Genomic DNA, 139,190 nt, shown 5'->3' on the forward strand with positions numbered 1-139,190 from the left:
ACTTAAATGAGTCCGAAGGAAATAACTGCGCTTTAAAACAGATTTTGAAAGGATTCTATTTATTCTTAATAGACGAATGGGAGTACAGGTAGTTCACATCCAATACGGACTCCCTGTCCAAACACTGTTTATCGTTTTAGCCACCACTATCGAATTATATTTCTTGAGAGTAAGGCAGCTCAATTCCTGCATATTACTTTTTTTTTCCTGCATATTACTTTTTAAAATTCATCTATCAAATTATCAAATTCATCAATCCATTAATACAGTATAAACAAGAGATGTTCATGTTTCAGTGCAGTTCAAATATCAGGTATAAAGAACCACCAGCAAGAAAAAGAATCCTATATCTCTTGCCAGAATGTGGTCAGCTCTGGGGTGCTTTGCTAGCTGAAACACACTTTCATTGTTAAGAGGATAGAGGCTGTTTAAGAGGGATGAGAGCCAAAAAATGTTAACTACGTGTATGTGTTAAGAACAGTGCTAGGTTATCTCATATTCTATATCAGCCAAGGCTCACCATTTTACATATGTGAAAAGCGAAGTTAAAAGTGTTTTAGTAGGGTTTCCCTGGTGGTGCAGTGGTTAAGAATCTGCCTGCCAGTGCAGGGGACGCGGGTTTGAGCACTGGTCCGGGAAGCTCCCACATGCCACGGAGCAACTAAGAGCATGTGCCACAACTACTGAGCCTGCACTCTAGAGCCCGTGAACCACAACTACTGAAGCCCACACACCTAGACCCCGCGCTCAGCAACAAAGAGAAGCCACCACAATGAGAAGCCCGCGCACCGTAACAAAGAGTAGCCCCCGCTCACCGCAACTAGACAAAGCCCGCGCATAGCAAGGAAGAGCCAACGCAGCCAAAAATAAATAAATAAATAAATAAATCTATTTTTTTTTAAAAAGTGTTTTAGTAACTTACTAAAAGGCACGCAATCAGTAACTTTGAGCAAGAATTCAATCCCAAATCTGTCACACTGAAGTTTAAGCTAATACATGAGATTAATAAAAACAGTACTAAATTAAAAGTTCAGAGATATTTTTAATTTCATACTCTTTCACTAACGCTCTTTGGAGATAAAACATTTCTTTTATATGGGCCTTAGTTTTCACAACTATAATAGTTGGAAGCTTGACTAGATGATCTGTATGTAGTCTTCCAATTCTAAAATGTTCCACTCATTTGGATTCCTACAATAATTGCCCTTGCAATACATGCATGCTGCCACCAAGTAGCCGTACAGACTATTAGTTCCTTTTATATCCCTAGTGGGGAGTGCATTTTGACATCCGACTTACCGGTCAATAGTACAACCTGTTAATATAACTATAAAATAACAAAATAATCTGGTATTATTTCCTGTAAAGCAGAAGCTTTACATTGTCTGTGAATCATATCAGAATCACCTGTAGGTTTGTTTTGTTGTGCTTTAACATCTTTATTGGAGTATAATTGCTTTACAATGGTGTGTTAGTTTCTGCTTTATAACACCTGTAGGTTTTTAAACATAGAGGAAATCCATAACCCATTGAATGAGAATCTTCAGAGACAGGACATGGGCATCTGGATTTTGGGCTCCCATCATCCGTATATTTTATTTTATTTTATTTTTTGCCTATGTACAATATTTGTCACATCCTCTTGAATCTTTAAATGTTTCTTTTTGTTTTAAAATTTTAGAATATTCCATAATCTTCACCTACTTTTCATAAGGTGTTATCTGTTATGTTTATTCGATCTTGTGCTTCTCCTGGTTGTCTTCTTTTTTTCCTTTTTTTTTCGGCGGGGGGGGGGGGGGCCCTGCCTCATGGCTTGCAGGATCTTAGTTCCCTGACCGGGAATTGGACCTCAGGGCCCCAGCAGTGAAAGCGCCAAGTTCTAACCACTGGACCACCAGGGAAGTCCCAAGACTTCTGTTTTAAATGACTTTTTTTCCCACTCTAATTCATTCCTGCGATCAGTTTCATGTTTGAACATTAAACCAACCTTGCATTACTAGAATAAAGCTACTTTGATTGTGATATATGATTGTTTTACATACCATGGATACAGTTTGTGCTTCTGTTTACACATTTTGCATGCATGTTCAAAAGAGAAAGTGGCCTGTGATTCTATTCTTGTAATACTCTTTTTAGTTTTGATCTGAAGCTTATGTTGGCCTTATAAATATTTTGAGCAATATATACTTTTCTGTTTCCTGGAAGATTTTTATGTAAGATTACCAATATTTCTTCCCTAAATATTTGGAAGAATTTACTTGGAAAGCCATTTATCCCTGGAAATCATTTTCTGTAAAGGTACTTAATTATACAAACAACTTCTGCAGTAGATATAGGTTTTTTAGATATTTTTATTTCTTGGGTTAGTCTTGTTAGCTTGCATTTTTAAAGAATTTGTCATTTTCGATGAATTTTCAAATTTATAAATATAAAATTATCATAATTTTAACAGCTTTATTGGGATGTAATTTACATTCCATAATTTCAACACTTTAATGTATACAATTCAGTGGTTCTCAGTGTAACCACTAAAAGACTTGTGTAAGCATCACAACAATCCAATTGTAGATTTCTGTCCCCCCACAAAAAACCCATTACACATTAACAAGCTTTTTTCAATCTCCTCAACCCTCTCAGCCCTAGGCAACCACTCATCTACTTCCTGTCTCTACAGATTTGCTATTCTGGGCATTTCATATAAATTAGACCGTACAATATGTGATCTTTGGTGAGTGGCTGCTTTTACTTTACATAATGCTTTCATGGTTCATCCATGTTGTAAAATGGATCAGTAGATCATTCCTTTCTATAGCTGAATGCTATTCTATTGTATGGATATTGCACATTTTGGTTATTCATTTATCCGGTTGTCATTTGAATTATTTCCACCTTTTGTTTTTAGAAATATACTTCTATGAACATTCACGTACAAGCTTTTGTGCAGACATAAGTTTTTATTTCTCTTAGGTATATATTTAGTAGTGGAACTGCTGGGTCATAGGGTAACTCTATGTTTAACACTTGCAGGAACTCTCAAGCTGTTTTGTAAAATGGCCGCACCATTTTACATTCCCACCAGCAATGTATGTGGGTTTCAATCTCTTCTCTTACAGCCTAGCATGTCATCTATGCTGGAAAACGTTTCACATGTAGTTGAGCAGGATGAGTATTTTACTGTTTGGTTGAGTGTTCTGTAAACATTTATTAGGTCTTGTTAATTCATAGTCTTGTCCAAGTCTTCTATATCCTTGTTGATCTTCTGCCTAACTGTTCTATCCATTATTGACTGTGGAGTACTGAAGCCTCTACCTAATGTTGTGCAATTATTTATTTCTTCCTTCAATTCTTCATGGATTTTGGTATTTTCTTCTTCATGTATTTTGGTTTTACCTTATTCAGGGCAAATATGGTAAAGATTTTTGTATCTTCCCTTTCTTTATCATAAAATGTCCCTTTTCATATCTAGTAACTGTTTTGTTTGTTTTAAGTCTATTTTTTCTGGTATTAGTATAGCCACTTCAGCAATGCTTACGGTTGCTATTTGCATGATGTATATTTTTTCATCCTTTTACTTTGTACACATTAGACTTTTGAATCCAAGCAGTGTCTCCTACAGAAAACATTTTTTAATACCCAGTTCGACAATATCGGCCTTTTGATTGTACTGTTTAATTCATTTACATTTAGTTTTTATTATTGATATGGTAGGGTTTATTTATGTCTATCATTTTACCTTTGGTTTTCTACATGTCTCATGTTTTTGCTTTTTTGTTATTGTTGTTGTTCCTCCATTTTCCTTTTATGGTAAGTAGATATTTTCTACTGTAACATGTAATTCCTTTATTGATTTTTAACCACATTGTTTGAGTAATGGCTGCACTGGGGCTTATGTAATACATCTCAGAATCTCTTCAGATTTTTACTAGGTTCATTCCAGATAGAAACAGAAACTGTACTGTTATAGAGCTGTATGCTTTCCCCTCTTTTTTGTTTTTATTACATTTATATATGTTACATACTTAACAACATATTATTATAATAATTACTTCTCACAAGCTTATTTTTTCAAAGAGCATAGAGAAGAAAGTTGAGCAAATAAATATTTTTGAGTTTGTCGGGTTAATCTATTTACCATTTCTGGTTCTCTTCCTTTCTTCCTGCGGATTCAGCTTATGATCTACTGTCATTTTTATTCTAACACAGCTTTGTTCTCACTGCCTTCATTGTGCCATATCATCAAAGATATGATATTTTTTTATGTTATATAGAGAACAATCCAAATATAGTCATATTGTTTAGGCACTTAACTTTTAAATTAGTTAAGAGAAGAAAGGAGAAGAAATTTGAAATTACAGTATCTTTGATAATTCCCTACACAACTGCTCTAGTCAGCATTCTTTGTTTTGTTCTTATGGCTTGAGTTACTGTCTGCTATCATTTGAAGAACTTCCACTAGTATTGCTTGTGAAGCCTGTCTGCTAACAATGAACTCACTCAGTTTCTGTTTCTGTTTCTGAGTTATGGTGAAGTATTGATGATAAGTTGTGGAGTGGTAGGAAAAAGTAAAATGCGATGTGCTGTATGATGTATGTTTCACTGAAGTGTCTTGGTCAAATTCTAATGATTTAGGATAGAAATCACATAAAGCAAGCATCACAATTCTCCAGGAATGTTCTGTAGAATGCTAATGTTAATGATGAATATGTGATCCCAAATCTTTCACTTGTATTGACCTTATCTCATTAATTCTTCTCCCAACAATGCCATAACTAGAGTTGAGTTCTAAAGTGTACCTTCCTCTTTTCCAATAGAAATGGTCCCACAATTTCAGAAAGTTCTCAAAGGTGAAAAAGTGCACACGGCGTTTATCACGTTTGTAAATGCCAATGAAAATGCTAAGGTAACACTGTCCAAAATGCAATATTCTTCTGTGAGGGCACCCAACTTTAAACAAATACACATATTCTAAATACACCTTAGATCTGTGACATGTTTTGGCCAATGAAGTGTGAGCAGACATGATGGCCGTCAATGAGCAGCACAGGCCTTAAATGGGCTTGTGCAGTTGGGCTCACCTCTTATGTTTCAGTGAACTTTGTGAGAAGACAGGGCCTGGGAGCTGCGGCCTCACAGTTGGGCTCCAGAGGAAGATGTGTGTTACAGACCTCAAACTGACCCAAAACACGGAGCAAAACCAGCCATCTAGAGGTCTAAAAGAGAGCCACTGCAGCTAGCCAATAGGTCCAAGAAAAATAAATTCTTGTTTATGGAACTGAGTTTTGGGACCATTTGTTCCAAAGCATTATCACAGCAAGAGCTGACTAACACAACATCCTCCAAATCATTGTTATGTAAATGGCTGCCACCATGCCTACAAGTAAGGCAATTGTGTACTCAAATTGTGAGAGTTCTTGAACTCTTGGTGCCTCTCCAACACAATGTACATGGCTAAATTTCCACAAATAAGTTCACTAATATACCACAAAGATCTCCCTAAGCTTTTATTAAATGTAATGCAAAGTTCTTTCTTTTCATTTTCTGCTTCTACATAGTTAAAATGCTTTTTATCAATGTAAAATGGCTCTTACCTTTTGGCTTCTGTCGTGAGAGTCTTTTGAACTCTGAAACACTGTAGGATATCACCTATAAATGGAATCTAAAACATACAACAATTGAACGAATATAACAAAAAAGAAGGAGAGTCACCGATATAGAGAACAAACTAATGGTTGCCAGTGCGGAGGGGGAGGAGGGGGCAATACAGGGGTGGGGAAGTGAGAGATGTGAACTACTGGGTGTACGACAGGCTCAAGGATGTACTGTACAACACAGGGAATATAGCCAATATTTGGTAATAACTGTAAATGTAAAGCAACCTTTAAAAAGGATATAAAATTTTTTAAAAAGAAATCATACTTAAAATTCGAAACAATTTAAATGTCCATCAACAGGAAAATGCACATATAAATTATTGTATTTCCTTACATGGGAATCCTACGTAGTGAGGAAAGTACATGAACTAGACAGATCTTTACGTGTCAGCATGGATGAACCTAGCAAAGATAACACTAAATAAAGCAAGTAACAAGAGAAAACAAAATAGAATACGATATGCAGTTTAAGAATACTTAAACATGTAGCCTACATAGAAAGACATCCATGCCACTGATGGAGACCAAGTTCAGAAGAGTGGTTACCCAGGGTCAGCTGGGGAGTGGCTGTGTTTGGGAAAGTGGTCACACCAGAGACTCTTCAACAGGAATGCTAATGTTTCACTTCACATGCTGGCTGGAGGACGGAGGAGTGTCTGCGATGTTATAATGTGAGCACGCTGCATGTAAAAGCCATTGCTGACCACATCTAGGGGAACTGATGCGTGGGAACTCGTAGTGGGTGGAGGCATCCAGAAGGTGGTGGTAGAAGAGGAACGTTGTACACGTAACGCCTAAGGCCTGACCAGAGGACGACCACTGCTCTAGAAACTGGACACAAATCCAACATCTACGGTCAATCTTAGAAGACAAACTGAGGCATATTTACAATTTTAACACTTTATGTGCGCAAAAATAGATTCAATTCACGCACCACAAAGCGGAAGAGGTGAGGAGCACTCCAGCCACAGGAGCTGCAGAGATGTTTATTTTAAAAGGGCAGAAGCAAAGCAAGGAAACGAGTGATTTGCTATGGCTTTAACGCCTAGTTGGTGGTTTGTGACTGGGTGTCCTCAGCGGTGTTCGTCACCCTGAGGCGCTGACAGGCTTCGATTTGGGTTGGTTTAAGTAGGCGGCCGCATCGCTAGAGCCACCGCAGGCTAACGGCCTCCTTGCAGGGTTAATTTACTAACACCAATTGTCTGAGTCCTTCCTCTTACTCAGTCACTTCACTTCCTACGCCTCACTTTCTCTTCTCTAAAGTGGATATTCAGTAGTAAATTCTCTGTGGAGGTATCAGTACAAAACAAAGTGATTATTAGGAACCACGATCATGTCCTGAATGCACGGAACACGTCACCGTTTGCCAACCACCGTGTCAAGTCAGCAGAAACGACAGAAATTAAGAGCTCTCCGCAGAAATTCACACACCCGTGCACCAGGTAAGGGACCACAGGCAGACGTTCACTCAGCCTTTCCTGTGTCCCTCACGGAGTTCACGCTCTCTCCTGGGCGGGGCGAGCACAGACACTTTGCGGGAGTTTAACTACTTTTAAAATGCGCTGATACAACCAGTCTCAGTTTTGTTTGGATCAGTCAGCAAACGCTTTTTGGAAACCCCCAATTCTCCACACCTCCTACCTTTCGCGCTGCCGTAGTCTCGAAGCTGCCAACACCGCTCCTCAGGCCGCGTCGTCAGGGGAGGCGGGTCTGCGTGCTGCTCCTCAAGCCGCGTCGACAAGGGAGGCGGGTCTGCGTGCGGACGCACGGCGAGCGCGCGGAAGTCCTCGAGCCCCGCCCCCACGGGCCCTCCCGGAGGCTTAAACCGCAACCGCGCGGCTCGGGAGGGCGTTGATGCCCGCGCCAACACCAGGCCGCGCGTGGGCTCCGGAGCGCGGCATGGAGGGCCCGGCCTAGCTGGGGCCCGTGGCCCTATGTCTTCGGGCCGCAGCCGCCGGGCGGTGGGCGCCCGAGGGGCCGGGAGGCGAGCCGGGACCCACAGGAGGGTGTGGGCATCCTGTCTGCAGCCAGCGTCCCCGAGGCCGCGCTCAGATCATGAACACTCGGTGAAGCTGCGCCCGGACAGCGCGGCCGACTCCTTCTCGCGCTCTGAGGACCTGTGCGCGCTGCAGGACTCGGTGCCTCTGCCCTCCGTGCGGGCTTCCCTGAGGGAGGGCCTGCTGGACTTAACGCCGACTGCCTCCGCGGCTAGACTGGGCGCCGCTCCTGAGCACCCTCTGCCCCTGATCTGTATCCAGAGCTTCTTCCAGCCATGGCTTGTCGAGACAGGTTTGTACTTCCCGCTTCCAGGGGCCCTCGTGTGGGCGGTGAGAAGCGGTGTTTTAAATGGTTAAAGGTGGAGGGTGGGCACTCGAACCGGTGCCCAGTGCCCGGGTGTGCGTGCACTAGACGGGGCGTGCGGCCTAGGACTCCTGCCAGCTCGGTGACCCCGGCCGAGTGCCTTAAGGCTTCAAGGTCTCAGTGTTCTCATCTGTAGCATGGGCTTCACAGGACCCAGCCTCTGTGGCGGTTACAAGGATGCACTGTGTTAATGCTTCTAGACTCTACAAAGTAGAATACTTAGCACAGTTTGGAGCATCGTTAATTGTTGCACAGATGTTACCTGGTCTGTTGAATGACTTTGCCTGGTACACACCAAAGCGATTAGGAAATGGATATATCCCAGCTTCATTTCCTTTCCATTCAAACAGGGCTCAGGAAAAAAAAATTTTTTTCAATAGGTGTATCATATATAGTGGAAAGAGCAGCGGTGTCAAGGCAGCTTAGGGTTTGAATTCCAGGGCTGATGCTCTCTGTGGCCTGGACAGGTTTCTTTTGCACTACAATCCCCACACTTGTAAAATGACATTAAAAACCAGTCTTTCTGTGGGTTCTTAGAATTAATTAAGCAGGTTATGTGTGTAAAGTATCCTGGCACTTGAATGAGTTGTCAGAACCAAGGGCTGCTGGAGACGATGCTTCTGCCCTAGGTAATCTTGCCTTCTACTGGGCAGCAAGTAAACACAAGCACAGGAGTCAGTGCTCTGGAAGAAGTGAGTTCTGCTGCTACAGAGCACAGAATCTCTTTTTTCTTTGATTTAATTTTTATTCTATATTGGAGGATAGTTGATTTACAATATTGTGTTAGTTTCAGGTGTACCGTAAAGTGATTCAGTTATACATATATCCATTCCTTTTCAGATTCTTTTCGCGTACAGTTTGTTACAGGATATGGAGTAGAGGTCCCTGTGCTATGCTGTAGGTCCTTGTTGATTATTTTATATATAGTCGTGTGTATATGTTAATGCCAAACTCCTAATGTATCCCTCCCCGCCATCTTTCCCCTTTGCAGAGCACAGAAACTTGGAAGGGAAAGTTCAGGGTAGGATTCTTGGAGGAAGGGCCGTCCTTTCTAAGGATATGTAGAAGCTCCTGGGGTGGCAGGAGAGAGCAGTGTGTGTTGAAGTTTGAGAAATGTAGGAAAATATGGCAAAACTAATGTACAGGGCTGGAACTCAGGGTTTGGGAAAGAAATGAGAGTTGATACTGAAAACTTAGTGGGGCCCAACAGAAAGGCGCCTTGTTTGTCCTGTCAGAAGTTTGGATGTTTATCCTGAAGGCTGCGGGAAACACCAAAGAACAGTGACATGGAATTCTGGTTTAGAGGCTCACTTGGACCTCCATGTGGAAGGCAGTTGATTGGGTGCAGGGTGAATTGTAATCTAAGGGTCCCACTTAAGTTATAAAAGGTGGGACCGGGTTTTGCAGATCTGAGAGAGAATGGGTGAGGCCTGGTGAGCAGTTAGAAAAGGGAGGGCAGCAAGCGTGGGTGACAGTTCACAGCTGCATCTTTTTGAGAGATACAGAGAACAGTAGAAAGGGATTGGGGGTGGCGAGAGGATCTTACTTCATCTTCAGTGCTTTAGAGGGGCCTGGTAGACAGGTCTGGGCCCAAGGTACAGATGTGGGCTTTTGGGAGGACAGGTGTTTGAAGGCATGGTAGAGACTTGGTTATCCACAAGAATATCCAAAGAATCATAGGTCTGAGAGTTTTTTTAAGTGAGTATATTTGAGGATGTTTATAAGCTGAGAGAAAGTAGCCAACAGAGGAAGGGTGTAAAGATCTAGGAGAGGAAGTGATTGTTCATTTGTTTTTGAAAAGCTGAACACTTGTCGTGTGCCTGGCCCGTTTCTAGGATGTGGGGTTCACACCATCTGTTATCTCTTCTGCAAGGACAGTTCAATTCATCCCCCGGTGAACAGAAGTCAGATTATTCTTTGCATCCCATTCAGGTGTAAGAACTGTTTTGTACCTCTGAAGGGAAGCAAGCTCTATCCTTTGGTCACCTGCTGATGATAATAGCATTGGCTGAGACCTGACCATTTACAACGAAGGCACTTCTGTAGGTAATAAGTTCCAGGAGGGCCCGAACTGAGTATGTCTGTTTCAGCATTTAGCATCGTCTAGCATCTGAGAGGCCAGTACATTATAGGCATATAGTAGACTTAAAAATGAATATTTGTGGATTGTCTGAATGAGTGGATGTGTGTGATTCATATCCTATTTGCAGGTCCTATGCCCTGCAATGGATTTTCAGTGTCAGGTTGTGAAAGTATTTATGACGGGGATTGGCATTGTTCCCTATCTAATGGATAAAGATTACACATGAAAGGACTTTACACTGACATCCTAAAAGCCTCATAGGAATTACTTAACAAAAAAATAAAATTGGATTCTGTATAATTTCTAATTTGTAAGCTGGCCAGAACACTGGTATTTCAGCCAGTCCTCTGGTAGTTCCGATGACGTCCCCATGATCACCGAGGCGTAATCAGAATGGCTTTAGGATTTGAGAGCCAAAATGTTCCTCAGTATTTACTGCTTTGCTAGTCCATTTAAGAAAATGGACTATTGAAAAAATAGCTTCAGACACAATATGGCATTTTATGATTTAGCATGAAATCTGAGAAATATAGAGGTTATCTGAAGCCTGCAATGGTAAAGTTCCCTCTGCTATTGAAGTTATTGTCTTTAAACAAAGATTCTACATCACTAATGCTATATATATATATATTTTATGATATTCAGGTTAATTTCCAGTTCTAAGGAAGTAATTGGTTGGTTGGTATGAGAGATGGTGTGGCTTCCAAAGGTGAAAAGTATTATTTTGTTGTAATTTCCGGCTACCTAAGGATGGGAGAGGCCCAGGACACTGCAGTCAGTATATTATGTGGAGCAGGTTATATTGTGGTTTATTTATGAACTTTTACATCTTTATTTTCTTCTTTGCGGTATGCGGGCCTCTCACTGTTGCGGCCTCTCCCATTAAGGAGCACAGGCTCCGGACGCGCAGGCTCAGCGGCCATGGCTCATGGGCCTACCCACTCCGCGGCATGTGGGATCTTCCCGGGCTGGGGCACGAACCCGTGTCCCCTGCATCGGCAGGCAGACTCTCAACCACTGCGCCACAAGGGAAGCCCACATGTTTATTTTCTATGCAAGTTTGTGTGCTCCTTTTTGAGTTTTGGTAGATAAGTGTTTTGTAACTTTGGAATACTTGGAGTTATATACATATATATATATATATGTATATGAAACATATATATATATATATATATATATTTTAATGTAGTAGTTAAAGCCGTGGAGAGTGTACTAGTCTACCTAGGTTCAAATTCTGGCTTTACCCTATGACTTCCCTGTGGCTTTCTCTGCTCACCTATTAAAAAGGAGGATAATAAGACTGCTGTGGTGAGTTACGTACTAAGTGCTATTTAAGCATTTGCTATAATGATTATGTATACTCGAAGGCAAGGAACTTGCCTCTTGATCGTCTCTGTATTCCTAGTGCTTAAGAATTCCTAGTGCTTTCCTAGTGCATTGTCTTAGGATAGAGATAGCTCAGTATAGTTCTTCTCACTATAAAGTACTGTTACGTTGAAAGTCTTTGCTTGTGTACTCATAATCTATGACATATCTGCTGAGGACAAGGAAAGGAATAGTTTTAAAACTGCAATGGATAACAAAAGATTGTATGATGTAATGCCTTTATTATGTAATTATAAAACTAACAAATGATCGTGGTAGAAAATTTGAAAAACTAGACAAAAGAGAGATCAACAAAATTTGGAGTAACTTTCAGAGTGTAGAGTTGTCCATGAATATTAGTGCTTTCATATTTTCCAGGACTTTCAGTAGACTCTGCTTCTTAAGAGTCTATTCATGATATTTTACTTTAATGATGTTTTCATCATGGGGACACACACACACAGAAATCTGTCAAAAAAAAAAAGGCATGTAAATCACTGATGTTTCAGATAGCCACATGAAATAAAGTGAGAAAGGTCAACAAGCTGAAAGAATGTGGAGTAGCATCTCCTTAATTGCTTACATAACTCTGATAATTACCTGTTTGTGGATAAAGTAATTAATGGGGAATCTAATTCAAGAAAAATGTATGAACTGCAAGCCTTCTCGAAGCCAAGTATTTCTTTCCACAAAAGGTTACTTTCCATGGCCATTCTTCCTTATTACCAGACAGGGAAAGAGTATTGTATGGCAAAGGATCTTCCTGAAGGAGGGTGCTTCCCACACTGATTGTCATAAATGACTTCGGAATTACTGTTGCTGTATTACCAAAATCTTAAACTAGGATATTTTTGACAAATGCGGTCCTTAGTTAATTTTTAGAGCTACAAACTGTCAGATGGCTCTGAAATAACAATTGTCTGGCTATTCTTCAGGGTGATCAGGTAATGACCTTGATGTATCACTAAAAAGCAGGAAGGTGTGAGTCTTCCTTTGGTGCCAGAGTGAAATGCGAGTTGGAGTTGGAGTTGGAAAAGAGGCCCCCACTAATGTGAGGTCGTTAGTGAAAAACCAGGTTGAAGTTAAGGTGAAGAGGCATGAGGAAATTGTCAACTGTTACAGTATTACAAAGATCATCAAGAAGCATATCCATGAATGTGGTTTGTATTGCAATCTGCTGAAAAAGAGACAAATATCCTGGCCTGGCCTTCATGGAGATTATATTTTATTGATTCTGATAATAGATTATTGTTGAAAAGGGCCTCCTATAAATTATAACCATGCAAAGGCAGCAAGATAATTTTTTTTTCTTTATGTATGTGTTTCTCATTCCTACTCACTTCTCTCTTAGGGGAAGAGAAAATCACACACACAAAAAATGTCAAGTCTCAGCTATTCCTTTTCAAAATAATTTTTTTCCAAATTCCAGTGGAGGCAATAGGTTAACTGTTAAGATTTGTAAGGCTCAAAAAGCTAGATTTTTACAAAGTGTAGCGAAATTTTATTACATAAATAATAGCTTTGGAAAGAATATATGATGATGCAAATATGGCAAAAGCTGGCTTTTCTTCCGTGAATGGCTTCACTGTCTTGGGAGAAGAGGCAGAGAAGAAATCAAAGTAATTAAACATGGGGTGGGTTTTCCTGATAGGGGACTCTAGTGCTTTAAAATAGACTAGATAATCCTAGGGATAATCTGAGGGTAGAACAGACCAATGCCTCATTTCCAGTCTGGTACCCTGGAAGAAAACAGTGTATTTTCTTTGAGGTCTTGAGAGGTTTTTCTTCTGCTTTGTTTTGGTTTTGGTTCATTTTGTAATCAACCTTATTAAGGTATCATTTACATACAATAAAATGCAGACATTTTTAGTCAACGGTTCAGTGACTTTTAATTAATGTATACATTTGTTTAACTACCACCCCCATAGATAACAATTCTAAAACCCTAGAAAGTTTCCTCCAGGCTTTTGCAAAAGTATCCCCATCTCCCACCCCAAGGCAACCACGGATCTGTTTTTTATCTTTAGAGATGACTTTTGCCCAGTTTACAATTTCATGTAAGTTGAATAATACAGTAGGTGCCCTTTTGATCTGGCTTCACTTGCTCAGCATATGGTTTTTGAGATTCATTCATGTTGGGATGTTTTAAACCAGGACTTTGGCCTGGGTGGCTGATGTTGTCTGAAGGCACCTATAGGTACATCTGAGTCTCTGGCATTGTCACTGTCTGTTCTTGGCTCCGTATTTTCAACTTTACTAAGAAGCACAAGGTTGAAGTAAGGAAGATCATTGTCAGTATAATGGAGGTGAAGTGGGTTCTGTTATATAATATTCTCAGCATAAATTGACCTGCTTGGAATCATTGTGTTGGTAATCGACAAGGATTCTCTTCCTCCAAAAGCCTTGATACTATAAACCTTCTAAAGGACGCTGTCCTAGGACTCTTTTAATTTTCATTTTTTGGGAAACATTTCTGGAAAAATCAAATGCTCGCAACCTGAAAGAAGCAATTATTCACCTGAAGGCTGACTCTGCTAAAGTTGAGTTGTCCGACCTTTACATGCTGATAGAACCCTAATAGCCTTGCAAAACAATGCTCTCTTATTGGATATAAGCATATAGATTGTTAAAGGTGGACGTGTATATGCATTAAAGTGAAGAAACAAAGAATCTTTGAGTTTCCCTTGCTGGTTTTTTTATTTTTTCATTTAAGTTTCTATAGCGTATGCTAATAGTTCAGGGAAACCTCAGTTTAGTTTTAGGTCCACTCTACGTAAATGTTGAAGTACTCCATGCCCACCTTTTTTCTACCTTCGTTCTTTTCTTCCATCTTTCCTTTCTAACTTCTTATAATCCATTATACTTAATCCTGCATTTGCTGAGGTGGCAATTAGTGTAGGAAAATTGAAAGCACTGTGAAATTTTGCTGTTCAGAACGCATGTTGACCAAATTCTATATTGAGAAAAGATCTGAATTTACCCAGAGTAACCCTTTCTCAGCATCTTTGAATAAAGGCCATAGAAAGTGGGCTATATATAATATCCTGACAGGTATGTAGAACTCATAGCAATTGCCCTAAAGAGGTTACCTAGCGTAGATGCATATGAATGCATTTAATGATTGTTTTATTGGCAGCAGTGCCAACATACACAGTCTGTTTTGTTTTATATCATTCTCATTACCTGCTGTTTACCACTGTATACATTGCTAATGGCGTGGTTTCTATGGCTTGTGAATTTCACGGCCAAATAATATGTAATTTATTGCACACTTTAGTGTAGAAGATGGAGACTCCATAACTTTTCATGTGCTCTTTGCCCCTTTGGAATGTATTACACTGAGATCAGGCAATGTTATAAATTTATTTGAAATGGGCATGATAGCTAAACATCAATTAGGACTGATGGGCAATATTTCTTCTTCCAGCAACATAACCGTTTTTAAAGACTAAGCCATTGAAAGTGGAATCACTGAACATGGGACTCAGTTCACTGGGATCCTTCTTAGAAAAATAAAGGACAACTTGGATTGGATTTGTGTGGCTTATTCAAGTGGTAACTAATCAGCTACATCTTGGTGAACTTAATTTGTCACAATCGTTTGGTATTTTATTAACTCTCTTCCCCTTCTTCCCCCAACTCTCAAGAGCGGATCATGAGTATCTTAAAACATACTAAGTCGTCTTCCATCCCTGTTAATCTAACTACAAAAGCACACTTTCCTTATCCAATGCAACTTACTGTCTTTTAGAGTAGCTGTGGTTTTAATTCTCTACAAAATTAAAACCAGCGAAGAGAAACATTTTCAAGGAGCCACACATTGTAGAGCTTTAGAAAGAAGACTTTAGAATTAAGGGCAACTATATCAATTTATAGCTAAAGCACCTGAGGCCTAAAGTAGGAAGGTCACCATCAAGGTCAGGGAAGGGGTTGAAGATCAGGTTTCCAGCTGAGAAAGAGTCTACAGGGACTCAATCTGAGCAGGTCAAAAACTGAAAGGAGATCACGAATGTTCTGGGAAGGCTGGCATCTGGCCTCCAGTGTGGGATTCAGACAGGGAGTGGGCCCGGGGGGAACTGCGCTTCTGCAGTAGGCAGAGAAGTCCACCTCCTCTCCGGAAAGTGCCACTGACATCAGGGAGTTGAGGGGAAAGAGCAATGAATTCCAGTACACCTGAGAAAGCAGGCCAATCTAATTAACTCTGAATTTAGGCTTATTTCAGATACTTCTTGAGAAAGAACTTGGACAAGAGCAAGTCCCACGCAGCGTCTTTTAAATCCATGCCCAATATTTTCTGGTGGAGCTGCTTAAACCCTCCAGGTGACTCCAGTATTTTAATTTCACTCTGTATTTAATTCCGACAGTTCTATGATTGATTATTTAATGGGCAAATAAGTAGGGTCACAAGAGAGTGTGAATGTATTTTACAGGATGAGGATGGGCGGAGTGGAGCAGTCTGGAATAGGACACCAATAAAAAGGGATCTTGGTAAAGAAGAATGTCTATTAGAAATGGAGAGGAATTCCCAAGGGAATTAGTGCCTGATACCATGCCCTTCTCTCTGCATGTTTAGAAGCTAGTTTCTAATTTTATTTTCATAGGAGATGTGCCTGTGATGAATTGTCTTTTACCTCCACACTATTTATCACATGGACATATTGTGAAGTTTGTGTGAGAGAAAGCAAGTATTAGAATTTGTCTTGCAAGCAGCTATAAGCACTGCCTGGAACAGTCTAGGATAGAAGGAAAAGGAAAGGAAGGTGGAAACAAAGGAGAAAGACAGCTAATGATGCTGGAGTCTCTCGCTAGGATTTGTGGTATCTCGTTTTGAAACTAAGTACAGAAAGTCAGAACTTGACTGATTGTTTCTTGATCACGGTTTGTTTTCATTTTTGCTTTTTTCTTGCTCTCTCATCAGTTATTCCAGCCAGTGCCATGTCATTTTCAGTTTCAGTAAGCATGCCTGTCTTGTTTCCATTTGCATTATTCATGCAAACATTGATTGAACTGATGACCCCGAGTTATCACGGAAACATTAGATACACCAGTGGATACATTTCTTAATTTTAGAAAAAAATTACCGAGTGAAGGTTAAAATAACTCCTCTTCAATTTGTCATTTAAAAAAGCTTCTCCTAACATACAATACCTCATTGCCTAACAATGCCAGATAAATGAAGAATTCTTATGTATTCATGAATGCAGGCTAGTCTGTATATTTTTTGGCAGGTATGACCGTTACCGAGGGTAATGGCCTTGTTTGCTGGCCATGTCCTGTCTCCTAGAAAGTTGTACTTTCTGTTTTCTTTCAGTTGGTCCATTGGATATCAGAGGTGAATTTATAAAACTATACTTCCCTTTACACTTACTTTGTTTTGTTTTGTTTTGTTTTACTTGAAGTATAGTTGATTGACAATGTTGTGTTTCAGGTGTACCGCCAAGAGATTCAGATATATATATTTCTTTTTCAGATCCGTTTCCTTTATAGGTTATTACAAGGTATTGAATATAGTTGCCTGTGCTATACAGCAGGACCTCGTAGTTTATCTACTTTATACATAGTATACACTTACTTTGTGTGATCCACGCTGGTCAGACCACATAATTATTTTCACATCTGATATAATTTTTTCAGGTCCAACCTCAAATCTTTGATGAGAAGATATTTTAAAATAAGTTTAGCGTGTGTGTGCTCTAAATCCAACAGTAGTTAGTAGAGATATGGTTTTGCACTAGGTATTCCTCTCTTTTTTGGTCTTGGCCAACCAATTGAAAATTAGTTTTTATTTTCTGGTTGGTTTGCTAGATGTTTATGACTATAATAAACGTGTTAAATTTTCTCTCATATCTTAAAGCACAATCTGAATTAGCAATGGATATTGTGCTATACATAGGGGCTGTGATATAAATATAGTTTCTAACTTCAAAAACATATAGCCCAGAAGGGAACACAGACACATATGCAGCAATTATGGCAACTGCATCTGTTTACTAAGTGAAATAGTACTGAGATGGATAAAGTGCTAGCAAGCCTTGAACAGCCAAATCAGCTTCAAAAATAGATGCGCAGTTCTTTAAAAATCTTTTTAACATTTTTCCAGCTACATGTAGAATATAACTCAGCATAAAAACGGTATGGGTTTGAGGATATGGGGAGGGGGAAGGTTAAGCTCTGACAAAGTGAGAGAGTGGCATGGACAGATATACACTACCAAACATAAAATAGCTAGTGGGAAGCAGCCACTTAGCACAGGGAGATCAGCTCGGTGCTTTGTGACCACCGGGATGGGTGGGATAGGGAGGGTGGGAGGGAGACAAAAGAGGGAGGGGTTATGGGGATGTATGTATATGTATAGCTGATTCACTTTGTTATATAGCAGAAACTAACACACCATTGTAAAGCAATTATACTCCAATAAGGACATTAAAAATAAATAAATAAGTAAAAGAAGACTGACTCATCCAATTTAAAAAAAAAAAGAAATTCTCTTGTCCTGGATTCAAGAGAAGGGATGAAGTAAAAGGATGAGGAAGAAGAAGAAGAGGAAATGTGAGCGTGGAGAGGGTAGGAGGAAGAGCAGAAGGCAAATAAGTGTATGTGCTTCCCTTGCCATCCCTGACTTTTTTTTTTTTTTTTTTTTTTTTTTGCGCTTCAGGAAAACCCAAAAGCCAGAGAAGAGCACGGAGGTGGTCACCACTGCATGTGAACAAAAAGGTGGAGAGAAGAGAATGGTGGTAATCTGGGCAGGCAACTGGAGGATGACCTGAGTGCATCTCACCAGGGAAGAGTCCCCGTTCCATAGAACCCCTGAAGATGCCAGGCTCTTATGTTTAGATGGGGGGCTGAAGGCGTCTGTGGGGTCACCACATACATCACTCCTGGAGGCGTTGTTCACATTGTGTTCTTTGTAAAGAGTGTCCCTGGTGAGGTTCAACATCTCCCTCTGCAGGACCCAGCCTTGCCCTCCCAACCCGCCAAGGTCAGCAGGCAACATCCCCAGTAAATCACCAGGTGTGGTGAGATATCTGGAGTGGCCCTGGTACCCCCCAGTTCAGGCGTCCTGGGGAAAGGGTGAGGAGGACAGAGGCACCGGGGCTTCTTCTCACACAAGCAGACAGCTCACCTGGCCCAGCGCTGCTGCATCCCTGTGGGCACGTGGTAGCCCTGGCATCCGGTAGGGGACACTGCAGGATCCACACCTGGCTGGGATTTGCCCACCCCCTGGGGACCCCGCAGCCTCTGTGGAGCCCCACTGAAGGGCCTGGGTCACCTCATGGCACCATTTCTCAACCTGAGGTTCTATAGATTTTCCATAGATGTGTAAAAATTGAATACAACACACACACAAAATGAAGGCAATTCAAAGCAATGCTAATTTAGGATGAGTTAAAGGGCCAGGTTTCCAAATTAATTATGACCTTAAAATTAGATAACAAATACATCTGGTTTTATTACACGCTGAAAAGCAGTGTCTTCTACAAACTTTTCATGTTGGGATATAGCAAAGCTATAGAATTTATGATTCTATGACCACAGCATCAGGATATTTTAAAATTAAAAAGCACAGGCAAGTTTGGCTGGGGTGTTAAAGAAAGAAAAATGATTATTAGGGGAAAAGGGAACATTGCAGTTCTCTGCCCACTTCCACTGTGCTGGTCTCATGATGGGCCGTGTTGCGTGTGGGCTGGAGGGACAGGGTCCCTACTCCCACCTGTGTCATCAGACCTCCCACTCCTCACAGCGCCCAGGTGGGAGGGACCCACACTTTTCACCCTGGAGCCCCAGAGCCTCCCCTTTCCTCTGCATCACTTTCACTGTTCAGGGGACCAGTCACTTGAACGCCGCCCGGCCAAATGCCCAGGTTAAATCGCCCCTGTAGGACAGGTCTCTCTGCTACCAGAACACACTTGGCAAAGAGCAGCAAACAGGCCCCAGTGCCCTGGGGATGTGAGCCCTGGGGATGTCAGGGCCCAAAGTCACTTGCAGGGTCTGAGTAGCCCCCTGGGTCCCACACACCAACCCCAGGGAGCCCACCTCCCCACTGACTCCAGTCCCTGCCTTTGTGTGGCAGGTTCTGGTCTGACACCTGTGAGGACTGTGACCTGGAGGCCTCAGCCTGAGACTCAGAGGGGATGGAGCTTGTGCAGCGTCTGGTAGCTTAAATGAGACACGAAGCCAAGGAAGGAGGGCCGCCTCTCTGCTCCCCATCCGCTCCTGAGTCAGCTAGTGAGTGCCGGTTACTTCCTGTCGGAGCTGTACAGATTTAGCATAAATTTTAGATATAGGTCTTATTTTTAACAGTGAAAGGCTGTTACATCAAGCAAAATTGATCTCCTCCTCGGTTTTTTTTTTTTTTAACATTTCTATGTAAGATAGCACACAAGTATAGAAAGCACCCTCCGCAAAGGGAGGGCTCAGTGAATTACAATGGGCGCTGCACTCTGGGGAGCAGTAGTTTTTCCCTCTGTAAAAGCCCAGATGCTTCTGAGAAGCTCCTCTCAGCTTCCTTACTCTGGCCCGACCTCCACAGCGGAAATCCCAAAGGGACTGGATTCTCCCAGCCCTCCAGCACCCTCCACTACTTTCTGATTGTGCTGCCACACTCATTTTGAGTTATTTGTGTGTAAATCACTGCACTTGGAATATACATGGAGTAACTGATTTCATTCTTATAACCGAATAAGTTAGCACTTATTCTTCTCCCCTTCTACAGGGGGCAGCCAGGGTGCTGCGGACGTCCTGTATATTGAACTGGGTGTTGGTAACAGATGTGTTTATATTTACAAGAAACCATAAAGCTCTACACTTAAGATCTGTGCCCTGTACAATACACCAAGTAAACTTCAATTAGAGATGCCAAAAAAATTTCCCCACAAAACTTCAGGGCCCGGTGGCTTCCTCTGATTTCTACCAAACATTTAAGACAGAAACGATGCCTGTCACCTACACACTCTTCCAGAGAACAGATACAGAGGGAACACACCCACACTGCTTTCATCCCACCAGGAGAATACTGATGTCATACCAGCAGCAGATATTACAGGACAGGAGAAATTACAGGCTAAACACTTCTGAATGTCAATGTCAAAATCCAAAAGCAAATATTAGCAGTCTAAATCTAGAGGTTTTCAGAAAGGAAGGAAACGGATTTCGTGGCGGTATTTCCAGTGGTTGATGTGGACAGGATCACTGGGTGTTTGGGTGCTGCCTGGGAACGTGGAGAGAAGGGACAATGGCATCGGGTTAGTGGAATGAACATTTGGTGACAGAGATTAGGAGGGCCTGGGTCATCCTCAGAGACAGTCCTGGGATGGGGTCTCTAGGCTGTGGCTATGGAGGGGTCCCTCTAGAAGGGCATGGGCCTCTCTCCTGTGCCACTGCAGGGTCTAGGGATGGATGAGGAGTTTGTAGGGGATGGATTTTGATGAGGAAGGATGAGCAGGGAAGGTGCGCCCTCAGAGCCAGTGCAGCCACGGCCCCTCCCCAGCCAGGCCGTAGCCCAGGCTACTCAGACAGTTGCTCACATCAATAGGCGACAGTGGGGCACGCCAGCTTCACCCACTAAACCACCAAGCACAGCCCAGCAGGCCACTGTCCTCATTAATCAGCACTAACTGTGCATCCAGGGCTGGTTGTTGAAGACCAAGCTGATTTGTTAGAGACGTGCCATGTGGGCAACTGGCTTGGAGAGACCAGGGCTCTGAGCCACGTGGGGACAAGCCGACCACCGGTCAGACCACCAGGAGGCTCACCCAGTGTGTGAAGACGCTGAGGGAGGAGGGACGTAGATGGGACCCCCTGATCCTTCAAGGGACCTTCTTTCAGGGATATTTAAGAGCTGTGGGGTCAGGGATCAACATGTAAGGGAGGCAGTGGGTCAGGCTTGGGCCCTCCTGTTGGCTCAGACCCCTCCTGTCCTTGGAGCAACCATGGGGCAGGCAGGAGGATTGGGGGGATGGAGGGAGGGGAGCCCTGGGCTCAGGAGTCCAGAGCACCATCTAGAGGATTCAGGGGTTCAGGGATTTCTGTCCCAGGGAACCAACTACATTCCTGTCCCACATCCGTCATCAGCTTTGCGACTCCGGGAAAGTCACTTAAAATCTCAATATTGTAGTGCCATGTACCATAAAATATGGTTCACAGCACCTGCCATGAGTTCCCCACGGGGCTGATGTGGGGATCCCAGGAGATGATGACAGATATTCTTCACAAGCTCTAAAGCATCACACCCATAACCTTCCCCACTCCCCTGCCCTGTGGCATCCAGGTCCCCTCTCTGGAGGCAGCACTACCACATTTCTTGCTTATTCTTCCAGACATTTAATATTTGAACACTTAGGTAGCACTTATGAAGTAACCATCATTTTTCATCAGGGTCTACCTGATTTGCTGTATTAAGCTTCATCATGTAATACTAATAAGTGGGCCCTATTAACATTTCCATTATCACAGAACAAGGAACTGAGGACAGAGGGTCTGCATAACTTTCCCAGGTTCATGTGGCTTCTGGTATGATTTGAATCCAGACCATCAGGCACCAGCCCCCACTCTGTCGGTCACTGTGCTGTGCTCCCTTTCTGTATTATCTCACTAAATAAAGTCATGTCCCCGTGCAGTCAGCCTGCTGGCTATTTTAAGTGCACACCACATTGCAACACCCTCTTCTCAGCCCAGCTTCGATTCACTTGACTCCCCTAGACTCCCCTAGGAGGCTGGTGAACAAAGAGAAGAGACGTGTGACCTGGGAATGAATTGACACCTCTGCATGGTCTTCTCCCAGCAACATATCAATAGTTCTCTCAGTTTTTGTTGTGTTTTCCTGGATCATGACTCGGGTACCAAGAAGAAAAGGAAGATTATAAAGGAATGAAACACAGGATGCACAAGAATATCATCTGCGATCAAGATAATCTGCTGGCCATCCGCAGCGGTGGTTCAGGCACATCAGAATCAGCATCTGGCCAAACAACAGGGTAGGGACACAAATAGCACCCCCACTAACCACTCCATTGAAGGTACTGTGGAAATAATACCAGCAAGTAGATTCAGGAGAATGGCTGTAGTTTGTACAGCAGAGCCTGGATCTGGCTGAGGGAGGATTGGGCAGGGAAGGTGCCCACTCAGAGCCTGTGCAGCCACTGCCCGCTCTTAGCCAGGCCTTAGTCCAAGCTGCTCAGACGATTGGTCAGTTTCTAGTCAGTGAGACCCTGGGGGCCTGTAAACTTCATCTGTTAAGCCACCAAAACACCAGCCCAGTAGACCCTGTTCCCAGCTAATGAATATTAACTGCTCATCATCCAGGTTTGATCAGTTGAAGATGATGCTAATTCTCTGTGCAACTGTCATGTGGGCAGTTGGTTTGGAATGTCCTGGGTTTTGAGTCAGTTAGGGAGTCAAGTAGACTACTGGTCATTCAGGGTGGTCACCTGGCCACCAGGAAGTCTCACTGCAAATCAGCTGCTAGAATCAAGTGCTGAGGGGGAAGGGAGGGGAGATGCACACATATTTGGATACCCCGGTCCATCAGGGGGTCTGCATTTGGGGGAAAGACATTGTATTTGGGGTCAGGGATTGAAACGTAGAGCCAGGAGGTGGGTCCAGATTTGAGCCATTCTCTTGGGCCAGGCACCTCCTCCGAGTACCAGCTGTCTCCCTGCAGCATCCTTGGGGCAGGAGGATGTGGGAAAGGGAGCGAGGAGAGCTCTTGGTTTGTGTATCCAGGGCATGATCTCATGTCCATGTGTTCAGGAATCTCTATCCCTCCCCTGCCTCAGACCCATCACTTATCAGTGTTGTGACTCTGGGCAAGTTACTCAATCTGTCTAAATTTCAGTGCCCTGAACCATAAAATATGGGTCACAGCCCCTACTCTGCCCACCCCACAGTGCATCACAAGAAATAATATTCTTGGGGAAGGCGGAAGATGGCGGAAGAGTAAGACGCGGAGATCACCTTCCTCCCCACAGATACACCAGAAATACATCTACACGTGGAACAACTCCTACAGAACACCTACTGAAGGCTGACAGAAGACCTCAGACCTCCCAAAAGGCAAGAAACTCCCCACGTACCTGGGTAGGGCAAAAGAAAAAAAGAAAAAACAGAGACAAAAGAATAGGGACGGCACCTGCACCAGTGGGAGGGAGCTGTGAAGGAGGAAAAGTTTCCACACACTAGGAAGCCCCTTGGCGGGCGGAGACTGCGGGAGGCGGAGGGGGGAGCTTCGAAGCCGCGGAGGAGTGCACAGCAACGGGTGCGGAGGGCAAAGCGGGGAGATTCCCGCACAGAGGATCGGTGCCGACTGGCACTCACCAGCCCGAGAGGCTTGTCCGCTCACCCGCCGGGGCGGGCGGGGCTGCAGGCTGAGGCTCTGAGGCTCGGGTTTCGGTTTCGGACGGAGCGCAGGGAGAGGACTGGGGTTGGCGGCTTGAACATAGCCTGAAGGGGTTAGTGCACCACAGCTAGCCGGGAGGGAGTCCGGGGAAAAGTCTGCACCTGCCGAAGAGGCAGGAGACTTTTCCTTCCCTCTTTGTTTCCTGGGGCGTGAGGAGAGGGCTTTAAGAACGCTGCTTAAAGGAACTCCAGAGACGGGCGCGAGCCGCGGCTAAAAGCGCGAACCCCAGAGACGGGCGCGAGCCGCGGCTGAAAGCGCGGACCCCAGAGACGGGCGCGAGCCGCGGCTGAAAGCGCGGAATCCAGAGACGGGCGCGAGCCGCGGCTGAAAGCGCGGAATCCAGAGACAGGCGCAAGCCGCGGCTAAAAGCGCGGACCCCAGAGGCGGGCGGGAGACGTTAAGGCTGCTGCTGCAGCCACCAAGGGGCCTGTGTGCGAGCACAGGTCACTCTCCACACCCCTCTTCCGCGGAGCCTGTGCAGCCCGCCACTGCCAGGTTCCCGGGATCCAGGGACAACTTCCCCGGGAGAACGCACGGCGGGCCTCAGGCTGGTGCAGGGTCACGCCGGCCTTTGCCACCGCAGGCCCGCCCCACACTCCGTGCCCCTCCCTCCCCGCCGGCCTGAGTGCGCCAGAGCCCCCGAATCAGCGGCTCTTTTAACCCCATCCTGTCTGAGCAAAAAACAGACGGCCTCCAGCGACCTACACGCAGTGGCAGGGCCAAATCCAAAGCTGAGCCCTGGGAGCTGTGAGAACAAAGAAGAGAAAGGGAAACCTCTCCCAGCAGCCTCAGAAGCAGCGGATTAAAGCTCCACAATCCACTTGATATACCCTGCATCTGTGGAATACCTGAATAGACAACCAATCATCCCAAATTAAGGAAGTGGACTTTAGGAGCAAGATCTATGATTTTTTCCCTTTTCCTCTTTTTGTGAATGTGTATGTGTATGCTTCTGTGTGAGATCTTGCCTGTATAGTCTTGCTTCCACCATTTGTCCTAGGGTTCTATCCGTCCATGTTTTTTTTTTTAATTTCTTTTTCTTAATAATTAATTTTAATAACGTTTTTATACTTTACCTTCGTTCTTTCTTTCTTTCTTTCTTTCTTTCTTTCTTTCTTTCTTTCTTTCTTTCTTTCCTTCCTTCCTTCCCTCCTTTAGACAACGAATCATCCCAAATTGAGGAGGTGGTCTCTGACAGCAAGATTTATGATTTTTCCCCATTTACCTTTTTTAGTGAGGGTGTATGTGTATGCTTCTGTGTAAGATTTTGTCTGTATAGCTTTGCTTCCAACATTTGTCCTAAGGTTCTATCCGTCCCTTTTTTTTTTCTAAATAAGAATTTTTTAATTCAATAACTTTATTATACTTTATTTTATTTTTACTGTATCTTCTTTCTTTCTGTCTTTTTTCCTTCTTTCCCTCCTTCCTTCCTTCCTCCCTCCCTCCCTCCCTCCTCTCTTTCTTTCTTGCCTTCTTTCCTTCTTTGCTTCTTTCTTTCTTTCTTCCTTCCTTCCTACCCTCCTTTCCTTCTTTCTTTCCCCATACTTCTACTAATTCCCTCTACTTTTTCTCCCTTTTATCCTGAGCCGTGTGGATGAAAAGCTTTTGGTGCTCCAGCCAGGAGGCAGGGCTCTGCCTCTGAGGTAGGAGAGCCAACTTCAGGACACTGGTCCACAAGAGACCTCCCAGCTCCACATAATATCAAATGGCGAAAATCTCCCAGAGACCTCCATCTTAACACCAGCACCCAGCTTCACTCAACGACCAGCAAGCCACAGTGCTGGAAAACCTATGCCAAACAACTAGCAAAACAGGAACACAACCCCACCCATTAGCAGAGAGGCTGCCTAAAATCATAATAAGGCCACAGACACCCCGAAACACACCACCAGACGTGAACCTGCCCACTAGAGAGACAAGATCCAGCCTCATCCACCACAACACAGGCACTAGTCCCCTCCACCAGGAAGCCTACACAACCCACTGAACCAACCTTAGCCACTGGAGACAGACATCAAAAACAGGAGGAACTATGAACCTGCAGCCTGCAACCCCCAAACACAGTAAGATAAGCAAAATGAGAAGACAGAAAAACACACAGCAGATAAAGGAGCAAGATAAAAATGCACCAGACCTAACAAATGAAGAGGAAATAGGCAGTCTACCTGAAAAAGAATTCAGAATAATGATAGTAAGGTTGATCCGAAATCTTGGAGAAGAAATAATATTCTTTCCATGAGCTCTAAAACGTCTTACTCATGTCATCAATGTGAAAAGTTAGGCTCTATCCTCCTGTTTGTAGCCTCCTAGGTGCCCTTTCTGGAGACAACCTACTTATTCTTCCAGGCATTTAATACTTGAACATTTATGTAGGTAGCACTTATGAAGTACCCATCATTTTTCTTCAGGCTTTGTATTTACTAATTTTTAGCCTCAGAACATAATACGAATAAGCAGGTCCCACTAATATTTCCATATCACTGGCCAGGGAACTGAGAAACAGAAGGGCTAAGTTACTAACCTTCCCAGGTACACGTGACGTTCAAATAGGATTTGATTTCAGGCCATCAGGCACCAGCACCCATACTATCCTTCATTGTGTTGTGCTGACTTTGTACTTGTCTCATGTAAATAAAGTTATCTTCCCCATGTGATCAGCCTGTTGGGTATTTTTAGTGCACACTCAAATGCAAGGTCCATCTTCATAAGCCCTACTTTGATTCAGGGGACTCCCCGGGCAGCTAGTAATAAGGAGATCTGAAGTTTCACCTGTGAATAAGTTAAGACTTTTGCCAGGAAGATGTCAACACCTCTATTGTGAATGTATTTCCTAGGAACTTGTTTCAGGAATATGAAGAGAAAAAGACAAGGATTCAAACCAAGGATACATATGGGGATTGATCCTCCGTGAAGAAAATATACTGGCTGGCCCTCACCGTCATTCAACAGCTCAAAATGAACATCTAGTCCCAAAGGGTTGAGCCTCAAATATCATCCCATACAAGCCACTCCATTGAAGTCACTGTGGGAATTCCATCCTGAAACTGATCAAGAGTAATGACTATAAAAATGTTGTCATATTATCTTTGATTGAGATATAATTCACATTCCATCAATTCACATTTTTTTTTAACTGTGTGATTTGGCTGCTTTTAGTGTACTCAGGTTTTGCAATGAACATCTCTAATTCCAGTACATTTTCATCATCCCCAAGAGAAACCTCATACCTAGTATCAGTCATTCTCATTCTGTCCTCCCCTTTCACCCCAGCCCTGGGTCTTTCTGTCTCTATTGATTTTCCTATGCTGGACCTTTCATATGAATAGAACCACACAATGTGCGGACTTCTGTGTCTGACTTTTGCAGTAAGCAAAATGTATTCAAGGTGCATCCAGGTTGTAGCATGTATCTGTCCTTCACCCTTTTAATGGCTGAATAATATTCATTGTATGGATATAACACATTTTAGTTTTCCATTCCTCAGTTGGCGAATAGTTGGGTTGTTTCCACTTTTTGACTATTATGAATAATGATACGACAATATAACACTCATGTACAAGGTTTTGTGTGAACATATGTTTATTTCTCCTGGACATATACCTGGGAGTGGAGTTCCTGGGCCATATTGTATCTCTGTGTTGAACTTTTTGAGGAACGGCCAAACTATTTTCTTTTTCATATTTGCACCAGCAATGCTTGAAAGTGCCACTTTCCCCACATCATTGCCAACCCTTGTTTTTAAAAAAATTATATGGCACAATAGTGGGTATGAAGTGGTATCTCACTGTGGTTTCAGTTTGCATAATTTTGACTAATAATTTTGGACATGTTTTCATGTGCTTATTGGCAATTTGTGTCTCTTCTTTGGAGCAGTATCTATGCAGATTCTTTTTCTCATTCTTAAAATTTGGTTATTTGACATTTTATTGTTGAGTTGCCAGTGTTCTTTACATATTCTGAATACTAGGCTTAATCTGATATATGACTTGCAAACATTTTCCTTCATTCTGAAGGTTGTATTATGTCTTTCTTGATGGTGTTCTTTGAAACACAAAGGATTTTAATTTTGATAAAGTCCAATTTCTTTTTCCTTTTGTTGCCTGTGCTTTTGCTATCATATTTAAGAGTTCATTGCCAAATCCAAGACCATGAAGATTTATCCCTTTTTTTCTTCAGAAATTTGTATAGTTTAGCTCTTATATTTAACTCTTTGATCCATTTTAAATTCAAAGTCTATTTTGTCTGATATTGGTATAGACACTCCTGCTCTCTTGTTTACTATTTGAGTTTTCTCACTGAGTTTGGAATTCCCTTCTCTATCCTTTAACTTTCAACCTGCTTGAGTCTTTTGATCTCAAGTAAGTCTCTTGTAGACAGCATATAGTTGGATCATATGTTTTTACCTATTCTGCCAATCTCTGTATTTTGATTGGAGAGTTTAATGCATTTACATTTAAAGTAATTGCTGACAAAAAAAAAGACTTATTTCTGCTATTGTGCTGTTTCTTTTCCATCTGCCCAAAGCTTTTTTGCCCCTCATTTCCTGCATTCCTATCTTTCGTTGTGTGTGTTTAACTGATTTCTTACAATAAAATATTTAAATTACTTTCTCACTTCCTTTTGGGAATATTCTATAGCTATTTTCTTTGTGTTTACCATGGGGATTACCTTTAACATCCTAAAATTAAAACACTCTAATTTGAACTTATACCAGGTTAAACTCCACAACATCCAAGTTCTTGAAGCTAAAAGAGCATCCTACTATCTCAATGCAAAAGACCTTCTCCAAGACACACTGCAGTTTCTGCCTGGCTGGGACATTGCCCCAGAGTGGGGTTAAGTTTAAGGAGTCGAAGGAGGCATACATTTCCATCCTCTGGATCACTGCTCACCAAAAAATACATAATGCCAGGCACGTATGTAATTTTGAATTTTCTAATGAACACACCAGGAAAATGAAAATGGTGAAGTCAATGTAAATAATAGATTTTTAATTCAGTATCTGCAAAATGTTAGAATCTTTACATGTGGCACGAGAAATGTGGTCATATTACGAGGGCTTGAGAGCCGCATGGGGCAAGATAGAGGACAAACAGCATGCACTTGAAACTCTAAGAAGTGAACGCTAACAGGCAGATGGGGCCTGGAAGTCCACAGTTGAATAACAGCCCGTAACAGGGTGATTATGGTGGGTTTTTTTCCTGCCTCTGTCTCCCAGCTTACGCAAGGCACGCAAAGTCCAGCAGCAGCTGAAAGTTAAAACCATGGGATCAACCTTTTATTTCTAGCCAGACAAGTGAGAAAGTGGGGGGCTTGGATGTTGAGGAGTGAGGGGGTCATCCCCATTGGTCTTTTTCTCCCCAGTTACCACATCTCCCCTGCAACCTCAGTGATGGCAGAGGCCTTCACTGAGAAATGGCCTGTGTCTCTGGACAAAGGAACAGGTTAAGAGGCTCCTATTGTCTGAAGAGTGTGGGGGCATGCCCGTTATTTTCCTTTCTTTTCTCTTGCTATTTAAATTGACAAGAACAGATACTACACTTGATCTTAGCCAAAAGGCTGAGATGAAATAGACAAAATAAACTTTAAGCTAAAATTACTGTCAAGTATAAATTTTACTAATCTAGTAATTCCAAAGGACCAAAGAGCAGGGCAGTGGCTTTATTGAGAACCCAGGACTTCCGAGTGTCCACCGTGCTCAGTCACTTTTAACTCATCAGCACAGCCCTATAATTCAGAGATTTAGGTGAAGTGACTTGCCCAGCGTCACACAGCTAAGTGAGAGTCTTCTGGGACCAACGGTAACTTTTGCAAAGGCGTCTCTTGCTATACTTAATCACTGCCGCCATCTGACACTCACATTCTTTCTTTTTATACTATTCTGTTTCCTTGGGTCAAAGAATCCGACCCCTGAATTAAGGTTAAATAGCAATTAGTGGCAGATCAAAAGCCAAAATCGCTTCAAGATATTCTTTTAATTCCCCCAAGTAATGCCTTTAGTCACAAAAATATAGAACAATATAGAAAATTACAAGTCAAGTGACCTTAGTGTTCACAGGCAAGCACTAATACATTTTAATGTACCATGATCATATTAAAATAGAAATAACTATGAAACATTTTCTGCGGAGAAGCAGCCCCTGCAGCAGGCAGCAGAAAGGGACAGGAAGGCTGCATGGTGCCCAGGCCCCCAATGGCCTAGGTCTCATGCTGCAGCTCACTGTTGATGCGCCGGAACGCTGCTTCCTTCTCGGAGTCTAGGTCTTCAGCGGCGACAGGGAAACCCAGCTCAGGGCCTGGGGGCAGCCTCAGAGGCTCCCCTCGCCGGTGCGGCAGCAGAGGAATCCTGCGTTTTCGGGGCCTGGGACTGTCAGATGTGCGGGAGCCCTTCCTCCAGGGCCATTTCTGCCCTCTTGTTGCCTCTGCATCTTTGTCAGGCTGGTTTTTCCTCTGGGAAACCACCGGAGCTGCAGAGGGCGACGGAGGGCCCTCCTCGCTCCCTGTCTTCGCAGACTTCTGGGGCAGCCCTTGCGGTATGGCGGGACCCCTCCTTCTCTTCACTGGCGGGAAACCTCGGGTGGCGCTCTATGAGCTCGTGATGGCGTTTCTTTGGGGGCAGGAGCTCATACAAGTGGTCTACAGTTTCCTGGCGGATCTGTCCTCTGCCCACTTGGCGTGGAGGTCTCTCTGCAGAGGTCCAGGCCTGGGCACGAAGAAAGAGCCCCCCAGGGGCCTAAATGCAGATCGTGCGCCCCCGGTGTCATCGGGGCCGCTTCTCTGGTCTTCGTTCCTCCCTGTGACTGTGGGGACTTCCTCCTGCTCGGTCATCCCCTGCCCGCTCTCTCCCAGGGCCCTCAACACCGTCTTCTCTGTGCTGTAGTTGTAGTTCGGGACACAGCTGGGTGTCGTGGCCGGCACTGGCTGCCCCCGCGCCACACTGACAGTGACTGTGTGCACTGCGGACACTGAGCTGCGGGACGTCGTGGAGCTGCGAGCACCCATCACCGCCTTCTTCCGATGGCCTCGCCGGCAGATGGAGATAAGGACCCCCAGAAAGGAGCGCAGGTTCTGCGGGATGGTAGAATGGGGTCTCAGAGACTCTGTGGCAAAGTGCAGATGCAGAGTCACTGGACACTTGTGGGCTGGCCTGCGAGTGGATAGCCGGCCATAGACAGCTGGGTGACCCGGGCCGGCCACGGGAAGTCGGTGGGCGTGGGGAGCGGGCTGGGGGCAGCCGAACCCTCCTGGCAGGTGCTGGTCCCCCGGTGCCCGGGGCGGGGGTGAGGGGCAGGGCCTACCTAAGTAACTGCTCCTAGAGAACTTGGGTGAGGTCGGTCCTTGGATAGAGAGCTGGGCTCCGAGCACTCTCCTTCAGCTGCCAACTCGGCCAAACGCGGAGTGTGCTCTCTTTGGCCTGTTGTTGGGATGCAACTCTGAAACCTGTGCGCGAACAATGGGCGTGCGTTGGCGGGGCGCAAAAGTTTAGGGAGGGGTGGCGCATGCGCAGAGTACACGTCAGGCCCTGGGGCGCACAGGTGAGGATGCGCGCCCCTGGACCGTCTAGCGCTTCTGAATCTCCCGGGGGTCTCAGGGCTGGAGGTGTTTGCCTTGAGGGTGATGAGCTTCTTGGCAGGGCAGCTGCCCCTTCTCCCCCGGCCGGCTCTAACTGTACAGGATGGGTCCCCGGCCACCAGAGCAGGAAAGCTGGAGAGCAGGGTACCTGGCTCAGCAGCCGCCGCCCGAGGTGGCAGATTTGGCATCAGCGCCTGTGCGTCCGCCTGCCCTCCCACCTGGTAACATTGGAGGAGAGAGCCGCTAAGAACAGAAGTGCAAAAAAAAAAAAAAAAAAACCCAGAAGTGCCCAAGCCAACCAGATCCTGCTGGGGTGACAACTGAAGGGGGATAAATGACTGAACAAAAATTAAGTCTCAGAGACATATGAAACAATATTGCAAGTTCTAACTTTTGTGCCGTTGGAGGGTCTGAAGGAAAGGTGCAGAAGAAAATATATGAGGAAAAGAATAGTTGAAAACGTCACTGATTTCAAGACACAGACCTAAGCTCAGAAAGCCTCACCCTGACACACAACCTGATAAAAAAGCCAAGGTGAAGAATAATCTTGTATAACCGACCTGTTATACATCACAGAATGTCAACTTGAAGGACTGTGATTTCTCATCAGAAAACAGAGACCAGAAAAGAATGGAATAACATCTTTAAAGTATTAAAGGAAAAGACCAACCAGGATATGATATCCTTAAAGCAAGGATATCCTTAAAGACTGAAAGCCAAACAAAAGCCAAAATGAAGTCTGATGGAGATGAGAGAAAACTAAGAGAATTCATCACCAGACAATTTGCTATAACAATATTACATGAAAGGAACTTCTTCAGGCTGAAGTGAAATGACACAAGAAAGAAGTAAGCTTGCAACTTCAGGAACAAAGGAAGGGCAACAAAAATGGCAAGTATCTGGAAAAATTATCCTCTTACATTATTTTATATATGTATGACTTTTTTTTTTTTTTTGGCCACGCCTGCGTGGCCTGCGGGATCTTAGTTCCCCTACCAGGGACTGAACCCGGGGCCCCAGCAGTGAAAGTGCTGAGTCCTAACCACTGGACCGCCAGGGAATTCCCTGTATATGTATGAAAAAAGGATACCACAGTCTCAGAGGGTGGCGTTGACGTCATATAAAGGTGACACATATGACAGCTATAACAAAGAGTGGAAGGTAAAAGAATCTATATGGATATAAGCCTTCTGAATTTTATTTAATTGGTAAAATATTAACTCTAGACTGTGAAACAATATGTATACATAGTGTTATTCCAAGAACAATTAAAAAATGACAAACTCAAGAAAATTGGATCACCTCAATAGTCCTATATTTAGGAATTGTGGACAAGATAGCTAAAACATTCACATGTGTTTTGTGAAAAGTTTTTCTCTTGGTTAATTGCCTAGGAGTGGGTTTTTGGGTCATATGGTAAGTATGGCCCTCTCAGCCAGCCCTGGCCACCACTTCAGGTGTCACCCCAGCAGGATCTGGATGGTGTGGGCACTTTCGTTCTTAGCGGCTCTCCCCTCCAGTGCCGCCAGGGGAAAGGGCAGGAGGACGCAGAGGCGCTGCTGCCAAAGCTGCCGCCTCGTGTGGGAGCTGCACAGCCAGCAACCTTGCTCCACTTTGCTGGGCGGGGATCCCGTCCAGTACAGTTAGTTACCCCGACAGCACTGGGGCGCGGCCAGGGGAGAAGGGCCAGCTGTCCTGCCAAGAAGCTCATCACCCTCAAGGCAAACACCTCCAGCCCTCAGACCCCCGGGAGATTCAGAAGCGCTAGACGGTCCAGGGGCGCGCATCCTCACCTGTGCGCCCCAGGGCCTGACGTGTACTCTGCGCATGCGCCACCCCTCCCTAAACTTTTGCGCCCCGCCAACACATGCCCATTGTTCGCGCACAGGTTTCAGAGTATAAAAAGGCAACAGGCCAAAGAGAGCGCACTCCGCGTTTGGCCGAGTTGGCAGCTGAAGGAGAGTGCTCGGAGCCCAGCTCTCTATCCACGGACCGACCTCACCCAAGTTCTCTAGGAGCAGTTACTTAGGTAGGCCCCGCCCCTCACCCTCACACCGGGCACTGGGGGACCAGCACCTGCCAGGAGGGCTCGGCTGCCCCAGCCCGCTCCCCGCGCCCACCGACTTCCCGTGGCCGGCCCGGGTCACCCAGCTGTCTATGGCCGGCTATCCACTCGCAGGCCAGCCCACAAGTGTCCAGTGACTCTGCATCTGCACTTTGCCACAGAGTCTCTGAGACCCCATTCTACCATCCCGCAGACGCTGCACTCCTTATGGGGATCCTTATCTCCATCTTCAGGCGAGGCCATCGGAAGAAGGCAGAGATGGGTGCTCGCACCTCCACGACATCCCGCAGCTCAGTGTCCGCAGTGCACACAGTCACTGTCAGTGTGGCGCGGGGGCAGCCAGTGCCGGCCACGACACCCAGCTGTGTCCCGAACTACAACTACAGCACAGAGAAGACGGTGTTGAGGGCCCTGGGAGAGAGCGGGCAGGGGATGACCGAGCAGGAGGAAGTCCCCACAGTCACAGGGAGGAACGAAGACCAGAGAAGCGGCCCCGATGACACCGGGGGCGCACGATCTGCATTTAGGCCCCTGGGGGGCTCTTTCTTCGTGCCCAGGCCTGGACCTCTGCAGAGAGACCTCCACGCCAAGTGGGCAGAGGACAGATCCGCCAGGAAACAGCAGACCTCTTGTATGAGCTCCTGCCCCCAAAGAAACGCCATCACGAGCTCATATAGCTCCACCCGAGGTTTCCTGCCAGTGGAAAGAAGGAGGGGTCCCGCCATACCGCAAGGGCTGCCCCAGAAGTCTGCGAAGACAGGGGGCGAGGAGGGCCCTCCATCGCCATCTGCAGCTCCGGTGGTTTCCCAGAGGAAAAGCCAGCCTGACAAAAATGCAGAGGCAGCAAGAGGGCAGAAAGGGCCCTGGAGGAAGGACTCCCGCACATCTGACAGTCCCAGGCCCCGAAAACGCAGGATTCCTCTGCTGCCGCACAGGCGAGGGGAGCCTCTGAGGCTGCCCCCAGCCCCTGAGCCGGGTTTCCGGGTCACCGCCGAAGACCTAGACTCGGAGAAGGAAGCAGCGTTCCGGCGCATCAACAGTGCGCTGCGGGATGAGACCTATGCCATCGAGGACCTGGGCAGCTCTCCCCAGCTCTTCCCCAAGAAACGGAAAGCTCCAGCCTTTGCCTCTGCTCCAAGCCCCCCAGCTTTGGGCGGCCCCGCACAAGCATCTTCAATTTCATCATCCACAACTTCCACCGTGGGCACCCACGCCAGCACACAGCTGGGTTTGGGGAGCAGAGCGGCTGCCCTAGATCTGAGCTGCATGTTTGTAGCTCTCAGAGTTACGGCAAGAAAGAGGGGGCCCCCGAGCACCACACACAGCAATGGGGGCAGCGTGGGCCTGAACTCCTGGGGCCCGCCTCACCAGAGCCACCCCATGGTGACCATGGGACCCAGCCCTAATAAGAAGCCTAGGTTTGGAGGCACTACTGCCCCCATCTTACATCACATCCCTGGGGGCCCTGATTGGCAGCAGCGAGGAACCACCGCCTGTGGCAGCTCTCCCCAGCAGAGGAAACGGAAAGCCCCAGCCTTTGCCTCTGCTCCAGGCCCCCCAGCTTCGGGCGGCCCCGCACAAGCATCTTCTGGGTGTTCATCATCCAGAAATTCCACCGTGGGCACCCATGCCAGCACACAGCTGGGTTTGGGGAGCAGAGCGGCTGCCCTAGATCTGAGCTGCATGTTTGTAGCTCTCAGAGTTACGGCAAGAAAGAGGGGGCCCCCGAGCACCACACACAGCAATGGGGGCAGCGTGGGCCTGAACTCCTGGGGCCCGCCTCACCAGAGCCACCCCATGGTGACCATGGGACCCAGCCCTAATAAGAAGCCTAGGTTTGGAGGCACTACTGCCCCCATCTTACATCACATCCCTGGGGGCGCACCCAGGCAGGGCCCCCCTACTTCCAGCGGAGTGCGCAGCCCATGCCCAGCCAAGGCTGACTTTAGGGGTGTGTCGGTTCCGGCCTCTACTCCTAGCAGCCTCAGCTCCGCAGTGGGCACAGCAATGTGCAGCCTTGCTCTTAGGGCCCCCTCATCACCTGCCCAGGGCTTGGCTGGACAAAAAACCACTGGGCCATCGAGCAAGTCATTCTCCTCCAGGTCGTGATTCATTACCTTGGGGTTTAAGAGGAGGAAGTTGGCCTGAGCCAATAATTTTGGGGCGAGGCCATCAGTGTCCACCTCCTCCCAGGCTGGGCCTCATGTGGACCCTGTTTCGATGTGAAACTTATAATAAAGCTTTGTTCTTGTTCTTTTGCATAATCCTCACGTGTCTGTGATCTGTAGATCAAGTGTGGAAAAGCACTGGCTTGTATGAGTGGTAACATGGAAAGCCAGACCTGTTGACAGTTTCCTGTGACCCTGCTCATGGGTTGTGAAGAGTAGCACAACAGGATGGCTACAAGGGCCCTATATTAAAAGTGTGTTTTGAGTTTAAACGATGCAGCCCAGCCCGGAATAAAATGGGCCCAGAGGGAGGGGTAAACAGGGAGGGTCATCCTTGTCTGTTGTAATTGCTGCTTCCCACCCATCTCTCTGGCCTGGAGGGGGCTGGGTCATCCTGAGCACACACCAGCCGCCCATACTCTACACGTTTAGTATTTTCTAATGTAGCAGTTTCTTTGACTTTTTTTGTTTTGCTTTAATAAGTCTTAGGCAAATCATTTACATGCACATCTCACTCAGAGAGTATATGTCCATACAACCTAAAACAATCTACATATCCAGTGCAATCCCTATCAAAATTCCAATGACATTTTTTACATAAATAGGAAGAACAATCCTAAAATTCGTATGGAACTGCAATAGACTTCAAAAGCCACAGCAATCCTGAGAAAGAAGAACAAAGCTGGAGGCAACACTTTTCCTGATTTCAAATTATACTACAAAGCTAGAGTAATCAAAATAGTATGGTACTGGCATGAAAACAGACACATACACCAATGCAACAGAATCAAGAGCCGAGAAATAAATCCACACACATACAGGCAACTAATTGACAGGGATCCAAGAATACTCAACAGGGAAAAGATAGTCTCTTCAGTAAATGGTGTTGGCAAAACTGGATACCCACATGCAAAACAAAGAAAGTGGACCCCTATCTTACACCATTTGTAAAAATTAACTTGAAATGGATTAAAGACTTAAATGTAAGACCTGAAACTGTAAAACTCCTAGAAGAGAACATAAAGAGAAAGCTCCTTAACATTGGTCTTGGTGATGATTTTTTGGGTATGACAACAAAACCACAAGCAACAAAAACAAAAAGCAACCAATGGGACTACATCAAACTAAAAAGCTCCTGGAGAGCAAAAGAAACAATCAACAAAATGAAAAGGCAACCTAGGAATGGGAAAAAATATTTGCAAACCACATGTATGATAAGAGGTTAATATCCAAAATCTATAAGGAATTCAAACAACTCCATAGCAACAAACAAACAAACAAACAAAAACAAATAATCTGATTCTAAAATAGGCAAAGCAGGGGACTTCCCTGGTGGTCCAGTGGTTAAGACTCCACACTTCTACTGCAGGGGGCATGGGTTTGATCCCTGGTCAGGGAATTAAGGCCCGCATGTCATGCAGTGTGTGTAAAAAAATAAAATAAAATAGGCAAAGCAAGACTAGGAAACAACTAAGTGTCCAACAGGTGAATGGATAAAGAAAATGTGACATATCGATATAGATAGATAGAGAGATAGATAGATAGATAGATAGATAGATAGTTATAGATAGATAGATAGATATAGATAGATAGATAGATAGATATAGATAGATAGATAGATAGATAGATAGATAGATAGATAGATAGATGATGGAATTTTATTCAGCCACATGAAAAGAAGGAAATCTGCCATTTGTGACAACACAGATAGACCTTGAGGGCATTATGCTAAGTACATTAAGTCAGAGGGCAAAACATAAATACTGTATGAGATCACTTATATGTGGAATCTTTAAAAACAAAGAAGAAACAACTCACAGATACATAGAATAGACTGGTTGCCAGAGGTGGGAGGTGGGTGAAATAGCTGAAAGTGGTCCAAAGGTACAAACTTCAAGTTATAAGATAAATAAGTCCTGGGGATGTCATGTATAGTGTAGTGACTATAGCTAACAATATTGTTGTGTATTTGAAAGTTGCTAAGAGAGTAGATCTTAAAAGCTCTCATCACAAGAAAAAAATAATTTGTTACTGTGAGCGGTGATGTATGAAAAGCCATGGAAGAAGCTTAAATGCATATTGCTAGTTGAAAGAAACCAGTCTGAAAAGACTACACACTGGATGATTCCAACCATATGACATTCTGGGAAAGGCAAAACTATGAAAACAAGAGGACACGTGACCCCAGTGGACACCACTGTCTCTCCTTTCAGGAGCCTCCAGGTGCTGGAGACCTTCCCTCCTGAGATCCAGGTCTTCATGAAGGACTCCAGCGGCCAGGGCAAGCCTTACGCCATTGACCCTGATGACTCCATCCATGACTTGAAAGAGAAGATTGAAGAGGCTGGAGGACCTTACATGGAGGATCAGATACTCAGGTTCTGGGGCCAGAAACTGTGGAATCAATAGCTTCTCAGACTGCACATCAAGGATTGTGACACCATCATGCTCGTTAAGAGAGGTCCCACATCCCCACGAGTGCCAAGATCAGGCTGTTCATTTTGTAGACTTCTATGGTCATGTCCCCCTAGCTCACCCCTTTCTACCCAGACCACTGTGCTCTTTCTGAAGCATAAATGGAAACAGAATCCTCCCCTGCTTAAAATTCTCCAATGGCTCCTATTACCTACAGAATCAAGTTCAAGTTCCTTTGCTGGGCATTCAGGGTTCTTGACCATTTAGCTCTTGCTGACCTCTCAGTCTCTCCTCGTCACTCTCAAAACATACCAGACGTGGCCAAACATTTGCAATTCCAGAACACTGAATGCTGGCTCACAACTCCATAACTTTGAGTCAACTGTCCTTCTCCCCCATGTTGTCACTTTTCAAAGCTCAAACCTCTAAGTTATTGATTCTCAAAAGTACGGACCCCAGACCAGCAGAATCAACATCATCTGGGAACCTCTTTGAAATAAAAATTCTCAGCAGCTAGCCCAGAATTACCTGAGTTAGGTTCTCTGGTAGTGGGACTCAGCAATCTGTGTCTTAACAAGCCTTCCAAGTAATTCTGAGCAGATATGGAAGTTCCAGGGAGTTAACACCCCAGGGGTTAAGCCTCGGCCCATTGAAAGACAGGAACCAGCAAGTGCAGTGAGTGCATACTCCCCTCCTCCACCTCTCAGGTGAATAATTTTGAGGCACGTTCTGCATTGCTCCTTAGAGGGTCCCCAGTGGGATCAAAGCTCAGCTGCCCACAGTAGTGATCAATTTCATGATATTTCTTGGACTGTTTTTTCCTCCTTCTCAATCCCCCACACCTGTCCCTTGGGATCATTTCCCAAAACAAGTCTCATGCAAATCCTTGTCTCAGGCTCTGCATTTGGAGGAACACAAGCTAAGAGAAAACCTATCTTTATGCATCTTCCTCCTTCCTAAAACCCAGACCACACCCTTCCTAACTACTAGCTCTTCCCCCACTGCCATAGAAATGTGCCCAACTGCGTGGCATTTCTACAAACCATAAAACCAATACACAATAGACTGCATGTTCCCTTTTTTTTCTTTTTTTTTTTGCGGTACGCGGGCCTCTCACTGTTGTGGCCTCTCCTGTTGCAGAGCACAGGCTCCGGACGCGCAGTCTCAGCGGCCATGGCTCACGGGCCTAGCCGCTCCGCGGCGTGTGAGATCTTCCCGGACCGGGGCACGAACCCGTGTCCCCTGCATCGGCAGGCAGACTCCCAACCACTGCACCACCAGGGAAGCCCCATGTTCCCTTTTTAAATCGTTTTTTTTTTTCTTTTTTTGGCCACACTGCGAGGCCTGAAGGTTCCTAAATACCAGACAAGGGATTGAACCCTGGTCCCTGGCAGTGAAAGGCCAGAGTCCCAACCGCTGGACTGCCAGGGAATTCCCCCTTTCGAAATCTTGAAAGCTGCTGAACTCCCAGATATCTCATGAAAATGAATAATGAAATGAATCAAAACCAATATGTAAAGTCTATTGAGCAAAGTGGTGGCTACCAGTGGGGAGAAGGAAATGGGGAGAGGCAAAATAGGAGGACGGGATTAAGAGGTACAAACTACTGTGTATAAAATAGATAAGCTACAAGGACATATTATACAGCACAGGGAATAGAGCCAATATATTATAATAGCTTTAGTTTTTCAAAGGTTTATTTATTTATTTATTTATTTAATTTATTTTTGGCTGCATTGGGTCTTAGTTGCGAGACGCAGGATCTTCATTGAGGCATGTGGGATCTTTCATTGCAGCACGTGGGCTGTTCGTTGTGGTGTGGAGGTTTCTCTCTAGTTGTGGCCTGCATGCTCCAGGGCACATGGGCTCAGTAGTTGTGGCGCGTGGGCTTAGTTGCCCTGCCGCCTGTAGGATCTTAGTTCCCCGACCAGGGATCAGACCTGTGTCCCCTGAATTGGAAGGCAGATTCTTTACCACTGGATCACCAGGGAAGTGCCTATAATAACTTTAAATGGAGTATATAACCTGTAAAAATATTGAATAACCATGTTGTACACCTGAAACCGATATAGTGTTGTAAATCAATTATATTTCAAAAAAGTGTTTTAAACTAAGGTGTAAGGTCTGAATGTTTGAATAACTTTTGTTTGAACAACTTTTATATTGCCTTGAAGCTCATTATCTGTCATTATAAACATAGGACAACGGTTTGGAATCTCACTTTATTGTTGACTTTGGTTTGCGAAATTGCCACTGCTCTTTAAACAGTTATAATATAGGACTGTTTAAGGACCAGGCACTACCAAACTTTGAAAATATGGAGACTTTTAGAATCTATGTAATTAAAAATGTGATTCTTTCCGTTTGGGGTTAGCCAGTTGGAAAGTTTAAATTGAAACGTGTCACGATTGAGGGTTTTTTTTTTCCCACAAATGGTATTTAAGACAACAAACACCCTCCACCCCACCACTTCCTCCAGCTAACACCTGGTCTTTCTCCTTCCTTTCACAACAAAGTTCTTGAAAGTGTTATCTACACTCCTGGTCTCCATCCTCCTCACCCAACTTACTCTTCAACCCCGCACCTAAGATCTGGCTTCTGCTCCCAGCTCTCCCTTACATTTCACCCACAATGATCACCAGTAGCCTCTTGGGTGCTTCTCAGACCTATATTCCTGAACTTATCGGAAGCATTAGGCAATGTGGACAACTTTTTAAAGCTCTCTGGCTTAAACAGCTACCCTTGTAGACCTCCCCACTTCCCACTCCTCCTTGTATCTTCCTCCCTTTGTTAATAGTACCCTCCATCCATTACCCAGGTACCCAAGCCAGAGAGCTGATAGCCATCCTGTCTTTTCCCTCACCTCCTACCTGTAGTCACCAAGTCCTGTTCACCCTTCCCCCAAGGTAGACCTAGAATCCCATCCCTTCTCCAGCCAAGTCCGGGTCACCTTCCCTCTCACCTGGATCACTGTACAGTGTCCTGACACGTCTCCCTACATATCTACCCCTGCCCCCTGCAATCCATCCTCCCCACAGAAGCAGCCAGACCAATCTTTCCAGAATGGTCATTTCACCTCTGGTCGCTCCTCTGATTTGCCACTGCCCTCAGGACAAAGTCAGCGCAGATTCACCTGATATGTGACCCAGTGGATCACTTTCTCTTTCCTAGAACAATGTTTCCACTTGGCTATCAAAACACACTCCGGATTTTTCTTCCAGCTCCCTGGCTACTCCTTCGCATTCTTGTTTGCCGGATGCTTGCCTCTCCCCAATCACTGAATACTATTAAGTGTTTCAGGGCCCAGTCACTGGTCCTTTTCTTGCCTTGCTCTATACTCATTCCCTTGGTGAGCCCATCCAGCCTCATGGCTTTAAATATATCTATGCTGGTAATTTGTATCTCAACCCCAGACTTTGTCCCTGAAATCCAGACTCAAATATGCAACTCCCTAGCCAACTCGCATCTCACTAGACACTCAAGTTTGCTTCCAAAGCCGAGCTCCCGACCTTCATGCCTACACTGTGCTCTGGCCCAGTCTTTCCCTTCTCAGTTAAGGACAATTCTATCCTTCCAGTGCTAAGGCCAAAAGCCTTAGAGTGGTCCTTGACTCTAATTTTTCTCTCACATCACACTCTATCCTTTAGCAAGACCTGTTTATACTCAAAATATAGCCAGTGAAATGATATGAGGTCTGGGATTCACTTCCAAATAATACAGGAGGGGAGATGTGGATGGAGATATCATTGAAACAAGATTGTCTGTAGGTTGGGACTTCCCTGGTGGTCCAGTGGTTAGGACTCTGTGCTTCTACTGCAGGGGGCATGGGTTCAATCCCTGGTTGGGGAACTAAGATCCCGCGTGCCGGGTGGCCAATAAAAATAAAAATGGGCAGAAGACCTGAATAAACATTTAAAAAACTGTCTACAGGTTGATAATTGTTGAAGATGGGGGATGGTGCGTGGAGGTTCATTGTATTATTCTACTTTTGTTCATGGTTTGAAATTTTCCATAATAAGAAAATTGAATCATACCACTTCTCCCTACCTTTCACTGCTACCATTCTGATCCAAGGCGCCATATCTCTTGCCTGGACTGTTGTAGTAGCTTCTTAACTGAATTCCTGCTTCTGCTCTCACCTCCACTCCCCACCCTCTGCTTTTAATCCAATCTTCCCACGAACAGCCAGTGTGATACCGTTAAAATGAAAGTCCATCCATGTCCCTCTTCTGCTTGGAACTCCCCAGTGGCTCCCCATTTCAATCAGAGTAAAAGCCAAAGTCTTAGTAGTCTTCAAGATCCTACACAATTTGCCCCCTACCCTTGTACTCAAACCTCATCCCCTCCCACTCTCCCCCTTGATCATTCCATTCCAGTCACACTGCTATTCCTCAATCCCACCAGGCATACTGCCGCCACAGGGCCTTTGCACTTGCTGTTCCTTCTCCCATTCTTTTTTAATTTTTTTCATTTATTTTATTATTTTTTTAATTTTTGGCTCAGCCGGGTCTCAGTCGCGGCACACGGGATCTTTCGTTGGGGCGTGTGGACTTCTTAGTTGCCGCATACAGACTCTTAGCTGCGGCATGCATGTGGAATTTAGTTCCCTGATCGGGGATCAAACCTGGGCCCCCTGCATTGGGAGAGTGGAGTCTTACCCACTGGACCACTAGGGAAGTCCCACTTTCTCTCATTCTTCCCTCTGACATACATACCGCTCACTCTTCGCCTCCTTCATGTCTTTGCTCAAATGTCTCCTTTTCAGACCTTCCCTAGCCACCTTTCTTGAGACTGAACCCCTGAACATTGCCACTTCTCACCCCCCCACACACACGTAGTCAGTACCTTTTAACCTCTTTCCCTGCTTTATTTTCCTGATTAGCACTTATCACCGTCTTAATTATTATAATGTTACTTATTTATCCTGTTTATTATCTGTCTCCACCATTAGAGTGTTAGCTCTCTGCAGTCCGAGAATTTTGCCTATTCACTGCTGTATCCCCAGGACACCTGCCTGGCACATAGCGGGCACTCAACAAATGTTTGTTGAATGAATGAATGAATGGCATTCCGAGTTTCAATCCCTGCCCACCTGTCCAGGCACAGCTCTCCCCTCTCCCCTCCCTGCCCTCCATGCCAACGTGGATCTGACAGCCGAGTCCTGGCACATAGCAGGATGATTCACACTTCTCAGCCTTATCCTGTCTTGTGCCCTCTGTCTCGTGGCCGCATTCCCAGTCTTTTAAGACTCATCTCAAGCAGGTGTTCACTGACACCACAGGTGACCCCAAAGAAACTCTTCTGCCTGAATTTCCACTAGGTTTCTGTGCCCTCTTTTCTCCTAGTACACAGGACACTGGACTCTCTGTGTCTCCTCTGTCTCCCCCACTGCTCTGGGAGCCCCTGGGGCAGGAACCACGTCTTACATTGTCTTCTTAGCACAATGTCTGGCACCCAGCCAGCACTCAATAGATGTGCAGTGAACGAATAACAATACTTGCATTTCCTTAATGTTTTCTCTGCTAAATGTTCTCTCGCTTAATCCACACAACCTATGGGGTAGGTATTCTTCTTAAACCCATTTTAAGGATTATTTCTGTGAGGGTCAGAGAGGTTAATAGTCTGGCAAAGGGCAGACTGGAATTCCAGAGTTTGTTCTGTGGAACCCTAGAATTCCCACTGTTCAACCCAACCTCCAGCGAGTGCCTGCTCTTACTGAGCCTGTTTCGGGTGACAAGGTTGTGGGGATGGGATTGGTGGATACCATCCAACTCCCATCTCCTGGGGGAGTTGCCTTTCCCAGGGCCATCCTCAAGCCAGTTTCAGTTTCCAAGTTGTAAAAGGGAAACTAAGAGGTGAGAAACGAAACCTACAGCAGAAAGGGTGACTAAAAGCCCTGCCTGTTAAGGTGGTTTCACCCAGTGTCCCTCGGTACCCCAGCTGCAGTGAACGGCCTCCAGGAAGAGGATCCCCTGGTCAGCCAGACACCCCTTGTTTCCTCTCCACTCTGGTCCTTTGTTCCACAGGGTGCTGGAGGTCAGCTGAGGAGGAGTCCCCTTAAAGAAGAGTGTGTGTGCCAGGAGCTGGGTAGGTGTGTGGGTATATATCTAGCCACCAGTGGTACTCTCAAGACAGAGATGGCAGTGCCCCCGGAGCTCTTTGTCACCCCAGCTTCCAGGCTGAACTCCTTCGTGGCTCACTGCCTGCATCCCAGCCAGAAATGGAAAAAAGAGGTGTTGGAGACTGTGCAGACCATGGAGCAGTTCCTGAGGGAGCAGAGCTTCCAGGGGGAGCATGGGCTGGACCAGGAATCGGGGGTGCTGAAGGTGGTCAAGGTGAGACTGGTTCCCTCCATCCCCAGGCCAGGGCTGGGCAAAATGCAGCTTGTGGGTCTACATCCCTGAGGATGCTGGGACCTGTTGCCTCATTATCTCTAGCCCATGCTACTGACATCTCAAGACACTCCATCCCAATGCACTGCTGCCTTGAGCAGAGCAAGTCCAGTAAGGAAGCTAATAATAATAGTGTACTTTTCTGGATGCACTAGCCTAACCCCTTAACATGTATTATGTCTAATTTGTGTACCCTGTGAGGTATGTACTATTCTTTTCCCATTTTACAGATGAGCAGAATGGAAACTCAGTGATTTAAGATCCATAATGACCAAACGCAATGCAAGGTCTCTGATTGGATCTTGGTGTGAATGGACCATCTGTAAAATATAATTTGGGAACAATTGGGGAAATTTCAATATGGTCAGAATATTAAATAATATATATATATAAGGGAATTGTTTTTTTAATATTTATTTATTTTATTTATTTATTTTCTTGGCTGCGTCAGGTCTTAGTTGTGGCAATGTGGGATCTTTTGTTGCAGCGTGCGGGCTCGGGCTTCTCTCTAGTTGTGGCATGCGGGTTTTCTCTCCCTAGTTGTGGCGCGTGGGTTCCAGGGTGTGTGGGCTCTGTAGTTTGCGGCACACGGGCTCTCTAGTTGAGGCGTGGGAGCTCAGTAGTTGTGGCACGCGGGTTTAGTTGCCCTGCAGCATGTGGGATCTTCATTCCCTGACCAGGGATCGAACCCAAGTCCCCTGCATTGGAAGGTGGATTCTTTACCACCGGACCACCAGAGAAGTCCCAGGGAACTGTTTTTTTGAGGCATAATAGTTTTGTGGTTATGGGGGAAAATGTTCTGTTTTGTTGGACACAAATGCTAAAGTACTTAGGGACAATGGTCCTTAGCGTCTGTAATTTACTTTAAAGTGGCTTAGTTGAAGCAAATATGGCAGAGTTTAGACTTGTTGAATCTGGGCGGATGTATAAGTGTTCATTGTATTCTCTTTCTATTTTTCTGTTTAAAATTTTTGATAATGGAAATTTTTTTTAATGGAAGCTCAGAGAAGTGAGGTCACTTGCCCAAGGTCACACAGCTAGTGGTGAAGCTGGGATTTCACCCAGGATCTATCTTACTCCACTCCAGGCTGCCCTCACTGAGCTTTTTTCCCCCAAGCCCTTCCTGCAGCTGCATCATGTCACCTCCTGTCCTAGCTAGGATAATAGTGCAAGAGGGTCAAAACTAGAAAGGTGTGATGAGAAAAACAACTTTGAGGAAACCAATTTTGTTTTTCTGAGTGGCTGCCTAGGCATTTTACAGTATGGTGACCCTACTAACACCAAAAGTTCAGAGTCTGGACTTTTAGATAGGTTTAGGGTATCCCCACAGGTTCCTGCTTTGCTTTCCCCGGTGGAACCTTTTAATATAACCACTGAGTGGGCTTCCCTGGTGGTCCAGTGGTTAAGACTCTGAGCTTCCACTGCAGCGGGCATGGGTTCGATCCCTGGTCTGGGAAGTTCTGCATGCCACACTGTGTGGCCAAAAAACATAAATAAATAAAATTTTTTAAAAATTTAGAGCTAAGCGGGTTTTAAATAAAATTTTTTAATGTAAATTGATACAGCCACTATGGAGAACAGTATGGAGGTTCCTTAAAAAACTACAGATAGAACTACCATACGACCCAGCAATCCCACTACTGGGCATATACCCTGAGAAAACCATAATTCAAAAAGAGTCATGTACCAAAATGTTCATTACAGCTCTATTTACAATAGCCAGGACATGGAAGCAACCTAAGTGTCCATCAACAGATGAATAGATAAAGAAGATGTGGCACATATATACAATGGAATATTACTCAGCCATAAAAAGAAACGAAATTGAGTTATTTGTAGTGAGGTGGATGGACCTAGAGTCTGTCATACAGAGTGAAGTAAGTCAGAAAGAGAAAAACAAATACCGTATGCTAACACATATATATGGAATCTAAGGAAAAATAAAAAAGAAGGTCATGAAGAACGTAGGGGTAAGACGAGAATAAAGACACAGACCTACTAGAGAATGGACTTGAGGATATGGGAAGGGGGAAGGGTAAGCTGTGACAAAGTAAGAGAGTGGCATGGACGTATATACACTACCAAACATAAAATAGATAGCTAGTGGGAAGCAGCCGCATAGCACAGGGAGATCAGCTCGGGGCTTTGTGACCACCTAGAGGGGTGGGATAGGGAGGGTGGGAGGGAGACGCAAGAGAGAAGAGATATGGGAACATATGTATATGTATAACTGATTCACTTTGTTATAAAGCAGAAAGTAACACACCACTGTAAAGTAATTATACTCCAATAAAGATGTTAAAAAAAATAACCACTTAGAGTTAAGCCTGTGAAAAGTTAGTAGCCTCTGCTCCAATCACCTTGTAAGGACTAGGTGCTTGCTACCCCGCTCTAGCTCCTGCTGGCTTGTGACCTGGGGTGGAAGACTGCCCTTCCCCCAGCTCACTGTGTCCCCTTGCTTCTGGGATCTGTAAGTAATAAATCATTTTTTAAATTTTTTAAATTAATTTTTGTTGGAGCATAGCTGCTTTACAATGTTGTGTTGGTCTCTGCTGTACAGCAAAGTGAATCAGTTACACGTATACATATACCCCTCCTTTTTAGATTTCTTTCTCATTTAAGTCACCACAGAGCATTGAGTAGAGTTCCCTGTGCTATATAGTATGTTCTCATTAGTTATCTATTTTTGAAAGTAATAAATCTTATGACTCTACTCCCTTTGTATGGGTGTATTGAAACTGCACCTTTCCTCCAAATGACCCCGGGGGTTTCATTTCCCCACAGAGGGAGTTTGGATGCTGAGGGAGCTACCTGCCCACCCTGTGTGGGCGGCTTGTGCCCCCGGCCAACGAGAAATGAACACTTTATTTGGGCTTTAAACCCTCCCCCAACCCCTGAAAATCTGGTAAGCTGTGCTTGTCCACAAGAGTGAATGCTTGTCCTTGGGTTTGAATAGGTTTGAACTGAAGCAAGTCATGAAGCCTGTTCTAGAACGCTCTTCCCTCTCTGCCTATATCTTACCACTGGAAAAGGTGGGAAGGACAGCACAGGCACAGGCTTCAGCGGGATGGGCTCTGTGCCATTCCCAGCCCTCTCACATAGGGCAGAAACGCCCCGCCCCCACCAATTCCTGAGTTAAAGCCCTCACCTCTAATGTGACTGTATTAGGAAATAGGGTCTTTAAGGAGGTAATTAAGGTTAAATAAAGTCATAATGGTGAAGCCCTAATCAGACTGGACTCGTGTCCTTATAAGAAGATAGAGACATCAGCGGCCTCTCTCTGTCCATGCACACACACAGGTAAGACCATGTGAGGACTCAGTGAGAAGGCAGCTGTCTGCAAGCCAGGAAGAGAGGCCTCAGAAGAAAGCAACTCTGCTGGCACCTTGATTTTAGACTGCAGAATTCCAGAACTGCGAGAAAGGAAATTTCTGTTGTTTAAGCCTCCAGTCTCTAGTATTCTATTATGGCAGCCCAAACAGACTAATGCACCGTTTTATGTTGGCTTTTTTCCCCAGGAGAACAGTACCTATAACAGTAGACTAGCATCCTGGTCCCCAGGTCATTTTGGTTCAGTTAAATTCGTAAAGTAGCACTTACATCTTACCTCACACTGAAATAAATGCTTTTGTAGCACATGAGTGGCACAGAGTGGAGCTTAAAAGATTTAGTGGGCCATCAGGCTCTCTCTAACCCACCCCTCGAACCTGTCTTATACCATCTTCTTTGCTTCCCAGTCCAAACCCTGTGTTCCAGTCTTTTCCCTGTCCCCCATTTATAGTGCCCACTCCTTCCTTGCCCAGTTGGAATTTTCTCTAGCTTCCATGCCGACTGTCCAAACCCCATCTCTTCTTCAGGGTCATCCTAAGCCTTACATCTTTGGGGTCTCTTCTCAACCTTCCAGCCAACCTCTGCATCACTCTGGTACTTCCTGCCTTTGCAGAAATTTAACAGAAAGAGAGGAGGGGATTGGAGGCACTGTGCCTAAGATCTCAGGTGGATGAGAGTCTTCCCTGCAAGCCAAGTGTCTGGCTGTAAACAATACCTTCAGGGCCTAAACAGTGAATAGAGGGATAGGAAGTGACTTGACTTTGGTGTATGTATGTGTTTATACCCATATATGTGAAGTCTGTGCTCTTGGAGTAGAGCCCCATTCATTTAGAGAAAAAAGAGCCTGCTCCAAATTCCCCATCTGGAACTAGCAATTTGTCCTTAATGAGGCACATGTATAACACAGGTTATAGATTAAGACTGACCTGAAGAGAGCACACTGACTTTCGTCTAAGCACGTCACACGTCAAAGACAGCTAGACGTGGAAGAAACCAAGAAATCAAATGTAGGATTTCCCAAACTGCAGTCAGTTACTAGCCACATTAATAACTTTTTTAAACCTTATTCACATTGCATCAAAGGGATGCTTTGATGCACTGCTGAGGTCTTCTCAGCAAAGCTCACGGGAATTTGGTATCTGAGGATCCACAACAGTGATCCATTTCATCGGTGTCAATCTTTCTGGACAGTTTGGGTGGAAAGGACAGTTCCTGAAGGTGCGATACGTTCACCGCATGTACTAGCATTGGGTCTTGCTTGTGTGTGTGTCACCGACTTCAGCCTTGCTGTAGCAATAATAGCTAAGATACTGTAGAGCTGAGAGGCTATTTAAGTATTTATAGATATATACATAAGGTAAAAGCACCTAACTTTTTTCTACCTATTGCTCACTTTCAACAGCGGTGTACACACAACACTTTAGGAAACAGTGATGTTGTCCAATTTGTCTTCTCATTTGAAGATGAGAAATGAAGGTCTGGAGACCTTTCGTTGCTCAAGGTCATTCGAGTGTTTAAGGGCAGGATGCTGGGGTTCCTGACTTCCAGGGAACCTAACTTTTCTCTGAAATTATACTGCCCCTTAATCTCTTAGCAGTACATAAAACAAATATTGGTGACCTCGTGACACGCCAGCCCTCGGGTGAAATGGAGATCTGTGACTGGCTCTCCTCTTAAACGTTTAAGAAATGGGAGTCTAGGGAAAAAAACCCAAAACAGACATGCAAAGACTCACTCATGGAAGGGGAGCCCATGGTCGTCTAGCTCAGTGCTGGGCTGAACCCTGGATCGTCCAAGGAGGGTGTTGGAGGCCTCTCTGCAGGCCAAGAAGTCAAGGCATAAGGGGGAATCAGGCAGGTTTGCTTCTCTTTCTTCATGTTATTTTCATGTAAGATAGCACTGAAAATTTCAAAAGTAACATTGGAAATGTGCTGTGCTTGTCCATTTTCATCTTATAGATAATGACATGAAGGCTCAAAGGGGGATCGTGTTTTGCTAGTTAATAACAGACAACATTCCTCATCCAGCATTCCTATAGCTTAAAAAAGCAATAGAGGCAAGTGGGTCCATGAACGTGGGTTGTGTGGTCACGCAGATTTGAACTTGCATCCCAGCAGGGCTTGAATGGAGTTTTTCTCTCCAAATTAGGCAAATTGTTTCTCCAAGGCTCATGGGGTGGTCAGTGTTGTTATAGGGGAGTGAGGTAAAAGCATTTTCCTCACCATATCCTGCCCCAGACATGTTATCTGAAAGGAAGGAAAGAAGAAAAATGGGAGGATATATGGAGAAAGAGGGAGGAAACTAAGGTGGCAGAGAACACTCCTAAAAGTCCTCCATGTTACTTCTGCTGTGCTTCCACACGCTCCTTGGGACCTCGCTTGCCAACAGAAATGTTGATTAAGCACTCTGGTTCTTATGTACTTTCTGCATTGGGAACACTTATAGTTAGGTTTCAGGGCTCTGAACTCCCCAAACTGGGGAACTTGTCATTAAAAGGTCCTTTTAAAAAGCACAAGTGCCCCAAAGTTTAATGGCATTAGATTTTGGCAATGATTTCTTGAATATGACACCGAAGGCACAGGCAACAAAAGGAAAATAGAGAAATTGACTTCATGACAATGTTTAAAACTCTGTGCATCCAGACCCTATCAACAGAGGAAAAGGGTAATCGCAGAATGAGAGGAGATGTTTGGAAATCACATATCTGATAAGGGATGAATATCTAGAGTGTACAGAGAACTCCTAAAACTCAACCACAAAGCAAACAACCTGGCTCAAAAATGGGCAAAGGACTTGATTAGACATTTCTGCTAAGAAGATACATAAATGGCCCATAAACACCTCAAAAGATGCTCAGCATCACTGATCATTAGGAAAATGCAAGTCAAGACCACAGTGAGACACCACCTTACACACATTAGGGTGGCTACTGTGAAAACAAAAAATAACAAGGGTTAATGAGGATGTAGGAAATTGGAGCCCTGTGCACTACTGGTGAGAATGTAAAATGGTACAGCCATTGTGCAAAATATCATGGTGGTTCCTCAAAATTAAAAGTAGGATTACCATATGGTCCAGTTCCACTTCTGGGTATATACCCAACATAACTGAAAGCAGGTTTTCCAAGATACTTTGTATACCTATGTTCATAGCAGCATTGTTCACAATAACTAAACTGTGGAAGCAACCCAACTGCCCACTGACAGATGAATAGATAAGCAAAACGGGGTGTATACACAACAGAATATTATTCAGCCTTAAAGAGGAAGTTCTGACACAGGCTACAACATGGATGAATCTTGAGGACATGATGCTAACCTACCAGTCACAGAAAGACAAATGCTGTCAATTCCACTTGTATGAGGCACCTAGAGTGGTCAAGTTCATACGGACAGAAAGTCGAATGATGGGCGCCAGGGGCTGGGGGTAGCGGTTGCTGGAGGGCAGAGAGTTTCAGTTTTTCCAGAAGAAAAGAGTTCTGGAGATTGGCTGCCGTACAACGTGAATCTCCTGAACGTTTCTAAACTCTACACTCATAAGTGATACGATGATACAATTTTATGTGCATTTCACTACAAATAAAAACAAAACATGGACTTCCCTGGTGGCGCAGTGGTTAAGAATCCGCCTGCCAATGCAGGGGACACGGGTTCGAGCCCTGGTCTGGGAAGATCCCACATGCCGCGGAGCAACTAGGCCCGTGCACCACAACTACTGAGCCTGCACTCTAGAACCTACGAGCCACAGCTGCTGAAGCCCGTGTGCCACAACTACTGAAGTGCATGCACCTAGAGCCCATGCTCCGCAACAAGAGAAGCCACCACAGTGAGAAGCCCGTGCACCGCAACGAGGAGTAGCCCCTGCTCGCCGCAACTAGAGAAAGCCCACGCACAGCAACGAAGACCCAACGCAGCCAAAAATAAATAAATAAATTTAAAAATTAATTTAAAAAACTATTTAAAAAATAAAACACCAAACACAAGTGGCCCTCGGAGACACAGTAAATATTTTTGTCGTTCACAGTTTAGAGCTGCCTCATTGTCAGGGTGCTAGTCTTCAGTCAACTAGCTGAGAACTGGTACGGAGGGGATGGGAACTTCCATGAAAGAGCTTCTGAAGCTAAGTAGCCTGGTCCATTTCCTAATTTCTTCAACGAATATCTGAGTGCTTGCTGGAGCCAGGCACTGTACTTGGTCCTCGAGATAGACAGCTGTGAAAAAATTATACAGAGATCCTTGCAATCTGGGAGTGAGAGGTGGGGTAGGGAAGGACCCGCAAATAAAAAGCATGGAAGTTTTTAGCATGTTACCAGATGATGTAGGTTACGGGAACAATAAAGCATCAAAGGGAAAGAGGGCTACCCTAATTAGAAGGGGACATGTGGACTGACCGGAGAGAGCAGCCCCTGTAGATACGGAGAGAAAGAACATTCTAGGCAGAGAGAATAGTAAGTGCAGGAGGCTATGGGGAGGGAGCTGCTAGGAACAGCCAGGGACAGCTCACCAGTGTCTCTGGAAGGGCTTGAGGGAAGGGGAGGGACGGTGTGTGGGGGTGTGTGTGTGTGTGTGTGTGTGTGTGTGAGAGAGAGAGAGAGAGAGAGAGAGAGAGAGAGAGAGACAGAGAGAGAGAGACACAGAGAGAGAGAGACACAGAGAGAGAGAGAGACAGAGGGATGGGGAGGGAAGAGAGGGAGAAGACTGCTTTTGTTCGAATCCAGATGGGAGCCTTTGAAGGGTTTTGAGCTCCGAGCAACACAATCTGACTTGGAACTTACCAGGATCACCGTGACTGCTGTACCTAGAACGGATTGCATGGGAGGGGGCAAAGCAGAAAAACGCATGTGAAAGGGGTGCACAGAAGGGGCGAGCAGGGATAGTGGGACCTGAGGGGACAGGTTTTCTGTCTCTTGCAGGGTGCCGGGTAGGGTTTAGTCTGGGTGTGGCCGCCCCGCTCCCCGTCTGCAGCACTCTGCCCTCCTCACCTCCTGTAAACGGAGGCTAAGTGCATCCATGAGGCTCTCCCAGAGAGTTGATGGCCTGCCTGGGACAGTCCTGAGTCACAGCCCCTTGGCTGTCACCAGCTCCAGGGATGCTCCTGTCCTGAGCATTAACCTCCCTCAGGGGGAGTCCTCATTCTCCAGGGAGGAAATGGGTATCTCACTGCTGCAGCCTCTTAACTCCTGTAAAGCTGCAGGACAAATGACTTCCCTGAACATGCTTCATGCAGGGAGGAGTGGGTAATCTCAGAGAAGGGAATAAAACTTCTCAAAACTCCGAACCAGGGGATTGCAGAGAAGCTCGCTGTCTTCTCTCTTGGGTGCGTGTGTGTGAATCGGGGAAGGAGAGGGCGGGCACCGACTTGGGTCTCGGTTCGCCTCCGCGGACCATGCTTCCAGGGCAAGTTTTTCTTAGCGTCACTCGATTTCCTGAAGTGGGAGAATGAATACCCAGTGTAGAAAAGGGGGAAGAAAAGCGTGTTAGTTAACATGACATATGGTCATCTGATGACTTGTCCATTATGTATTTAAGGAAGCGGAGATTCTGAAGACCTTCACCTACTCAAGGAGAGGAAATTGCCTCTGTCTACACCAGGACCTCTTACTTTTGCCACTGGTGACATTTTGTGTCCGATAATTCTTTGCTGTGGGCTGTCCTGGGCATTGTGGGATACTCCTACAGTGTCCCTGGCCTCTGCCCAGCGGATGCCAGCAGTCCTTCCCCAGCTGTGACAGCAGAAATGGCTCCTGAACTTGTCAATTGTCCGGGGGGCGGGGAGCTGGGGGGAGGGGGGCAGAGTTGCTCTGGGTTGAGAGCCCCTGACCCAGGCTCAGCAGGCACATGGGTGAAGTCAGGACTGTGTATGTCATGTCCTCTCTGGGTAACAATAATCGATGGAGTTAAAACTAATAGTGGCTTCTGCTTGGTCACTGGGACAGCAGAGCATTCACTGTTCTGCCTTGAGAGAACAATTTTCCTGTGTTTTAACTAATAAGGCCCTTGTGATGGCTGGATTCTGGGCACCCCAGCTAATAAGTGTGCCTATAAGGCAAAGAAACCAAAACCAACGTCCTCCCTGATTGCCAGGGAGGGGGCATGTTTTCTTTCCCCTCCCTCTCCTGGATCCATGCAGTAATTAGCCAAAGTAAAATGAATATTAGCTCATGCTTAATTGCCTTTACAGTGTACTCACCAGCACTGATGCAGTAGTGCTAAACTATTTTTAAAAATAAATTTTAAAAAATTTATTTATTTTTGCCTGCCTTAGGTCTTTCTTGCTGTGCGCGGGCTTTCTCTAGTTGCGGTGAGCGGGAGCTACTCTTCGTTGCGGTTCGCGGGCTTCTCATTGGGTGGCTTCTCTTGTTGCAGAGCACGGGCTTTAGGCGCGTGGGCTTCAGTAGTTGTGGCACTTTGGCTCAGTAGTTGTAGCTCGCGGGCTCTAGAGTGCAGCCTCCGTAGTTGTGGCGTACGGACTTAGTTGCTCCACGGCATGTGGGATTCCCGGACCAGGGTTCGAACCCATGTCTCCTGCACTGGCAGGTGGATTCTTAACCACTGCGTCACCAGGGGAGTCCCTAAACCAATTATTTTTTTAACTTTATGGCTTTAAATAATCCTTGGCTCTGAAATTCCCTGTACCCCTCAGCTAGGTAACCACAGGCCTCTCTGCCCTAAATCCTTTTCTTATACTTTTGTAGCTTTTTAAGCAAGGCCCCTCTTTAGGAAGACATAATCCCTTCTCTGTAGAAAACATGAAAGACCTGAACAAATCAAGATTTCTCCATGGAGAATTCAGCTGGTCCTGTGCTTAGCTCCGAACAAGGAAATCCATCTCTCTACCAAGCATGCCATCACCCGGACTAATGCCTGACTTGAATAACAAGCAAATTGTTGTGCTTTTAATTGTACCCTGCTGCATCACTAAGCACGTGTGAGAGAGGAATGTGCCCAGCTTCTCCAGGAGAAACAGGTCAGGCCTCAAATCCTCCTTTTCTGTCACCTTCCCCTCCCCCTTTCCAATCCTTTCTCTTCTCAGCAGAGCAGAGGGAAAAAAAAGAGACAGCTAAATTATGTTTAAAATGGAAGAGTCTAAAAGAAGAAAAACCGGCGGTCAGTACTGACTTGGGAGAGGATGCATTATCTATCCACAGCCTCTGCAGTGTGGGCCATTTGAGGACAATCAGTGTTCTCACCGGCTTGCTGGAGGGCGATATCTGAGAGCCTAAACCAGGCTTTCTCAGCCTCAGCACGACTGCTGGGTGGGGTTGGGTGCTTCTTTGCTGTGGGCCTGTCCTGTGATGGAAGGACTTTTAGCCTCCCCTAAGCTGTGACCATCCAAAGTGTCCCAAGACACTTTCAAATGTCTCCTGGGTGCAAAATTGCCCCTGGTTGAGAACCACGGCCCCAAGCCCTTCCATATTGGGATGTACTTGCTCTCTCTCTCAATTTCCCCCCACCCCCCAGTACACAAAACCCAAGAAAATCATGGTTCCTGTGTTAAAACTGGGGAGATCAACGTGCTCTTCATGTAGGTAGAATGAGCGGAAAGGAAAAAGACACTGACTTGTGTGTAGTCAGGGGACAGAGTGGGAACCCCCTCAACGCCAAGACTGAAAAGAGTCTTAGGATGTGGGTGTGTTTCTGGCTCCCTCTGGGAGGTGGCAATGCCCCTGGTTGAACAAGCCAACTTTCTAACGCCTCTACCTTGTGCACGTTGGAATCGGGCTTGCTGTGGGCGAGATGAGGAGTGATGGCGAGGCTGCAGAGAGGAAGGCGTCTGTGAAGGTGCTGTCTCCTCCCACACTACTTGGGACAGGGGAGAACTTCCCAGCTTCGGAAAGATACCCATTGCTCAGACAATGACGATCCTGTCTTGGACCTAAACATCGGGATGAAAGAGGGCTACTGACAAGACAGACGTTGTGCAAGCATGGGGTTGCACTTTCATTACAGACATTGAGGCAAACATTTCACTCCTGGTGATATAAGACCTCCCCTATTTTTAGGAACTTACAAGAAGCATTACTGCTTGTTCTTACCGGCCAGAAGGAAAGGCGGGAGAACGAGCACACTGCAGTGAGCCCCCATGTCCACTAGATGGCAGTGTACATCTTCCTCCGAAGCCAGGCGGCCAGCGCTCCGGGCAGCTCGTTGGCCTAAGCAAGACAAGGGCCACTCTTCTTTTGGGAGACAGGCGTCTCCTCTCATTGTCGGCACAAACAGCCCCAAACAATTGCACTGACCACACAGCTCTAAGCCACGTTCCAGGGCACTGCCGTCTGTTCAGGAGTGAATGCTGGGAAAATGAACCACGCTGCTAATTTGCTTGATTGGGGAGAAAATAAGATCTCAAGTGACAGTGGGTGTAATTTATTTTTCCAACAAGAATAGGGGCAAAGACATTTCATCCACCCCCCCACAACTGCTACCATAAATGAAAGCAATCACCTAATTAGTCCTGAATTACTAACTGGCAGGGTAAAGATCTGCTGGAGGTCAAGCTGAAGTGGGGAGTCTGGAGAAACGGATGTGATTTCTGCAGGGGAGGAGGGGAGGGGTAGGGCGGGGTGGGAGGGGCGGGAGGGGAGGGGAAGGCCTGAAGCCCATTGTGAGGTCCTGCGCCCCTGTGGTCTGGGGGCCCTGCGCCCCTGTGGTCTGGGTCTCCCCTGACCCTGGGAGAAAAAGAGGCTCAGTGATGTCTTCAGGCCGTTCATTTTGTGCAGGAGAATGACTTCATAAAGTGAAGGAAAAAGAACCTGTTGGAGAAAACCTATCCGAGAGTTTCTCTGAAAATGCTACAGATGGAGATGAACTGGCTTGGGAAGGAGAGCACAGCCCTGTGGCGCCTGGCCACCCCGCTGCTGGTGGACCCCCCTAGTAAGGTTCTGTCACGGCAACGACAGGCAGATCTGAAACCAAGTTGAGCTTTACGTCATTAAGAAATCCCCCAAAGGAATGGAATAAAGGCCTCCTTTCACACTTTGGGTTTTGCATGTGTCCTGAGGAAGCGCCTCTTCCCCAGCTGAGACAGCGCGCTGTCCCCGCGACCCAGTGAGCGGCCCTCGTCCTGCGGGGAAAGCAAAACAGCAGCGGGGTGGGTGCGCGCCCAGAGCTGCCCCTCTCGCAATTGATTTGTTCAGGGGTGACTTCTTGCGTTCTAGTTAGATGTGACTTTAATCGAAGTGCTTTCCTAAGGCGATTTATCACAACTGTGAACCGTCAGTTTGCACAGCTGCTGCTCTTTTAGGGAAACGCACAGGCTCGGGAGGCGGAGGGGCCGGCGCGGGCTCCCCTCTTTCCCACGGACCGGCCCGCGTGCCCCTCGCCCACCAGAAATATGTGCGCCGCGTCCTCAGAGGCCGCCGCTTCTGTGCTCGGGCTCCTCTGCTGTTTCTGGCTGCTGAACAGCCATCTCCTCTCTCCTGGGAGGGGCAGCTGGTTTCCTTTGGGGGCGCTCCCCTTCTCCCCGTCTCAGCTCCTGCAGCGGAGACGAGGCTGCCCCTCTCTCCCTGCACGCTGTGGGCTGGGTGTGCAACCCGGCTCGGGCCACAGTCCCCCACCGTCCCCGCCGACCCAGCTCGGCGCCCACCACAGCCGGCAAAGCCCACACGGGGTGCCCAGTTAAAGCAGAACCGCAGATGAAAACCACGACTTTTTAGGGTGTCTTCAACACTGCATGCAACATACTTCTACTAAAAAAATTACTGTTTATCTGAAGTTCAGCTTTAACGAGGTGGGCATCCTGTATTTTGTCTGGCAGCCTTCTTGGTTCTAAAGAAAATGTTTGTCCAGAGCAGGTCAAATTGGAATCAGCCTAGGACTTTTACCTGGAGCTTTGGGGAAAAAATACTTAAAAGGTATCTGTTGGGACTGCTAGGCTGGTAGGATTCACGCTTGCAACTGCTGGGAGCCAGCTTTGCTATCATGTGGGGAGAGCTGCTTGAACTAGAAGCCAACACCACAGAGAGCAGACCTGTTTCATTTGAACACGTGGATCCAGCTGTTCTTGAAGCTGGCCCGGTGGGTGGTAGAGGTCAGGGTGCTGATGGCCAGGAGGGATAATAATTTCCTACCCCTCAAATCTGGGAAGTGAAAACAGCAGGGCTGAATGTGCCCACGGGGCATGGCTTCTGTTCAACTGGAAGAGTGGTGAATGGCTATTGGGTGACCAAAACAGTCGGTCTACTATATTCTTACTTTGTTTGCTAATTGTTTTGCTGCATGTAAACTCTTTGTTGCATTAGCTCTTGTTTGTGACATCATGTCTGGAGGCAGGGTCTGATAGACTTCCATGTGGAATTGGAGACTTAATTTCAAATCTGCCTCTGCCTGGTTGAGTGGCTTTAGGGTCCTCGTAAGCTCTACAAAGTTGAGTTTCTGGGTCTGAGACCTAAGGACAGAGGTGATCGTAATCCATCTGGACTGCTATAACAAAATACCAGAGCCTGGGTAGCTTATGAAAAACAGAAATTTATTTCTCATAGTTCTGGAGGTTGGAAGTCTAAGATCAGGGTGCAAGCAGATTCACAGTCCGGTGAGTCTCCTCTTCCTGGGTCACAGTTGGCGTGTTTTCTCTGTAACTTCCCATGGCAGAAAGGTCGAGGGACCTCTGCGGGGTCTCTTTTATGAGGGCACTAATTTTGTTCATGAGGGCTCTACCCTCATGACCTTATCACCTCCCAAATGCCACACCTCCTGATACCATCACTTTGGGGGTTAGGATTTCAACATATGAATTTTGGGGGAGGCAAATGTTAAATCTATAGCAGAGGTACTTTCCCCATAGGATGGGGGAGAGGGAAAGTATGTAAGCACCTGTCATAGGGCCTGGTGTGGAGCAGGTGCCCCATACAGATGTTATTACAAAATATTGAGTATAGTTCCCTGTGCCATAGAGGAGATCCTTCTATCTATTCTATGCCTTCTTTGAATGACCGTAGCACTTGTTGTATCATTTTTATGTCTGTTGTTCCTTTGTGACTGAAAATGAAAAATTTCTATTTGTCCATGTCCTGGCCCTTACATAAAAATGTGTTCATTTATCTATTTCATATTTATTGACTACATCTTAGACACCGTGTTAACTGCTGGTTCTAGATGTTAGTAAAATATAGACCTTCCTGCTCAAAGGGTCACAGTATTTGTGGGAAAACAAAAAAATGAACAACCTATGTCTCAAAGAGCTTTGTACTTCCCAAAGAGAACACACCTCGTAGGTACAATAAGTACATGTATCATATGTAAATGTATAAATAGTTAATGGGATTATACACCTGAGATAACTGCTTTTCGATTCTGACGAAATGATGATTATATTTCACCAGGAGCTCAATACCACTCTGAGAATGAGGGCTTAACCCCTGACTTGACTCACTGCATCACTTTCCTATATAAAAATACACAAGTCTGTACATACGCTCTAGAAAAAGGCTTATCTGGCATGAATTTCAGATAGCAAGAAGAAAACTTCAAGAGATTCAGAGAAGCATCCAGAAGCTCAGATGACTCTCTGGCACTAATACAACTTGCTTGACAGGAAAATAGAGCTGTAAATCTCACAAAATCAGATGATCGTTTAAGAATTTCAAAACCTCCTGCTATTAATTGGAAATCCTAGAAGAATAGCTTCTTTTAAAATGTACTGATAATATGCTTTACAGCTTAATATTCAGAAGCCTATGTTTTGGCTAAGTGAGCTTCAGGAAGGAAGGAAATTTGCGGTTTACCTCCACTTACTTTGGAACCACTGGTTCCAAACATCTACTTCTATGCACAGTCATCTTATCATCTGTAAAATGGAGGCAACTCTAAGACAACAGAGTTACAGAGATGTTGCACAGCTCCATGTGTCATTGTCTTCATTTGTTTCAGAATACCAATAACATCTAAGCGACTACTGAAAGAGTGCTATGTTATTTGGGGTCATCTAGTGCAGCTCTGTCAAAGTAAACAAAAGGGACCTAGAATGACTATAATTTTCCCAAGAGGACACAATTATTTTATGGTAAATCTGGGACAAGAACCCTGATCTCTTGGATCCCATTCCATTGTTCTTTCATTGGGTTCTGAACAACCCAGAGAAATAAAGAGAAATAAAACTCCTGTGTGCTGTGTCACTGGTACAGGACATGGCAAGACTGGAATTGGAGCACTACATATTAAGAGGTATCTGAGAAATTCTTCAAACTAATTGAGATATATACCAGGTACATAGAAAACAGTATGTTTTATGAAGATGATTCTGTGCAATGAACAGAACTGGTAACACACACTGGAAGGTGAATTCTCATTTTCTGGCACCTTGAAAACGCCACCTCAACATACACGTTAAAATAAACATTTGAACTGGGTCATATTTAATTCTGCATGCTCTTGTAAGTCAGCAAAATATTCCATATATCATTTAAGTTGTCACTCACTTTTTAACTTGACTTTCAATTTCTAAAAGTCTTTCCAAACATAAAACAGAGGTGGGAAAATGGGAATATGGGAAGCTGCAGAGATGAAATGAGCTTATTTCATTAGGCATAAAGATGAATATCCAAACAACTTCTTCATGGCTGAAAGTGTCCAAATCTACTGTCTTCATTTTGTAGTCAAGGCTTCCGGAAAAATATGCTAATGGATTCCTTATTACCCAAATGCCCCATATCAGTTTCAGTAGGTATCATTATATATTATGGAAATTTTTCTCAGTGACAGTGAAAGACACCCTGACTGAACATCCCCCTGCCCATGACACAGAGATGATGGTCTCAAGCTATTTTGAAGGCATTGGAGCCCACACTATCCGTTACTAATATTAATGGAGGATAAAACTTCATATTCTCTATGCTCTATATTTGTTCAATCACTTCTTCCCTTCATTAAACTGGATGGCCCATAACTGAGTCTGTAGTGTGTCTATCATTGGAAACTGAACAAAGTTTTGTTGGTTTTATTAATGTCATACGTTTCTAGGGAGGGTTTATTCAATAACTAAGTCTAGTTTCACAGTTACAAATAAATTATGATGTAACTTTGAATAAATTAAGCTCATCATAAAGGAAGGATACTGAGAGTTGCTACTACTCCTTCCTTGAGGGGCTCTCGTAAGGCACTAATTAAAGTAACAGAGGTGTATATGTATGCATATATTTTCAATGATATTTGTACAGACTTAAAAAGAACTCTACAGAATGCATTATAAAAACCTTAATGCTGTGTGTCCCTAGTTCCCAGCTCTCTCATTAGAACTACTTAAATGAACACAATCTTATCTGTTAGGATAGCTATCAGAGTACTCCAAATATTACTTCTTGCAGTACCCTGTCCCAACCTTTTGCCAGCTCTTCCCATTAGTCCTCAAGTCAGAAGCCCCGAAGATCTGTTCATTAATTTATGAACACATTTCTTCATCCAGCCAAGAAAATTGATTGATCCGTTAGCAAATTTCAGGCACCATTCTTCAGTATGATGTATAGGCATGTTTAGGAAACACAGCAGTGATTAACACAGATGAATATAGTCTCTCTTGAGCTGAGAGGGGAGACAAAAGTAAATAAGCAAATATAAAATCATAAGTATAGGGCTTCCCTGGTGGCGCAGTGGTTGAAAGTCCCCGTGCCGATGCAGGGGACACGGGTTCGTGCCCTGGTCCTGGTAGATCCCACATGCCGCAGAGCGGTTAGCCCCGTGAGCCATGGCCGCTGAGCCTGTACGTCCGGAGCCTGTGCTCCACAATGGGAGAGCCACAACAATGAGAGGCCTGCGTACTGCAAAAAAAAAAAAAAAAAAAATCATAAGTATAAATATGTAAATAAAAATTAAATAAATGGATAGAATAGTATATCAGGTAAGTGTTGGAGAAAAACAGCAAGCGGGGAAGGGAGATGGAGATTGTTAGCTGGTAGGAGGAGGCTGCGATCTGAAACTAAGTGATCGATGAGGGCTTTCTGGGGAAGATAAAATATAAGAGGGAATTTAAGGTTGTGAGAGGGAGCAAGGTGCATATCTGGGAAGTGAATAGTACAAGCAGAGGGAACAGTCAGATGGAAAGGCAATGAGGCAAGAGTGGGCTTGGAGTATCCAAGGAGCAGAAAGGATGTCAGTGTGTGGAAAACAGAGGGAGCAAAGTGGAGAGGAGAAGGAAACAGTCAGACAGGAAACAGAGGCCCACATTTCTAGGGCTGTGGACGCACTTTGAGAACTTTGCTTTTCCTGTGAAGGAGCCATTGAAGAGACTTAAGTGCCATGATCTCGCTTATGTTTTAACAAGATCTCTCTGGATGCCATGTTGATTAGAGACTGTAGGAGAGTAAGGACAAGCCCCAGAAGACCAATAGTTGATTCAAAGAAGTGATTACTCAAACATGGTCCCCCTCCTCAGTAAGGACGCAGAGCAGGAATCGGCAAATAATGGCCACAAATCAAATCAGGCTCTCAGCCTGGATCTGTGGGACTGTGAGCTAATAATGTCTCATGTCTAGAAACGTTGTTGAAGATAAAAGGGTAGGAGAAGTTACAGAAACTGTATATGGCCCACAAAGCCTAACTGCTTAATTCTTTTTTTTTTTTAAGGGCAACTCATTCATTTATTGTTTAAAGATTGCAAGACAACTTCTGAATTTCTGTAGCACAATTTAAATGTTTTACTTTTTTGATAAATCAGAGTATAATAGAAAAAACAATTAGTTTCCAGTAATATCGATATCTCTATTCAGAATTAAGTCTTCCACAGACATGTAACCTGGAAACAAAAGCCTGTTACAATATGCAAAGCTTCAACAGAGCTGCCACTTTTCGGGCCAGGGAAAGGTTCATCCCTATAGGAGGAGGATGTGCTATGTAAAATGGCTGCAAGGTCACAGCCTTGAGGGCGCTGGAAATCTATTATCCTATCCCACATTAAGTAGTTTGGTGAACTTCCAACGTCCGTTCATCTGCAACCAAGCTGGCAAACTTTAACTGATATTTCAAGCAGGTAAAAAATAAATTAAAAGAAATCCTTACACTGATGTTCCTTGATTCACACTGTTAAATGGTTCATTAACATGTAATTCTGGCTAAGAATTACATTTGAGACTCCTTGCTCAGATTTTGGTTAGTTAACAGTACAAATCTTTCAGAAATTCAAGTTCTTATTAATCAATAATTTGTCAGCTAGGATACATTCAGGCATCAGCTGCAACTACAGAATAGGTGCACTGCCTCAGCGCTTTGGAAAGACATAATCTAGAACACTACTAGCAGACAAAATATCTGTTACTAGACAGCACAGGTGCAGTACAGCAAGACAAAAACATATATTCATGTGTGCCGGGGACCAGACGGAGAAAGAGGATTTCACCGCCCAGGGTCAGAAGGGAAGGGGTAAGGAACTGAAGTAGCACCGACGGATGGGGTCAGAAGGACCAAGACAACTGATGGTTGCAAGGCAAATTTTATTGCGCTACAGTTGCAGATTATCTAGACTAGAAAAAGGAAGGCTGCCAGATGGTGGTTTACATTATCTACAGACTGTCTCGGCTCAAGGTTAACTTCCCTGGGAGGAAACCCATAAACCCAGAAGCATCAAAAATAACCTGCATGTGCAGAGGGGAGACAGCTTTGCTTGTCTCATTTTACATTCTTTCTGATCTCTGGGCCCTGGTGATTTATCTCCCATGGAATGGAACAAGGAGGGGAAGAAGTAGGGACAGTCCCTTCGAGCAGCGGCGGCACGCCTGGCATGTCCGTAGCCTGCTCTCAAGGCTGACTGCTTCCCACAGGTCCTCCTTTTTTATTTTTTAACTTTTGCTGCAAAATAATTCCATGAAGTTTAGTGCCCAGAGTAGTATACTGTTGCATGAGGATACGAAACAGACATGAGAAGATTAATATCAATAATAGGCAAATTATGGCCAGGGTAATAAATCCTGACAACCTTCCGGTAATCCAAGACTGAGGATTTAACCACTTTAAATGGTCCAGTAAAGTTTGAATTACATCTTCTGGCGAAATATCATCAAGATGTGCATTTTGTATATCCTGAATTTCAGCATTTAATTTCTTAAGATCAAGACTAATATTTATCTGACCAAACACTCAGCAGACGCATTTTTACTTTTTCCCATTCCCAAATACAGTCATTGTACTTTTAAGGAGTAACACACATCCATGTATACTTTGCATGACAAGCTAAACGCATCCTCAATTTTAATGCTTCTATCTGATCTCCAATCCCCAAAATTGCGTTTTTAAATTCATCTAACTTGTTATTAATCTGTAAATCTATGTGACTTTGTAAAGATAAAGCAAGACTGGTATGTTGAGATAACTGATTAGCAAAGTGAGCATGATGAATACTCTGTGAAAGAGCAAGACCGGCAGTAGCCGCGGTAGCAGACAGAGCAGCCGAGGCAGGTAAACTTACTATTAGCCACCCAAGAAAGCGTCTCCTTCTCTGCAAGGCTTTAGAGAGTTCCACCCATTCCTGTACTCCAGTATCTTCATACCAAGGTTCTCTCAGATGTACAGGCACCATAACATATATGGGTTGCTTTAGTATAAGCACAGATTGCGTTCCTGCAGAAGGGAACATACAACTGCTAAAAGTACAATTAACACAGCTAATATTATATCCTCCTTTGGAAGAATTACCAATGTTAATAGAACCACACAAACGTGTATATGGAGGAGTAACACAAGTTATAACAGGTGTATTGGAATAAGTTAGAGCTAGTTTCCATATATTCCCCATCTTTTGAAATGTGATAAACCTATCTATGATGGGAATAGAAGAGATAAGAATTGACACCTTGGTATAATCTATAGTACACCATATTTGGTTATTATTCCAAGATGCATTGCAACGTTCAAAAGTGGATCCAGGAAAGTTAACGGTCATAAAAGGAGGAAATTGATTTTTTGATTTTCTGTTAAGCATAGTAACCTTATGCCCAGCTATAAATATCCCTTGTCCTCCAAGTAAACGCTTCATACAGAAATAATTTCCTGACTCTTCACCTGTAACCTTGGCTATAGTAATAGCGGAATCCCTAAGTGGTGAGGCGTATGAGATTTGACCTCTAATATTAAGAGGTTGCCCATTTTATACCAAATGATGGTATCCTTAAGATACTCTCATCAGCTGGTAGCCGGGCATGTAAGAGTAATGTTGGTTCCTGTAAAACAAAGGATGCCTGGAGAGCCTGACAAACTAATTGATTGATCCGTTCCCTCATAAACATCTGTATGCTCATAACTAATAGCCTTTACACATCCAGTTTCCAGATTCAATGGGCTAAGACAGACAGGATGGGTACTAAACCAGTTAGTATAATTTACAGACATATTGTTTTATATTCCCAATAAGAGGCCCATAAACACTTATCATTGTAAAATACAGGAAACTCTGCTTCAGACCAAGATATGGGTTGTAATAGTGGAGGATCAGGTACATAGGCCCAGTCAGTTGCTGCATTAACAGAGGGAACACATGAAATGGTTGCCAACATAGCCAAAAATAAAGTTACAGGTGTAACAGGATTATTCTGTTGTTTCACTGACTCTTGAGCTCGTGAAACCAGTTGTTTAATTTGTCCCCAAGTTGGAACATCACTCCTTTGAGTCGTCCTGGCAAGTGGTCTTCTCTTCCTCTTCTCCTTCTGAATCAACACTGTCAAATTTTCCGGAGAGATGCAGAGCTTCTTCATCTTCTGAACTAGTTGTGAGCTGTGGCGAGCCATCTATTTGCTTGACTAAGCGCTCAGGAAGCCAGCAAGGTCCAGGCGCTGATCTGGGAAAGATACACACGTGACCACGTCCCCAAATCAACACAGGATCAGGACCACGCCAAGTGCTGGTTAACGGATCTTTCCAGAGGACCTCTGGAGATTGAGAGGCCAATCTTGGCTCAGCCACCAACCTTCCCCCTGCAGAGCAGCCAAATTTGTCAACAGTGAGAACATTTAAAATAAACAGAGCATGATTTATAAGGTTATGTGGTGTTGTTCTATACAATTCCCCCCTTTTTATTTTTTCAATAGTTAGCTTTAAAGATCTATTTGCATGTTCTATAATACCTTGTCCTTGAGGGTTATATGGAATGCCTGTAATATGGGTAATTTTGTAATGAATTACAAAATGTTGCAAAAGCAGCGGGCCCATTATCTGTTTTAATAATTTTGGGAAGGTTCATGAAAGCAAAACAGTGTAAAAAATGAGTGATAACATGTTTAGTAGCTTCTCCGGTCTGTGCTGTAGCACAGAGGAAACCAGAGTAAGTATCGATAGTGACATGAACAAACTGTAATTTCCCAAAAGACGGGATATGAGTAACATCCATTTGCCATAAATGTCTAGGTAATAATCCACGAGGATTAACAACATAATGTGGAACAGGAAGGTGAGGTAAGCATTGTGGGCATTGCTTAACAATTTGTCGGGCGGCTTCACCAGTAAGGGAAAATTGTGTGTGTAATGTAGCCACCGAGTGACGGTGTAAAGCGTGCAACGGCTGTGCTGCTTGTGAAGCAGTTTGATCATAACTTACCATAATATGAGGGTGTCCAGGACATGGACCATGAGTATCAAGAGTATGAAGATAATGAATGCAGTATATTAGCCATTCTTGACCGCATGATGAACGGAAAGGAGGAGTACGGTAAATTGGGACATGTCCTGCTTTAGGGAAAAGAGATTGAGGAGGAGGAGTAACTTCAACTCTGTTCTTGGGAGGAAAATGTACAGGATAAAGATCACGTTTAGATCGAGTTAAAACATCTGCAGTCTCATTAAGTTTAGTCAATGGACCAGGCAAGTTAGAATGAGCACGGATATACAGACCTACAACAGGACCATCATGGGAACGAATAAGCTGTTGAAGCAAACGAAAAGAGGATGATAATTCAGGGTCATTAGTATGTCCTATGGTCGCAGTCTCCAGAAGAAATCACAAGCTAATAAGATATTTACTATCAGAAAACAAATTAAAAGATATAGAAGGCAAATGTTTAAAAGACATAATGACAGCATACGGTTCAACACGTTGAGCTGAAGTCAAGGAAGTTTCTTTAATGAGGTTTGTTCCGTCGTCAATGATTACAGTAGCCACTCCTGAAGAAGAACCGTCCGTAAAAACCAAAGGTACATGAGGAACAGGCTATTGCCTAATTATAGAAGGAAAGATATGAGTTAAGTTTGCTGAATTGGATCAATTTATCAGCAGGGTAATGGCATTCCAAGGTACCTGAAAATCCTGCAAGAGCAAAGACCCCATTCGTTACTATGTTGAAAAAGCCAATTTTGTTGACTAACTGAATAAGGGATAATAATTTGAGAAGGTTCTATACTTACAGGTTGTAAGCATCTAGTTCTACCTTGCATTATTAAATTACTAGTAAGTTCATAATAAGGGTTAATAACTTTAGAGGGTGTAGTTTTCATATGAATCTATTCAATAATTCCAACAGTTTGCCATAAGACGGCAGTAGGCACATGAGGAGTTGGACAAATTATTAAGAAAATTGGAAGGTGAGTATGAATTCTAGTTAATTGTGTAGAACTGATAGATCTATTGACTATTTGTAAAGCTTGAAATCCTTCTGGAGTCATAGAGCGTGAAGAAGAAGGATCTGAGTCACCTTTAAGAATATCAAACAAAGGCTGTAATTGAGCAGTAGTAAGTTTTAGGGAAGGCCTTAGCCAATTAATATCTCCAAGTAATTTTTGAAAAGCATTTAATGTTTTTAAATTATCAACTCGAATTTGCAGTTTTTGAGGCCTAATAGTAGTGTTATCAATATATTTTCCCAAATATAAAAATGGAGATTGTCTTTGAATTTTTTTTGAGGCAATGACCAAGCCAAATGATTGTAAGGACTGTTGTAAAAATTGAAAAGCAGTCTCTAATAAAGAAATATTATCAGTGGCTAAAAGTATATCATCCATATAATGTATGAGATATAACGATGGAAACCTTTTTCTCACAGGAGTCAAGGCCTGAGCCACATATTTTTGGCATAATGTAGGACTATTTGCCATGCCCTGAGGCAATACTTTCCATTGAAATCTCCTCATAGGTTCCTTAAAATTTAAGGAAGGCAAGCTAAAAGCAAAATGTTTTCTATCTTCAGGAAACAAAGGAATAGTGAAAAAACAATCTTTTAGATCTATAACTAAAAGATGATAATTGTGTGGTATGGCTGTTGGAGAGGGTAGGCCTGGTTGAAGAGCTCCCATTATTAGCATAGTTTTATTAACAGCTCTTAGATCCTGTAATAACCTATATTTTCCAGATTTTTTCTTGATAATAAAAATAGGAGTATTCCAAGGACTACTGGAAATTTCTAAATGCCCTAATTGTTCCAGTACTAATTGTTCTGCAGCTTCTCATTTCTCCTTTGTGAGGGGCCATTGGTCCACCCATACAGGGTCATCAGTCAGCCAAGTAATTGGATCAGCAGTGAGTGGAGGAGAATCCAAGGCCCCTAAGAAAAACCCAAAGCTTGTCTATCATTTTTTATTTTCACATCAATAGGAGAGACAGTTCCTTGTTGATTTGTTCCCAGCCCTTTTGTGGGAAGAAATCCTTGATCCAACATCATATTAGAGACTTGAGAGTTTGGACTATAAAGTAATACTCCCATTTCTTTTAATATATCTCGGCCCCAGAGGTTTAAAGGCAGCCCAGGCAAAACATAAGGCTGGAAATATCCTGAATGGCCCTCACTATCTTGCCATAAAAAAAACTGACTACTTTGCATAGGAGAAGAACTTTGTCCTATTCCGTGAAGTTCTGTAATAGTAGGACTAATGGGCCAACGTTTAGGCCAGTGTATCTGCGTTATAACAGAGACATCAGCTCCAGTGTCTAACAAACCTGAAAAAACCTTTCCATTAATGGTTCATTTCATTTCTGGACGTTCTTTCCCTATCTTCTGAATCCGGTAGGCAGCATTAGACGATCCAAAAGCCTTTGTTTCTCTCTTTTGATGTTGTAAAATGTGTCCATGAGGTACAAAGGGCAAAAGTAGCAATTGTGCAATTTTATCACCAGGAGAAATAGTTATTATATTTTTAATAGTTTGTGCCATGACTTTTATTTCTCCTTCGTAGTCAGAATCTGTGACTCCTGGCATAATAGTTAAACCTTTCATGGTGACACTACTTCTTCCCAATAATAGTCCCATCAATCCCTTGGGTAAAGGTCCACAGATGCCCATAGAGAGGGCCTGAGGACCCATTTCAGGAGTTAATACATATCGGGCGGAGGTGCTGAGCTCCAGTCCTGCGCTTCCTGGTGTTGCTCTGGAGAGCGAGGATATTGTATGTTTTTGTTTTTGGTTAATGTCTGATTGATAATTTGAGGAGGATACACAGACATTGCCCTTATTATTTGTTGGGGCCGGGGAAGGCCCCGGGAGGAGTTTCCCGACAGTGGTGGCCCATCCTTGTGGGCCACTGAGCAAAAATGTTGTGCCCAATGTTTTCCCCTATTGCATTTAGGGCATAAACCAGGGATTTTCTGACCATCTGGAGGTTTTTGAGTAGGGAAGGAAGGACTAGGGTTAGAATTAAAAGATCTACATTCTCTAGCAAAATGACCTGCCTTTCCGCATTTAAAACAAGTCTTTGTTTTCTTTTGATTGTTTTTGAACCCCACTTTAGTTAATGCTGCAGCCACAGCAGCACCCTGTATATAAGTAGGCCCAGTGTCTGCACAAAGGTGAATATAATCCTCCAATGTTCCCCGTTTTCTCCAAGGTTGAATCGCAGCCTGACATGCATTATTAGCATGTTCAACAGCAAGCTGCTTAACTACAATTGTACCAGTGAGTCCGTCCACAATGAGTCTCCCCACCGCCTGTGACAATCTATCTACAAAATCAGCATATGGTTCATCAGGTCCCTGTCTAATTGTTGAAAGATCCTCAGTTTTGTGTGTAGAAGGACATTTCCTCCAGGCTTGTAATGCCAAATGATTTATTTGAGGATAAGCAACAAAGGGATAAGTTAATTGATCTTGTAAAGAAAGATATTGTGCTTCCCCAATCAGCATATGATAATCAACTGGAATATTATGGGCAGCATTCTTTTCTGCTTGTTCAGCAGCCCGTTCATAAAAATCAAACTTCCATATTAAATAATCTCCACCATTTAAACAAGCTCGTGCAATAGACTTCCAATCAGCGGGGGGAAGAGCTTCTCCTGTCAACCATAGCAGCAGTAAAAGGAGCAGTGGGCCCATATTGAGCACAGGCAGATTTTCAATCTTTCAAAACTTTCAAAGGGAGAGCCTGATGCTCCCTAGTAGCTTGTTGAGGATTATTAGGACCAGGTCTTTCTATGACGGGACAACAGAAAATAGGATCTTCTCTTCGTTTCATGGCTCCTTGTACAGCGCGCTGCAAGGGACTGAGCATTTTTACAGATGTAGATTTTTGAGCAAGACAGTCCTTATTAACCTGCAGCTTGTTCACTGACTTATCTGTCACAGCCATTAGAAAATCATCCTCAGGATAGTTCTCTCTTTTATGTTTACAAGCCTCATCTGTTAAGTCAAAATGTTCCTCTTCATCTAAAATATTTAAATTAATTAGCTCTTTCGGTTTAGGAAGTGGCGACACAGTAGCTGATAATACAGTCTCTCCTTCTGTCAGAGGCTTATGTTTTTCTGACTTTACATTCAAATCAACACTATCATGAGAAGCATCTAAACATATTTTTATCAGAGTCCACAAACTATATGTAACAACAGGAGTATGAGTAGGCCCTCGAGACTCATAATAATTTTTTAAATCTTCTCGAACTTTCTGCCAGATTTCTATGTCAACAGAGCCGCCATCAGGAAACCAGGGAGATACACCATGGATATGCTGTAAAAATTCAGTCAACTGTGAGGTAGAAACTTTATTACCCCGAGCTTTAAGCATCGAAAGTAAAACCTGAGCAAATAATTCACACTCCTTTGAGCCCTTTTGCCCCATCTTATTTTACTTCTGACTATTGCCTTATGCCTCTATTAGTTTCACTTTTACTGGTGGCCACACATATTTTGCATAAGGGTTCTCTTACCTGCACTTTCTTTCTCTTTTAACTGCCTTCACGCTTCAGGTCCCTGTTCGAGTGCCACTTGCCGCGGACCAGCCGGAGAAAGAGGATCTCACCGCCCAGGGTCAGAAGGGAAGGGGTAAGGAACTGAAGTAGCACCGACGGATGGGGTCAGAAGGACCAAGACAACTGATGGTTGCAAGGCAAATTTTATTATGCTACAGTTGCAGATTATATAGACTAGAAATCGGAAGGCTGCCAGATGGTGGTTTACATTATCTACAGACTGTCTCGGCTCAAGGTTAACTTCCCTGGGAGGAAACCCATAAACCCAGAAGCATCAAAAATAACCTGCATGTGCAGGGGGGAGACAGCTTTGCTTGTCTCATTTTACATTCTTTCTGATCTCTGGGCCCTGGTGATTTATCTCCCATGGAATGGAACAAGGAGGGGAACAAGTAGGGACAGTCCCTTCGAGCAGTGGCCGCATGCCTGGCATGTCCTTACCTGCCCTCAAGGCTGACTGCTTCGCACACGTATGTTGCCTTGTTTCAGCCTCAAGCCCTCGATCCTTTGTTGAAATACAATAATTTCATTCCTATGGTTTTCAATACCAAAAACTCAACCTCCAGGAGGGCTAAGGTCTAATTTGTACTCCAAACCAAGCAGCAGTGCAGTTCACTACTACTGAGGCTGGATCCATAAAGACTTCAAGACCACGTCCAGAAGACAAGTTATTATATATAGTACCCTAGAAGGTCTGAAACATAATTATCATATACATAGCTGGTCCTTCAGAGCTTTTTACCTATAACATGTTTTTTGATGAAAGTTATTTAATGTACTGGAGATAACTGTGACTTACTGATCAAATATTTGAGTACTTATACTTACCTGGGATTTCATTTCTGCTGAAAGAAAAAGGAAGAACAGGACTCACTAAAAAAAAAACAAACTTTAGAAATGAAAGTAAAAATTTTAACACACACTATCACTTTTGGAAGCAGCATAGAGGGGCAGTCAACGGTAAAACACTGGTGAAATAGGTCAAAACTCTAGGCCAAACATCCATTATTATTATCATCAGTGACAGTACCACAACTGTGCCCTTCAGAATTAATAATCACTCCTAAGAATCTTCATTTGGCACCAGATGATGCGGTTAAGAGAAACACTCTGGGAGGTTTTGAATCAGACTTGGTTTTTTGTTAGCCAAGTTACAGGAGAATTTTTGAAGTGGGGGGAAGGAAGAAGGAAATGGACCAGGAAAAGAATTTAAGCCATCATCTATAAACCAACAGAGCACTGATAGTTCCAAACATTATGTCAGACACTAAAATGACTGATATAGGCTCAAGTGGTTTATAAAACCTATAAAAAGACTATACCAGCAAAGTCCCCATTTATCTGTAGAGTTCAGAAGCTAAAACAAGGAATATTTTAGCTTAAAAGCTTATCTCAAGAGAATCATACACACTTCACATGAATAAAAATACCTGAAACCAAACATTTTTAAAAGCTCCAATACCCAAAATATAAAGAAAAATACTAATTCAGAAGACTCAATCAATCCATGATAATCACAAAATGGCTGGGCAATCTCTATCTCCCTTCCACACTAACCATCCATCCCATGGAAGACCAAGGGAGATCAGACCTTCCAGACTTACCTTCCAGACCTTCCAGACACCTGGCTGCTGCAAAATTCTATGGAGACTCCTTGTGGAACAGCAGTTTCCCATCTCTTGTGTCTCTCCCTATCGTGATCACGATCATGCAGGAAGCAAGTCTGGCTGTGCTATTTCTTATCATTGTCTGTCACCCATCTGCAGCATGGTATTGTACAGATAAGGAAAAAGTAGTTCCCTTTCCCCCAGAACGTTGAGGCTCAGGTACACGGTAATTCTCCTGTGCACACAGTCATTATTTAGGCCGACTCAGTGACTTCAACAGGCTTAATCATGTGATCAGGTTTGTTGCCAGCTGCATAATGCTCCCACATCTGTAGATAGAGCCGCTCTAGGTCCATTGTGTATTGTTTGGTGTTGAACAGAGGGCTAGATGTTCTCTGCTTCCAGACTTTGCCACGAAGTTTCTTCAGGTATTCTAGATCAGTTCCCAGTTTCACAGCTATGTCTTCATATTCTTGTCTATTTTTAGCAATAAGCTCAAGACAGCCTAAACAAGTGAGCTGGGAAGCTGCAACTCGGGAAGCAAGAGTCTCTCCTGGCATAGTCACCACGGGTGTCCCTGACCAAAGGACATCCATCCCTGTGGTGTGTCCATTACAGAGTGGAGTGTCCAAGCAGACATCAGCCAGCTGGCCTCTCCGAACATGTTCCTCTTTAGGAGCAACAGGTGAAAAAATGATACGCTTCTGGGGAAGGCCCATATTTTGTGCATACTGTTGAATATTAGGTTCTCCTACTGCTGGAAAACGCAACAGCCACAGTACACTATTGGGAACACGCTTCAGAATATTTGCCCACATCTGCAAAGTAGATGGGTCAATGTTATATAACTGATTGAAGTTACAGTACACAATGGCATCTTCCGGTAACCCGTACTGAGAACGTGTGGTTACAATAATGGTACGGGGAACCTCCTCTCCAGTGGCAGCCTTAATGTTGATCTGGGTAGTTGCCAGTCCATTGCTAAGACTGAATCCATTAATTGTTATCTGAATTTGTCCTCTGTTAATCATTTCAATAACTGCCTCTGCAATAGTATTCATAGGAATGACAGGCATATTAAGAGCTGTATTACTGCTGTCTGCGTTGTCTCCTCCATCAGGACATTTCATCTGGACAATGTGCACATCTGGGAGACTATCAAGAAATGCTTTGAGGTCGATGCCATTCAGCACAATCCGATTGTCATAAATGTGCCCATTGGACTTAAAATCGATGACTGCTTTCTTCTTCAGGTGAGGGAACATATTAGCATGATCACCAATAAAGAAAGTATGGGGCATATAAGCCAGTTTCTCAGAATACTGCTCAGCAACTTCAGCAGGTGAAGTTTCCTGATCTGTGATGATATAATCCATGAAAAGCACGCCACTGGTCCCAGGGTAGCCCAGCCACATTGCCTGAATAGGAGCTGGCCTGAGAGCAAAGAGTTCATTTCGAGCACCCCTCGTATAACCATTCATATTTACAAGGATGTGTATACCATCTTGATGGATGCGATCAGCTGCTTCCCCATTGCATGGAATCTGAGAAAGATCAATGAAATGATGGGCTTCTGCCATCACCTTCGCTCGGAAGTTTGTGCCATCATCTGGGCTCAGGGCATAACAGAATACCTCAAATTTATCAGGATTGTGCATGCCTGGAATAGACTGCATAAGATGAGAAGTAGGATGATTCCCAAAGTCAGAACTCACGTATCCTACACGCAGTCGACCATCACTGAGCTTCAAGTCTTTTGCATGTTCGTACGGTGGTTTGTGAAGGACACTGATCTCATCCAAGCAGAGGTTCCCATGGCTCTCAGCAATAGCCTTCCTGAAGCCATGAGAAAGAGGATAGAGCATACTATGATGAGGCTGCACAGAAGGCAACCTATTCTTCTCCAGCTGGTCAGCCACAATGCTGACCAACTTCTTCATTCGCTCATCATAGTCTGTCCAATCACAGACAATCTGCAGGCAATGAGCCAAGTCACAATAAGCGTCAGGAAAATAGGTTCAAGCTTCAGAGCAGTGCGATGAGAAGCAATTGCTTCTGGAATATTCCCTGAATACTTGTGAATGGAAGCCAGATTGCTGTGGGCATCCGCAAGTGCAGGGTTAATCTGAATGGTACGAGTGTAACACTGCAAGGCTCCCTGAACATCCTGCATCTCCTTTAGAGTGTTTCCCATGTTACAGTAGGCATCAGCAAAGGTAGGACTGATTCGAACAGCCTCCTTATAATGCATCAGAGCTTCCTGCAGTTTTCCCTGCTGCTGCAATACACTTGCTAAATTTGAATGGGCAACAGCAAACTCTGGGAAGACTTCTAATGCTTTACAATACAAGCGAACTGCCTCTTCAATGTTTCCCTGATCTCCCTTGATATTGCCTAGGTTATTCAGAGGGTCTGCATGGGTGGGACACAGACGCAGAGCTGTATTATAACAATCTTCTGCTTCGGCAACACTGCCCTTCTCTTCCAGAGCGTTGGCTAGGTTGCAGTAAGCATCAGGGAAATGTGGTTGCAATTCAATAGCTCGCCTGTAGGTGTCTATTGCCAGATCTATCAGGCCTTGCTCATAGTATACACAAGCCAGGTTGGCATGCACCACTGCATGATTTGGGCTCAAGCTTAGGGCACAAAGGTAAGCTGCCACAGCTCTGTCAAAAATCCGTGCCTCTTCCAAGACATTTCCTAAACTGATATAAGCATCCAGAAAATTGGGGTCAAGGGTGACAGCCTTTTCAAAGTGATGAATTGCAAGCCAAATCTCCCCTTGTGCATTGAAAACACAGCCACGATTACTCCAAGCTACTGCAAAGTTCGGTTGCGTCTCCATTGCTTTCAAATAACATGCCTTAGCTCCTTCCAAGCCACCCAGGGCTTTCAGCAGGTTCCCCAGGTCACTGCGAACACAGTACAAATCAGGATTGCACTGAAGAGCAGAGACGTAAGCTTGTACTGCCCCTTCCATGTCGCCTGCTGCTACCAAAGCCGCTGCCAGGTTAATATAACCATCGATGAAATCTGGCTTGAGATGCAATGCATGCCGGTAATGCTCAATTGCTTCCTGCAACTGCCCTCTTTCCTTGTACACATTCCCCAAATTCGAATAGGCTTCTGCCAGAAGAGGGTTCTGTTTAATTGCCAGAGTACTAAAGTGGGCAGATCTGTCCAGCCTTCGACACTGGAAGTGTAGAGATGAAAGTAATAAAAGTACTCCAGTATTGTCTGGCTCTTGTCTCCACAGCTGCATGCAGTGTCTCTCAGCTGCCTCAAAATCTCCTGCCTGATATTCTCGATGTGCCAACTCAGCTAACCCTTGGAAGGAAAGCATACGTTTCGTTGGTTCTGTGCTGTCGGCCACGTTGCCCACAGAAGACGCCATCTGGAGGGTCTGCAGAGAGTGAGAAAAGGGGGTAATTGAGTCCCGCTGCCACCACTACTGGCAAGAATGTTTCTAGAGGTAGCAAATACGAGGGCAGCAGCCGTACCACTGCTTTGGCAGGCTTAAGCGGCGGCGACAGTTACAGGCACCGAACCTTAGGAACTCTGGTTGGTCGTCTAACTCTTACGCTCTTGAAATCTTCATTCTTAACCCTGCCCTCTTCCACCATTTTTCTCCTAATCAGGGAATAAAAATTACCTATACACTTGCCTTAGAAGAAATCAAAAGTCAGTAGTCCAAACACTTTTCAAAATTTTGTTTTCTGCCCAGTCGGAAAGGAAATACATGATTGACTTTACTTCATCATTCATATAGTCAATGTGGAAAACATTAGGGCCGTGAATTTCAATACAGTAAGATCAGAAAATTTTAAATTGGCCTTCCCAAACCACTAATAAGTAATCGATGTTGTATATAATGCTAAAATCTTAGAGACTGAGTTTGATATTTTAAAAGTTCTGAAAGGATTAGCTAATTTCTCTTCTCATGCCTCAAAGCTGAGTATTACTTTTTTAAAAATAAATTTATTTATTTTTATTTATTTATTTTTATTTTGGCTGCATTGGGTCTTCAATGCTGCGTGTAGACTTTCTCCAGTTGCGGCAAGCGGGGGCTACTCTTTGTTGCGGTGCCCGGGCTTCTCATCACAGAAGCTTCTATTGTTGTTCCACAACTCTATGGGTTCCTTTTTAGGTCCTATGAAGAACCCTAGAAATTAATTCATGTAATTATAGGTTTTTGCAAAATTGTCAAAAGTGAGATATTTTAACTTCCATCAGGTAAGACCAGCGTCTCTTTCTTTGCCAATTTTCCTTCTATCATATTCCGCTATGTTGGATCATATTGGAATGGCCACAGGCTTTTTTGAAATCTGGCTAAGGAGATTTTCTTTTGTTCTGTGGTACGCGGACCTCTCACTGTTGTGGCCTCTCCCGTTGTGGAGCACAGGCTCTGGACGCACAGGCTCAGCGGCCATGGCTCACGGGCCTAGTCGCTCCGCGGCATGTGGGATCTTCCCGGACCGGGGCACGAACCCGTGTCCCCTGCATCGGCAGGTGGACTCTCAACCACTGCGCCACCAGGGAAGCCCTAAGGAGATGTTTTAAGTGAGGCTATTATGTGATTTTCAGACATCACCATATGTAATTGACTATATACTATCCCATTACAGGAATAACTTCCAGTACTCATACTGACTACTCTACTGACTTAACTAGCACAAGACACAGAAGCATAAGGACAAAAACCACCTTACAATATAGCCATGTCTTGCACTTCACAGCTCTCAAAGCATGTGCGTTTGAAGAAGAAAAAAAGAACTGAAAAGTACAAAACCAGAAGCTATTCTGTGGAAAATTATTTCAATCATCAGGCATGTGAAAGATAAGTCAAAGATTCACTTCTCATCAATGCTTAGTCAAAACGGAAATTTTCTTCTGTCAAGAATATACTCCAGGGGCTTCCCTGATGGCGCAGTGGTTAAGAAGCCACCTGCCAATGCAGGGGACAAGGGTTCGAGCCCTGGTCCGGGAAGATCCCACATGCCACGGAGCAACTAAGCCGGTGTGCCACAACTACGGAACCTGCGCTCTAGAGCCCGTGAGCCACGACTATTGAGCCTGCGAGCCACAACTACTGAAGCCTCCGTGCCTAGCGCCCGTGCTCTGCAACAAGAGAAGCCACCGCAATGAGAAGCCTGTGCACCGCAACGAAGAGTAGCCCCCACTCCCTGCAAGTAGAGAAAGCCTGCCTGCGCACAGCAATGAAGACCCAACACAGCCAAAAATAAATAACTAAATAACTAACTAACTAACTAAATAAATGAATGAATGAATATACTCCATCCACAATGTGTGTAATGGAATGGTGTGAATGAGTATTTTATCAGAGTCCCTGTAATGCACAAACCTATAGCAGTACTGAAATCAGTAATGCATTTATAATAGTAAATATTTATGAGGAAGTAATCCATAGAGGTTTTCTCAAAGTTAACAATGAAAATTAATGTGACATTATCAATAATAAATTGTGAAGCTGAAATAAACTTTTCTAAACTATTAATAACTAGAAGCAAATTCTAATCAACCATGGTACAAGAAATCTATGTCTAAAAACTACAAAGTTTATTTCTTAAAATTTGATTTCGAAAATACATAAACTGTCGTACGAGGAGGCAGTTAAAGAATATATAGCTAAAAGAGTGGGGGAAAAGTTTTATAGAGACACATCTGGCAGTAGTTCATTTTTAAATGTCATTTTTCTAGATTTTGTGACACCTATAGTATTGATATTTGAAAGCATTTAAAAAATTGTAATTTGAAGATTTGCTACTTCCAGGTAGAATAAAATATTTTGAAGCAAAACAACGTTTCCACTGAGAAAAACAAAAAAAGCCAAATAAAATAGCCAGCATTCAATCGAAAACTTCTAGACAAACCAAGAGATAGAATCATATGGCTAAAATTCTAAGAACAGATAATACAAAAATATTTATATAAGATATTGTGTATCTTTATCAGGAAAAGTCTTTATCAAGAAAAGACTTTAAAATCATCAGAATTAATATTATATTTTATTTATTTGTATATTATATTTATATATAGATATTTATATATTTATATAAAGAACTTAAAGATAAAGCCCTAGTTAAGGCAGTGACAATAGCAGTAGCAGTGGGAGTGAAAAGAAATGGTTATATTCAAGCATATTTTGTCAGGAAAAGTCCAAGATCAAATGTCTGACTGCACACATGGGATGGATAGACGGAGTGGGAAAAATCAAAGTTAACTATAGAGGTTCTAGTGAAGATGGGGTTGCCGTCACCCAACCCAAGGGGCTGCGATCATCCCCAAGGTCTAGGAGACTCAAAGGGAAGGTCATGGTCAGAGGCAAAGTTAATTGGTGGGAAAATAAGACTCCCAGTCTCTCCATCTCCTTATACCAGTTTTTTTTTTAACATCTTTATTGGAGTATAATTGCTTTACAATGGTGTGTTAGTTTCTGTTTTATAACAAAGTAAATCAGTTATACATACGTCCCCATACCTCCTCCCTCTTGCATCTCCCTCCCTCCCACCCTCCCTATCCCACCCCTCTAGGTGGTCACGCACCGAGCAGATCTCCCTGTGCTATGAGGCTGCTTCCCACTAGCTATCTATTCCTTATACCAGTTTTGTTTTTCTGCTCATATACGTAGCAGCATTTCATTCAAGGGGAATGTCACTGATCTCACTGGTCAAATTAAACAACATAGTTCAAGGCACATTTACAGTGGTTAGTTCCTCCACAATTTAGAAAGTCACATTCACAAGTTCCCTCTTCCTACACCGTGGAACACATTGGCCATTCCTCCAAAGTTTCCACTCCACAGAGTGGACCAGAGATGACGTTAGTCCAGAACTGAGAGCTTGGCATGAGATGGTGTCAGCCCCACGTAGAGCTCTGGCATAAGTTATAACCCAACCCAGCTCTACAGAGAGCTCTGCATGGAATCCTGGGAGTAAACTCAGCCATAATAATGGGATTCTGTTTTTCATTTGCTTTTCTTCCTTGCTTAACTTTCCCTGGCCACTCTGACAAACAAACTTTCAGGCATTCCTGGGCCACTCACTAACTTTATTCCATTTAATCTCATCCAGATTCCCAAGAAAATTACTAACTATAAGGAGGGAAATTTGGAACATGGTGAGTTTTAGATGCCTGAAATATACAGGTCATTGAATCCAGTTAAGTAGCAAATTATCTGGATCTCAAATATGCCAGTAGAATAGCAGACTAAGCTCAATTTAATGTACTCTTACTGGAGACACATGTACATTCTGGGTCAATTTTGAAAAAGTTAAAAGCACATAGCTGAGACTAAAAGAAAGAAAGGAACACCTGCATGTTTCAGAAAGTAACAGAGAAATTAAATCCAGAGAAAGAAGAGCGGACTGATGTCTGTGGGTTCCGTTCCTTAGTATAGGCCTTATGTAAATAGGGGCTGGAGCTAGAAATCTAACATTATCTTGAGGCCAGGAATTTAGACTAAGGATGGAACAATATTGAGAAGTTGGTACAGATATCCTACAGAAATTTCATGAGGAACTGCTTAGTCCATTAAGAGGGCCAAGGGCGGTGGTGAGGAAGAGTGATATCTCTTGAAAACCTTCAGGTACAGAAAACATCAACACCTCTGAAAAGCAGGCCTCTCCTTCCCAGCGTTGTGATGGCCAGGTTGTCACTGACCTGTAAGGCCCTGTATGAATCAGAAACTGCAAGGAGAGTAATTCAAAGAAAAACAGATGCAGGATGGGCGTGGCAATAAATCCTAGGACCCTATCAGAAACAAAATTAAAACCACTCTAAAGGGAAATTTTAACAAACCAGAGCAGATAGTATCCTAACCAGAAGAGAATAATAATTCTCAGGAAGTTACTTTAGTTATTTAAGTAATATTCAATGCATTTCCATAGCCAGGCCCTTCTGAAGAATTCTAAAACATATACAAACAATTCATTTACATCTTATATATCCCACCATCCAGAGCAAAATTCACTTAAGTACTGTACTGGTGGAAATTGGGCAGCACTATGGAGACAATAAAAAGGTGTTTACCATCAAAAAACGTCAAGGTAAGAAAGATAATGTCTAATTTTTAATTATCCTGTGGTTTATTGAAATCTTTTGGAAACCCAAAATAGAGAAAAACTAGGAGACAATGAAGACTTAAATATTTAGAGATTTATCAACTCATCTATAAAAGCTTTATTAATCTCTTCTTTTAATACCATTCCTGAGAGGTATAAATGTGTCCAGAGATAGGGTTGAAGAAGCCTGAGAGAATTTCAATTGTTTACTATTCTTGGTCAGCTCTTAAGACCTTTCAGGAGCATCTTGATTTTCATGGCATCATCCAACAAAAAGCAGGATATTTTACAGAAAGTCCTGGTCCACTTTTTGGCTTGCTTTTGTGTTTATGTTTTTGGTTTTCTCACATTGGGCGGTACATTAGGCTACCTATTGCACACTCCCTCATTCATGCATGCATTCATTCAAACAATATTTACTGAGTTGAGATATTTAATTAACACCCAATAAATGATGTTTAGATGAATGAATGTGCTTTTTATCAAAGTAAGTGTAAGTACTGAGGAAAATTACAGAATGTATGATCCCATTCCCACAAAACCGTATAATTGTGTTCAGGATATAACATATGCTGGTGAAATAACTAATATATCACATTGGACAGTTTCTAAGTTCAAAAATGAGTTTTTATAAATAATCAGAGCCTAAGGAGGACAAAGAAGGGACAGTTCATTATGGGTCGAATCTATCAATAAATGTACATTTCAGATGAGATTTGAGATTGACCTTAAAGAAAGAAGTAGACTTAGATACATGAACAGAGAACAAAAAAGGCATGGTGATAGCATGTGCATAGATAGTGTGGCCAATATTTATGTTCTTCATTAAAGACAGTCAGAGATAACCCAAATGTAACTGTTTCCATGGGTCCATTCTCAGTATTCAAACAAAACGGCAAATCCTATCTTAGTAAAACTAATGAAAAACACAGTCTTTAACAAAGACATTGTGAAGGAAAGGGGGAGAGGAAGGCTTGCATCCCACACCACACAACAAAACTTATTTAATTATTTGTTTCATTTTCTCCCTCTGAAAATTTCCTCTCCCTCTCTCTGTACGTCTCTCTTCTCCCACATCTGGCCACACTCTACCACCCACCTTTCCAGATCTTTCCAGAACTCTCCATCCTAGTTGCATTATGCCACAAGTTAAACATCTCACAGGTCTCCAGGACGCATCCTCATCACTTATTCCACAAAGACAAACAAAGGACACTTCTCAGGATCACGTTTCTTGGAAGGAAGAAGTCACGAGGAGTGATTATAAATAATATAAGGTGGAGAGCAGTGACTTAAAATACCATTTTTCCTCTTAGAATGTGAATACAGGGAACTTTGGGAAACTAGAAAATCTAGAAACGATTCATTGATAATTATTTATTTTCAATGAATAAAATAAAATGTAATAATACGGCTAAACTTTGACAGGTTAACTTTTTCAAAAGTTGCTTTCACACACCTTCACTATTGGGATGTTTGATAAACACATCTTTCTTCTTTCTTTGCAGATACTGGCACCAAACTTTCAAACCATAAGAACCTTCCCATAAGTCCCTTGCCAGGCAAGATTAAGGTATAACAATCCAAACAGATTTTTGAAGAAGATAACTGGTTGAAAGCACAGGAAAAGAGCTGGGTTGCTCTTTTTCAACGGTCACATAATGAGTAATGTGGGAATTGGTTTACAAAGTCTCTCTCCATGAGGGGCTAAGGTTAAGATTAGAACTTCTGAGGCCAGAAGAGCAAAATAACTACAACAACACACATATTTTCAAGAGGCGCCCTTTGGATGTGAGGGATTGAGTTTTCCCACTCTTTTTTCAGCAGCCGAACTGGTGTCTTTATTAAATGACATAAGAGAATACAGTGTGGCCAAGAAGGCTTAGATTTCCTTAGCCCCAAGTCAGATATTCTCAAGTGACTGTCCACTCAAATTAAAAAGAGAGATTTACAAGAGGAAACTGGATACAACTGAGTGTACTTTTATTTCAACTCTTTACCTGAATGTTTTGTTTTGATTTCAGTTCTCCACTGAAGTTGCCTACATTAAGATATTTTAAGAATATTTCCTTACGTTGAAGTATTCATTCAGTATATTCATTTACTATAATTGAGAAAAGCCAAATGACTTAGGCAAATTCATTTCTATATTGCCACAGCAGTGTATTGTGAACTAAATGACACCTGGCAGTTCTTTACTCAGATACTAACTCAATTAGAAGGCAGAAGAAGGATACCTACCCATTCAGGGAAGGAAAGGTCACTTAGCCTCTGTAGCTGTCTTAGGTCTCTTATCATCACAGTAACAAATTGAAGACTAAAAACCATACGATCATCTCAATAGATGCAGAAAAAGCTTTTGAAAAAATTCAATATCCATTCATGGTAAAAACTCTCCAGAAAGTGGGCATACAGGGAACATACCTCAACATAATAAAGGCCATATATGACAAGCCCATAGCTAACATACTCAATGGTGAAAAGCTGAAAGCATTTCCCCTAAGATCAGGAAGAAGACAAGGATGCCCACTCTCACCACTTTTATTGAACAGAGTTTTGGAAGTCCTAGCCACAGCAATCAGACAAGAAAAAATAAATCAATAAAAGGACTCCAAAATGGAAAGGAAAAAGTAAAACTGTCACTGTTTGCAGATGGCATGATACATAGAAAATCTGAAAGACACCATCAAAAAACTATTCGAGCTCAAACATGAACTTGGTAAATTTGCAGGATACAATAGATTTCTATATATAAATTTTGTATTTCTATACACTCACAGTGAACTATCAGAAAGAGAAATTAAGGAAACAATCCCATTTACAATCGCATAAAAAAGAATAAAATACATAAGAATAAACCTGCCTAAGGAGGTAAAAGACCTGTACCCAGGAAACTATATGACACTCATAAAAGAAATGAAAGGTGACACAAACAGCTGGAAAGATATACCATGGTCACGGATTGGAAGAATTAATATTGTTAAAATGACCATCATACCCAAGGAAATCTACGGATTCAATGCAGTCTATATCAACATATCAAGGGCATTTCCCACAGACCTAGAACAAATAATTTTAAAGTTTGTATGGAAACACAAAAGATCCTGAATAGCTAAAACAGTCTTGAGAAAGAAGAACACAACTGGAGGAATCATGCTCCCTGGCTTCAGACTGTGCTACAAACCTACAGTAATCAAAACAGTATGGTACCGGCACAAAAACATCCATCACTGGAACAGAATAGAGAGCCCAGAAAGAAACCCATGCACTTATGGTCAATGAATCTATGACAAAGGAGGCAAGAATATGCAATGGAGAAAAGTCTGGGCTTCCTTAGGGATGGTTTCATCAATTAATTTGTTTTCTTAAATGGATCATACTTTTCCATGTCTTTGTATACCTTGTGAGTTTTTTAGTTGAACATTTGGCTTTCAAATATTATAACGTGGTGTCTATGGAAATCAGACTCTCCCACTTTCCCAGGGTTTTCTGGGCTTTGGATTGTTGAAGGCTGTAGTAGTCTGTTTGTTTAGGGACCTTTCCAAACTAGTTTTGCAATGACTGTACTCCTTATTGTATGTAGGCACTGAAGTCTCTCTTCCTTTAGTTCATGTTTAGCTAATGTTTTGACAGAGATGTCTTTGCATTCCTGCACCTAAGACAAAAACAAATATACACAAGCACATCCACACGCACACTCAAAACCACACACCTCTCCCCATTGTGCAGATTGCTGGATCACTCCTTCAACATTTAGCTGACCTGCACTGAGTTCAGGCCTCAGCCCATGGTAAAAGCTTAGAGACTCCTCTGGTGTTTTCAGAACATGCATCTTATCTTGAGTATGCTTGTGGTTTTCTTAATTTCTCTGGACACATGTGTACTTTTTGTATGTTCTAAGTTCCCAAAGAATCTCCCCCAACTTTTGCTCCTGCATCTTATGTGGTCTATTGTATTTCAATGCACAGTCTTCTGCCCCAGCCATCTGTGCTTTGTTAGTTCACCTTGCACTTTTTTTGAGCAATGACCGCTGCTTTTCCAGACTGTGTTCCAGGTTAGCTAAGACAGAGATAAGCATCTTGTGTCAGTCCTTCAGGTAGCTCCCAGACAGGTTAGAACAGATACACATAATAATCCGAGAGTATGGTCTCTTCTGCTCCCTCCTGAAGCAGGATTGAGGGTCCCATACTACGAATGGTCTGCTGCTACTTTAAGACTATCACTGCATTAAGACCCCACCACTTTAAGACCACCACTACACTAACAGTAGATGGGGCAAGGGCAAGTAAAAATGCCACAAAGCTTTCCTGACATTTTCAAATTGCCTCTTCCCTGGTTCAGTATGTGTTTGGTTGCTGTAAATCTTTGCCTGATTTCAGGACTAAGAGAAACTCAAGGAACGCCACAACAAGAAACAGTATAATCAAACTCTCAGATGCCAAAAGACAGAGAAAGAATCTTTACTCCCAAAGGAGAAAGAAAAAACAAATTTGTTACAAAGCAGGGATCCTCAAAAAGATTCATAGCTAATTTCCTATCTGAAACCACAGAAGCAAGAGGCCAGACATATTTAGAGTGCTGAAAGAGAAAAACTGTCCACCAAGAATTCTATATTTGGCCAAACGGGTTTCAAAACTTAGGGAGAAATTAACACATTCCCAGATGAACAAAGGCTGAGGGCGTTTGTTTTACAACTTCCTAACACTGCCCTATGACAAATGCTAAATTGAACCTTCAGGTTGAAATGAAGACACTAGACAGCAACTCGAAGCTGTATAAAGAAATAGAAATCTCCAGTAAAGATAAATACATGGGCAGATACTAAAGCCAGTATTGTGCTACTGGCTTGTAACTCTACTTTTTATTTCTTACATGATTGAAAAAACAAATGCATAAAATAATCATAAATCCATGTTATTGGGCTCACAAAGTATAAAGGTGTAATTTGTGACAGCAATAATGTAAGGAGGAGGAATGGAACTGTAGAGGAACAGAGTTTCTGTGTGCTATTGAAGTTGGTTTCAATTCAAATGATATTGGTTGAACTTCAGAAGGGTGAATGTAATCTTCTTGATAACCACAAAGAAAATATCAATACACTATATGCAAAAAGAAATGAAAAAGGAATCAAGAGTTCACTACAACAAAATCGGCTAAGCACAGAAGAAGTCAGTAATGGAGTAAATGAGGGGCAAAAAATGCATAAGACATACAGAAAACAGCCAGGAAACAGACAGAATTAAGTTCTTCCTCATCAGTAATTTTTGAAAAAGTAAGTGGATTAAGCTCTCCAATAAAAAGATAAATATTGGCGGGCTTCCCTGGTGGCGCAGTGGTTGAGAGTCCGCCTGCCGATGCACGGGACACAGGTTCGTGGAGGATCCCACATGCCGCGGAGCGGCTGGGCCTGTGAGCCATGGCCGCTGAGCCTGCGCTTCCGGAGCCTGTGCTCCGCAACGGGAGAGACCACAACAGTGAGAGGCCCGCGTATCACAAAAAAAAAAAAAAAAAAAAAAAGATAAATATTGGCAGAATGGACTTTAAAAACATCCATAATCCAAGTATATGCTGTCTGCAAAAAACTCACTTGATTTCAAGAGACACAAGTTGGTTGAAAGTTAAAGCACAGAATAAAATATCCCATGCAAATAGTAACAAAAAGAAAGAAAGAGAGAGAGAGAAAAACAAAGGAAGGAAGGAAGGAAGGAAGGAAGATAGATAGATCTGGGATGGCCACGTTAATATCACACAAAATAATCTTTAAATCAAAAACTATCACAAGAGGAAGAGGAGGCCACTATATGTTGATAACAAGTTCAATCTATCAAGAAGATATAACAGCTATAAACATATATGTACCAAACATCCCCCCGAATATGTGAAGCAGTCATTGACAGAATTCAAGGAAGAAATAGATAGTTCTAAAGTAATAGTTGGAGATCAATACCTTGCTTTCAATAATGGATAAAACATCTAGACAGAGGATCAGTAGAGAGGTAGGGGGACTGAAGAACACATTTAACCAACTAAACCTAACAGCTATATGTAGATCACTCCACTCAACAACAGCAGAATACACATTTTTCTCAAGTACACATGGAACATTCTCCAGGAAAGACCATATGTTACGCCACAATACAAGTACCAATACCTTTTTAAGAAACTGAAATCATACAAAGTATCTTCTTTAGCCACAGTGAAATGAAGGTAGAAATCAATAACAGAACCATTGGTAGCCATTTCCCATCATGCCTGCCACACGATATAAAGCAATGAAAGGAAAAACATAATTGACCATTTAGAAAAGTGGGAAAGAGGACATACCATTGACACAGAGTGTGTGCTGTTTCCCGTTGTCAGAGATAGAAATAAATTAGCATCAATTATTCATTAGTGTGTTAATTTCTTGGTCAATCATTGCGCAGCCAGTGTTTCTGCCTGATGGGAAGATTTCCTATACTCAGTGTTGAGTAGAGACAACCTTGAAAGGGACATTTAAAAGGATTATACTGTGATGGGCTTAGCAGTACCCTTCCTCCTATGCCAGTATTTAGGCTGGGGTATTTCCATGCAGTGTGTACAATCGTAGGCCCCAGGTCACCAGAATTTAGTTGGATTCGTTTTGTTAATACATTCCCTCAGTACTTTGTCTTTTATTTGACTGTTGCATTTACTTCATTCTTTATTATCACTGCGAAACAACTTTGTTTCCTGTTCAGATGCCAAAAAGTGGATATCAATACCTCCTGAGTTTTACACATCACAGGTCTGTTTTACATATCAGAGACAGAGACAGCAACTATTTCCAATGACTTTGAGACATGCTTTGAACAATGCAATTAACATGTTGAGTGTTGAAATGTGTGTCGAGCTCATTATACTTGCTGTAAAAGGTTTCAAACTGCAAAGATTTAAAAATCTTTACCTTTGAATAGTTTTCCTGTGCTGTCCCTTTGTGTCAGACTGTTAATGTGCACTCTGGCACCTTCAAATAATGTGGCTTTGTAACCAATTATTTACATGTTGTTTTATCCACAGAGAATCTTTTGTTTTTTAATAAATTTATTTATTTTTGGCTGTGTTGGGTCTTTGTTGCTGCACATGGGCTTTCTCTAGTTGGGGCGAGTGGGGGTTACTCTATATTGTGGTGTGCGGGCTCCTCATTGCTGTGGCTTCTCTCGTTGCGGAGCATGGGCTCTAGGCGCTGGGGTTTCAGTGGTTGTGGCACGCGGGCTTCAGTAGTTGTGGCTCATTGGCCCTAGAGCACAGGCTCAATAGTTGTGGCGCACGGGCTTAGTTGCTCCGCGGCATGTGGGATCTTCCCAGATCAGGGCCCGAACCCATGTCCCCTGCACTGGCAGGAGGATTCCCAACCACTGTGCCACCAGGGAAGTCCCCACACAGAGAATCTTAAGGTCAAAACATACAACTCGATTAACTACACGTCCTCCTGTTCACATTTCCCTCATCTTTTCTTCATCTTCTACGTTTCCTTGGCCCTGTTTATATTAAGTGCTTTTGCCATTATATTTGATTGTCTGTATTCCGGTGAGTTACCACAATGCTTTATGAGACACGGTAGGATATAAATGCATTTAAGTTATATATATATTTTTATATATATATATATATATATATATATATATATATATGTAGTTTGCTTGAGTGCAGTGTTTTTTGTTTTCTGTACTGAATTCATTAGCATGGGTCGGTATAAAATTTAGCATAGGTCAATATGTAATCTGTAAACTAATAAGGTCTTAAAAGTGAGGAATTAAGTCTTTTAAATTTAATTATTTATTGTAAAGAGCAGAATAGCATACATAAACAGGTGCTTAAGGAAAACTTGTATTCTAATATGGAACTCTCATGAACACCTTTTTTTTTTTCTTCTAACGGTATGATAGTAGGCCATTTGATTATTTTTATGGCTTTAACTTTAGAACAATGAAATATTCGTAACTTTTAAAAAGTATTTTTCTTTATTTGATGCGGGTGGGATACTGGAGAAATGAAAGGTCAAACACCTATTGAGGAATCCATACTTGTCTATATATTGTGTACTTTTATTTCAATAACTGATTTAAAATTCCTAAAAGGATGCTATAATAAGTTATTATGCCATTTTACAGACTGAATTAAGTGAATTTCAGGGAGGTATGAAACTTGCCTAAGGCTATCCAGCTGCCAAGCGGTAGCAGTGAGAATTAAATCCAGGTATACCTATCGCCAAAGTTTCTGCTCATCTCTTTACATCATCCACTTTTAATAGCCAATGCTTTCCTGCTTACAAATAGGACTGAGGTTTCCAGATAGTCAACATTCCTTTGTAATCAGATAGAAAACTTACTGTTGATTCTCTAAAGACATATTCCTTTTCCATTAAGTGACTTTAGTTGTTCAAATAATACTTCCAGACAGTAGTAATCATACAGTTGGAGAGTAAGAACAGAACTCAGGGATGTGTCTAGCAGTCGGTAAAGACCAGCTGGGCTCACTGATGATATTTACAGTCATTTCCTCTAGACTAACATAAGCTTATTAATAAGACCCTAATAATTCACAGTAGTGCCCTTGCCTGATTGTTTGTTCTTCTCCCTCTATCACTCTCTCTTTCCCCATATTATTATTATTTTTGGCAATTTTTGGTGAATTAAATTCAGGGATTAGTATTCAGGAGTACTAGTCACAAAAGCAGAGAATCTTAGCTCACACCAAAGGAAGAAAATAGAGAAAAAGTATAAATTATATGAATACAGACACATACACACATGCGCCAACTATATGCTGCACTTCTCCAAAATCTATTCGGTATCTGCACATTTACTGTATATTAGCAGTAAGACCAGAAATGAGCGTAACGCTCTGTTTACAAGGCACAGAAAACAGACCCAAATATGGAAATTACTAGCAATGAGAATGGGGAAGAAAGACTACAACAAGGAATGTAGATGATATTTTTGTTTCCTAGCTATGATGCCAAATATTGAACTTTCAACTGGAGACAAGGAGGCCATAAAAAGTTGTATTAGTTTCCTAGAGCTGCCATGACAAAGTACCAGAGACTGAGGAGGTTAAACAACAGAAATTTACTCACTCACAGGTCTAGAGGCTAGAAATCTGACATAAGGTGTCAGCAGGATTGATTTCTTCTCAAGTATCTCTTCTTGGTTTGTAGATGCCATGTTTTCCTTCTGTCTTCACATGGTCTTCTCTCTGTGCATGTCTGTGTCCTAATATTTTCTTTTTATAAGGACACCAGTCATATTGGATTAGAGCCCACCCATTTGACCTCATTTGACCTCAGTTACCTACTTAAGGGCCTTATCTCCAAATGCAGTCATATTACGAGGTATTGGGGGTTAAGACTTCCACATATTAACTTGAGCAGGCCACAATTCAGCTGATAATAGAAGATAAGAGTAATTTAAGCAAGTAACTAACTACTGTTTACAGTGAGTTGCTTAAGGATATGAATTTACTCAAGAAGAACAAGAAGAAATTACATAACACTGTACGTTATACAAAGATATTAAATTAATCATCATAACATCCTGTGAGATGGGCATTAAATTAGACTAAGCAAGATGAAGCAACTTATCCAGAATTGTATAGTTGGTACTTTCCAGAATTTAAACCAGGTATTTTCCCAGTTCCATTCTACGTTATATATTCATTTCATTATTTGAAATGAATTTTGAGTCTTCATTTTGCTTAGTTTCTGAAGTTATATGGGGATAGAGTGGAGTTGGATATTTTCAGTGACATTCACACATGGGGAAGGAAATTGAGTGCAGAAGCTTCAGCAATGTTTCCATGGAGAACACTAACAACAGAACCAGAAACACCGTTATCCTTTTGGTTCAGTGATCTTTCCTGAAGCACTACAAGAATCAATTTTAAGAAGCCCAGTGTTTTCCAAACTTTCACCAATGGGCTCTGTAGGGTCCTCTAACAGTATCTAAGAGACTAACTAGTTTCACGTCCCAAGCCACTTAAGACAAGGAGTTCTGATTGTTCTCTGTGAGGAAATCAAGTGACAATCATAGCTGGTGATTTAGGATAGTTTCTTCAGGGCCCAGGCAAAACCTAATACACAGTAATAATCATTGTTAACTGCATCTTTGACAAGGATTAATCAGGTATCAAAGAGGTCTATAAATTGGGAGAAATTATGATCAAAGAGAAACATAGACCACAGATATTTAATTAATGCTCAATTTTTTATGAGTTTAACTTTGGTTAACCTAATTTTCCTTCTTCTAGACAATTTCCAATTCGTCTCCACAAAGAGACCAGAATAATCACCTTCCAATACAAGATTTATTGTGTTGCTTTAATTTAAAGCATACAGTGACTTCTACATTCACTCCACCAAGTTTTGCCAGGAGAGAAAAGGAGACGTTATATTTTGTCTTGAATTAGATATGCCACCATACTTGACTTAGCTCATCCTACTGGAAGCACTTTGAGGGCAGATTCTACAGTCTTGTCTTACATCCTCTATGGAATCAAGCCAAGGGAATCACACACAGTTACAGCTGGAAAAACATTTGTTCTGGGTTAATACTTTTAGCCTTTACCACCAAGACTTTATCACCAAGATCCATCTTTACAGTCTCGAAACAGGAGACCTTCTTGCCTTCCGTTTTCATATTGACTAGGAAGGTAAAGGGAAGAACTGAGAAGTACCCAAAGTCAGCTAGCAGCCAGCACAGATAAATCATCGGTGGAGATAGTGTTTCTTTCAAAAGATATAAACATAAGAGGAAGTCCTAGTGTTTGAAACAACTGTGCATAATAAAATTCCATGAAAACCTAGAAATCCAGATGCAGATCAGTAACATATTGGTTAAATAAGCTGTTATGTTCATGCAATGGACACGTGTACATACATTAAGAAGAACGAGATACTCTTTTCTATGAGATTCTCTTTTCACTGAACTCATCAGTGCTGCAAACACAATGTTACATAATACTTTTTCTTTAACATTATATCAGGCATCCTCATCTTGTCCTGCATTTATTGCCAGTGTTACTAAAGTCTATCACTTACCTCTTTCTCTTTTAGACATATAATTTCTTCTTATTTTGGAAGCATTCATCAATCCCTATTTTACTCTTTCTTTTAAATTACAAATGAATATTGAATTCTATAAAATATCTTTTGGGGGATATTTCAAGTGATTGTATACTTTTGCTCTCCTTTGACCTTGTTATATGGTAAATTATATTTTGTTATTTTACATTATGCTATTTATTATATATTGTATTGTTTACTAATGACACTTATTATATTATAATTACATTATTTTTAAGGTAGCATTTTGTTTTAGATAGACAAAACAACCAGTGGAATAGGAAGCATCTTAAAATTAGATGCAAGAGCATAAGGGAATTGAGATTAAAATAAAATTCACGTTTTGGATCAGCAGCAAAAATTATTCAACAAAAGTGGGAAAATATGGCTATCATAGAATTACTAAATTCTAGATACAGCAACTAGTTAAAAGTTAAAAAATAATGAAAGTGTAAAAGTATCAGAAACCTGGGAGACCTGAAATAAATTATTCATGAGGAATATCTTTGTAAGATACAAAGAAAAAGGATACATTTAATTATATAAGAATTAAAATTTTCCTCATGGCAAAATGCACTACAAAGGTCAGTAAACAAGCAAAAGAAATTGGGAAATATATTTAGAAATGGATATGCCTTCTTTACAACTTCTGAGAGAAGCACATGTTTCTTTTTCTTTTAACCTGTTATGTGGGTATTAATCTATAATGTAAGTGCATGGTTCCTTTCCTTTAACCTGTAATGTGAGATTTAATCTATATGGTAAGTGCATGGTTCCTTTCCTTTCATCTGTAATGTGAGTGTCAACATGGGGCACTGTTTCCAAGCACAGACTTTGGATGTTCCTGTACTGGTCCCGTCACTGACCATCCACATAAACTTACAAATGTTGCTTTACTTTCCTGGGGGTTAGAGTCTTAGCTAAGAAATGGAAGCAAAATAGAACTTTCCCCCAGGGATGATAGAAGGTTTAAAGGAGTAAATATGTAAGTGACTTGGCACAGTGCCTAGTACAAGAGAGATCAATATAAGTACTTACCAATTTTTTAAAGAGACAGAGGAAAGAAATAAAATGTGGTGATTTCAATCTATTGATATATATTCTTGACATTAAACTACCTTTTCATTCATTGGATGACCTAACTTGCTCGTGCTTTTTCTTACTCTAGTGAACGTGGGTAGCTAATATCATAGTTTAAAATTTTTCCTTTTATATTTACAAGTAAATTTGACCTGTAAATTTCTTTTTCCTTACAGTCCTAATCTATTTTCAGTATTAGGATTATATAGACTTCATAAAATGAATAAAGGAGCATTCTTCCTTTGCTACTCTCTAGAAGTTTTTCTTTGTTAATATTCATGTTATCTGTTTACCAGAAGTTTGATAGAATTCACCTCCCAAATGATCTGGCCGGGTCTGGTATTTTCTTGGTGAAAGATTGTAAACTATTGACTTAATTCCATTACTGGTGCAAGAACTCCAGCTACAAATTTCCTCTTGTGTCAGTTTTGGTAAACTTTAGGAGCTAGGAAATTGTCCACTTTACAGAAATGTTCAAATTTACTGGCATTTCATATATTCTCTGTTTGTACTCTCTGCTATAACACTGTCCTGATTCTTTCTGTATATTATTTACTTACGTTTTTGTTTTGCTTAATCAAAGTTTGTTTTTTTAAATCTTTTCAAAGAATATTCTTTTGACTTACTAAATCACCTCAATTTTATACTTTTTTCTGTTTTATTAAGTTCTGCTCATATCTTTATTGTCTCTTTTTCTATGTTCTCAGGGTTTATTGTTTTACTCTTCTGATGTCAATTAAAACACTTGGTTATTAGTTTTAATAAATCTTTTTACTTATAAATAGTTGAACTTTTTGAAGGTTCCAGCTTAGTTGTACGTATCTAAGGGTCAGCTCCTCCTCATAGTTGCTGGCCTAAGGCTTAGTTCACCCTATAGCAATGTATATATTGACATTTTTTCCCCTTGACTTTGTCTGTTTTGCTACTTCTCACTTCTCTTTGCAGAGAAGCCCTTTGAAATACACTTAACTTATTTTACAGCCAATAAGTCTTTAAAATACTGTGTATTTTTTAAGATAAATCAACTTATATAATTAGGCAGGAAATCTGATCTGCCATATTTTTAAAAACAGCATAATTTCACTCTTCTCCATGATTAATCTGCTGTATTACACGACCTTCGAGTTTTTAGCTTTATCAATGACGTGTACTTTAAAAATGTTTGAAAGATCCTACCCAGTCTTTTAAAACATCCTTGCTCCTTGTTTCAGTTCTAGTTTTATGTATATTTTCTGCCTGGCACCTGATTATTCCAACATCTGATGGATGGCCTTGGGAATTTAATTCTGCTATTGATTGTTTTTGCTGATTCTCTCCACTTGTAGCTGATTTCTTCATTATTGTGTAAATTTAGATCATGAGCTCACGTTTAGCTAAACTTTATCTGTGGGAACGCTATAGGCCTGTGTTGAAGGTCTACCTCTCCAGAAAGGGTTTAGTTTTGTGTTTGCAATACCACCGATTTGGGAGCATTTTAAGTTCATTTCTTAGCTTGTGTTTGCAAGACCGCAAATAAATTTGCAACCCAAACACTGTGAACACAGATCTGCGGTTCAGAATTCTCAAGATTTCCTACCTGTTTCCTACCCAGAGCAGAGGCCAAGAGAATTTGCTCTTAGTCTCCCTTTGCCAGCAGATATTTTTTTCTCCTGGCACACCCTTTCATTAAAGGTGAAGCCAGGGATAGATAGCTTTAGTTCTAACTTCCCATCTAGTAGGGATGGAGTCTTACCTCCTGCCTCCCATGTGGTCATGGCCATTTAAAAACAAGTCTCTATACCAGGTGTGTCATTCAGCTACGGCCTGTATTCCAAATCCAGACAGCTGCCTATTTTTTATGGCCTATGGGCTATGAATAATTTTCACGTTTTAACTGGTAACATTTTAAATGGTTACCTAAGTACCTAAATAATATCCTCAATTTTGCCTCTTTGGTCTACAAAGCCTAAAATATTTGCCATTTGGCTCCATAAAAACAGGATTTCCAGCTTCTGTTCTAAGCTATCAAGATCTTCAATCCACTCTTAATAGAGCTATCACTCTCACACATGGACCACCCTTCCTTCATGGGTCCTGGACATTTCGACTGCACACTTCCAAAATCAACAACGCACTTAAAAATAAGTTGTGTACATTTAACCTAGCATACCTAACCCTTTTCTTTTAGGGAGAGTTTTTCAGGTAATCTTGCCCACCGTATTCTTCAGAACTTCATTAATAATGGCAAAAAACTGGGCTTACCTGGTGGCACAGTGGTTGAGAGTCCGCCTGCCGATGCAGGGGACACGGGTTCGTGCCCCGGTCCGGGAAGGTCCCACATGCCGCGGAGCGGCTCGGCCCATGAGCCATGGCCGCTGAGCCTGTGCGTCCGGAGCCTGTGCTCCGCAACGGGAGAGGCCGCAACAGTGAGAGGCCTACGTACCAAAAAAACAAACAAACAAAAAACAAAAAAAGGCAAAAAATTAAAACAACTTAACATTCAACAAAAATGCGAAATGTTCATAACAATTATAGAAGCACATACAGTAGAAAACTATAAACTGTTATTGAAACAGTGAGATATAACTTTTTATTCTTAGAGAACTATGTTTATTTAGGTCCCTTTTGTTTAAATAAGTATACTTCTGTGTATGTATGTATACAGTCATGTATTTATATACACATACATTATTTGTATGATATATTTATATAAACATATGAAATACATACGTATACACATACCTTTGATTTATATTTGTATACATACACAGGAATATAATTATATATTACATATTTATATACATTGAACTGAAAACTGGTAGTATACATATATATTGTGTATAAATGTGTGTCTACGTGCATGTGTAGAAAAGCGGGTTGAGAGATATGGAAGCATGAGTTAGACAGGGTTCAAGATTTTAAAAGTAGTTATGTGTAGGTAGTGAGGTTAAGGCCCATTTGATTGAAAATATTGCATATTTTTACATCAATTGTTATGATGACCAGATTCCTATGTAAATAAAATTATAAATAGCTATACATACTCGTATGTGTAATGTATAACTAAAAGATATATAGTTTATATATGTATTATATTTATATTATATAATACAATTATACTAATACATTATATATTGTTATGTAGAATATATTAACTATAGTGTATTACATCAGATAATAATAATTATATATTTATATATTATGATATAATTGTTTTATAATCAATATTACAGGATATATCATATTAATATTATGAACATATTAACCACAGAAATACATTTCATTACTCATATATTTTGTATATAATATATGCTAGGAAAAAATATATATTAATATAATACATAATTGTTATACTAATATAAATATTAGTATATTACACTTAAACATCAATATAATATTTAATATTGGTATATTTATATTATTTTTAATATATACATAGCTAATGCTCTTTAAAGCCATCTGCTACAAGTAGAATAAGACCAGCAGTATGGCCAAAGCAAATTGTAAAAATATTAGATTACTTATATTCATTTATATGTCATTTTCCTGGAATCTGCATCTGGCTATTAGAGAGGACACACAGCAAAATCAACAAAAAGTGCCCAGGACTTAGGATCCTTTCTTCATTGGAACCTCAAAGGAAACACAGTGCTATTCAGTCTCCCTTCAAAGAACCAAGAGCAAAGCTTGAAGCACCCAGTAAAAGCCAATTCAAACAAAAAAGGTTTTCCACTTAAACTGGAAAACGTTAAGTTCCCAAGAGACCCCCTACATCAACCACTGAAGCTCATTTGGCAGTAAAAACAATAATGTTCACCGAACAACAAGAAACGCAAAACAATAGGTGTTTTACCAAAAACACAAAAAAGCAGCTAATTAGTGTCTTTCCTGTTTGAGAGAAGGGGGTGGGAAGTGGGCAGAAGACCTGATAGGAAAGATAAAAAGAAAAGGAAAAGGAAAATAACAGTTTCCAGTTTGACACTCAAGCTGTCTTCTGCATCCATTTTGTCAAGACCACCAAGTCAATGTGGAGGCTTTTTCCTCCTTCCCTTTTCTTTTCATGAGACCGATCACAACCAGCACTGCAGATTCCATCCAATTAAGGAATGCTGTTGCCTACATGTGTGAATGAGCTGTGAGTAAAGTACTGAAGTAGAGGACACCTAAAGTGAAACGTCTTCATGAATGTCCATGTGGCTGAGCAGCAAGTTAACCTTTCATAGATGTGCTAAAGAAGAAGAGTTGGGTTTTATTTTATTTACTTTTCCCTGGACTGTGTTGAATGACTATCATCGACAAGTTCAGGCTACTTTTTGCTGAGGATTAATGCACTGGGAGAGCTGAGAGAACACTCAACAGTAGAGCTGTCTTTTTCTTGATCAGTTCACCTTAGTTTCCCAAACTCTAAGTCTTTCCCTAATTCTTTCTCCTTTTTATTGTAGTAAAATGAACATAACACAAAATTCACCATTTTGATCATTTTACAATTCACTGTACCATTCAGTGGAATTTACTACTGTCACAATGTTGTGCAACTATCACCACTGTCCAACTACAAAACCTTTTCATCACCCCAAGAGGAAACATACACCCACTTTGAGGAGTCATTCCCTATTTCCCTCTCTTCCAAACCCCTGGCAACCACTAATGTATAATATTTTCCGTGTGTATGGATTTGCCACTGCTGGACATTTCCTATAAATGGAACCATACAATATAGAGCCTTTCGCGCCTGACTTCTTTCACTTAGTTGCATCCGTGATGTAGCATGTATCAGTAATCCATTCACTTCTAGGGCTGAATTCCCTGATCCTGTTTTCTTCATACTGTTTGAATACAAAATTTAAAATAAGTTGAGAGTGAAGCTCTGTTTTAAGGGCACATCTACGAGGCCAACTCTTTTAAAAAAGGTGAAAAGGGAGATACTGTTGTGAAATGATAATCGTTGAGAAGCCTCAGCCAATTTGATAATGAAAAGTTTGGGAAATGTTGCAAAAAATTATCTGCTTTGTATTAAAAGCCTTTTAAGCAAGGATTCAGGAGATTGTCTTTTTCTTGCAGGTAACTTAAATGAGTCCGAAGGAAATAACTGCGCTTTAAAACAGATTTTGAAAGGATTCTACTTATTCTTAATAGACGAATGGGAGTACAGGTAGTTCACATCCAATACGGACTCCCTGTCCAAACACTGTTTATCGTTTTAGCCACCACTATCGAATTATATTTCTTGAGAGTAAGGCAGCTCAATTCCTGCATATTACTTTTTTTTTCCTGCATATTACTTTTTAAAATTCATCTATCAAATTATCAAATTCATCAATCCATTAATACAGTATAAACAAGAGATGTTCATGTTTCAGTGCAGTTCAAATATCAGGTATAAAGAACCACCAGCAAGAAAAAGAATCCTATATCTCTTGCCAGAATGTGGTCAGCTCTGGGGTGCTTTGCTAGCTGAAACACACTTTCATTGTTAAGAGGATAGAGGCTGTTTAAGAGGGATGAGAGCCAAAAAATGTTAACTACGTGTATGTGTTAAGAACAGTGCTAGGTTATCTCATATTCTATATCAGCCAAGGCTCACCATTTTACATATGTGAAAAGCGAAGTTAAAAGTGTTTTAGTAGGGTTTCCCTGGTGGTGCAGTGGTTAAGAATCTGCCTGCCAGTGCAGGGGACGCGGGTTTGAGCACTGGTCCGGGAAGCTCCCACATGCCACGGAGCAACTAAGAGCATGTGCCACAACTACTGAGCCTGCACTCTAGAGCCCGTGAACCACAACTACTGAAGCCCACACACCTAGACCCCGCGCTCAGCAACAAAGAGAAGCCACCACAATGAGAAGCCCGCGCACCGTAACAAAGAGTAGCCCCCGCTCACCGCAACTAGACAAAGCCCGCGCATAGCAAGGAAGAGCCAACGCAGCCAAAAATAAATAAATAAATAAATAAATCTATTTTTTTTTAAAAAGTGTTTTAGTAACTTACTAAAAGGCACGCAATCAGTAACTTTGAGCAAGAATTCAATCCCAAATCTGTCACACTGAAGTTTAAGCTAATACATGAGATTAATAAAAACAGTACTAAATTAAAAGTTCAGAGATATTTTTAATTTCATACTCTTTCACTAACGCTCTTTGGAGATAAAACATTTCTTTTATATGGGCCTTAGTTTTCACAACTATAATAGTTGGAAGCTTGACTAGATGATCTGTATGTAGTCTTCCAATTCTAAAATGTTCCACTCATTTGGATTCCTACAATAATTGCCCTTGCAATACATGCATGCTGCCACCAAGTAGCCGTACAGACTATTAGTTCCTTTTATATCCCTAGTGGGGAGTGCATTTTGACATCAGACTTACCGGTCAATAGTACAACCTGTTAATATAACTATAAAATAACAAAATAATCTGGTATTATTTCCTGTAAAGCAGAAGCTTTACATTGTCTGTGAATCATATCAGAATCACCTGTAGGTTTGTTTTGTTGTGCTTTAACATCTTTATTGGAGTATAATTGCTTTACAATGGTGTGTTAGTTTCTGCTTTATAACACCTGTAGGTTTTTAAACATAGAGGAAATCCATAACCCATTGAATGAGAATCTTCAGAGACTGGACATGGGCATCTGGATTTTGGGCTCCCATCATCCGTATATTTTATTTTATTTTATTTTTTGCCTATGTACAATATTTGTCACATCCTCTTGAATCTTTAAATGTTTCTTTTTGTTTTAAAATTTTAGAATATTCCATAATCTTCACCTACTTTTCATAAGGTGTTATCTGTTATGTTTATTCGATCTTGTGCTTCTCCTGGTTGTCTTCTTTTTTTCCTTTTTTTTTCGGCGGGGGGGGGGGGGGCCCTGCCTCATGGCTTGCAGGATCTTAGTTCCCTGACCGGGAATTGGACCTCAGGGCCCCAGCAGTGAAAGCGCCAAGTTCTAACCACTGGACCACCAGGGAAGTCCCAAGACTTCTGTTTTAAATGACTTTTTTTCCCACTCTAATTCATTCCTGCGATCAGTTTCACGTCTGAACATTAAACCAACCTTGCATTACTAGAATAAAGCTACTTTGATTGTGATATATGATTGTTTTACATACCATGGATACAGTTTGTGCTTCTGTTTACACATTTTGCATGCATGTTCAAAAGAGAAAGTGGCCTGTGATTCTATTCTTGTAATACTCTTTTTAGTTTTGATCTGAAGCTTATGTTGGCCTTATAAATATTTTGAGCAATATATACTTTTCTGTTTCCTGGAAGATTTTTATGTAAGATTACCAATATTTCTTCCCTAAATATTTGGAAGAATTTACTTGGAAAGCCATTTATCCCTGGAAATCATTTTCTGTAAAGGTACTTAATTATACAAACAACTTCTGCAGTAGATATAGGTTTTTTAGATATTTTTATTTCTTGGGTTAGTCTTGTTAGCTTGCATTTTTAAAGAATTTGTCATTTTCGATGAATTTTCAAATTTATAAATATAAAATTATCATAATTTTAACAGCTTTATTGGGATGTAATTTACATTCCATAATTTCAACACTTTAATGTATACAATTCAGTGGTTCTCAGTGTAACCACTAAAAGACTTGTGTAAGCATCACAACAATCCAATTGTAGATTTCTGTCCCCCCACAAAAAACCCATTACACATTAACAAGCTTTTTTCAATCTCCTCAACCCTCTCAGCCCTAGGCAACCACTCATCTACTTCCTGTCTCTACAGATTTGCTATTCTGGGCATTTCATATAAATTAGACCGTACAATATGTGATCTTTGGTGAGTGGCTGCTTTTACTTTACATAATGCTTTCATGGTTCATCCATGTTGTAAAATGGATCAGTAGATCATTCCTTTCTATAGCTGAATGCTATTCTATTGTATGGATATTCCACATTTTGGTTATTCATTTATCCGGTTGTCATTTGAATTATTTCCACCTTTTGTTTTTAGAAATATACTTCTATGAACATTCACGTACAAGCTTTTGTGCAGACATAAGTTTTTATTTCTCTTAGGTATATATTTAGTAGTGGAACTGCTGGGTCATAGGGTAACTCTATGTTTAACACTTGCAGGAACTCTCAAGCTGTTTTGTAAAATGGCCGCACCATTTTACATTCCCACCAGCAATGTATGTGGGTTTCAATCTCTTCTCTTACAGCCTAGCATGTCATCTATGCTGGAAAACGTTTCACATGTAGTTGAGCAGGATGAGTATTTTACTGTTTGGTTGAGTGTTCTGTAAACATTTATTAGGTCTTGTTAATTCATAGTCTTGTCCAAGTCTTCTATATCGTTGTTGATCTTCTGCCTAACTGTTCTATCCATTATTGACTGTGGAGTACTGAAGCCTCTACCTAATGTTGTGCAATTATTTATTTCCTCCTTCAATTCTTCATGGATTTTGGTATTTTCTTCTTCATGTATTTTGGTTTTACCTTATTCAGGGCAAATATGGTAAAGATTTTTGTATCTTCCCTTTCTTTATCATAAAATGTCCCTTTTCATATCTAGTAACTGTTTTGTTTGTTTTAAGTCTATTTTTTCTGGTATTAGTATAGCCACTTCAGCAATGCTTACGGTTGCTATTTGCATGATGTATATTTTTTCATCCTTTTACTTTGTACACATTAGACTTTTGAATCCAAGCAGTGTCTCCTACAGAAAACATTTTTTAATACCCAGTTCGACAATATCTGCCTTTTGATTGTACTGTTTAATTCATTTACATTTAGTTTTTATTATTGATATGGTAGGGTTTATTTATGTCTATCATTTTACCTTTGGTTTTCTACATGTCTCATGTTTTTGCTTTTTTGTTATTGTTGTTGTTCCTCCATTTTCCTTTTATGGTAAGTAGATATTTTCTACTGTAACATGTAATTCCTTTATTGATTTTTAACCACATTGTTTGAGTAATGGCTGCACTGGGGCTTATGTAATACATCTCAGAATCTCTTCAGATTTTTACTAGGTTCATTCCAGATAGAAACAGAAACTGTACTGTTATAGAGCTGTATGCTTTCCCCTCTTTTTTGTTTTTATTACATTTATATATGTTACATACTTAACAACATATTATTATAATAATTACTTCTCACAAGCTTATTTTTTCAAAGAGCATAGAGAAGAAAGTTGAGCAAATAAATATTTTTGAGTTTGTCGGGTTAATCTATTTACCATTTCTGGTTCTCTTCCTTTCTTCCTGCGGATTCAGCTTATGATCTACTGTCATTTTTATTCTAACACAGCTTTGTTCTCACTGCCTTCATTGTGCCATATCATCAAAGATATGATATTTTTTTATGTTATATAGAGAACAATCCAAATATAGTCATATTGTTTAGGCACTTACCTTTTAAATTAGTTAAGAGAAGAAAGGAGAAGAAATTTGAAATTACAGTATCTTTGATAATTCCCTACACAACTGCTCTAGTCAGCATTCTTTGTTTTGTTCTTATGGCTTGAGTTACTGTCTGCTATCATTTGAAGAACTTCCACTAGTATTGCTTGTGAAGCCTGTCTGCTAACAATGAACTCACTCAGTTTCTGTTTCTGTTTCTGAGTTATGGTGAAGTATTGATGATAAGTTGTGGAGTGGTAGGAAAAAGTAAAATGCGATGTGCTGTATGATGTATGTTTCACTGAAGTGTCTTGGTCAAATTCTAATGATTTAGGATAGAAATCACATAAAGCAAGCATCACAATTCTCCAGGAATGTTCTGTAGAATGCTAATGTTAATGATGAATATGTGATCCCAAATCTTTCACTTGTATTGACCTTATCTCATTAATTCTTCTCCCAACAATGCCATAACTAGAGTTGAGTTCTAAAGTGTACCTTCCTCTTTTCCAATAGAAATGGTCCCACAATTTCAGAAAGTTCTCAAAGGTGAAAAAGTGCACACGGCGTTTATCACGTTTGTAAATGCCAATGAAAATGCTAAGGTAACACTGTCCAAAATGCAATATTCTTCTGTGAGGGCACCCAACTTTAAACAAATACACATATTCTAAATACACCTTAGATCTGTGACATGTTTTGGCCAATGAAGTGTGAGCAGACATGATGGCCGTCAACGAGCAGCACAGGCCTTAAATGGGCTTGTGCAGTTGGGCTCACCTCTTATGTTTCAGTGAACTTTGTGAGAAGACAGGGCCTGGGAGCTGCGGCCTCACAGTTGGGCTCCAGAGGAAGATGTGTGTTACAGACCTCAAACTGACCCAAAACACGGAGCAAAACCAGCCATCTAGAGGTCTAAAAGAGAGCCACTGCAGCTAGCCAATAGGTCCAAGAAAAATAAATTCTTGTTTATGGAACTGAGTTTTGGGACCATTTGTTCCAAAGCATTATCACAGCAAGAGCTGACTAACACAACATCCTCCAAATCATTGTTATGTAAATGGCTGCCACCATGCCTACAAGTAAGGCAATTGTGTACTCAAATTGTGAGAGTTCTTGAACTCTTGGTGCCTCTCCAACACAATGTACATGGCTAAATTTCCACAAATAAGTTCACTAATATACCACAAAGATCTCCCTAAGCTTTTATTAAATGTAATGCAAAGTTCTTTCTTTTCATTTTCTGCTTCTACATAGTTAAAATGCTTTTTATCAATGTAAAATGGCTCTTACCTTTTGGCTTCTGTCGTGAGAGTCTTTTGAACTCTGAAACACTGTAGGATATCACCTATAAATGGAATCTAAAACATACAACAATTGAACGAATATAACAAAAAAGAAGGAGAGTCACCGATATAGAGAACAAACTAATGGTTGCCAGTGCGGAGGGGGAGGAGGGGGCAATACAGGGGTGGGGAAGTGAGAGATGTGAACTACTGGGTGTACGACAGGCTCAAGGATGTACTGTACAACACAGGGAATATAGCCAATATTTGGTAATAACTGTAAATGTAAAGCAACCTTTAAAAAGGATATAAAATTTTTTAAAAAGAAATCATACTTAAAATTCGAAACAATTTAAATGTCCATCAACAGGAAAATGCACATATAAATTATTGTATTTCCTTACATGGGAATCCTACGTAGTGAGGAAAGTACATGAACTAGACAGATCTTTACGTGTCAGCATGGATGAACCTAGCAAAGATAACACTAAATAAAGCAAGTAACAAGAGAAAACAAAATAGAATACGATATGCAGTTTAAGAATACTTAAACATGTAGCCTACATAGAAAGACATCCATGCCACTGATGGAGACCAAGTTCAGAAGAGTGGTTACCCAGGGTCAGCTGGGGAGTGGCTGTGTTTGGGAAAGTGGTCACACCAGAGACTCTTCAACAGGAATGCTAATGTTTCACTTCACATGCTGGCTGGAGGACGGAGGAGGTGTCTGCGATGTTATAATGTGAGCACGCTGCATGTAAAAGCCATTGCTGACCACATCTAGGGGAACTGATGCGTGGGAACTCGTAGTGGGTGGAGGCATCCAGAAGGTGGTGGTAGAAGAGGAACGTTGTACACGTAACGCCTAAGGCCTGACCAGAGGACGACCACTGCTCTAGAAACTGGACACAAATCCAACATCTACGGTCAATCTTAGAAGACAAACTGAGGCATATTTACAATTTTAACACTTTATGTGCGCAAAAATAGATTCAATTCACGCACCACAAAGCGGAAGAGGTGAGGAGCACTCCAGCCACAGGAGCTGCAGAGATGTTTATTTTAAAAGGGCAGAAGCAAAGCAAGGAAACGAGTGATTTGCTATGGCTTTAACGCCTAGTTGGTGGTTTGTGACTGGGTGTCCTCAGCGGTGTTCGTCACCCTGAGGCGCTGACAGGCTTCGATTTGGGTTGGTTTAAGTAGGCGGCCGCATCGCTAGAGCCACCGCAGGCTAACGGCCTCCTTGCAGGGTTAATTTACTAACACCAATTGTCTGAGTCCTTCCTCTTACTCAGTCACTTCACTTCCTACGCCTCACTTTCTCTTCTCTAAAGTGGATATTCAGTAGTAAATTCTCTGTGGAGGTATCAGTACAAAACAAAGTGATTATTAGGAACCACGATCATGTCCTGAATGCACGGAACACGTCACCGTTTGCCAACCACCGTGTCAAGTCAGCAGAAACGACAGAAATTAAGAGCTCTCCGCAGAAATTCACACACCCGTGCACCAGGTAAGGGACCACAGGCAGACGTTCACTCAGCCTTTCCTGTGTCCCTCACGGAGTTCACGCTCTCTCCTGGGCGGGGCGAGCACAGACACTTTGCGGGAGTTTAACTACTTTTAAAATGCGCTGATACAACCAGTCTCAGTTTTGTTTGGATCAGTCAGCAAACGCTTTTTGGAAACCCCCAATTCTCCACACCTCCTACCTTTCGCGCTGCCGTAGTCTCGAAGCTGCCAACACCGCTCCTCAGGCCGCGTCGTCAGGGGAGGCGGGTCTGCGTGCTGCTCCTCAAGCCGCGTCGACAAGGGAGGCGGGTCTGCGTGCGGACGCACGGCGAGCGCGCGGAAGTCCTCGAGCCCCGCCCCCACGGGCCCTCCCGGAGGCTTAAACCGCAACCGCGCGGCTCGGGAGGGCGTTGATGCCCGCGCCAACACCAGGCCGCGCGTGGGCTCCGGAGCGCGGCATGGAGGGCCCGGCCTAGCTGGGGCCCGTGGCCCTATGTCTTCGGGCCGCAGCCGCCGGGCGGTGGGCGCCCGAGGGGCCGGGAGGCGAGCCGGGACCCACAGGAGGGTGTGGGCATCCTGTCTGCAGCCAGCGTCCCCGAGGCCGCGCTCAGATCATGAACACTCGGTGAAGCTGCGCCCGGACAGCGCGGCCGACTCCTTCTCGCGCTCTGAGGACCTGTGCGCGCTGCAGGACTCGGTGCCTCTGCCCTCCGTGCGGGCTTCCCTGAGGGAGGGCCTGCTGGACTTAACGCCGACTGCCTCCGCGGCTAGACTGGGCGCCGCTCCTGAGCACCCTCTGCCCCTGATCTGTATCCAGAGCTTCTTCCAGCCACGGCTTGTCGAGACAGGTTTGTACTTCCCGCTTCCAGGGGCCCTCGTGTGGGCGGTGAGAAGCGGGGTTTTAAATGGTTAAAGGTGGAGGGTGGGCACTCGAACCGGTGCCCAGTGCCCGGGTGTGCGTGCACTAGACGGGGCGTGCGGCCTAGGACTCCTGCCAGCTCGGTGACCCCGGCCGAGTGCCTTAAGGCTTCAAGGTCTCAGTGTTCTCATCTGTAGCATGGGCTTCACAGGACCCAGCCTCTGTGGCGGTTACAAGGATGCACTGTGTTAATGCTTCTAGACTCTACAAAGTAGAACACTTAGCACAGTTTGGAGCATCGTTAATTGTTGCACAGATGTTACCTGGTCTGTTGAATGACTTTGCCTGGTACACACCAGAGCGATTAGGAAATGGATATATCCCAGCTTCATTTCCTTTCCATTCAAACAGGGCTCAGGAAAAAAAAATTTTTTTCAATAGGTGTATCATATATAGTGGAAAGAGCAGCGGTGTCAAGGCAGCTTAGGGTTTGAATTCCAGGGCTGATGCTCTCTGTGGCCTGGACAGGTTTCTTTTGCACTACAATCCCCACACTTGTAAAATGACATTAAAAACCAGTCTTTCTGTGGGTTCTTAGAATTAATTAAGCAGGTTATGTGTGTAAAGTATCCTGGCACTTGAATGAGTTGTCAGAACCAAGGGCTGCTGGAGACGATGCTTCTGCCCTAGGTAATCTTGCCTTCTACTGGGCAGCAAGTAAACACAAGCACAGGAGTCAGTGCTCTGGAAGAAGTGAGTTCTGCTGCTACAGAGCACAGAATCTCTTTTTTCTTTGATTTAATTTTTATTCTATATTGGAGGATAGTTGATTTACAATATTGTGTTAGTTTCAGGTGTACCGTAAAGTGATTCAGTTATACATATATCCATTCCTTTTCAGATTCTTTTCGCGTACAGTTTGTTACAGGATATGGAGTAGAGGTCCCTGTGCTATGCTGTAGGTCCTTGTTGATTATTTTATATATAGTCGTGTGTATATGTTAATGCCAAACTCCTAATGTATCCCTCCCCGCCATCTTTCCCCTTTGCAGAGCACAGAAACTTGGAAGGGAAAGTTCAGGGTAGGATTCTTGCAGGAAGGGCCGTCCTTTCTAAGGATATGTAGAAGCTCCTGGGGTGGCAGGAGAGAGCAGTGTGTGTTGAAGTTTGAGAAATGTAGGAAAATATGGCAAAACTAATGTACAGGGCTGGAACTCAGGGTTTGGGAAAGAAATGAGAGTTGATACTGAAAACTTAGTGGGGCCCAACAGAAAGGCGCCTTGTTTGTCCTGTCAGAAGTTTGGGTGTTTATCCTGAAGGCTGCGGGAAACACCAAAGAACAGTGACATGGAATTCTGGTTTAGAGGCTCACTTGGACCTCCATGTGGAAGGCAGTTGATTGGGTGCAGGGTGAATTGTAATCTAAGGGTCCCACTTAAGTTATAAAAGGTGGGACCGGGTTTTGCAGATCTGAGAGAGAATGGGTGAGGCCTGGTGAGCAGTTAGAAAAGGGAGGGCAGCAAGCGTGGGTGACAGTTCACAGCTGCATCTTTTTGAGAGATACAGAGAACAGTAGAAAGGGATTGGGGGTGGCGAGAGGATCTTACTTCATCTTCAGTGCTTTAGAGGGGCCTGGTAGACAGGTCTGGGCCCAAGGTACAGATGTGGGCTTTTGGGAGGACAGGTGTTTGAAGGCATGGTGGAGACTTAGGTTATCCACAAGAATATCCAAAGAATCATAGGTCTGAGAGTTTTTTTAAGTGAGTATATTTGAGGATGTTTATAAGCTGAGAGAAAGTAGCCAACAGAGGAAGGGTGTAAAGATCTAGGAGAGGAAGTGATTGTTCATTTGTTTTTGAAAAGCTGAACACTTGTCGTGTGCCTGGCCCGTTTCTAGGATGTGGGGTTCACACCATCTGTTATCTCTTCTGCAAGGACAGTTCAATTCATCCCCCGGTGAACAGAAGTCAGATTATTCTTTGCATCCCATTCAGGTGTAAGAACTGTTTTGTACCTCTGAAGGGAAGCAAGCTCTATCCTTTGGTCACCTGCTGATGATAATAGCATTGGCTGAGACCTGACCATTTACAACGAAGGCACTTCTGTAGGTAATAAGTTCCAGGAGGGCCCGAACTGAGTATGTCTGTTTCAGCATTTAGCATCGTCTAGCATCTGAGAGGCCAGTACATTATAGGCATATAGTAGACTTAAAAATGAATATTTGTGGATTGTCTGAATGAGTGGATGTGTGTGATTCATATCCTATTTGCAGGTCCTATGCCCTGCAATGGATTTTCAGTGTCAGGTTGTGAAAGTATTTATGACGGGGATTGGCATTGTTCCCTATCTAATGGATAAAGATTACACATGAAAGGACTTTACACTGACATCCTAAAAGCCTCATAGGAATTACTTAACAAAAAAATAAAATTGGATTCTGTATAATTTCTAATTTGTAAGCTGGCCAGAACACTGGTATTTCAGCCAGTCCTCTGGTAGTTCCGATGACGTCCCCATGATCACCGAGGCGTAATCAGAATGGCTTTAGGATTTGAGAGCCAAAATGTTCCTCAGTATTTACTGCTTTGCTAGTCCATTTAAGAAAATGGACTATTGAAAAAATAGCTTCAGACACAATATGGCATTTTATGATTTAGCATGAAATCTGAGAAATATAGAGGTTATCTGAAGCCTGCAATGGTAAAGTTCCCTCTGCTATTGAAGTTATTGTCTTTAAACAAAGATTCTACATCACTAATGCTATATATATATATATTTTATGATATTCAGGTTAATTTCCAGTTCTAAGGAAGTAATTGGTTGGTTGGTATGAGAGATGGTGTGGCTTCCAAAGGTGAAAAGTATTATTTTGTTGTAATTTCCGGCTACCTAAGGATGGGAGAGGCCCAGGACACTGCAGTCAGTATATTATGTGGAGCAGGTTATATTGTGGTTTATTTATGAACTTTTACATCTTTATTTTCTTCTTTGCGGTATGCGGGCCTCTCACTGTTGCGGCCTCTCCCATTAAGGAGCACAGGCTCCGGACGCGCAGGCTCAGCGGCCATGGCTCATGGGCCTACCCACTCCGCGGCATGTGGGATCTTCCCGGGCTGGGGCACGAACCCGTGTCCCCTGCATCGGCAGGCAGACTCTCAACCACTGCGCCACAAGGGAAGCCCACATGTTTATTTTCTATGCAAGTTTGTGTGCTCCTTTTTGAGTTTTGGTAGATAAGTGTTTTGTAACTTTGGAATACTTGGAGTTATATACATATATATATATATATGTATATGAAACATATATATATATATATATATATATTTTAATGTAGTAGTTAAAGCCGTGGAGAGTGTACTAGTCTACCTAGGTTCAAATTCTGGCTTTACCCTATGACTTCCCTGTGGCTTTCTCTGCTCACCTATTAAAAAGGAGGATAATAAGACTGCTGTGGTGAGTTACGTACTAAGTGCTATTTAAGCATTTGCTATAATGATTATGTATACTCGAAGGCAAGGAACTTGCCTCTTGATCGTCTCTGTATTCCTAGTGCTTAAGAATTCCTAGTGCTTTCCTAGTGCATTGTCTTAGGATAGAGATAGCTCAGTATAGTTCTTCTCACTATAAAGTACTGTTACGTTGAAAGTCTTTGCTTGTGTACTCATAATCTATGACATATCTGCTGAGGACAAGGAAAGGAATAGTTTTAAAACTGCAATGGATAACAAAAGATTGTATGATGTAATGCCTTTATTATGTAATTATAAAACTAACAAATGATCGTGGTAGAAAATTTGAAAAACTAGACAAAAGAGAGATCAACAAAATTTGGAGTAACTTTCAGAGTGTAGAGTTGTCCATGAATATTAGTGCTTTCATATTTTCCAGGACTTTCAGTAGACTCTGCTTCTTAAGAGTCTATTCATGATATTTTACTTTAATGATGTTTTCATCATGGGGACACACACACACAGAAATCTGTCAAAAAAAAAAAGGCATGTAAATCACTGATGTTTCAGATAGCCACATGAAATAAAGTGAGAAAGGTCAACAAGCTGAAAGAATGTGGAGTAGCATCTCCTTAATTGCTTACATAACTCTGATAATTACCTGTTTGTGGATAAAGTAATTAATGGGGAATCTAATTCAAGAAAAATGTATGAACTTCAAGCCTTCTCGAAGCCAAGTATTTCTTTCCACAAAAGGTTACTTTCCACGGCCATTCTTCCCTATTACCAGACAGGGAAAGAGTATTGTATGGCAAAGGATCTTCCTGAAGGAGGGTGCTTCCCACACTGATTGTCATAAATGACTTCGGAATTACTGTTGCTGTATTACCAAAATCTTAAACTAGGATATTTTTGACAAATGCGGTCCTTAGTTAATTTTTAGAGCTACAAACTGTCATGTCAGATGGCTCTGAAATAACAATTGTCTGGCTATTCTTCAGGGTGATCAGGTAATGACCTTGAGGTATCACTAAAAAGCAGGAAGGTGTGAGTCTTCCTTTGGTGCCAGAGTGAAATGCGAGTTGGAGTTGGAGTTGGAAAAGAGGCCCACAACCAAGTGATAGAGAAGGAAATGTGAGGTCGTTAGTGAAAAACCAGGTTGAAGTTAAGGTGAAGAGGCATGAGGAAATGGGCAACTGTTACAGTATTACAAAGATCATCAAGAAGCATATCCATGAATGTGGTTTGTATTGCAATCTGCTGAAAAAGAGACAAATATCCTGGCCTGGCCTTCATGGAGATTATATTTTATTGATTCTGATAATAGATTATTGTTGAAAAGGGCCTCCTATAAATTATAACCATGCAAAGGCAGCAAGATAATTTTTTTTTCTTTATGTATGTGTTTCTCATTCCTACTCACTTCTCTCTTAGGGGAAGAGAAAATCACACACACAAAAAATGTCAAGTCTCAGCTATTCCTTTTCAAAATAATTTTTTTCCAAATTCCAGTGGAGGCAATAGGTTAACTGTTAAGATTTGTAAGGCTCAAAAAGCTAGATTTTTACAAAGTGTAGCGAAATTTTATTACATAAATAATAGCTTTGGAAAGAATATATGATGATGCAAATATGGCAAAAGCTGGCTTTTCTTCCGTGAATGGCTTCACTGTCTTGGGAGAAGAGGCAGAGAAGAAATCAAAGTAATTAAACATGGGGTGGGTTTTCCTGATAGGGGACTCTAGTGCTTTAAAATAGACTAGATAATCCTAGGGATAATCTGAGGGTAGAACAGACCAATGCCTCATTTCCAGTCTGGTACCCTGGAAGAAAACAGTGTATTTTCTTTGAGGTCTTGAGAGGTTTTTCTTCTGCTTTGTTTTGGTTTTGGTTCATTTTGTAATCAACCTTATTAAGGTATCATTTACATACAATAAAATGCAGACATTTTTAGTCAACGGTTCAGTGACTTTTAATTAATGTATACATTTGTTTAACTACCACCCCCATAGATAACAATTCTAAAACCCTAGAAAGTTTCCTCCAGGCTTTTGCAAAAGTATCCCCATCTCCCACCCCAAGGCAACCACGGATCTGTTTTTTATCTTTAGAGATGACTTTTGCCCAGTTTACAATTTCATGTAAGTTGAATAATACAGTAGGTGCCCTTTTGATCTGGCTTCACTTGCTCAGCATATGGTTTTTGAGATTCATTCATGTTGGGATGTTTTAAACCAGGACTTTGGCCTGGGTGGCTGATGTTGTCTGAAGGCACCTATAGGTACATCTGAGTCTCTGGCATTGTCACTGTCTGTTCTTGGCTCCGTATTTTCAACTTTACTAAGAAGCACAAGGTTGAAGTAAGGAAGATCATTGTCAGTATAATGGAGGTGAAGTGGGTTCTGTTATATAATATTCTCAGCATAAATTGACCTGCTTGGAATCATTGTGTTGGTAATCGACAAGGATTCTCTTCCTCCAAAAGCCTTGATACTATAAACCTTCTAAAGGACGCTGTCCTAGGACTCTTTTAATTTTCATTTTTTGGGAAACATTTCTGGAAAAATCAAATGCTCGCAACCTGAAAGAAGCAATTATTCACCTGAAGGCTGACTCTGCTAAAGTTGAGTTGTCCGACCTTTACATGCTGATAGAACCCTAATAGCCTTGCAAAACAATGCTCTCTTATTGGATATAAGCATATAGATTGTTAAAGGTGGACGTGTATATGCATTAAAGTGAAGAAACAAAGAATCTTTGAGTTTCCCTTGCTGGTTTTTTTATTTTTTCATTTAAGTTTCTATAGCGTATGCTAATAGTTCAGGGAAACCTCAGTTTAGTTTTAGGTCCACTCTACGTAAATGTTGAAGTACTCCATGCCCACCTTTTTTCTACCTTCGTTCTTTTCTGCCATCTTTCCTTTCTAACTTCTTATAATCCATTATACTTAATCCTGCATTTGCTGAGGTGGCAATTAGTGTAGGAAAATTGAAAGCGCTGTGAAATTTTGCTGTTCAGAACGCATGTTGACCAAATTCTATATTGAGAAAAGATCTGAATTTACCCAGAGTAACCCTTTCTCAGCATCTTTGAATAAAGGCCATAGAAAGTGGGCTATATATAATATCCTGACAGGTATGTAGAACTCATAGCAATTGCCCTAAAGAGGTTACCTAGCGTAGATGCATATGAATGCATTTAATGATTGTTTTATTGGCAGCAGTGCCAACATACACAGTCTGTTTTGTTTTATATCATTCTCATTACCTGCTGTTTACCACTGTATACATTGCTAATGGCGTGGTTTCTATGGCTTGTGAATTTCACGGCCAAATAATATGTAATTTATTGCACACTTTAGTGTAGAAGATGGAGACTCCATAACTTTTCATGTGCTCTTTGCCCCTTTGGAATGTATTACACTGAGATCAGGCAATGTTATAAATTTATTTGAAATGGGCATGATAGCTAAACATCAATTAGGACTGATGGGCAATATTTCTTCTTCCAGCAACATAACCGTTTTTAAAGACTAAGCCATTGAAAGTGGAATCACTGAACATGGGACTCAGTTCACTGGGATCCTTCTTAGAAAAATAAAGGACAACTTGGATTGGATTTGTGTGGCTTATTCAAGTGGTAACTAATCAGCTACATCTTGGTGAACTTAATTTGTCACAATCGTTTGGTATTTTATTAACTCTCTTCCCCTTCTTCCCCCAACTCTCAAGAGCGGATCATGAGTATCTTAAAACATACTAAGTCGTCTTCCATCCCTGTTAATCTAACTACAAAAGCACACTTTCCTTATCCAATGCAACTTACTGTCTTTTAGAGTAGCTGTGGTTTTAATTCTCTACAAAATTAAAACCAGCGAAGAGAAACATTTTCAAGGAGCCACACATTGTAGAGCTTTAGAAAGAAGACTTTAGAATTAAGGGCAACTATATCAATTTATAGCTAAAGCACCTGAGGCCTAAAGTAGGAAGGTCACCATCAAGGTCAGGGAAGGGGTTGAAGATCAGGTTTCCAGCTGAGAAAGAGTCTACAGGGACTCAATCTGAGCAGGTCAAAAACTGAAAGGAGATCACGAATGTTCTGGGAAGGCTGGCATCTGGCCTCCAGTGTGGGATTCAGACAGGGAGTGGGCCCGGGGGGAACTGCGCTTCTGCAGTAGGCAGAGAAGTCCACCTCCTCTCCGGAAAGTGCCACTGACATCAGGGAGTTGAGGGGAAAGAGCAATGAATTCCAGTCCACCTGAGAAAGCAGGCCAATCTAATTAACTCTGAATTTAGGCTTATTTCAGATACTTCTTGAGAAAGAACTTGGACAAGAGCAAGTCCCACGCAGCGTCTTTTAAATCCATGCCCAATATTTTCTGGTGGAGCTGCTTAAACCCTCCAGGTGACTCCAGTATTTTAATTTCACTCTGTATTTAATTCCGACAGTTCTATGATTGATTATTTAATGGGCAAATAAGTAGGGTCACAAGAGAGTGTGAATGTATTTTACAGGATGAGGATGGGCGGAGTGGAGCAGTCTGGAATAGGACACCAATAAAAAGGGATCTTGGTAAAGAAGAATGTCTATTAGAAATGGAGAGGAATTCCCAAGGGAATTAGTGCCTGATACCATGCCCTTCTCTCTGCATGTTTAGAAGCTAGTTTCTAATTTTATTTTCATAGGAGATGTGCCTGTGATGAATTGTCTTTTACCTCCACACTATTTATCACATGGACATATTGTGAAGTTTGTGTGAGAGAAAGCAAGTATTAGAATTTGTCTTGCAAGCAGCTATAAGCACTGCCTGGAACAGTCTAGGATAGAAGGAAAAGGAAAGGAAGGTGGAAACAAAGGAGAAAGACAGCTAATGATGCTGGAGTCTCTCGCTAGGATTTGTGGTATCTCGTTTTGAAACTAAGTACAGAAAGTCAGAACTTGACTGATTGTTTCTTGATCACGGTTTGTTTTCATTTTTGCTTTTTTCTTGCTCTCTCATCAGTTATTCCAGCCAGTGCCATGTCATTTTCAGTTTCAGTAAGCATGCCTGTCTTGTTTCCATTTGCATTATTCATGCAAACATTGATTGAACTGATGACCCCGAGTTATCACGGAAACATTAGATACACCAGTGGATACATTTCTTAATTTTAGAAAAAAATTACCGAGTGAAGGTTAAAATAACTCCTCTTCAATTTGTCATTTAAAAAAGCTTCTCCTAACATACAATACCTCATTGCCTAACAATGCCAGATAAATGAAGAATTCTTATGTATTCATGAATGCAGGCTAGTCTGTATATTTTTTGGCAGGTATGACCGTTACCGAGGGTAATGGCCTTGTTTGCTGGCCATGTCCTGTCTCCTAGAAAGTTGTACTTTCTGTTTTCTTTCAGTTGGTCCATTGGATATCAGAGGTGAATTTATAAAACTATACTTCCCTTTACACTTACTTTGTTTTGTTTTGTTTTGTTTTGTTTTACTTGAAGTATAGTTGATTGACAATGTTGTGTTTCAGGTGTACCGCCAAGAGATTCAGATATATATATTTCTTTTTCAGATCCGTTTCCTTTATAGGTTATTACAAGGTATTGAATATAGTTGCCTGTGCTATACAGCAGGACCTCGTAGTTTATCTACTTTATACATAGTATACACTTACTTTGTGTGATCCACGCTGGTCAGACCACATAATTATTTTCACATCTGATATAATTTTTTCAGGTCCAACCTCAAATCTTTGATGAGAAGATATTTTAAAATAAGTTTAGCGTGTGTGTGCTCTAAATCCAACAGTAGTTAGTAGAGATATGGTTTTGCACTAGGTATTCCTCTCTTTTTTGGTCTTGGCCAACCAATTGAAAATTAGTTTTTATTTTCTGGTTGGTTTGCTAGATGTTTATGACTATAATAAACGTGTTAAATTTTCTCTCATATCTTAAAGCACAATCTGAATTAGCAATGGATATTGTGCTATACATAGGGGCTGTGATATAAATATAGTTTCTAACTTCAAAAACATATAGCCCAGAAGGGAACACAGACACATATGCAGCAATTATGGCAACTGCATCTGTTTACTAAGTGAAATAGTACTGAGATGGATAAAGTGCTAGCAAGCCTTGAACAGCCAAATCACCTTCAAAAATAGATGCGCAGTTCTTTAAAAATCTTTTTAACATTTTTCCAGCTACATGTAGAATATAACTCAGCATAAAAACGGTATGGGTTTGAGGATATGGGGAGGGGGAAGGTTAAGCTCTGACAAAGTGAGAGAGTGGCATGGACAGATATACACTACCAAACATAAAATAGCTAGTGGGAAGCAGCCACTTAGCACAGGGAGATCAGCTCGGTGCTTTGTGACCACCGGGATGGGTGGGATAGGGAGGGTGGGAGGGAGACAAAAGAGGGAGGGGTTATGGGGATGTATGTATATGTATAGCTGATCCACTTTGTTATATAGCAGAAACTAACACACCATTGTAAAGCAATTATACTCCAATAAGGACATTAAAAATAAATAAATAAGTAAAAGAAGACTGACTCATCCAATTTAAAAAAAAAAAGAAATTCTCTTGTCCTGGATTCAAGAGAAGGGATGAAGTAAAAGGATGAGGAAGAAGAAGAAGAGGAAATGTGAGCGTGGAGAAGGTAGGAGGAAGAGCAGAAGGCAAATAAGTGTATGTGCTTCCCTTGCCATCCCTGACTTTTTTTTTTTTTTTTTTTGCGCTTCAGGAAAACCCAAAAGCCAGAGAAGAGCACGGAGGTGGTCACCACTGCATGTGAACAAAAAGGTGGAGAGAAGAGAATGGTGGTAATCTGGGCAGGCAACTGGAGGATGACCTGAGTGCATCTCACCAGGGAAGAGTCCCCGTTCCATAGAACCCCTGAAGATGCCAGGCTCTTATGTTTAGATGGGGGGCTGAAGGCGTCTGTGGGGTCACCACATACATCACTCCTGGAGGCGTTGTTCACATTGTGTTCTTTGTAAAGAGTGTCCCTGGTGAGGTTCAACATCTCCCTCTGCAGGACCCAGCCTTGCCCTCCCAACCCGCCAAGGTCAGCAGGCAACATCCCCAGTAAATCACCAGGTGTGGTGAGATATCTGGAGTGGCCCTGGTACCCCCCAGTTCAGGCGTCCTGGGGAAAGGGTGAGGAGGACAGAGGCACCGGGGCTTCTTCTCACGCAAGCAGACAGCTCACCTGGCCCAGCGCTGCTGCATCCCTGTGGGCACGTGGTAGCCCTGGCATCCGGTAGGGGACACTGCAGGATCCACACCTGGCTGGGATTTGCCCACCCCCTGGGGACCCCGCAGCCTCTGTGGAGCCCCACTGAAGGGCCTGGGTCACCTCATGGCACCATTTCTCAACCTGAGGTTCTATAGATTTTCCATAGATGTGTAAAAATTGAATACAACACACACACAAAATGAAGGCAATTCAAAGCAATGCTAATTTAGGATGAGTTAAAGGGCCAGGTTTCCAAATTAATTATGACCTTAAAATTAGATAACAAATATATCTGGTTTTATTACACGCTGAAAAGCAGTGTCTTCTACAAACTTTTCATGTTGGGATATAGCAAAGCTATAGAATTTATGATTCTATGACCACAGCATCAGGATATTTTAAAATTAAAAAGCACAGGCAAGTTTGGCTGGGGTGTTAAAGAAAGAAAAATGATTATTAGGGGAAAAGGGAACATTGCAGTTCTCTGCCCACTTCCACTGTGCTGGTCTCATGATGGGCCGTGTTGCGTGTGGGCTGGAGGGACAGGGTCCCTACTCCCACCTGTGTCATCAGACCTCCCACTCCTCACAGCGCCCAGGTGGGAGGGACCCACACTTTTCACCCTGGAGCCCCAGAGCCTCCCCTTTCCTCTGCATCACTTTCACTGTTCAGGGGACCAGTCACTTGAACGCCGCCCGGCCAAATGCCCAGGTTAAATCGCCCCTGTAGGACAGGTCTCTCTGCTACCAGAACACACTTGGCAAAGAGCAGCAAACAGGCCCCAGTGCCCTGGGGATGTGAGCCCTGGGGATGTCAGGGCCCAAAGTCACTTGCAGGGTCTGAGTAGCCCCCTGGGTCCCACACACCAACCCCAGGGAGCCCACCTCCCCACTGACTCCAGTCCCTGCCTTTGTGTGGCAGGTTCTGGTCTGACACCTGTGAGGACTGTGACCTGGAGGCCTCAGCCTGAGACTCAGAGGGGATGGAGCTTGTGCAGCGTCTGGTAGCTTAAATGAGACACGAAGCCAAGGAAGGAGGGCCGCCTCTCTGCTCCCCCTCCGCTCCTGAGTCAGCTAGTGAGTGCCGGTTACTTCCTGTCGGAGCTGTACAGATTTAGCATAAATTTTAGATATAGGTCTTATTTTTAACAGTGAAAGGCTGTTACATCAAGCAAAATTGATCTCCTCCTCGGTTTTTTTTTTTTTTAACATTTCTATGTAAGATAGCACACAAGTATAGAAAGCACCCTCCGCAAAGGGAGGGCTCAGTGAATTACAATGGGCGCTGCACTCTGGGGAGCAGTAGTTTTTCCCTCTGTAAAAGCCCAGATGCTTCTGAGAAGCTCCTCTCAGCTTCCTTACTCTGGCCCGACCTCCACAGCGGAAATCCCAAAGGGACTGGATTCTCCCAGCCCTCCAGCACCCTCCACTACTTTCTGATTGTGCTGCCACACTCATTTTGAGTTATTTGTGTGTAAATCACTGCACTTGGAATATACATGGAGTAACTGATTTCATTCTTATAACCGAATAAGTTAGCACTTATTCTTCTCCCCTTCTACAGGGGGCAGCCAGGGTGCTGCGGACGTCCTGTATATTGAACTGGGTGTTGGTAACAGATGTGTTTATATTTACAAGAAACCATAAAGCTCTACACTTAAGATCTGTGCCCTGTACAATACACCAAGTAAACTTCAATTAGAGATGCCAAAAAAATTTCCCCACAAAACTTCAGGGCCCGGTGGCTTCCTCTGATTTCTACCAAACATTTAAGACAGAAACGATGCCTGTCACCTACACACTCTTCCAGAGAACAGATACAGAGGGAACACACCCACACTGCTTTCATCCCACCAGGAGAATACTGATGTCATACCAGCAGCAGATATTACAGGACAGGAGAAATTACAGGCTAAACACTTCTGAATGTCAATGTCAAAATCCAAAAGCAAATATTAGCAGTCTAAATCTAGAGGTTTTCAGAAAGGAAGGAAACGGATTTCGTGGCGGTATTTCCAGTGGTTGATGTGGACAGGATCACTGGGTGTTTGGGTGCTGCCTGGGAACGTGGAGAGAAGGGACAATGGCATCGGGTTAGTGGAATGAACATTTGGTGACAGAGATTAGGAGGGCCTGGGTCATCCTCAGAGACAGTCCTGGGATGGGGTCTCTAGGCTGTGGCTATGGAGGGGTCCCTCTAGAAGGGCATGGGCCTCTCTCCTGTGCCACTGCAGGGTCTAGGGATGGATGAGGAGTTTGTAGGGGCTGGATTTTGATGAGGAAGGATGAGCAGGGAAGGTGCGCCCTCAGAGCCAGTGCAGCCACGGCCCCTCCCCAGCCAGGCCGTAGCCCAGGCTACTCAGACAGTTGCTCACATCAATAGGCGACAGTGGGGCACGCCAGCTTCACCCACTAAACCACCAAGCACAGCCCAGCAGGCCACTGTCCTCATTAATCAGCACTAACTGTGCATCCAGGGCTGGTTGTTGAAGACCAAGCTAATTTGTTAGAGACGTGCCATGTGGGCAACTGGCTTGGAGAGACCAGGGCTCTGAGCCACGTGGGGACAAGCCGACCACCGGTCAGACCACCAGGAGGCTCACCCAGTGTGTGAAGACGCTGAGGGAGGAGGGACGTAGATGGGACCCCCTGATCCTTCAAGGGACCTTCTTTCAGGGATATTTAAGAGCTGTGGGGTCAGGGATCAACATGTAAGGGAGGCAGTGGGTCAGGCTTGGGCCCTCCTGTTGGCTCAGACCCCTCCTGTCCTTGGAGCAACCATGGGGCAGGCAGGAGGATTGGGGGGATGGAGGGAGGGGAGCCCTGGGCTCAGGAGTCCAGAGCACCATCTAGAGGATTCAGGGGTTCAGGGATTTCTGTCCCAGGGAACCAACTACATTCCTGTCCCACATCCGTCATCAGCTTTGCGACTCCGGGAAAGTCACTTAAAATCTCAATATTGTAGTGCCATGTACCATAAAATATGGTTCACAGCACCTGCCATGAGTTCCCCACGGGGCTGATGTGGGGATCCTAGGAGATGATGACAGATACTCTTCACAAGCTCTAAAGCATCACACCCATAACCTTCCCCACTCCCCTGCCCTGTGGCATCCAGGTCCCCTCTCTGGAGGCAGCACTACCACATTTCTTGCTTATTCTTCCAGACATTTAATATTTGAACACTTAGGTAGCACTTATGAAGTAACCATCATTTTTCATCAGGGTCTACCTGATTTGCTGTATTAAGCTTCATCATGTAATACTAATAAGTGGGCCCTATTAACATTTCCATTATCACAGAACAAGGAACTGAGGACAGAGGGTCTGCATAACTTTCCCAGGTTCATGTGGCTTCTGGTATGATTTGAATCCAGACCATCAGGCACCAGCCCCCACTCTGTCGGTCACTGTGCTGTGCTCCCTTTCTGTATTATCTCACTAAATAAAGTCATGTCCCCGTGCAGTCAGCCTGCTGGCTATTTTAAGTGCACACCACATTGCAACACCCTCTTCTCAGCCCAGCTTCGATTCACTTGACTCCCCTAGACTCCCCTAGGAGGCTGGTGAACAAAGAGAAGAGACGTGTGACCTGGGAATGAATTGACACCTCTGCATGGTCTTCTCCCAGCAACATATCAATAGTTCTCTCAGTTTTTGTTGTGTTTTCCTGGATCATGACTCGGGTACCAAGAAGAAAAGGAAGATTATAAAGGAATGAAACACAGGATGCACAAGAATATCATCTGCGATCAAGATAATCTGCTGGCCATCCGCAGCGGTGGTTCAGGCACATCAGAATCAGCATCTGGCCAAACAACAGGGTAGGGACACAAATAGCACCCCCACTAACCACTCCATTGAAGGTACTGTGGAAATAATACCAGCAAGTAGATTCAGGAGAATGGCTGTAGTTTGTACAGCAGAGCCTGGATCTGGCTGAGGGAGGATTGGGCAGGGAAGGTGCCCACTCAGAGCCCGTGCAGCCACTGCCCGCTCTTAGCCAGGCCTTAGTCCAAGCTGCTCAGACGATTGGTCAGTTTCTAGTCAGTGAGACCCTGGGGGCCTGTAAACTTCATGTGTTAAGCCACCAAAACACCAGCCCAGTAGACCCTGTTCCCAGCTAATGAATATTAACTGCTCATCATCCAGGTTTGATCAGTTGAAGATGATGCTAATTCTCTGTGCAACTGTCATGTGGGCAGTTGGTTTGGAATGTCCTGGGTTTTGAGTCAGTTAGGGAGTCAAGTAGACTACTGGTCATTCAGGGTGGTCACCTGGCCACCAGGAAGTCTCACTGCAAATCAGCTGCTAGAATCAAGTGCTGAGGGGGAAGGGAGGGGAGATGCACACATATTTGGATACCCCGGTCCATCAGGGGGTCTGCATTTGGGGGAAAGACATTGTATTTGGGGTCAGGGATTGAAACGTAGAGCCAGGAGGTGGGTCCAGATTTGAGCCATTCTCTTGGGCCAGGCACCTCCTCCGAGTACCAGCTGTCTCCCTGCAGCATCCTTGGGGCAGGAGGATGTGGGAAAGGGAGCGAGGAGAGCTCTTGGTTTGTGTATCCAGGGCATGATCTCATGTCCATGTGTTCAGGAATCTCTATCCCTCCCCTGCCTCAGACCCATCACTTATCAGTGTTGTGACTCTGGGCAAGTTACTCAATCTGTCTAAATTTCAGTGCCCTGAACCATAAAATATGGGTCACAGCCCCTACTCTGCCCACCCCACAGTGCATCACAAGAAATAATATTCTTGGGGAAGGCGGAAGATGGCGGAAGAGTAAGACGCGGAGATCACCTTCCTCCCCACAGATACACCAGAAATACATCTACACGTGGAACAACTCCTACAGAACACCTACTGAAGGCTGACAGAAGACCTCAGACCTCCCAAAAGGCAAGAAACTCCCCACGTACCTGGGTAGGGCAAAAGAAAAAAAGAAAAAACAGAGACAAAAGAATAGGGACGGCACCTGCACCAGTGGGAGGGAGCTGTGAAGGAGGAAAAGTTTCCACACACTAGGAAGCCCCTTGGCGGGCGGAGACTGCGGGAGGCGGAGGGGGGAGCTTCGAAGCCGCGGAGGAGTGCACAGCAACGGGTGCGGAGGGCAAAGCGGGGAGATTCCCGCACAGAGGATCGGTGCCGACTGGCACTCACCAGCCCGAGAGGCTTGTCCGCTCACCCGCCGGGGCGGGCGGGGCTGCAGGCTGAGGCTCTGAGGCTCGGGTTTCGGTTTCGGACGGAGCGCAGGGAGAGGACTGGGGTTGGCGGCTTGAACATAGCCTGAAGGGGTTAGTGCACCACAGCTAGCCGGGAGGGAGTCCGGGGAAAAGTCTGCACCTGCCGAAGAGGCAGGAGACTTTTCCTTCCCTCTTTGTTTCCTGGGGCGTGAGGAGAGGGCTTTAAGAACGCTGCTTAAAGGAACTCCAGAGACGGGCGCGAGCCGCGGCTAAAAGCGCGAACCCCAGAGACGGGCGCGAGCCGCGGCTGAAAGCGCGGACCCCAGAGACGGGCGCGAGCCGCGGCTGAAAGCGCGGAATCCAGAGACGGGCGCGAGCCGCGGCTGAAAGCGCGGAATCCAGAGACAGGCGCAAGCCGCGGCTAAAAGCGCGGACCCCAGAGGCGGGCGGGAGACGTTAAGGCTGCTGCTGCAGCCACCAAGGGGCCTGTGTGCGAGCACAGGTCACTCTCCACACCCCTCTTCCGCGGAGCCTGTGCAGCCCGCCACTGCCAGGTTCCCGGGATCCAGGGACAACTTCCCCGGGAGAACGCACGGCGGGCCTCAGGCTGGTGCAGGGTCACGCCGGCCTTTGCCACCGCAGGCCCGCCCCACACTCCGTGCCCCTCCCTCCCCGCCGGCCTGAGTGCGCCAGAGCCCCCGAATCAGCGGCTCTTTTAACCCCATCCTGTCTGAGCAAAAAACAGACGGCCTCCAGCGACCTACACGCAGTGGCAGGGCCAAATCCAAAGCTGAGCCCTGGGAGCTGTGAGAACAAAGAAGAGAAAGGGAAACCTCTCCCAGCAGCCTCAGAAGCAGCGGATTAAAGCTCCACAATCCACTTGATATACCCTGCATCTGTGGAATACCTGAATAGACAACCAATCATCCCAAATTAAGGAAGTGGACTTTAGGAGCAAGATCTATGATTTTTTCCCTTTTCCTCTTTTTGTGAATGTGTATGTGTATGCTTCTGTGTGAGATCTTGCCTGTATAGTCTTGCTTCCACCATTTGTCCTAGGGTTCTATCCGTCCATGTTTTTTTTTTAAATTTCTTTTTCTTAATAATTAATTTTAATAACGTTTTTATACTTTACCTTCTTTCTTTCTTTCTTTCTTTCTTTCTTTCTTTCTTTCTTTCTTTCTTTCTTTCTTTCTTTCTTTCCTTCCTTCCTTCCCTCCTTTAGACAACGAATCATCCCAAATTGAGGAGGTGGTCTCTGACAGCAAGATTTATGATTTTTCCCCATTTACCTTTTTTAGTGAGGGTGTATGTGTATGCTTCTGTGTAAGATTTTGTCTGTATAGCTTTGCTTCCAACATTTGTCCTAAGGTTCTATCCGTCCCTTTTTTTTTTTCTAAATAAGAATTTTTTAATTCAATAACTTTATTATACTTTATTTTATTTTTACTGTATCTTCTTTCTTTCTGTCTTTTTTCCTTCTTTCCCTCCTTCCTTCCTTCCTCCCTCCCTCCCTCCCTCCTCTCTTTCTTTCTTGCCTTCTTTCCTTCTTTGCTTCTTTCTTTCTTTCTTCCTTCCTTCCTACCCTCCTTTCCTTCTTTCTTTCCCCATACTTCTACTAATTCCCTCTACTTTTTCTCCCTTTTATCCTGAGCCGTGTGGATGAAAAGCTTTTGGTGCTCCAGCCAGGAGGCAGGGCTCTGCCTCTGAGGTAGGAGAGCCAACTTCAGGACACTGGTCCACAAGAGACCTCCCAGCTCCACATAATATCAAATGGCGAAAATCTCCCAGAGACCTCCATCTTAACACCAGCACCCAGCTTCACTCAACGACCAGCAAGCCACAGTGCTGGAAAACCTATGCCAAACAACTAGCAAAACAGGAACACAACCCCACCCATTAGCAGAGAGGCTGCCTAAAATCATAATAAGGCCACAGACACCCCGAAACACACCACCAGACGTGAACCTGCCCACTAGAGAGACAAGATCCAGCCTCATCCACCACAACACAGGCACTAGTCCCCTCCACCAGGAAGCCTACACAACCCACTGAACCAACCTTAGCCACTGGAGACAGACATCAAAAACAGGAGGAACTATGAACCTGCAGCCTGCAACCCCCAAACACAGTAAGATAAACAAAATGAGAAGACAGAAAAACACACAGCAGATAAAGGAGCAAGATAAAAATGCACCAGACCTAACAAATGAAGAGGAAATAGGCAGTCTACCTGAAAAAGAATTCAGAATAATGATAGTAAGGTTGATCCGAAATCTTGGAGAAGAAATAATATTCTTTCCATGAGCTCTAAAACGTCTTACTCATGTCATCAATGTGAAAAGTTAGGCTCTATCCTCCTGTTTGTAGCCTCCTAGGTGCCCTTTCTGGAGACAACCTACTTATTCTTCCAGGCATTTAATACTTGAACATTTATGTAGGTAGCACTTATGAAGTACCCATCATTTTTCTTCAGGCTTTGTATTTACTAATTTTTAGCCTCAGAACATAATACGAATAAGCAGGTCCCACTAATATTTCCATATCACTGGCCAGGGAACTGAGAAACAGAAGGGCTAAGTTACTAACCTTCCCAGGTACACGTGACGTTCAAATAGGATTTGATTTCAGGCCATCAGGCACCAGCACCCATACTATCCTTCATTGTGTTGTGCTGACTTTGTACTTGTCTCATGTAAATAAAGTTATCTTCCCCATGTGATCAGCCTGTTGGGTATTTTTAGTGCACACTCAAATGCAAGGTCCATCTTCATAAGCCCTACTTTGATTCAGGGGAGTCCCCGGGCAGCTAGTAATAAGGAGATCTGAAGTTTCACCTGTGAATAAGTTAAGACTTTTGCCAGGAAGATGTCAACACCTCTATTGTGAATGTATTTCCTAGGAACTTGTTTCAGGAATATGAAGAGAAAAAGACAAGGATTCAAACCAAGGATACATATGGGGATTGATCCTCCGTGAAGAAAATATACTGGCTGGCCCTCACCGTCATTCAACAGCTCAAAATGAACATCTAGTCCCAAAGGGTTGAGCCTCAAATATCATCCCATACAAGCCACTCCATTGAAGTCACTGTGGGAATTCCATCCTGAAACTGATCAAGAGTAATGACTATAAAAATGTTGTCATATTATCTTTGATTGAGATATAATTCACATTCCATCAATTCACATTTTTTTTTAACTGTGTGATTTGGCTGCTTTTAGTGTACTCAGGTTTTGCAATGAACATCTCTAATTCCAGTACATTTTCATCATCCCCAAGAGAAACCTCATACCTAGTATCAGTCATTCTCATTCTGTCCTCCCCTTTCACCCCAGCCCTGGGTCTTTCTGTCTCTATTGATTTTCCTATGCTGGACCTTTCATATGAATAGAACCACACAATGTGCGGACTTCTGTGTCTGACTTTTGCAGTAAGCAAAATGTATTCAAGGTGCATCCAGGTTGTAGCATGTATCTGTCCTTCACCCTTTTAATGGCTGAATAATATTCATTGTATGGATATAACACATTTTAGTTTTCCATTCCTCAGTTGGCGAATAGTTGGGTTGTTTCCACTTTTTGACTATTATGAATAATGATATGACAATATAACACTCATGTACAAGGTTTTGTGTGAACATACGTTTTTTATTTCTCCTGGACATATACCTGGGAGTGGAGTTCCTGGGCCATATTGTATCTCTGTGTTGAACTTTTTGAGGAACGGCCAAACTATTTTCTTTTTCATATTTGCACCAGCAATGCTTGAAAGTGCCAATTTCCCCACATCATTGCCAACCCTTGTTTTTAAAAAAATTATATGGCACAATAGTGGGTATGAAGTGGTATCTCACTGTGGTTTCAGTTTGCATAATTTTGACTAATAATTTTGGACATGTTTTCATGTGCTTATTGGCAATTTGTGTCTCTTCTTTGGAGCAGTATCTATGCAGATTCTTTTTCTCATTCTTAAAATTTGGTTATTTGACATTTTATTGTTGAGTTGCCAGTGTTCTTTACATATTCTGAATACTAGGCTTTATCTGATATATGACTTGCAAACATTTTCCTTCATTCTGAAGGTTGTATTATGTCTTTCTTGATGGTGTTCTTTGAAACACAAAGGATTTTAATTTTGATAAAGTCCAATTTCTTTTTCCTTTTGTTGCCTGTGCTTTTGCTATCATATTTAAGAGTTCATTGCCAAATCCAAGACCATGAAGATTTATCCCTTTTTTTCTTCAGAAATTTGTATAGTTTAGCTCTTATATTTAACTCTTTGATCCATTTTAAATTCAAAGTCTATTTTGTCTGATATTGGTATAGACACTCCTGCTCTCTTGTTTACTATTTGAGTTTTCTCACTGAGTTTGGAATTCCCTTCTCTATCCTTTAACTTTCAACCTGCTTGAGTCTTTTGATCTCAAGTAAGTCTCTTGTAGACAGCATATAGTTGGATCATATGTTTTTACCTATTCTGCCAATCTCTGTATTTTGATTGGAGAGTTTAATGCATTTACATTTAAAGTAATTGCTGACAAAAAAAAAAAGACTTATTTCTGCTATTGTGCTGTTTCTTTTCCATCTGCCCAAAGCTTTTTTGCCCCTCATTTCCTGCATTCCTATCTTTCGTTGTGTGTGTTTAGCTGATTTCTTACAATAAAATATTTAAATTACTTTCTCACTTCCTTTTGGGAATATTCTATAGCTATTTTCTTTGTGTTTACCATGGGGATTACCTTTAACATCCTAAAATTAAAACACTCTAATTTGAACTTATACCAGGTTAAACTCCACAACATCCAAGTTCTTGAAGCTAAAAGAGCATCCTACTATCTCAATGCAAAAGACCTTCTCCAAGACACACTGCAGTTTCTGCCTGGCTGGGACATTGCCCCAGAGTGGGGTTAAGTTTAAGGAGTCGAAGGAGGCATACATTTCCATCCTCTGGATCACTGCTCACCAAAAAATACATAATGCCAGGCACGTATGTAATTTTGAATTTTCTAATGAACACACCAGGAAAATGAAAATGGTGAAGTCAATGTAAATAATAGATTTTTAATTCAGTATCTGCAAAATGTTAGAATCTTTACATGTGGCACGAGAAATGTGGTCATATTACGAGGGCTTGAGAGCCGCATGGGGCAAGATAGAGGACAAACAGCATGCACTTGAAACTCTAAGAAGTGAACGCTAACAGGCAGATGGGGCCTGGAAGTCCACAGTTGAATAACAGCCCGTAACAGGGTGATTATGGTGGGTTTTTTTCCTGCCTCTGTCTCCCAGCTTACGCAAGGCACGCAAAGTCCAGCAGCAGCTGAAAGTTAAAACCATGGGATCAACCTTTTATTTCTAGCCAGACAAGTGAGAAAGTGGGGGGCTTGGATGTTGAGGAGTGAGGGGGTCATCCCCATTGGTCTTTTTCTCCCCAGTTACCACATCTCCCCTGCAACCTCAGTGATGGCAGAGGCCTTCACTGAGAAATGGCCTGTGTCTCTGGACAAAGGAACAGGTTAAGAGGCTCCTATTGTCTGAAGAGTGTGGGGGCATGCCCGTTATTTTCCTTTCTTTTCTCTTGCTATTTAAATTGACAAGAACAGATACTACACTTGATCTTAGCCAAAAGGCTGAGATGAAATAGACAAAATAAACTTTAAGCTAAAATTACTGTCAAGTATAAATTTTACTAATCTAGTAATTCCAAAGGACCAAAGAGCAGGGCAGTGGCTTTATTGAGAACCCAGGACTTCCGAGTGTCCACCGTGCTCAGTCACTTTTAACTCATCAGCACAGCCCTATAATTCAGAGATTTAGGTGAAGTGACTTGCCCAGCGTCACACAGCTAAGTGAGAGTCTTCTGGGACCAACGGTAACTTTTGCAAAGGCGTCTCTTGCTATACTTAATCACTGCCGCCATCTGACACTCACATTCTTTCTTTTTATACTATTCTGTTTCCTTGGGTCAAAGAATCCGACCCCTGAATTAAGGTTAAATAGCAATTAGTGGCAGATCAAAAGCCAAAATCGCTTCAAGATATTCTTTTAATTCCCCCAAGTAATGCCTTTAGTCACAAAAATATAGAACAATATAGAAAATTACAAGTCAAGTGACCTTAGTGTTCACAGGCAAGCACTAATACATTTTAATGTACCATGATCATATTAAAATAGAAATAACTATGAAACATTTTCTGCGGAGAAGCAGCCCCTGCAGCAGGCAGCAGAAAGGGACAGGAAGGCTGCATGGTGCCCAGGCCCCCAATGGCCTAGGTCTCATGCTGCAGCTCACTGTTGATGCACCGGAACGCTGCTTCCTTCTCGGAGTCTAGGTCTTCAGCGGCGACAGGGAAACCCAGCTCAGGGCCTGGGGGCAGCCTCAGAGGCTCCCCTCGCCGGTGCGGCAGCAGAGGAATCCTGCGTTTTCGGGGCCTGGGACTGTCAGATGTGCGGGAGCCCTTCCTCCAGGGCCATTTCTGCCCTCTTGTTGCCTCTGCATCTTTGTCAGGCTGGTTTTTCCTCTGGGAAACCACCGGAGCTGCAGAGGGCGACGGAGGGCCCTCCTCGCTCCCTGTCTTCGCAGACTTCTGGGGCAGCCCTTGCGGTATGGCGGGACCCCTCCTTCTCTTCACTGGCGGGAAACCTCGGGTGGCGCTCTATGAGCTCGTGATGGCGTTTCTTTGGGGGCAGGAGCTCATACAAGTGGTCTACAGTTTCCTGGCGGATCTGTCCTCTGCCCACTTGGCGTGGAGGTCTCTCTGCAGAGGTCCAGGCCTGGGCACGAAGAAAGAGCCCCCCAGGGGCCTAAATGCAGATCGTGCGCCCCCGGTGTCATCGGGGCCGCTTCTCTGGTCTTCGTTCCTCCCTGTGACTGTGGGGACTTCCTCCTGCTCGGTCATCCCCTGCCCGCTCTCTCCCAGGGCCCTCAACACCGTCTTCTCTGTGCTGTAGTTGTAGTTCGGGACACAGCTGGGTGTCGTGGCCGGCACTGGCTGCCCCCGCGCCACACTGACAGTGACTGTGTCCACTGCGGACACTGAGCTGCGGGACGTCGTGGAGCTGCGAGCACCCATCACCGCCTTCTTCCGATGGCCTCGCCGGCAGATGGAGATAAGGACCCCCAGAAAGGAGCGCAGGTTCTGCGGGATGGTAGAATGGGGTCTCAGAGACTCTGTGGCAAAGTGCAGATGCAGAGTCACTGGACACTTGTGGGCTGGCCTGCGAGTGGATAGCCGGCCATAGACAGCTGGGTGACCCGGGCCGGCCACGGGAAGTCGGTGGGCGTGGGGAGCGGGCTGGGGGCAGCCGAACCCTCCTGGCAGGTGCTGGTCCCCCGGTGCCCGGGGCGGGGGTGAGGGGCAGGGCCTACCTAAGTAACTGCCCCTAGAGAACTTGGGTGAGGTCGGTCCTTGGATAGAGAGCTGGGCTCCGAGCACTCTCCTTCAGCTGCCAACTCGGCCAAACGCGGAGTGTGCTCTCTTTGGCCTGTTGTTGGGATGCAACTCTGAAACCTGTGCGCGAACAATGGGCGTGCGTTGGCGGGGCGCAAAAGTTTAGGGAGGGGTGGCGCATGCGCAGAGTACACGTCAGGCCCTGGGGCGCACAGGTGAGGATGCGCGCCCCTGGACCGTCTAGCGCTTCTGAATCTCCCGGGGGTCTCAGGGCTGGAGGTGTTTGCCTTGAGGGTGATGAGCTTCTTGGCAGGGCAGCTGCCCCTTCTCCCCCGGCCGGCTCTAACTGTACAGGATGGGTCCCCGGCCACCAGAGCAGGAAAGCTGGAGAGCAGGGTACCTGGCTCAGCAGCCGCCGCCCGAGGTGGCAGATTTGGCATCAGCGCCTGTGCGTCCGCCTGCCCTCCCACCTGGTAACATTGGAGGAGAGAGCCGCTAAGAACAGAAGTGCAAAAAAAAAAAAAAAAACCCAGAAGTGCCCAAGCCAACCAGATCCTGCTGGGGTGACAACTGAAGGGGGATAAATGACTGAACAAAAATTAAGTCTCAGAGACATATGAAACAATATTGCAAGTTCTAACTTTTGTGCCGTTGGAGGGTCTGAAGGAAAGGTGCAGAAGAAAATATATGAGGAAAAGAATAGTTGAAAACGTCACTGATTTCAAGACACAGACCTAAGCTCAGAAAGCCTCACCCTGACACACAACCTGATAAAAAAGCCAAGGTGAAGAATAATCTTGTATAACCGACCTGTTATACATCACAGAATGTCAACTTGAAGGACTGTGATTTCTCATCAGAAAACAGAGACCAGAAAAGAATGGAATAACATCTTTAAAGTATTAAAGGAAAAGACCAACCAGGATATGATATCCTTAAAGCAAGGATATCCTTAAAGACTGAAAGCCAAACAAAAGCCAAAATGAAGTCTGATGGAGATGAGAGAAAACTAAGAGAATTCATCACCAGACAATTTGCTATAACAATATTACATGAAAGGAACTTCTTCAGGCTGAAGTGAAATGACACAAGAAAGAAGTAAGCTTGCAACTTCAGGAACAAAGGAAGGGCAACAAAAATGGCAAGTATCTGGAAAAATTATCCTCTTACATTATTTTATATATGTATGACTTTTTTTTTTTTTTTGGCCACGCCTGCGTGGCCTGCGGGATCTTAGTTCCCCTACCAGGGACTGAACCCGGGGCCCCAGCAGTGAAAGTGCTGAGTCCTAACCACTGGACCGCCAGGGAATTCCCTGTATATGTATGAAAAAAGGATACCACAGTCTCAGAGGGTGGCGTTGACGTCATATAAAGGTGACACATATGACAGCTATAACAAAGAGTGGAAGGTAAAAGAATCTATATGGATATAAGCCTTCTGAATTTTATTTAATTGGTAAAATATTAACTCTAGACTGTGAAACAATATGTATACATAGTGTTATTCCAAGAACAATTAAAAAATGACAAACTCAAGAAAATTGGATCACCTCAATAGTCCTATATTTAGGAATTGTGGACAAGATAGCTAAAACATTCACATGTGTTTTGTGAAAAGTTTTTCTCTTGGTTAATTGCCTAGGAGTGGGTTTTTGGGTCATATGGTAAGTATGGCCCTCTCAGCCAGCCCTGGCCACCACTTCAGGTGTCACCCCAGCAGGATCTGGATGGTGTGGGCACTTTCGTTCTTAGCGGCTCTCCCCTCCAGTGCCGCCAGGGGAAAGGGCAGGAGGACGCAGAGGCGCTGCTGCCAAAGCTGCCGCCTCGTGTGGGAGCTGCACAGCCAGCAACCTTGCTCCACTTTGCTGGGCGGGGATCCCGTCCAGTACAGTTAGTTACCCCGACAGCACTGGGGCGCGGCCAGGGGAGAAGGGCCAGCTGTCCTGCCAAGAAGCTCATCACCCTCAAGGCAAACACCTCCAGCCCTCAGACCCCCGGGAGATTCAGAAGCGCTAGACGGTCCAGGGGCGCGCATCCTCACCTGTGCGCCCCAGGGCCTGACGTGTACTCTGCGCATGCGCCACCCCTCCCTAAACTTTTGCGCCCCGCCAACACATGCCCATTGTTCGCGCACAGGTTTCAGAGTATAAAAAGGCAACAGGCCAAAGAGAGCGCACTCCGCGTTTGGCCGAGTTGGCAGCTGAAGGAGAGTGCTCGGAGCCCAGCTCTCTATCCACGGACCGACCTCACCCAAGTTCTCTAGGAGCAGTTACTTAGGTAGGCCCCGCCCCTCACCCTCACACCGGGCACTGGGGGACCAGCACCTGCCAGGAGGGCTCGGCTGCCCCAGCCCGCTCCCCGCGCCCACCGACTTCCCGTGGCCGGCCCGGGTCACCCAGCTGTCTATGGCCGGCTATCCACTCGCAGGCCAGCCCACAAGTGTCCAGTGACTCTGCATCTGCACTTTGCCACAGAGTCTCTGAGACCCCATTCTACCATCCCGCAGACGCTGCACTCCTTATGGGGATCCTTATCTCCATCTTCAGGCGAGGCCATCGGAAGAAGGCAGAGATGGGTGCTCGCACCTCCACGACATCCCGCAGCTCAGTGTCCGCAGTGCACACAGTCACTGTCAGTGTGGCGCGGGGGCAGCCAGTGCCGGCCACGACACCCAGCTGTGTCCCGAACTACAACTACAGCACAGAGAAGACGGTGTTGAGGGCCCTGGGAGAGAGCGGGCAGGGGATGACCGAGCAGGAGGAAGTCCCCACAGTCACAGGGAGGAACGAAGACCAGAGAAGCGGCCCCGATGACACCGGGGGCGCACGATCTGCATTTAGGCCCCTGGGGGGCTCTTTCTTCGTGCCCAGGCCTGGACCTCTGCAGAGAGACCTCCACGCCAAGTGGGCAGAGGACAGATCCGCCAGGAAACAGCAGACCTCTTGTATGAGCTCCTGCCCCCAAAGAAACGCCATCACGAGCTCATATAGCTCCACCCGAGGTTTCCTGCCAGTGGAAAGAAGGAGGGGTCCCGCCATACCGCAAGGGCTGCCCCAGAAGTCTCCGAAGACAGGGGGCGAGGAGGGCCCTCCATCGCCATCTGCAGCTCCGGTGGTTTCCCAGAGGAAAAGCCAGCCTGACAAAAATGCAGAGGCAGCAAGAGGGCAGAAAGGGCCCTGGAGGAAGGACTCCCGCACATCTGACAGTCCCAGGCCCCGAAAACGCAGGATTCCTCTGCTGCCGCACAGGCGAGGGGAGCCTCTGAGGCTGCCCCCAGCCCCTGAGCCGGGTTTCCGGGTCACCGCCGAAGACCTAGACTCGGAGAAGGAAGCAGCGTTCCGGCGCATCAACAGTGCGCTGCGGGATGAGACCTATGCCATCGAGGACCTGGGCAGCTCTCCCCAGCTCTTCCCCAAGAAACGGAAAGCTCCAGCCTTTGCCTCTGCTCCAAGCCCCCCAGCTTTGGGCGGCCCCGCACAAGCATCTTCAATTTCATCATCCACAACTTCCACCGTGGGCACCCATGCCAGCACACAGCTGGGTTTGGGGAGCAGAGCGGCTGCCCTAGATCTGAGCTGCATGTTTGTAGCTCTCAGAGTTACGGCAAGAAAGAGGGGGCCCCCGAGCACCACACACAGCAATGGGGGCAGCGTGGGCCTGAACTCCTGGGGCCCGCCTCACCAGAGCCACCCCATGGTGACCATGGGACCCAGCCCTAATAAGAAGCCTAGGTTTGGAGGCACTACTGCCCCCATCTTACATCACATCCCTGGGGGCCCTGATTGGCAGCAGCGAGGAACCACCGCCTGTGGCAGCTCTCCCCAGCAGAGGAAACGGAAAGCCCCAGCCTTTGCCTCTGCTCCAGGCCCCCCAGCTTCGGGCGGCCCCGCACAAGCATCTTCTGGGTGTTCATCATCCAGAAATTCCACCGTGGGCACCCATGCCAGCACACAGCTGGGTTTGGGGAGCAGAGCGGCTGCCCTAGATCTGAGCTGCATGTTTGTAGCTCTCAGAGTTACGGCAAGAAAGAGGGGGCCCCCGAGCACCACACACAGCAATGGGGGCAACGTGGGCCTGAACTCCTGGGGCCCGCCTCACCAGAGCCACCCCATGGTGACCATGGGACCCAGCCCTAATAAGAAGCCTAGGTTTGGAGGCACTACTGCCCCCATCTTACATCACATCCCTGGGGGCGCACCCAGGCAGGGCCCCCCTACTTCCAGCGGAGTGCGCAGCCCATGCCCAGCCAAGGCTGACTTTAGGGGTGTGTCGGTTCCGACCTCTACTCCTAGCAGCCTCAGCTCCGCAGTGGGCACAGCAATGTGCAGCCTTGCTCTTAGGGCCCCCTCATCACCTGCCCAGGGCTTGGCTGGACAAAAAACCACTGGGCCATCGAGCAAGTCATTCTCCTCCAGGTCGTGATTCATTACCTTGGGGTTTAAGAGGAGGAAGTTGGCCTGAGCCAATAATTTTGGGGCGAGGCCATCAGTGTCCACCTCCTCCCAGGCTGGGCCTCATGTGGACCCTGTTTCGATGTGAAACTTATAATAAAGCTTTGTTCTTGTTCTTTTGCATAATCCTCACGTGTCTGTGATCTGTAGATCAAGTGTGGAAAAGCACTGGCTTGTATGAGTGGTAACATGGAAAGCCAGACCTGTTGACAGTTTCCTGTGACCCTGCTCATGGGTTGTGAAGAGTAGCACAACAGGATGGCTACAAGGGCCCTATATTAAAAGTGTGTTTTGAGTTTAAACGATGCAGCCCAGCCCGGAATAAAATGGGCCCAGAGGGAGGGGTAAACAGGGAGGGTCATCCTTGTCTGTTGTAATTGCTGCTTCCCACCCATCTCTCTGGCCTGGAGGGGGCTGGGTCATCCTGAGCACACACCAGCCGCCCATACTCTACACGTTTAGTATTTTCTAATGTAGCAGTTTCTTTGACTTTTTTTGTTTTGCTTTAATAAGTCTTAGGCAAATCATTTACATGCACATCTCACTCAGAGAGTATATGTCCATACAACCTAAAACAATCTACATATCCAGTGCAATCCCTATCAAAATTCCAATGACATTTTTTACATAAATAGGAAGAACAATCCTAAAATTCGTATGGAACTGCAATAGACTTCAAAAGCCACAGCAATCCTGAGAAAGAAGAACAAAGCTGGAGGCAACACTTTTCCTGATTTCAAATTATACTACAAAGCTAGAGTAATCAAAATAGTATGGTACTGGCATGAAAACAGACACATACACCAATGCAACAGAATCAAGAGCCGAGAAATAAATCCACACACATACAGGCAACTAATTGACAGGGATCCAAGAATACTCAACAGGGAAAAGATAGTCTCTTCAGTAAATGGTGTTGGCAAAACTGGATACCCACATGCAAAACAAAGAAAGTGGACCCCTATCTTACACCATTTGTAAAAATTAACTTGAAATGGATTAAAGACTTAAATGTAAGACCTGAAACTGTAAAACTCCTAGAAGAGAACATAAAGAGAAAGCTCCTTAACATTGGTCTTGGTGATGATTTTTTGGGTATGACAACAAAACCACAAGCAACAAAAACAAAAAGCAACCAATGGGACTACATCAAACTAAAAAGCTCCTGGAGAGCAAAAGAAACAATCAACAAAATGAAAAGGCAACCTAGGAATGGGAAAAAATATTTGCAAACCACATGTATGATAAGAGGTTAATATCCAAAATCTATAAGGAATTCAAACAACTCCATAGCAACAAACAAACAAACAAACAAAAACAAATAATCTGATTCTAAAATAGGCAAAGCAGGGGACTTCCCTGGTGGTCCAGTGGTTAAGACTCCACACTTCTACTGCAGGGGGCATGGGTTTGATCCCTGGTCAGGGAATTAAGGCCCGCATGTCATGCAGTGTGTGTAAAAAAATAAAATAAAATAGGCAAAGCAAGACTAGGAAACAACTAAGTGTCCAACAGGTGAATGGATAAAGAAAATGTGACATATAGATATAGATAGATAGATAGATAGATAGATAGATAGATAGATAGATAGATATAGATAGATAGATAGATAGATATAGATAGATAGATAGATAGATAGATATAGATAGATAGATAGATAGATAGATAGATAGATAGATAGATGATGGAATTTTATTCAGCCACATGAAAAGAAGGAAATCTGCCATTTGTGACAACACAGATAGACCTTGAGGGCATTATGCTAAGTACATTAAGTCAGAGGGCGAAACATAAATACTGTATGAGATCACTTATATGTGGAATCTTTAAAAACGAAGAAGAAACAACTCACAGATACATAGAATAGACTGGTTGCCAGAGGTGGGAGGTGGGTGAAATAGCTGAAAGTGGTCCAAAGGTACAAACTTCAAGTTATAAGATAAATAAGTCCTGGGGATGTCATGTATAGTGTAGTGAATATAGCTAACAATATTGTTGTGTATTTGAAAGTTGCTAAGAGAGTAGATCTTAAAAGCTCTCATCACAAGAAAAAAATAATTTGTTACTGTGAGCGGTGATGTATGAAAAGCCATGGAAGAAGCTTAAATGCATATTGCTAGTTGAAAGAAACCAGTCTGAAAAGACTACACACTGGATGATTCCAACCATATGACATTCTGGGAAAGGCAAAACTATGAAAACAAGAGGACACGTGACCCCAGTGGACACCACTGTCTCTCCTTTCAGGAGCCTCCAGGTGCTGGAGACCTTCCCTCCTGAGATCCAGGTCTTCATGAAGGACTCCAGCGGCCAGGGCAAGCCTTACGCCATTGACCCTGATGACTCCATCCATGACTTGAAAGAGAAGATTGAAGAGGCTGGAGGACCTTACATGGAGGATCAGATACTCAGGTTCTGGGGCCAGAAACTGTGGAATCAATAGCTTCTCAGACTGCACATCAAGGATTGTGACACCATCATGCTCGTTAAGAGAGGTCCCACATCCCCACGAGTGCCAAGATCAGGCTGTTCATTTTGTAGACTTCTATGGTCATGTCCCCCTAGCTCACCCCTTTCTACCCAGACCACTGTGCTCTTTCTGAAGCATAAATGGAAACAGAATCCTCCCCTGCTTAAAATTCTCCAATGGCTCCTATTACCTACAGAATCAAGTTCAAGTTCCTTTGCTGGGCATTCAGGGTTCTTGACCATTTAGCTCTTGCTGACCTCTCAGTCTCTCCTCGTCACTCTCAAAACATACCAGACGTGGCCAAACATTTGCAATTCCAGAACACTGAATGCTGGCTCACAACTCCATAACTTTGAGTCAACTGTCCTTCTCCCCCATGTTGTCACTTTTCAAAGCTCAAACCTCTAAGTTATTGATTCTCAAAAGTACGGACCCCAGACCAGCAGAATCAACATCATCTGGGAACCTCTTTGAAATAAAAATTCTCAGCAGCTAGCCCAGAATTACCTGAGTTAGGTTCTCTGGTAGTGGGACTCAGCAATCTGTGTCTTAACAAGCCTTCCAAGTAATTCTGAGCAAATATGCAAGTTCCAGGGAGTTAACACCCCAGGGGTTAAGCCTCGGCCCATTGAAAGACAGGAACCAGCAAGTGCAGTGAGTGCATACTCCCCTCCTCCACCTCTCAGGTGAATAATTTTGAGGCACGTTCTGCATTGCTCCTTAGAGGGTCCCCAGTGGGATCAAAGCTCAGCTGCCCACAGTAGTGATCAATTTCATGATATTTCTTGGACTGTTTTTTCCTCCTTCTCAATCCCCCACACCTGTCCCTTGGGATCATTTCCCAAAACAAGTCTCATGCAAATCCTTGTCTCAGGCTCTGCATTTGGAGGAACACAAGCTAAGAGAAAACCTATCTTTATGCATCTTCCTCCTTCCTAAAACCCAGACCACACCCTTCCTAACTACTAGCTCTTCCCCCACTGTCATAGAAATGTGCCCAACTGCGTGGCATTTCTACAAACCATAAAACCAATACACAATAGACTGCATGTTCCCTTTTTTTTTTTTTTTTTTTGCGGTACGCGGGCCTCTCACTGTTGTGGCCTCTCCTGTTGCAGAGCACAGGCTCCGGACGCGCAGTCTCAGCGGCCATGGCTCACGGGCCTAGCCGCTCCGCGGCGTGTGAGATCTTCCCGGACCGGGGCACGAACCCGTGTCCCCTGCATCGGCAGGCAGACTCCCAACCACTGCGCCACCAGGGAAGCCCCATGTTCCCTTTTTAAATCGTTTTTTTTTTTCTTTTTTTGGCCACACTGCGAGGCCTGAAGGTTCCTAAATACCAGACAAGGGATTGAACCCTGGTCCCTGGCAGTGAAAGCCCAGAGTCCCAACCGCTGGACTGCCAGGGAATTCCCCCTTTCGAAATCTTGAAAGCTGCTGAACTCCCAGATATCTCATGAAAATGAATAATGAAATGAATCAAAACTAATATGTAAAGTCTATTGAGCAAAGTGGTGGCTACCAGTGGGGAGAAGGAAATGGGGAGAGGCAAAATAGGAGGACGGGATTAAGAGGTACAAACTACTGTGTATAAAATAGATAAGCTACAAGGACATATTATACAGCACAGGGAATAGAGCCAATATATTATAATAACTTTAGTTTTTCAAAGGTTTATTTATTTATTTATTTATTTATTTATTTTTGGCTGCATTGGGTCTTAGTTGCGAGACGCAGGATCTTCATTGAGGCATGTGGGATCTTTCATTGCAGCACGTGGGCTGTTCGTTGTGGTGTGGAGGTTTCTCTCTAGTTGTGGCCTGCATGCTCCAGGGCACATGGGCTCAGTAGTTGTGGCGCGCGGGCTTAGTTGCCCTGCCGCCTGTAGGATCTTAGTTCCCCGACCAGGGATCAGACCTGTGTCCCCTGAATTGGAAGGCAGATTCTTTACCACTGGATCACCAGGGAAGTGCCTATAATAACTTTAAATGGAGTATAACCTGTAAAAATATTGAATAACCATGTTGTACACCTGAAACCGATATAGTGTTGTAAATCAATTATATTTCAAAAAAGTGTTTTAAACTAAGGTGTAAGGTCTGAATGTTTGAATAACTTTTGTTTGAACAACTTTTATATTGCCTTGAAGCTCATTATCTGTCATTATAAACATAGGACAACGGTTTGGAATCTCACTTTATTGTTGACTTTGGTTTGCGAAATTGCCACTGCTCTTTAAACAGTTATAATATAGGACTGTTTAAGGACCAGGCACTACCAAACTTTGAAAATATGGAGACTTTTAGAATCTATGTAATTAAAAATGTGATTCTTTCCGTTTGGGGTTAGCCAGTTGGAAAGTTTAAATTGAAACGTGTCACGATTGAGGGTTTTTTTTTTTCCCACAAATGGTATTTAAGACAACAAACACCCTCCACCCCACCACTTCCTCCAGCTAACACCTGGTCTTTCTCCTTCCTTTCACAACAAAGTTCTTGAAAGTGTTATCTACACTCCTGGTCTCCATCCTCCTCACCCAACTTACTCTTCAACCCCGCACCTAAGATCTGGCTTCTGCTCCCAGCTCTCCCGTACATTTCACCCACAATGATCACCAGTAGCCTCTTGGGTGCTTCTCAGACCTATATTCCTGAACTTATCGGAAGCATTAGGCAATGTGGACAACTTTTTAAAGCTCTCTGGCTTAAACAGCTACCCTTGTAGACCTCCCCACTTCCCACTCCTCCTTGTATCTTCCTCCCTTTGTTAATAGTACCCTCCATCCATTACCCAGGTACCCAAGCCAGAGAGCTGATAGCCATCCTGTCTTTTCCCTCACCTCCTACCTGTAGTCACCAAGTCCTGTTCACCCTTCCCCCAAGGTAGACCTAGAATCCCATCCCTTCTCCAGCCAAGTCCGGGTCACCTTCCCTCTCACCTGGATCACTGTACAGTGTCCTGACACGTCTCCCTACATATCTACCCCTGCCCCCTGCAATCCATCCTCCCCACAGAAGCAGCCAGACCAATGTTTCCAGAATGGTCATTTCACCTCTGGTCGCTCCTCTGATTTGCCACTGCCCTCAGGACAAAGTCAGCGCAGATTCACCTGATATGTGACCCAGTGGATCACTTTCTCTTTCCTAGAACAATGTTTCCACTTGGCTATCAAAACACACTCCGGATTTTTCTTCCAGCTCCCTGGCTACTCCTTCGCATTCTTGTTTGCCGGATGCTTGCCTCTCCCCAATCACTGAATACTATTAAGTGTTTCAGGGCCCAGTCACTGGTCCTT

At 43.4% G+C, this 139,190-nt stretch overlaps 3 protein-coding genes and 2 pseudogenes across 5 annotated transcripts; 1 reads left to right on the top strand and 4 right to left on the bottom strand.

Annotated features, from left to right (window-relative positions):
• Positions 1-29,319: 29,319 nt before the first annotated feature.
• Positions 29,320-29,425, bottom strand: LOC125964131 (uncharacterized; annotated as a pseudogene).
• A 3,959-nt stretch (positions 29,426-33,384) lies between these two features.
• On the top strand, positions 33,385-38,068 carry LOC125963872 (putative POM121-like protein 1). The gene is made up of 4 exons (XM_049707440.1): positions 33,385-33,455; positions 33,685-34,719; positions 35,780-35,813; positions 37,873-38,068. The coding sequence occupies exons 2-4, from the start codon at positions 33,699-33,701 to the stop codon at positions 38,066-38,068; spliced, it is 1,251 nt and encodes a 416-aa protein (XP_049563397.1). The 5' UTR covers positions 33,385-33,455; positions 33,685-33,698.
• Positions 38,069-62,880: 24,812 nt separating this feature from the next.
• On the bottom strand, positions 62,881-73,915 carry LOC125964103 (UDP-N-acetylglucosamine--peptide N-acetylglucosaminyltransferase 110 kDa subunit-like). 3 transcript variants are annotated; one of them, XM_049708596.1, is made up of 4 exons: positions 72,476-73,915; positions 71,700-71,744; positions 70,830-70,994; positions 66,597-66,922 (listed from the first exon to the last, which is right to left on the bottom strand). In XM_049708596.1, exon 1 carries the CDS (start codon positions 73,891-73,893, stop codon positions 72,733-72,735), a length of 1,161 nt encoding a protein of 386 aa, XP_049564553.1. In that variant the 5' UTR covers positions 73,894-73,915; the 3' UTR covers positions 66,597-66,922; positions 70,830-70,994; positions 71,700-71,744; positions 72,476-72,732. The 3 variants fall into 3 exon arrangements, with proteins under 3 accessions (XP_049564554.1, XP_049564553.1, XP_049564555.1); XM_049708597.1 differs by lacking the exons at positions 66,597-66,922; positions 70,830-70,994 and adding an exon at positions 62,881-63,193; XM_049708598.1 differs by lacking the exon at positions 66,597-66,922 and having other exon boundaries at positions 70,831-70,952.
• A 683-nt stretch (positions 73,916-74,598) lies between these two features.
• On the bottom strand, positions 74,599-75,872 carry LOC125963874 (UDP-N-acetylglucosamine--peptide N-acetylglucosaminyltransferase 110 kDa subunit-like). Its single transcript, XM_049707445.1, has 2 exons — positions 75,203-75,872; positions 74,599-74,603 (listed from the first exon to the last, which is right to left on the bottom strand). Exons 1-2 carry the CDS (start codon positions 75,870-75,872, stop codon positions 74,599-74,601), a joined length of 675 nt encoding a protein of 224 aa, XP_049563402.1.
• A 51,245-nt stretch (positions 75,873-127,117) lies between these two features.
• LOC125964132 (uncharacterized) lies at positions 127,118-127,223 on the bottom strand (annotated as a pseudogene).
• Between the last annotated feature and the right edge of the window lie 11,967 nt (positions 127,224-139,190).

This window comes from Orcinus orca, chromosome 3 (genome assembly GCF_937001465.1).
Source record: "Orcinus orca chromosome 3, mOrcOrc1.1, whole genome shotgun sequence".
Taxonomy (NCBI): domain Eukaryota; kingdom Metazoa; phylum Chordata; class Mammalia; order Artiodactyla; family Delphinidae; genus Orcinus; species Orcinus orca.

Bases quoted from the DNA above. Each gene is read 5' to 3' on its own strand.
- LOC125963872 (XM_049707440.1), top strand. From the start codon at position 33,699: ATGGGGATCCTTATCTCCATCTTCAGGCGAGGCCATCGGAAGAAGGCA. The intron at 34,720-35,779 runs GTTTGGGGAGCA...TGTGATCTGTAG, and splicing joins CCACGCCAGCACACAGCTGG to ATCAAGTGTGGAAAAGCACT. The intron at 35,814-37,872 runs GTAACATGGAAA...CTCTCCTTTCAG, and splicing joins AGCACTGGCTTGTATGAGTG to GAGCCTCCAGGTGCTGGAGA.
- LOC125964103 (XM_049708597.1), bottom strand. From the start codon at position 73,893: ATGTGGCTGGGCTACCCTGGGACCAGTGGCGTGCTTTTCATGGATTAT.
- LOC125963874 (XM_049707445.1), bottom strand. From the start codon at position 75,872: ATGGCGTCTTCTGTGGGCAACGTGGCCGACAGCACAGAACCAACGAAA.